At 44.8% G+C, this 121,896-nt stretch overlaps 1 protein-coding gene across 2 annotated transcripts; it reads left to right on the top strand.

The window, feature by feature from the left end:
- Nucleotides 1-3,488: 3,488 nt before the first annotated feature.
- UCK2 (uridine-cytidine kinase 2) lies at nucleotides 3,489-88,101 on the top strand. Of its 2 annotated transcripts, none has more exons than XM_003893493.3 (7): nucleotides 3,489-3,921; nucleotides 66,743-66,902; nucleotides 67,768-67,864; nucleotides 72,703-72,845; nucleotides 79,667-79,764; nucleotides 82,403-82,451; nucleotides 84,156-88,101. In XM_003893493.3, the coding sequence occupies exons 1-7, from the start codon at nucleotides 3,823-3,825 to the stop codon at nucleotides 84,293-84,295; spliced, it is 786 nt and encodes a 261-aa protein (XP_003893542.1). In that variant the 5' UTR covers nucleotides 3,489-3,822; the 3' UTR covers nucleotides 84,296-88,101. The 2 variants fall into 2 exon arrangements, with proteins under 2 accessions (XP_003893542.1, XP_017807552.1); XM_017952063.3 differs by lacking the exon at nucleotides 3,489-3,921 and adding an exon at nucleotides 18,288-19,374.
- Nucleotides 88,102-121,896: the final 33,795 nt, after the last annotated feature.

The following is a 121,896-nucleotide window of genomic DNA, read 5'->3' as shown; positions in this document are numbered from 1 at the left end:
CCATGGCTACTTAAGGGGAGAAGGCAGGCAGACAAAGGACTGTCAACAGCAATGTCTCTTATTGTTCTTTGGCTACAGCTGCACTTGCATACTCATGCTGACTTCATCCCCAAATGTTAACTAGGCCAGAACTTGATCAGACTGAAATCTGTAAAAGAAAAAAAAAATCATCACAGATACCAAGAAAATGTATTTCCTTGGATCTGTTCTAACTCTGAATTTTGTCAAAAATTTCGATTTTTTTTTAAGTAGGAGGGGAAGGAGGACAGTTCAAAATCACTTAATTCAGAATCTGCAGTGTAATTGTTATGGTAGGCTCAAATGCGATTTGAACATTCCTAGCTATGGGATTTGGTGACCAAGCTCCCAAGAGAGGATGACACAGCACAGGGAATAGCACAGGCAGCCTGCCTTGCTTTGTAGGGGGCAGAGACGTGAAAGTCCTTGTTGAGGTCACTGGAGCTGAGAGTACTCTTCATAATTTAAATGGACACGGGTAATTTCCTTATATGTAGGCAAGCCAGCCCTAGGGATAGGAAAGAGAAAGAAAAACAGGGAGTACAGAGTACAGATGGCTGCCCTCTGCTAATTAGGCCTTACCTTTATGTAGAACGCTTTTGATTTTTTCAGACACTTTCATGTATATTAACTCATGCACAGAGGTCAAATATTATAATTATTAAACAAAGTGCAGAGAAGTATGGAGAATTAACTCAGTTAATGAATTAGCTCAACTAGGTAATAGGTGTATCTAATACTAGGATTAGATGGGGACAGTCACTCTGGAATGCCAGGAAAATGAAACATTCAGAAATAAGTGTAGTAACCACATTAATGCTATCAAGGGAACAAGCCTTTCCTTCCAAAGTGACAGAAATGAAGTTTACTTGTTGGTGTCTTCTTACTTCATATTCATTCATTTGTTCATTCATTTACCATGTACTAAATGCTTCCCACTTGCTTGTCATTCTGCTCAGTGGGCCTGGGAGATGCAGAAATGAGACATTATCTTTTTCCATTTATTGAGGCCCTACAAGGTGCCAGAAACTGTTCTAGGTGTTAGGGCTATAGTTTTATATATATATATATACACACACACATATATATAAATGTATAAGCCAGTGTGGAGTTAAGTCAATTAAAATTAACAAAGCAAAAGGAAATAAATCCTATAATAAAAATGCCTTGATGGATAGAGGGATGGGTAGATGACCAGTTATGTTTTAAAACAAGTATATATATGGTATGATGTTTATAATGATAGAGTCTAGGTGGTGGGTATATTGGTGTTTGCTGTAAAATCTTCCAACTGTGCTTAAAAATTTTTATGATAAAATATTATGGAAGAAACACTATAGGAATGACAAGGAAGGTGCAGATTTGAGAAAAGTTTATGAAAGACATGACATTCTTTTATTTTTTTAAGAGACAATCGATAGAGGAGTGCAATGGCATGATCACAACTGCAACCTCGAACTCCTGGGCTCAAGTGATCCTCCTGCCTCAATATCTGGTGTAGCTGGGACTACAGGTGTGCACCTGTGTTTGAAGAAAAAAGGTCCATGCCCAGCTAATTTTTATACTTTTTGTGGAGATGGGGGTCTCATTATGTTGCCCAGGCTGGTCTCGAACTCCTAGTCTCAAATGATCCTCACTCTTCTGCCTCCCAAAATGTTGGGATTACAGGCATGAGCCACCCCACTGGGCTTTGGCATTCCTTTATCCTCCTCTTCTTCTCCTTAACTACCTAATATCCCCAAGCTAACCCTCAGTTGTAGGTTCAACTTCCAAATTCCAATGGGTTATAAAGAGTTCTACAAAAGTCCATGACGACTAATAAATCTATCTAGTAGAGAAAAGACCTTCTGGAGAAGAGGCTAACTCTAGGACCACCTAAAACTCACCCACTCCATAGCTATTTGGTAAGGCACACCTTTAGGAAACTTCACCTAAATGCCTGCTTCTGGGTACCAGGTAGTGGCCACTCTCCCCATCTGTTTCCTGTCTGAGCTGCTACAGAGTTTGATGTTAGATGGTGACATAAAATACAGTTATCCCTAGATATGCGGAGGGACTGGTCCCAGGACGGTCTACATGTAACCAAATCCACACATAAAGTCCCACAGTCAGCCCTGGGGAACCTGCACAAATACTGTATTTTCCATATGCCTTTGGTTAAAAAAAAAAAAGCTGCATAAAAGTGAACCTCCCAGTTTGAACCTGTGTTGTTCGTCAACTGTAATTTAAAAGTGAAAAAAGGTTTGTGTTTTCTGGTATCCTTTTTTGTTTGTTTGTTTGTTTGTTTGTTTGTTTTTTGACACAGGCTCTGGCTCTGCTGACCAGGCTGGAGGGCAGTGGGGCAATCATGGCTCACTGCAGCCTCGATTTCCCTGGCTTGAGAGAAAATTATTTTTTTCAAAATAATTTTCAATTTAAGGTAATTTACTAAGTTTCAAAAGATAATGCTATCGACGTAAATTCTGTTTTAGATTGTAGGCCCCATCAGCTCATTGATACCAGTCCCAAGTTCAGAGAAGAAGAGACTGGAAGTTACTGGGCTAGTCCTACCTCTCTCACGTATGTCCCAGCAAAACTTCTCTTTCCAGTTTCAGCCCTTTAGAGACCTTTTTTCTTCAAACACTAATATAGGGCTTAGACTGTACCAGCACTGTTCTGAGAACTTTACATATACGAATTCACTTAATTCTCACAAAAATCCTGGGAGGTATTTGCCATTATTATTCCCATTTAACAGATGAGAGCACTGAAGCACAGAGAGGTTAAGTAACTTGCTCAGGGACCTGGATGTGAATGCAGAAATCTGGCTCCAGAGGTGGAGTCTGAAACTGCCTTTCTAAGTGACTGATTGCCAATCTCTGGAAAATCAGTTCAATCGAAGGTATTAATGGATCAAAATGTCAGTATGTTTTCAGATACCCTAACTCCATAGGAAGCTCAGCGTATGGGATTTGAGATACTGTAGTTTAGAAGGGAATTGCTTTTCCAAGGGAGGGCACCCTTCAGATAAGCCCCTCAAACTGCCCTTCTGTAGAGTCGCACGAGGACAGGCCTGCTAAAAAGGATGGCGCTGGGGGGTTTCCAAGACAGGAAATATCTAAAGCCAGAGGCTGACATATTATCTTGGCGAACGGGAGAAGGGAAAAAGAACCCTCATTTTTTGGAAACACAAGTTTTTAGTCTGGATAATGGGTAAATGACATTAACTCTTTGTTCCACCCTAATCTTCCAAGCTTGCTCAAATTTTGCTTCTCAAACCTGGGCCATTCCTTCTTATTCAATTTGCCTATTAATTCCTTCAAGCTTTTTATCCCTTCTGAAATAGGTGGTAGCATACCAAATTGAAACACACAACAGCCTGTTTCTTTCCCCCAGGGTCCGCTAGGGCGCGTCGGAGAAAGGGTTAACCGGGCGGGTGGGAGGGAGGGTCGGGCTCACACCTTTCGCAGAGACCTCGGGCGGCGGCGGGGCCCGGGCGGGGCGGAGGCTGGGGCCAGACGCCTCGCCGCCTCCGCCTCGGCGAATAGCAGCGCGCTGCCCGCCCGGATTGGAGCAGCAGCATCACGCTGACCTCTGCCTGGGATGTAAACCGGCCCGGCCGCTGCGGGCAAAGGAAGGCTCTTGGCTCCTCCGGGAAACCCAGCCCCATCACCCGGCTCTGAACGGCTCGCAGGCGAGCGGCAGCAGCCTCGGCCCCGGCAGCGCCCAGCGGCGGCTGCGGGAAGCGGAGGGAGGCCGACGCGGGCGCGGGCGGGGAGCGTGCGTCCGTTCGCACAGGCAGCGGGAGGAGGGGCGGCGCGAACCATGGCCGGGGACAGCGAGCAGACCCTGCAGAACCACCAGCAGCCCAACGGCGGCGAGCCCTTCCTTATCGGCGTCAGCGGGGGAACGGCCAGCGGCAAGGTACGGCGGGGCCCCAAGCCGCGCTCCCCTCCCGGCTCTGGTCCCGGCGGCGCATGTGGCCGGCGGCCGCGGGCCATGTCAGTTGCTGCAGCCACCGCGTGGCCCGCGCGCCTCCGCTCCCGGCCGCGCTCCAGCGCGGAGTGCGCCCCGCGCGGCCTGGGGGCGCTGCGGCGGGGGCGGGCGAAGACTCGGGCCATGGAGGTTCTGGGGGTACGCGGCTACGATCGCAGGGCTGGAGTGCTCCCCTCGCTTTTCTCCCCCTGCGTTAATAACTCGTGGCCGGGGTCCTATGGGGGAAGGGCAGGGAAGCGGATGCTTATTGTTTTGCAAGTCCAGTGTTGGGGGAGAGGGCTTTCCGCAGGACCCCCTACGAACCCCCGATGGCCCCCCACCCCCCCACCCCAGCCCGGGTCTGGCACAGACGTGCTCGCCCAGCGGCGCAGCCCGGTGCTGAGGGCGGAGCGAGCCGGGAAGCGCGGCCGGGAGGGCGAGGGTGGCGGGAACGCGCGAGGCGGCATCCCGGGGAAGGGGAGCCCCGTTTGGGGCTGCACTCAAGGGCTGGGGATTACAGGGGTTTCCGGGTAAAAGCCTGAGAGCCAAATAGGTGCCGTGACATTAATGAAACGGTAATAGTAGGGGCTTCTGTATTTTAAGGTTATGAGAGGAAACGTGGTCGACTTCAATGAGAAAGTTGTACTGGCTCCATGCTCTTCGGTGTCCGGGACGTACGCGTCTTGGATCCACGGAAGGGGGTCATCGTATGGGCGTCTGACACTCTTAGGAGCCTGTTTCCTTTGTTTTATCAGCAAGGCAAGAAGAGACGAGGGAAATGACTTCCTAGCTTTACCCGGGGCTTTTTCTGCAGGTGGAGAAGGGTGGAGTCCTCCCAGATGCTTCTTTTCTTTGCTCCTCTAACAGCCTTTAAGATGTGGCTACTTGTTTTTCCCACCGTTTAACACCCTCCAACTTCATTTGGAGCACGGGTTCCTCAGGGGAGCCTGAGAGCTGGGTGCTGGTGTGCGGGTTTGGAGAGGCGGGATGATGCTTCCCCGGGCTGGGGAGAGCAGAGCAGGAAGGCTGGTTGGCGCCATGAGGAAAGAGCCACGAGGTTTTCGCTCCCGAACCGACGCGTCCGTAGCCCCTCCTCCATTTTGGTTTTACGTTTTTCCCTCCAGGTCTGGACGACTTTTGCGCAAGGAGCCCAGCTAGACACGGCGGCTGGCCCTGTGGAACTTCTGTATTGATGAAGTTAATCTCGTCCCTAGCTCCCAGGGTTAGGAATCGGCCTGCTTTAGGTCCTGAAGTTTCTGTTCTGTGTGCTCCCTGGTTGAAGGCTTTTTAAAAAAATTTGTAATTTTTGAATGTATTCTTTACTATGACTTATACTAGTAATTCAAAGCAAAACCAGAGTGCTAGCCCTTTCAGAAAGCTTTACCTGTTCTTTTAGAATTATTCTTGCCCTTCTGGCATACGCCTGTTGGATTGAGAGCTTTTATATGTGTGTGTGTGTGTGTTCGTGGCTGTTTTCCCAGCCCTCCTAGCACAGTGCCTGCCTGGCATGTAGTGGGGTCCAGATTTTAAGCTGAAGTCCAGTCCTCCTAAGGTGGGGAGGAGACGTAAACTTGCATATGAGCTTTTAGAAACAAAATGACCTTGGTAATCGTCTAAATAATTTAGTTACCATCAGGGTGAAAACTGCCACCCTAGAAGGTGAATAACTCTGTTCTTGTTCTTGTGTATTTCTCAGTCGTCACCTGTTCTGACTTGATAATCAGGACAAGCTTTTGGTGTTACTTGGGTAAAGTGTGGAATGGGAATAGTGGTGAGCCAATATGGGAGAAGCTAATTCTCTGCCTCCTAAAGTGCTGGAGTTACGGGTATGAGCCACTACCCGGGCTGGCTTTTTAATCTTTATTTTTTGTAGCGACTAGGTCACCATGTTGCCCAAGCTTGCTTGTACATTTTTGACATACAATTGATTGATAGTTTGTCATCCTTTAAGATTGTTGATATTTTTGTTATTAAAAAAATCCAAGACTGGGCCTGGTGGCTCATGCCTGTAATCCCAGCATTTTGGGAGGTGGAGGCAGGAGGATTGCTTGAGCCCAGGAGTTTGAGACCAGCCTGGGCAACACAGTGAGACCCCGTCTGTATAAAATGAAAATTGTGGTGGGTTGAGAAAGTTATTTTGACCTATGTTAAAAACCAGATTCTCAGCTTGGACAACATAGTGAGACTTGTTCTCTACAAAAATAAAAAAATTATCCAGGTGCGGTGTTGCATGTTTAGAGGCTGAGGTGGGAGGATTGGTTGAGCATGGGAGGTCGAGGCTGCAGTGAGCTGTGATTGTGCCACTGCACTCCAGCCTGGGTGACAGAGCAAGACCTGTCTCAAACAAAAACCAAAAAAGATTATGGCTGGGTACAGTGGCTCACACCTCTAGTCCCAGCACTTTGGGAGGCCAAGACAGGAGGATGACTTCAGAACCAGCCTGGGCAACAGAGAGAGACCTTGTCTCTAAAAAAAAAATAAAAATTAGCCATGTATGGTGGTTTGTTCCACCAGCTACTCAGGAGGCTGAGGCAGGAGGATGGCTTGAGCCTAGGACTTGGAGGCTGCAGTGAGCTTTAGTGCCACTGTACTCCAGACTGGGCAATGTAGCAAGACCCCATCTCAAAACCAAACGAAACCAGATTCTCATATTTCCCCCTAAAGGACAGGTGTAGTGACAACACTAAAAGGGGGAAAAAAACCCAGGCTAAACTTCTTTGCCTGCATACATACCTGTGACTTTTGGGTATCGTTCTGTTTCCTTTTTATTGCCTGTTCCTTGTTCCTGTGACCTCTTCATTGGACAACTGAAATAGCCTCTGAATCTGTTCCATTACACTGTCATCAGAATGGTCTTCCTTAGGAATAGCTCTGGTTGTGCCATTTTCCTTTTCGGAAACCTTGGGTAAGTCCCCATTGCTCAGTACAGGTCAAATACATCAGTACAGTACAAATCCCCTTGGCCCCTGAACGTGGTCCCAGGCTATTTATTGTTTTTATTTTTATTTTATTTTTTATTGAGATGGAGTCTCACTCTGTCACTCAGGCTGGAGTGCAGTGGTGCCATCTTGGCTTACTGCATCCTCCACCTCCCAGGTTCAAGCAATTCTCCTGCCTCAGCCTCCCGAGTAGCTGGGATTATAGGCATGTGCCACCAGGCCTGGCTAGTTTTTTTGTATTTTTAGTAGAGGTGGGGGGTTTCACCATGTTGGCCAGGCTGGTCTCGAACTCCTGACCTCAGGTGATCTGCCTGCCTCGGCCTCCCAAAGTGTTGGGATTACATGCATGAGCCACCATGCCCGACCTTATTTTTCTATACAGCCAAATGCACACAGACCATCTTACTGAACTGCCTTCACTTAACATTTTTCTCAGTCGTCTTCTTTTTGGAATGGCCTTTAGGCTTTTTAAGGCTCAACTCTGTTAATACTTCCTCGAGGGAACTTTGTTACCTATTTCCTTAATGAGAATTATTTTTTCTTTCTTCTGCTTCCATAGACTTACCATATCTTTCTTGGCTTATGCTTATTTGTTGACTGCTTCTTCCATTAGAGTATGTGTTCTACGAGAGAATACTTTTTCTTAACCTGTTTAAGTGCTTGGGATTGAGGGGAAATAAGGGTTTTAAGGAACCATGAGAGAAGGTCTCTGTCCTTAGCAGTTTACTGTTTCTAAATTTCTTCCACTGTTTTTATCACCAAGTCACTTTATCATTAAAGCATTTGATTATCTATTCCCTTTGAAGTCAGGTACCAGTCTTCCCTACTGGTAGATGACAATGGAAGATGAGGTTAGGGGAACTTTTGACTTAGTGATAGGACTGGGATTGGGATCTAGGGTTTTATTTTTTATTTTTTATTTATTTTTGGGACAGAGCCTTGCTCTGTCACCCAGGCTGGAGTGCAGGGGTGCGATCTTGGCTCACTGCAACCCCAGCGATTCTCCTGCCTCAGCCTCCCGAGTAGCTGGGATTACAGGTGCCCACCACAATGTCTGGTTAATTTTTGTACTTTTAGTAGAGACGGGGTTTCACTGTGTTGGCCAGGCTGGTCTCGGTCTCCTGACCTCATGATCCGCCTCGGCCTCCCAAAGTGCTGAGATTACAGGTGTGAGCCTCTGCACCCGGCCAGTTTTTTTTTTTCTTCTTAAAATCTGTATCTGTTTTGAACTTTCTCCACAAGCAGTGGCCTCTTCGTATGAGTATTTTTAGGGAGGTTGGCCTGCGTGTGACCAATATAGGGCACGAGAGGAGATGCCGTCCCCTCTGAGGTGTGGACTGCCACCTCAGTGCAGCTTGGCCATGAGTCAGCATCTGCTTTTGGAGTGCTTCAGAATGTGCTCTGGACCCGTGTCGGCTCCCACTGCCCTGTTCTGGAACCTCGGTCGCCATCCCCATCCAGCCAGATCACGTATTCCACACCCTCCTATCAGGTGTTCCCGGGACTGTGGGGCTGGTTTGTTCCTTCTGCTGTTTTTCTCAGAGCTGGCATTGTGTGTTTTCCATCACCTCAAACTGCTGCCATGGCGGGGAAGGCCTGGTGTGATCTGGCCCTTGGGACCTCCTTCCCTTTCCCCCTCTAGCTAGTACAGCCACACCCACTCTCGGCATGGCAGGCTTTCCCCCAGCCAAGGATGTCCGCACTTGCTGTCTGCTCTGCCTGAAACTCCTGCTTTTTCACCGAGCTATGCCTAGCAGGATATCTGGTAGAATGAAGAAACCCTGGGTCCTGCTGCCTCCAGTAGTTCCTCTCCTGCTGCCTTTCCTCAGGCTGTATTTCTTCTTTGTTCCTTGAGTGTCTTTGAAGTATGGTTTCTGATGCTCACTCTGTCTGTGGTCACCTACCAGTTCACTACATAGCATTTGCTTTCATGTCATTTCTTTGTCACATCTTGCTTTTATGAGGTTCTGTGGTGGAGACAGATTGTCTTTGGGAATTTCACTGCTGAAGACCTGACCTTTTTTGCTAGTGGGCTTGGTAGTGGTGCTGTTGGAACTACTTACGGTCTCTAAATCTTAGACTTGTATTTTAGTATTTTAAAATCAATAAAAAAGGGTTGAGGGTATGCTTTTATATGCGAGTGTGTATGCATATGTCTGTATGCTTTCATGTCCATGAAACCATTTCAGTCATTAAGCTGATTTGTCATGAAAGCATTTGATCTTTTCACCATATATATAAAATATATAAGCATAACCCATATATAATTATGACATACAAAGTAGGAATAAAAAAAGAAAAAGGAAACATTTAGAAACATAATTTCTTTAATAGTATAAAATCTTTCGATTGTTACTAAAATATTTGTGACTGAAGATTGAAAGATGTTTTGTTTTTAAAAATCTTGTTTAATACTTGGTGATTCTTGGATGGCCTTGGTGGTGGTAGTTTTGGTGATCATTCAAGACTGAAGGTTTTGTTCTAAGTTTAGTCTTCTGAATTTTTATTTAATGATTATCATATTTGAAAAAGTTACCCCTAAAAAGATCCAAGTAGAGGAAAGTTATCATTTTATAGTACTTACTAAATCATGATGTTCCCATCCTCCAATTATGCTATGACTTTTCTTTAAAACGAGCTAGAATATTTTCATCTTGTAGTCCTAGCTACTTGGGAGGCTCAAGTGGGAGGATTGCCTGAGCCCTAGGAGGTTGAGACTGGAGTGAGTCTTAATCCCACCATTGCAATCCAACCTGGGCGACAGAGCGAGACCCTATCTCAGAAAAAACAAAAAAAGTTCCATTAGTACACGATTTAATATAATAACCTGAAAAATATAAAGAACCATACAAAGCCCTCCAGCATTAGACTTTCAGGCCTCATAAGTGGTAATTTGATTACGTGAGGGGGCAATGGTTCTAAATGTATGCTTGAGAATTTTGAACAATGAGAGAAGGTAACAACTCTGAAAACAATTTGCTTTGCCAACTTGCTTTTAGCAATACTCTTTCCATAAGATGAGTTTTTTTCTTTCTTTTTTTGTTTTTTTTTTTTAAAGCAGTTGTTTTTACTTGGTTTCTCCCTGTGAAACTATAGGAAAGGTGTCAGTATTTCTGTGAAAGCCCACACTTGACCTTCAGTACCCTATGGGACAGGGGACCAGCAAGCAGTACTTTTTATTCCTGTGATATGTAGTCTTTGGCAAGAATTTTGCCTGACACATACATGGCAGAAACATAAAAATTTTGTGTGGGTTGTAGAGTTGTGCTGCTTTATTTCCTTATTCAGCCCATAAGTATGCTATTTGGTCTGACATTTTTACCTTTTTTTTTGGCTGACTAGCAGGGAGCAAGGGCTATTTTGTCATCTCAGCTAGCATGCTGTGCTTTCCCTTGCCTGTCTTGTAGAAGTCCAAAGTTCTGTGTCTCTGGGATTGCTTTTCCTTGGGAGTGGAGATGAGTACTGTCTTTGCCCTTCGCAGGCTTCTAGTCTCCTAGGCTGTCTAGATAAAGCTTGTGGTAGAATGGGCTGACAACAGTGCTGATTTTGGACTATGGTCTAAAAGACATTTTTGCATTCATAACCACTAAGAGAATTTTGGAGAATTCTTCATCCCATTTTGCACATATAATACATATATTTTTATATGTTATAAAATATAATATATTTTGTATGTTATAAAATGTTTTTATGTTATAAAATATATATATTTAAACTTAGTTATTATTATTATTGTTTTAGAGACTGTGTCTCACTATGTTGCCCAGGTTGGCATGAACTCCTGGCCTTAAGCAGTCCTCCTGTCTTGGCCTCCCAAAGTGCTGGGACTATAGGCATGAGCCACTGTACTGGGCCGCATCACGTATTTTTGACATCAGTTTTTTTCATTGTAAATAAAGAGTTGTTGAAAACAATTGTTGCTTAAAAACAACAATTGTTTCATTCTTTTAAGTTATCTGATGAGTTCTAACTACTGTAATAATTTGACCTATTGTCATACATTGTAAAACCTGTAGATGAACAAGCTCTTATTTGAGTCAGAAATGTTCACTTTTCTTTTTTCCTCAATCATTTCAGTTTTGCTTCCCCTGCAAAATATTAATTTAATTTCATTTTTTTATGCTTGAAAATATTTTGTCACTCTATCATATGTGACAAAAGTATACATTAAAATTTTATTTCCTGTTCTCATGAATCTAAGTATTTATTTCTTTTGGATTGCATTACTACTGTACTTATTAGTACAAAATTCATCAAAACAAATGGATACTGCCGGGCGTGGTGGCTCACGCCTGTAATCCCAGCACTTTTGAGAGGCCGAGGCAGGTGGATTACCTAAGGTCAGGAATTTAAGACCAGACTGGCCAACATGGGGAAACCCCATCTCTACTAAAAATACAAAAATTAGCTGGGCGTGGTGTCGGGTGCCTGTAATCCCAGCTACTTAGGAGGCTGAGGCAACAGACTAGCTTGAACCTAGGAGGCAGAGGTTGCAGTGTGCCGAGATTGTGCCACTGCACTCCAGCCCGGGTGACAAGAGCAAGACTCTGTCTTAAAAAAAAAAAAAAAAAAAAAAAAAACCAAATGGATATCTTATACATTTTTTTTTTTGAAGAAAGCATCTTGATGAGATAGAGCCTTCCACCCCGAATTATTTGATGATTCTGTGGATAATTACTATTTAATACTAGAATAAGATTTTTCATTTGTATAGCTCTAAGCTTTAAGGAACCCTGTTGACATAAATAAGTAGATGGAAATGGAAAGAATATTGTTATATCAAGGTCAATCAGACTCAGTTTTTACCTTTGAAATTATATGTCAAAATACAGTGGATTTTTATGAATCAACTAGCTTGCCATTCATCTCCTCTAATTTTGTAGAAAGCAGGAAAACTGGAAACCTCCAGACCTGTAAAAGGAATTGTTATTCCATCATTAAGTCATTCATCTTCCAGTATCAGCTTGAGTATTTTAGATCACCCTTTTGCATGGATTCAGAATGGAGGGGTGATGGGCCTTTATTTTGTAAAATGAGAGAAGCCGGATTGTGAAAGGGTGTCCCTGCTGTCACTTGGCTCGGGAAGTTTTCACGTACCCTAGTTTGAAGACAACTGATTTAGGTAGCTTGGTGTCTTAGTCTGTTTTGTGCTGCTGTAGCAGAATACCTGATAATGAACAGAAATGTATTTCTCACAGTTCTGGAGGCTAAGGAGTCCAAGATTGAGGGTCTGACACCTGGCCTTTTTGCTGTGTCATGGTCGTCCCATCCTGGAAGGCTGAAGGGCAAGGGGCGGGGGTGGGGAGGAGAGAAAGTGCGTGTCCTCATGCACAAGAGGTTCAAACAAGGTTCCTTTTGTAAGGAACCCGCCCCTGTCATAACGAATCTGCTCACATGATAAGGGCATTAATCCAGTTCATGAGGGTGGTGCCTCCAAGATCCAAACACCTTCCATCAGGCCCCACTTCCTAACACTGCCACATTGAGCATCAAGTTTTCAACACGTGAACTTTAGAGGACACTTTCAAACCACAGCACTTGTGTTCCAGCCCACTGTTGCCACTTACTTATTAAGTATCTGTATATTCATCTACAGAAGAGGGTCCTTACAGCCCTTACATTTTCACAGTTCTGTAACTAGCCTTGAGTATCCTATGATTGTTACCACTGGCCACATAAAGTACTTCTTGAATCTGAACCTGTGTAAGTGGTAGACATTTGTAAGCTTTCTTTGGTGGGATTCTGAAAGACTGACATCCTCTGCCATTTGCTAACGTTCCTCTCAACTGGATACCAGTTAGATTTCCTGAAGGTCCTGGTACCCTGTATGCTTACTGTCACTTGCAAACCTTTGCAGGTGTTGCTGTTTGCTGTTTTTGGGTCCTCCTCTTCTATGTTGCTAAAGCATCCTAAACAGACCTCAGTTACAGAAATTATTTTCCCTGCCCTGTGTGGTCCTTGCTTGTTTAGTGTATCTTTAGGCTGAGCTCTCAGGATCAGGGACTTTGTTTTACCTCACTATTGCCTGAAGGTAACACATGTCCAAAAACAGGAAGGATGAGGAGGTTCTCAAATGTTTGTTGAATAACCAAATATTAAGTATTTTTTTTTCCAAACTCCGTGTATCATAGGAATTTCAACATGTCCAGTATTGAACTCCTCATCTCACCCCTTAAACATGCTCAATCTTTAACCTTCACCATCTCAGTTGATGACAGCTTCATCTTTCTAGTTGCTCAGGCCTAAAACCTCAGGGTTATCCTTGACTACTCTTTCTTTCTTCTGTAGTCTCAGACTGTCTAGAGAGAACTTACAACGAATGGCTGGTAAGAGTGCTGACTTTGGACTGTAGTCTTCAAACATGTTTGCATTCATAATTGCTAAGTCACTTGGATCCAGTCCATTAAGAAATCCTGTTGGCCCTGCCTTCACAACGTATCTGCAGTCTGAGCACTTTTCTACTCCTTTGCTTCTACCCTGGTCCAGGTCATCATTCATCATCTGTCGGTTGCATCATTGCAGTTGTCTCCTGACCCATCTCCCTCTTCCTTCTTTGTATACATGTTGTATTCTCATAACAGCCAGAGTGATCCTGTTAAAATGAAAGTTGGATAATTCCCTGCTCTGATACAACCCTGCAGTGGCTTCCCATTTTACTCCTAGTAAATTAAGTCTACAACAAGATGGGGAGGACTCTACAAATGGGTCCTTTGCACTGGCTGTTCATTCTGCCAGGGCATCTCTTGATACCAGTGTCATTAACCACCTTCCCTACTTCAAGTGTTGCTCACGTGTCTCCTTCTCATGATCACTATTTAAAATTGTAAACATTACACACTCAAATATCTGTTGAATGGTTGAAGAATGAATTACTTTGCTCAGTTACCGCTTCTAATACTAGTTTTAACATTAAACCTGTTGCTGGGGGATGTGGATAGTTGTCTCTTTGCTGTTCACATTTGTATTTCCTTCTGGGGTACCATCACCTGGATAAGATTGCTGGCACGTTGTCAGTCACTGAGCTTGGTCTTGTAAGTGTGCATGCTAGATGGCTTAGATGTCTGTTTAATGGTGCATTAAAAAAAAATCAGGCTGGGTGCGGTGGCTCATGCATGTAATCGCAGCACTTTGGGAGGCCGGGATGGGTAGATCATCTGAGGTCAGGAGTTCCAGACCAGCCTGACCAATGTGGTAAAATCCCATCTCTACTAAAAATACAAAAATTAGCTGGGCATGGTGGCAGGTGCCTGTAATCTCAGCTACTTGGGAGGCTGAGGCAGGAGAATCACTTGAACCAGGGAGGCAGAAGTTGCAGTGAGATCGTGCCACTGCACTCCAGCCTGGGTGACAGAGCAAGACTTCGTCTCAAAAATAAATAAATAAATAAATAAATTAATTAATAAATAAATAAAAAGAAAAAAAATCAGAGAGTGACTTTAACTTAAACTTTTAACCTTAAATTCTTATTGTCATGCTCTTAAAAAACTGTCACCTATTTTGTTTAACTTAATACTTTTAATTGAGGTAAGATATGCTTTTTTATTAGTCGGTGGCTACATTTTTCTCTACCTCCTTTTGTAGAGAAAGGAAACGTTTGAGAGCAGAAGGAATAGAATATTGAGTGATACACAGTGTTTGAAAGAGAGGTAGTGAATACTCTTCAGGAAGGAAATGCAAGCTGAGGGAGCCCTCCTTGTCTGACTACAGAGGGAGGACACAAGCTGAAGTGGGCATGAGATTGGCCATTTGGTTTCTGGAGGAAGGGGTCAGGAGACATCCGTTGTTAAGGTAGAAAAACTTGTGTTTTGGATGTGTCTTCTGGGAAGAACTCAGTCCTAGCCTGCCATGAGGCTCTGCTTGCTAAGTCTTGGTGGAGTATAAGGTGTTTTTTTGGTGTGATAGAATTGAAGCTTTATAATGTCTCCACTTCAGATTAGGATTGAGAATCCCTGGTTTGTTCAGAAAATGCTTCCTTGAGGTAAGCCCAGGAAGCTTGATGGAGTGGAGAACATGCGTGGGTTTTGGAGTCAGCCAGGCTTGTGTTAACATTCCTGCTTGGCCACTTCTTTTTTTTTTTTTTCTTTTTGAGACGAAGTCTCGCTGTGTCGCCCAGGCTGGAGTGCAGTGGCGCGATCTCAGCTCACTGCAAGCTCCGCCTCCCGGGTTCACGCCATTCTCCTGCCTCAGCCTCCCGAGTAGCTGGGACTACAGGCGCCTGCCACCTCGCCCGGCTAGTTTTTTTGTATTTTTTAGTAGAGACGGGGTTTCACCGTGTAGGCCGGGATGGTCTCGATCTCCTGACCTCGTGATCCGCCCGTCTCGGCCTCCCAAAGTGCTGGGATTACAGGCTTGAGCCACCGCGCCCGGCCCCTGCTTGGCCACTTCTAATCTGTTTCTTCTGAACCTATTCCTACATCTGTGAAAAGGAGATGATGTCTGGTTTGGAGAGGTGTTGGGGTTAAACGATAAAATGTATGTAGAGGTATATGCTTCTGCAGCGGGCCGGTCACTTGCCAGTACCGTGATTCATGTTCTGTGCAGACGTGCTGTCAGAACAGGCTCATTGGCCAACCTTCCCTCCCTACCCCCGCCCCAGACGGAGTCCTGCTGTGTTGCCCAGCCTGGAGTGTGGCGCGATCTCGGCCCACTGCAGCCTCTGCCGGGTTCAAGCAGTTCTCCTGCCTCAACCTCCCAAGTAGCTGGGATTACAGGTGCCCGCCACCACACCCAGCTAATTTTTGTATTTTTGGTAGAGATGGGGTTTCACCATGTTGGCCAGGCTGGTCTCGAACTCCAGACCTCAGGTGATCTACCCACCTCAGCCTCCCAAAGTGCTGGGATTGCAGGCGTGAGCCGCCGCGCCTGGCCCTTATTGCTTCTTTAATCCAGGTCACAAATTGCAGTTTTTTTTTTTTTTTTTTTTTTGTTTGAGACGGAGTCTCGCGCTGTGTCACCCAGGCTGGAGTGCAGTGGCGCGATCTCGGCTCACTGCAAGCTCCGCCTCCCAGGTTCAGGCCATTCTCCTGCCTCAGCTTCCGAGTAGCTGGGACTACAGGCGCCCGCCACCACGCCCGGCTAGTTTTTTGTATTTTTAGTAGAGACGGGGTTTCACCATGTTAGCCAGGATGGTCTCGATCTCCTGACCTCGTGATCCGCCCGCCTCGGCCTCCCAAAGTGCTGGGATTACGGGCTTGAGCCACCGCGCCCGGCCAACAAATTGCAGTTTTTGAAGCATCCACCCCTTCCTGCTCCTGAAAGAAAAGGTCCATGTCTTTGTTCATTCAGTCACTCATTCAGTAAATATGTGTTGATTACTTACAGTGTGTCAGACACTTGTGAGGTGCTGGGAACACAGCAGTGCATTAGAGAAAGGCCCTGACCTCAGGGAGCTTGTATGTTTAGGTCTGACTCATCTGTGTTAATCCAGTGCCCAGTGTCATGGTAGGTGTTTAAGCGTCTGCCAAACTGCATTAAGTAATACTCCCTTTACTGGTTTCCTGTAGCAGTCATTCTCTTGTGTCATGGTTGGCTGTTTACACCTGACTTCCAGATTCCAGGATCCTGGAGTGTCAGTTATTCCTCTTGTGTCCCCAGTCTGGTGCACAGGAGGGCTTCAGTGTGATTGTTGAAAGTGTGCTAAATGCCAAGTAAATGCTCCAGCGATTAAGTGCTGTCACAGGTCGAGAGGAGTCAGAAAGTGTTAATGACTATGCTAAAGCTTTTCCTGCTAAAGTCACCAGTAATCACCTAGTCTGTAAATCCCGTTCAAGCTGTAGATTCTTTACCTTGACTTTCTGTAACACTTGACAGTGCCCTTGTCCTCTGGGAAACTTTTCTTGGTTTCACTGCTCTTGGCTGGTTGGCTTTCTTCACTCTCACCATTTTTCTCAGTCATCCCTGGGCCCTTTTCTGCCTATGGCTGTGTCATGCCTCAGAATCCCCTTCTTGGTTCACTGGTTTTTCCCCCTCCCTATTCTGTATTCTCCATTTGTCAGTGATTCGAAGATTGGCTGTTTCCTGCCTTGAGTCCTTTCCTGGGTTTCTTTCTCATTTATTCAGCTGTCACTGGGCATTTCCACATCATGTTCTTAACCAGCGTTTATCCAGAATGAGACTCCTGACAATACCCTGCCTCCTCCTGTTCCCAGCCACAGACCTGCTGCTCTACCTGTATTTTCTCTCCACACAGATATACAAGATATACAAGACAGAATGCACTTCCACATTCTCCCACATCCATCCCGTCTCCTGGTGCAGTCAATCTTCCTCTCTGAATTTCTCTTGAAATAATTTCTCCTCCCAATCCGCATCCATATTTCTTGCCTGAATGACTCTCCACTGACTGATTTCCCAGCTGCCAATCTGGACCACCTCCAAAACGTTCTCTACATTGCTGCTGGAGTGATCTTTTAAAAATGCATCTCCGATGCTGCCTGTCCTTCCTGTACATTCTTCAGTAGCTCTTCTTTGCCTTCAGTCTTGCCGTCATCCTTTTCTTCCAGCTAAGCCACAGGAGGCTTAGTCCCTCTAGCCTTGCTTCCTGTCACCCCCTTCTTGCCATATCGGTCCTCCCCCACCCTGAGTTGTCAGCACTTCCAGTTCCCAGCTCTTGAGAGCTCACCTCCAGACTACTGCACGTGTTGATGCTGCTGCTTCTGATGTGCCTCTTTTGTGTGGTCACTTTTACTCATCCTTCAAACACCTCTTCACCTGTCACTTCCCCTAGGAAGTGTTCTGTCAGTTCACTGCAGTCTGAATTGAGGTTTGCATCCTGTGTTTTTCTTTCTCTAACACCCCACGCTGCTCTCTTCTCAGTAGACTGAGTTTAGGGTCACTGTCTTTATCTCTGTCCATTGTGCCTAGAATATTGTAGCTGCTCAAACTTACTTGAGTGAATGTATTCAAGTCTTTTTTTTGAAACCACGATTGTGAGATTGGTTTACCTGGGAGTTCATCTGGGTCTTTTTTGTTTCTCATTCTCATATCAGAATTTAAGATTTGAAAACTTAATTTCGCACGTATAGTTTTGGGAAAAAAGTCATCTTTAAATGAATGCTACATTTATAGCAAAAATTAGGGACATGATTAAGTTTCAAGAAGTCGTTAGCCACAGATTTTTTGAGGATGGTACAGGCTTTTAACTTACTAGAAAGGACAACTTTTGGTTGGGCTTGGTGACTCAACGCCTGTAATCCCAGCACTTTGGGAGGTCAAGGTGGGAGGATCACTTGAGGCCAGGAGTTGGAGACTAGCCTGGCAGCAGAGTAGAACCCCCATCTCTACAAAAAATAACTGATTAGCCAGGTGTGGTGGCATGCACCTATAGTACAAGCTACTGAGGAGGCTGAGATAGGAGGATCTGTGGAGCCCAGGAGTTTGAGGGTGACACATGGAGAGACCCTATCTAAAAAAGAGGAGAACAACCTTTATCATGTTTTGCCACTTTTTATTCTTAATCAGAAGTAACATATGTTCTTGTAAAATGTTGATTTAATGCTAGTGGAGTGCCTACTGCAACTCTTGATTCCACTGCCTTATTTTTTTCTTATATCACTGATATCATTTGAAATAATTTTGCATGTGTTTATTGTTTATCTCTTTTCAGTGTATTTCTTTTGGTAACAGCTAATACTTCCTGAGCACTGACTATATACTAAGTGCTATTCTAAGTATTTTATTTGTATTAATGCCTTTATTTCCTCTCACAGCCCCTTTAGGTAAGATACTCTAATTATCCCCAATTTCAACACAGGAAGACTGCAGCCCCAAGGCATTAAGTACCCACTGTGCCACAGCAGAGTGCCAGGTGGGGCTGGCATTTAAACTCCTGGCTTCGGAGTCCAAAAAACCTACTCTGCTCCATTGAATCTCAATGCAAGCCTGAAAGGGCACATATGCCTTCTCCTGCGGTGCCTGCGCCTAGAATGGCTCCCTCCTCATAGTTGACATTCAATGTGGATGAACACGAGGTATTCCAAGTAAGAAGTAAAAGTAAAATCCTTCAGCACCTGTGGTACTGTGATATAATAAGAAATATGTATTTGGTCTCATTCCTGGCACAAAGCTCCTAAAACCCTTGTGGATAGGGGCATTAGGAGAACCCCTTGTTCTAATGTGTTCCTGACAGCCCCCAAAACCTTTGTAATTTCCTGGGTGATAACAGCTCCTAAATCCCTTAGAATTTCCCAGGTGATAGGAGCATCTTTTGTTTTAACAAGATAACTGTGGTGGGCTCCTGGATAGCCAGGATGGTGGCTGGTTGCCAGGGGAACCAGCTATGTGATTACGGTGTTAGAACTTTCAGCTCCATGCCCTTGACCTCTGGGGAGGTGAGAGGGAGAGGGGGGCTAAAGGTCGAGCTGATGACCAATGGCAGCATTGTGATCAATGATGCGTATATAATGAAGTTTTCAGAAAAACCCAAAAGGACAGTTTTTGAATGAGCATCCAGATAGCAGAACAGGTGGGGGTTCCTGGAGGGTGACTGCCTCGAGAGGGTGTGGAAGCTTTGCGCCCTTCCCACATGCCTCGCCCTTTGCGTCTTTTTAATCTGGCTGTTCCTCTGTTTCCTTTGTAATCTTTATAATAAATTATAAATTGTTCCCTTTATAATAAATGGGTAAACGTAAGTATTTCTTTGAGCTCAGTGAGCCACGCTAGCAAATTAATCGAGCCTAAGGAGGGGTCATGAGAACCCTGATTTAAAAGCCTCTATCAGAAGCACAAGTCACAACCTGGGACCTGCCATTGGCATCTGAAGTACGGGGCAGTCTTGGGGACTGAGCCCTCAGCCTGTGGGATCTGGCGCTCTCTCTAGGTAGATCGTGTCAGAATTGAATTACAGGACACCCAGCTGGTGTCTGCTGGTGAATTGGTTGGTTGCTGGTGGGGAGAAATCCCCACACATTTTGGTGACCAGAGGTGGAATATTCTGTGCACAGTAGAGGGTAGGAAAGGCACTTTGTTTTTTTTTCTGTATCTTCTTGGCCCACTCTTCCTCAGAGGTTAGTTGCTATAATTTGTTTTCCTCATAAAGCTTTTCCTTTTCAATTACAAATATATATTTATGCACAGATGAAGTACTTATAAAATGAATGTTACCTCTCTTGGGAAACAGACTTTTTTTCTTCACAACTCTTTGGAGAGCATGTCCCTTGAGATGTGACATTATTTTAGCTTTGTAACAATTAACTGGATCTGAGTTGTTTTACATCAGCTAAATATCAGTCTCCTTGCGATCTGGGAAATATTTAAGTCTCATCAGCAGTATTTTGGGGAAAGGGGTGCTCCTGCAGATGGCAGCTGCTGTTTTCTGTTTGTTTGTTCATTGATTGATTGGTTGGGACAGGGTCTCGCTCTGTTGCCCAGGATGGAGTACAGTGGCATGATCACTGCTCACTGCAGCTTCAAATTGCTGGACCCAAACAATCCTCCTGCCGCAGCCTCCTGAGTAGCTGGTACTATAGGAGTGTGCCACCATGCCCAGCTAATTTTAAAATTCTTTTTAGAGATGGAGTGTCACTTTTTTGCCCAGGCTGATCTTGAACTCTACACTCCAGTGATCCTCCCGCCTTGGCCTCCGAAAGTGTTGGGGTTACAAGTGTGAGCCACTGCGCCCAGCATTCTGTGTGTTCTCACTGGATGTCATGCCCTGCAAAGAAAGTTGACCAGGTGCAGTGGCTCATGCTTGTAATTCCAGTGCTTTGGGAGGCCGAGGTGGGATGATCACTTGAGCCCAGGAGTTCCAGACCAGCTTGAGCAACACAGTGAGACCTTGTCTCTACAGAAAATTAAAGTAAAAAAATCAGCTGAGTGTGGCACCTGTAGCCTAGCTAGCCACTCTAGAGACTGAGGTGGGAGGATCACTTGAGCCCAGTAGTTTGAGGTTAGAGTGAGCTATATTGTGCCACTGTGCTCCAACATTGGCATAGGGTGAGACTTTGTCTGTAAAGAAACACAACAATTTAAAATTTATTTAATGTCCCTAGATTCCTACAGGTATTGAATTCCTATGGGTATGGGATTTTGACTGTGGTCTTTTCCTAGTTTCTGTAACTGTGCTGATAAGGAAAAGAGACTGCCTTTTTTTTTTTTTAAACAAAACAAAACATCTGAAAATTGGTCAAGTCTTATCTTTCCTTCTGTTTCCCTCTGGTGGTAGCAGACAGTTTGCCTGTAGGGCAAGAGTTTTTAGATTAGCCTGGGATCCATGGATAGGCTTCAGAAGGGCTATCTATCTTATGAAACTACACATAGAATTTTGTTAAGTGTGCATTTCACATTTCACTGGGGAGAGCGTTTCATGCCAGATCCCAGGTTGAGGATAAGCACGAATCCCTTTTGATATAGGTGTATTCTTTGTCAAGTTGGCAACAAGGATCCTGGAAGCTGACTTGATTTAGGGATTAAAGCGTGTTTTTCCTTTTTATTCCTAGTCCCAGAAAATTATACCAGTGGGAACAAAATGAGAGAGGGCAGTTTGGACTGTTCCTCAGTGAAGAACAGGGGTTTGCACTCATCAGGTGGATGTATGGGCTCAGCCTGTATACGGGGGCACCTGCTCAGATTAAATCTCATGTTGTCGTGTGACAGCAATGTCATGACTGCCTTTCCCCCCTTGTGAACTTTGTGTCATGTAGAGTGGAGATAGCTCGCACTCTTATTTAACTGGCCATTTTTATTTTCAGATGCTGCTGCTGTGAAGTGTATATGTGCTTGTATATTGTTAAAAATTTAAGATACAAGTTATTACTTTGGTAAGAGTGAAAAAAAAAGTATACAGTATAAAAAGACAAATCACACCGTCTAAGTGCTGCCACTTCCTAGTGAAATGATCTTGGGCAAAGTTACTTGCTGTGTGTCAGTTTTCCTCATCAATAAAATGGGTACCAAAGTAGTGCCTGCCCATATTGTGAGGATTGTAAAGATTACATACAATAACAAATAATATGGAAAAGGCAATTGAAATGGTTTCTGGTATATGGAAAACAGGCAATAATTATCTCTTTTGATAGTGATGGTATTGATAACAATAATGACACCTAGAAAGGCCTGTAACCAAAAATCAGTAGTCCTTCCTTTTTTACCCCATCCCATTTTTAAGAAACAACCACTTTTAAATCCTCTAGCTATTTCTTTTATCTCCATATTTGAAAAAATTACATTTTCTTCATTTGCATCACCCCCTCAACCTCGACTAGGTTAAGCCTCTTTATTGACTTTCTCTTTTAGAAGATCAGATCAGGTTTTTAGTTTTTTCTAGAGATAGAATCTCACTGTGTTGCCCAGGCTGGAGTGCGGTGGCTATTCACAGACATCATCATAGTGCATCCTTGAACTCCTGGCCTCAAGCACTCCTCCTGCCTCATCCTTCAGAGTAGATAGGGCTACAGGCATATGCCACCATTCCCAGCTTGAAGATTAGGGTTTTTTTGTTTGTTTGTTTTTTGAGACTGAGTCTTGCTCTGTCACCCAGGCTGGAGTGCAGTGGCGTACTCTTGGCCCACTATCTCTGCCTCCTGGGTTCAGGGTTTCACCATGTTGGCCAGGCTGGTCTCGAACTCCTAACCTCAAGTGATCCGCCCACCTTGGCCTCCCAAAGTGCTAGGATTTACAGCCTTGAGCCACTGCACCCGGCCGAAGATAAGGTTTTAAGTGACACCTCCTGCTTCCCTACACTTTTCTTCACCTTCTGACGCAATTATATCAAGTTTTGGTTAAATAGACATTTAGTGTTAACATAATGATCATATGAACATTTAACTGCTAATCTGAGTTGAAAAAGTTGGGGGAAATATTGTTTGTTGATTTTAATTATGAGTGAAGTTAAAGGTTGTCATGTGGTTGTAGCTTATTTAGGTTTATTTTATGACTTGCTCATTTTTCTCCTCAGATACTCAATTTTACCTTATTGGTTTGTACAAGCAGTCTGGACTCAGAAAGTATTGGTGGAGGTTGAACTTCTTGAAGAAACATTGAGCTTTTGCTGGGCGTGGTGGCTCACGCCTGTAATCCTAGCACTTTGGGAGGCCAGTGCAGGAGGACTGCTTGAGGCCAGGAGTTTGAGACCAGCCTGGCCAACATGGTGAAAACCCATCTCTACTAAAAATACAAAAATGAGCCGGGTATGTTGACGTGTATCTGTAGTCCCAGCTACTTGGGAGGCTGAGGCAGGAGAATCGCTTGAATCCGCTGAGGCGGAGGTTGTAGTGAGCTGAGATCGTGCCACTGCACTCCGGCCTGGATGACAGAGCGAGACTCTTGTCTCCAAAAAAAAAAAAAAACACACACACACACACACCAAAAAAACACACCTGAGCTTTACATCCATAGATGAGGAGTTTGGAGTAGAAATAGATGACCTGTTATCTGTGTCAGCTTTTGATACTATCTGCCTTTCATGTCTTTATTCTTCTTAGGTTATCATCTTAGCTAAGGCTTTCTACCCATAGAAATAAGCCCACCGTATTTCAGAAAACGTGGTGGGTCATAGGAAAGCACTCAGATGGGACAACCTAGTTGGATTTGGTACAAAATGAGCCAGATGTGGGAAAAGGCAAATTAACATGATTATGAAAAGTAAGAATGATGGAGCTGGGTGCGGTGGCTCAGGCCTGTAATCCCAGTTTGGGAGGCTGAGGTAAGAGGGTTGCTTGAGGCCTGGAGTTTGAGATCAGCTTGGGCAACAAAGTGAAACCCCATTTTTAAAAAAAGATAGTAGGGAAGAGCAGAGGTTTCTTGAAAGTGCACTCAACAAAAGGATTAGGCTGATCTAATAGTTGGCATGTCAGTATTGATACAGTTTTCCTTGGTACAGTCTACCCAGAGTGGGGGAAGGGGCAGAGCATAAGGATAGAGGGGGAGTTGTGGTTTTGTGGATGTCAGGTGTTTACCACCAAACCAGATGGAGGTGGTCAGGTGGTGGAGAGCTTCTGCTCTGAGAACCTGACCGAGAAGCAAAACATTGTCTCTGTGTAGTGCTTGGCACAACCGTGGGCTCTGATCTGGGAAACAGTGGACTCGGGACCAAAGCAGATTTCTCTGTGGGGCTATAGTTAATGAAACTGTCCTGAAGCCAGCCTGGTCTAGGGTATTCTGGCCTCTAAGATTGAGAGGGATGGTGGGCAGGGCAGTGGGCCAGAGGTGAAGTGAGATGAGGAAGGCCAAGCCCTTTTCTCCTGAGGAAGCCAGTGCTAGGGCACCAATTATAGTTTTTACACAATGCCAGCTTCCAGCCTGCATAGAGAAACATGAAATTTCTGCTTAAAACGGAGTTCCTTTTTCCATTTTTGGCTCTAAACTTTTTGTGTTGGGAGTTAGGAACCAATTTTGGAGAGTGGTTGTAGTGAGGGGATCTGGAAAACCTGTGAAAATGGAAAAGCTCGTTTTAGACAGGAAGAGTCTGTCTCTTGGAGTGAGTAGCAGAGGGTTTTCTTGCTCAAGGTAGTTTTCCTTTCTGTTCTTGGTGAGGTGCCTGACTCCACATTTTTCACCCAGCTCTTAAACAGGTTTTGCTGAGTAGCTGCAGGCAAGTCATCTTCTCTGTAAATTAGATGTAGTTAATAACACCTGTTACTCAGAGAGTGACTGGATTAACAGGTAAGAGTTTGGACTGGAGTGACCCCGAAATGGTATGAAATAGTGAGAAGAACCTGAGATCACTAGATGTCCCAGAGAAGACATCTTCCTTAGATCTCGGTTGAGGAGACTGAACTAAACAGCCTTTGTTCATTAAAAAAATTTTTTTTTATTTTTATTTATTTTGAGACAGAATTTTGCTCTTGTTGCCCAGGGTGGAGTGCAATGGCACAATCTCGGCTCACTGCAACCTCTGCCTCCCGGGTTCACGCCATTCTCCTGCCTCAGCCTCCTGAGTAGCTGGGATTACAGGCATGCGCCACCACACCTGGCTAATTTTGTATTTTAAGTAGAGATGGGGTTTCTCCATGTTGGTCAGGCTGGTCTCGAACTCCCGATCTCAGGTGATCCATCTGCCTCAGCCTCCCAAAGTCCTGGGATTTTAGGCGTGAGCCACTGCACCTGGCCTTATTTTTTAATTTTTAAATTTTTCTTAGAGACAAGGTCTCACTCTGTTGCTCAGGGTGGAATGCAGTGGCGTGATCACAGCTCTCTGCAGCCTTGAACTCCTGGGCTGAAACCATCCTCCTGCCTCAACCTCCCAAGTAGCTGGGCCTGCAGTCGCACATGCCACCACATGTGACTAATTTAAAAAAAATTTTTTTTGTATTTTTAGTAGAGACGGGGTTTCACTGTGTTAGCCAGGATGGTCTCGATCTCCTGACCTCGTGATCCGCCCACCTCGGCCTCCCAAAGTGCTGGGATTACAGGCGTAAGCCACCGCGACCGGCCTTAAATTTTTTTTTTTTGTAGAGATTGGGTCTCGCTATGTTGCTTGGACTCCTGGGCTCAAGCAATCCTCCCGCTTTGCCCTCCCAGTGCTGGGATTACAGGCGTGAGCCATTGCACCCAGCCTAATCAGCCTGTGAAGTCCCTTCCAGGTCACACAGGGTGAATCTCGGGAAGGCAGACTGGAGATTCTGCTCCTCCTGTTATCTCTGTCTCATCTTTAGAGCTGGTCCAGTGCACCTGGGTGTCTCTGAGATCATGCACCCCCGGGGCAGCAGTAGTGAGAAAGACGGTTGTGAAAGGCGCATTGTCATGATAGTTTTTCTTTCTGTGGTTTATCCTTATTTCCTGGCTTCGCCCACGAACACAGATTCTCAGCCTCTTTCTTGCCTTTGTCTTATTTTCTTTTGAACATTTATTTGGAAGCCCTCATTTTGTGCCCATGTTTTTTTTTCCTGGATCTGGATGTGGTTCATAGGAGTGACCTCAGCCCAACATGAGTACCTTGTGTCGATAGTCTGGCTAATTTAACATTCTGAAAGACCTCCTTATAGCCTAATAAGAATCAAAAGTCAAGCTGGTAAAGCTACTGTTGCTACTCTGTGCATGCTGCTCCCCCGCCCCTGCAATATTTATTAAAATGTGACCCTCTCAGAGCCCAAGGCTTGAAGCTGCTTATGGATTTTTTTTCTTCTAAAAAAAAAAGAAAAAAAAACAGGATACATGTGCAGAATGTGCAGGTTTGTTATATAGGTATACGTGTGCCATGGTGGTTTGCTGCACCTATTGACTCGTCCTCTAAGTTCCCTCCCCTCCCACCCCCAACAGGCTCTGGTGTGTGTTCCCCTCCCTGGGTCCATGGGTTCTCATTGTTTAACTTGCACTTATGAGTGAGAACACGCGGTATTTGGATTTCTGTTCCTGTGTTAGTTTACTGAGGATGATGGCTTCCAGCTTCACCTATGTCCCTGCAAAGGACATTATCTCATTCCTTTTTATGGCTGCATAGTATTTCATGGTGTATATGTAACACGTTTTCTTTATCCAGTCTATCATTGATGGGCATCTGGGTTGGTTCCAAGTCTTTGCTATTGTAAATAGTGCTGCACTACGCATATGTGTACATGTGTCTATAGTAGAATGATTTATATTCCTTTGGGTATATGCACTGTAATGGGATTGCTGGGTCAAATGGTATTTCTGGTTCAAGATCCTTGAAGAATCACCATACTGTCTTTCACAATGATTGAACTAATTGCAACAAAAGCCAAAATTGATAAGTGGGATCTAATTAAACTAAAGAGCTTCTGCACAGCAAAAGAAACTATCATCAGAATGAACAGGCAGCCTACAGAATGGGAGAAAATTTTTGCAATCCACCCATCTGACAAAGGTCTAACATAGAATTTATAAGGAACTTAAACAAATTTACAAGAAGAAAGCAACCCCATCAAAAAGTGGAGAAAGGATATGAACAGACACTTCTTGAAAGAAGACATTTATGTGGCCAACAAACATGAGAAAAAGCTCAACATCACTGATCATCAGAGAAATGCAAATCAAAACCACAGTGAGATACCACCTCACACCAGTCAGAATGGCGATTATTAAAAAGTCAGCAGACAGTGGATGCTGGCGAGACTGCGGAGAAGTGGGAATGCTTTTACACTGTTGGTAGGAATGTAAATTAGTGCTTATGGTTTTTAAAAGGCTTCCAGAGCAGGGGACCCATATATTTAGTCCCATAGAACACATCTCTTAACCTACCTCTTAGCATTTCATCTATCCTTCCTTATATAAGTTATTTCTCCTGGAGTTGGGACAGGAGGTGGCTTGTTATTTGGGTAGAAAGGAGAAAGAATGGGTGGGTATGTGGACAAACGGCGTGGGGAAATAGATGGCATGGGAAGTGTTGCCACAGCTCTCTGGAAACTACTTGGGTATTATGATTAATGGATAGTCAAACATCTCTCAAATATTAAAGAGTGGTCTTCCCTTAAAGGTTATTGTTCCCAAGGTTATCCCTTTCTTGGTGCCCTGGCTCTGGTTTCTTTTCTTCTAAGTTGCCCCTTTGATTACTTGTCATGTGAATATCAAGGCCTGATCCTTCTTCTGTGTGAGTTCCAAGGGGCCGCCTTCCCGTGGAGTTTTGCAGAATCGTATGTGTCATAGAGAACAGGTTTTAATATTGGGCTGCTGTTAGGCTTTAGGGCTAGTGCCGAGAAGCCCCAGAAAGAGCTGAACCTACTGATGAGGCCCTTCCCAAATCTAATCAGAGATGGGGGAAAATTTGGGTGCTGGGAAGAGCAGATCATCTCAGTGATTTTAATGCCCACCTTTATTTGCAAAGTGAAAGGATAAATATATTTCCCTATTGCATTTCCTGCCCTTTACTTGTCAGGCATATTTGATATATTTTTTTGTTTTCATTTAAAAAAATGCCATAAAAACCATGTCAAATATGCCAAATATTTATTTTTTAAAAAGTAGGCCAAGTATTATATCTTTCTGCTAAATCTAGTGGATTCTTTCTCACCTACCCCCTCTCCAAACAGGTGTTTGCAGAAAGGCTTTTTTTTTTTTTTTTCCAGAAAGGATCTTTACCCAGAAAGGAATTTTAAACCTCAGAGTTGTTCTGCTTCGCATCAGTGCTTCCCTCACTGAATGTCATCCTTAGCCAGAATGTATTTCATAGAGTGTTTCTCCTCTTTACACCTTCCATCCTTTGATGCCTTCTGACCCATGAAAATGGTGAAAAGTATTTGTTTCGGGCCCCTAGTATTACCAGGTTTGGGCACTATTGCTATCCTGCATCTTTTTCATTCTTATCTCTGCTGTAATTCTATCTCCCTTCTTGAGTATTTCACAACTGGAGACAAGTGAGTTTCTTCCCTAGAACTCTTAACTTACCCTAAGTATAAAGATCTGGGTAGACACTCAAGGGCTTTTGGAATGTCCACTCATGGGAGCAGCTGTATTTTGTTACTAGAATATAAAGACCTCATCTTTCAAAATTTCTTTCTTAACAGTTTTAGATTCTTGGATGCTGAACGTTCACCAGTTCTTTCAACTAGATCTGGGTAGTCAGAATTCCATGCTCTTTGGGAAGTCTGAGAACGTTTAGGTGCCATTCCTACCTCCTCTCATTTTGGGGTTCAGATTGTGAGTCCGAATGCCTGTTGAGACTTTCTGAGAGCATAGGAAGCACTGGAGCAGTGGGCTCTGGAGTGGCTTCACCAGGCACCTCAGAGCACAGTAGCAGGCTGAGAATGTCTGTGTGACCCCACACAAAAAGACTGTCTGGGAGTTGGAAACCGCTCCTCCCCGTGTGTTGCTTCCTGCTGCTGGACGTGTGTCGCCACAGTAGGAGGGGGGATGGAGAACAAATTATGTCTGCTCCTTGGATATTGGTTAACCTCATTCAGATGATTCTCAGGTGTCCCATGGGGAAGTAAACTGATTTCCTGGGTTTTGCTGTAGGACCTGATTAGTCACATACTGCAGAGAACCAACATGTAGCATAAGGCGCCATTGCCAGCCTGACCAGTGTAGTAGGAAACTGGGTCCCACTTCCGCAGCCCCCAGCCCTGTCTTCTAGAGTTAGACTGTGCATTGCTCACTAGGCTTCCTTTTTTAAAAATAAATAAATAAATATGTCTTTTGGATCTCTTTAGATTAGAAAAAATCTGTATTTGACTTTCCTATGTTTGTCCTGATTTCATTCAGTCCTTCACTCCGAAGCAGCTCCCCCACCCTCCCCACTTAGCTCCTATCTTACTTCACCGTATCTTTTCTAGTCCTTAAATACTACCTTCCATGCCTTGTTCTGGTCCTTGAAATCTTTCCTTTATTCTCCTGTTTTTCCTACCAATCCCCAACTCGAACAGAACCCTACTGTAGGAGAACATAACTGAGAAGAATTTAACTGGGTTTGACTAATTAAATAAATTCCCGTATGAAGGTATAATAAATAATTTTCTAGATACTTTGTACACATGACACTGAAAAGAGAGGGACGGATTCTATAAAGTAGCTCACTGGGGGAAAATTACCATTGCTACATTTTCAGCCTTAAATTGTAAGGAGTGCAGATGGTTAGCCAGCCTGTGTTTCTCCCACCCACCTTCGTTTTAAACTGTCCTACCCTAGAGAGATGGATGCTTATAAAGTAAATGAAAAAGACTTTACCTTTAGAATGACGTAGATTGTGATTGACAGGTCCAGGTAGCTCTTAGTATGTGAAGGGGAATAACAATGTGTTAGGCTTTCTTAATTCATTCCATAAACACCTATTCCTAGTTCTTGTCTGAATCTCCATTTATTTTGCAGCAAAGATGTCCCCAAATAAGGTGGTTATATATAGCAACAGATTCTACTTCCTCACATCTTGTTTCAGGACAGCTCACTCAGTTTTTTTAACACATTTCAGTGGGCCCAGAATCCATCGTGGCAGGAAGTCAAACTGTTTTTACATGTATATTCGGTCACTTCCCAGTTTTTTCATTTTTTTTTTTCTTGCAAGCTCTTTCTGTCCGGGCTGAGACCCACATACATCTCAGCCAGCTGAGTTGGACATTCCCGGGTTTCTGTTGGTGTCTGAACATGTGCAGAGCAGAAGAGTATGTGCTACTTGAATCTTGCTGTGCGTGAGCTGCTGGAAGTTGCTGTGTCTGACTGGTGTGTAGAAGCTGGGGCTACTGTGATGGGGAACATGAATGTTTGAGGAGTACAGGTGGATGTGGGGCGGGGACGAGAGCTTGTACATCGTTACAGAGCCAGCCTGGCCCTTTGGAGACTTGGAACCGCGTTTCCGTGTCCTGGCCAGTGTGAACCCTTGGGAAAAGTTGCAGAGTAGAGAAATCCAAATACACTGAATCTGTTCTCTGCTTGGCCTTTTTACACCCTGGTGCAAATTGACTAACCTGTGGTTTTTGATAATCTCTGTCCAGTGGTTGGGAATCTGTCCTGTCTATAGCATCTGAGTGTTGTGAGAAAAAAATGTGAAAGTAAGTATGAAAATATTTATAAACCATAAAGAACTCCCCCATGATAAAGTGATGTGTGTCTTCCAGTGTAGAAGGTTTTATCTTTTCTTTATCTGTATATATAAAAAACATTTATTACATATTATAAGATACATATGTCTGCACTTAGATGATAAAACTAAGGCCCAGAAATGAAAGTATCTTCCCAAGCTCACACAGCTAATCAATGGCATAGTCAGTGCTTGAATATTGTCTTTGAATTCTGATATCTAGTAAGCTCATTGGGGCCCATTGAAGCAGTAGCCAAATTATGGTACTAAGTACTATCTGATACATTAATTTATTCAGCAAACATTAAGTGCCTGTTGTATGTATCCCCAGTTCCTGGTATTTTGGGTGTTAGGTGAATTTTGTTTGTCATTAAAATTTCCTCCCCCCACCCCCACCTCACAAGTAACTTGTAATGAGCTTCAGAGGCATTTAGCTTTAAAAAAAAAAATCTTCATCCCTCTTTTTAACCACACTGCCCTTGGTTCTTACACTACCCTTGGTTCTTAGTCTAAAAATTTAGTTGACATTCCTGTGTGTTTTTATCTTGCAGTTGGTTGGAGGGTTATTTATTAGGAACAGAGATTTCGTATGATTTCAGTAAGTGAACCAGGAGTTGTGATACATGATTATATTAAATTGCTTATGGTTAGTTTTTCAGAAGGTGATTTAATTGTTAACCTTCCTAAGTCTTCAGTCTTAGGCTTATCCAGTGGGAGCTGAAAAGCTTTAATAGGTAAGTTTATTGGAACACACTTCCAGAGTCAAATGTCACTCTTGGCAGCTGCAGATGTCAACTGGGACAAGTATTCAGAGCCTGAGAATTAAGGATATATGTTAAATATGGCCCTCATAGGCGGCCACAGGTTTTTTTTTTTTTGCAAACATGTTGACATAGATGAGGCTCAGAAGACAGGCATACATGTGTCTTGCCTTCATTCTCTGCAGAGAGAATGTTTGTAGGGGCTTGGGAAAGTATTTCAACTCCAAGAGAGGACTCATAGTTACTAGAATCTTCACATCTGCTTTCTCAAGTGATCTTGAGTCAACCACAGTCTTGTGGGGTAGATGGTATTATTCACCCCTCCTTTGTTACCTATTAGCATGACAAAACTAAGACTCAGAGAGGAAGTGCCTTTCCCTAGCACATGCAGCTAGTCAGTGGCACATCCAGTACTTCAACCCTTTTCTCTCTGAATCATGCTTTGTACTAAGCTGATCAGGGTCCACTGTAGCAGTAGGTGACTTACGGTACTAAGTACCATCTGATACATTAATTTATTCAGCCAACATTGAGTGTCTGTTGTATCTCTAGTACTTGGCATTGCAAAGATGAGTAAGGCAGTAGACAGATAACTGACATAACCCATGACAGTGCAGTTGCGTAAGTGGCATGATATGGAGTGCAGAGTACTGTGGGGATACCCATGAGGGAGCCACAGTTGCCTAGGGTGGAGAGTTGGAGGAGGCAGATGACAGGAGGTAATGACTGAGCTGGAGTTGGAGGGATGAGCAGGAGTTAGGCAGATTGCAAAGGGGTGTGCAGGCACACGCAGGGTGGCATTTGCAGACAGAATCGGAGGGCTTGGAACAGCAGTGTGCGCTCACACCCGGTACGTAGCAGGAGCGAGAGGCAGGAACAGCAGTTTGAGGCCAGCTTGACAGCCCTGGGTGTGAAGCGAAGCATTTGAATGATGTCCCATTACCACTGTATACCACATGTCCTTCCCCTGCAGCTCTGGCTGACATCTGTCATTCCACCCTACTCCTGCTGGCCTTACTTTCTCCCTTTTACCTCTCTCAACGTTTGCTTTAGGCTGTCAGTGTTTACTGCACCCCATAAAAGGTTAGATCCTCCCAGCAGGACAGATCTGACTACTAGGAGAGACTGTGTCTGCTGGGGGGATTGAGAGAATTGGTACAGAAGGAGTTTTGTGGATCATGACATCTAGAATTAGCACTCTGGGAAAGAGGGAGTAAGCATGGTAGTAGGATTGGAGAAAGGTGTTTTTCCTTTTAGACCATTACAAAAACTCATGAGTTCAGGATATATCAGATGTGTGAATAAGGCGGATGTTTGAAGACCCCATTAGCATGTAGTGAGTTTATAGCCACTGTGCAAGATGCTCCTTAGAGATTGGTAGTTCATGCACTTTTATCCCGAGGTGCGAGGTCCTAGACCTCTGTCATAGTGGAGAGAGTAGAGGCTCAGAGAGGTTAAATAACCTGCCTGAAGTTGCTCAGCCAGTAAGATATGGAACCAAGGATTCGCATGTGGGGCGGCCAGCCTCTTCCTCCATACCCTGTGCCTCCTATGTGTGTAGGTGGGTCTGTCAGTACCACCCTGGGTGTTCCACAGAATGGCTGTGGTTCCCAGTCCGCCCCACTGGGAGCCTCGCCTACAATAGCTCGATTTGCTGACAGGTGAACAAACAAGCAGCCAGCTGCTCTGATAGGCCTGGGAACTTGTCCCTGGAGAGAATGCCCAAGTCCAGAAAGGTTATGCCGGGTCATGAAGCAGAAATGTCTGGACATGTCACAGAGTCTGCTGAGCCAGCAGTGCCTACTTCATAGCCCTTTCTGTAGGACCCCTGTGTTGACTCCCTGCCTGGTACTTATCCCTTAGCCCAGGAGAGGCCCCGTGGGAGGAGGGAGAGTTGCAGCGACTTCTGGACTCCTGGACTCTGGGAACTTCCCCTTCCCAGTCTCTGAGAAGATGTTCACAGTGACCTGGCCAGGGTCATTGCAAGAAAGAAGATGGAATGCTGATGGGGCAAGGGTGACGGGGAAGCCAGGTATTCCAACTGTGTTCAAAGCAGTGACAATTACTGTGGGAGCGGGTCCTGTTTTATATATTCATCATTCTGAGGCCTTCAGGGACTGTTTTGTTAGCTACATGACTGCTGAAAGGACTGAGTAAACCAGGAATCAAATTCTGTAGATTGGCATCTGCTGGATAAATAATCTGCTGGGATTGCTACAACATGTTTAATAACCGTGTTTTGAAGAATGAAAAAGATAAGACAGTTCACTGAGTTGCAACGTTTATGACACAGGGAATGGAGGACTGTAATTAAATCTACATAAAAAGGCCATGTTTTCCAAGTGTACTTTGAACTTCTTGGGGCAGGTGTTCTGAGTGGGTGCATCATCTCATTTTTCCCGGCAGAGGAGGCTGCTGGCAACCTGGGAATGGAGGTTAACAACGTTTGTTACCCCTGAAGTTTCTGGATGTCTAGAGCAGGACCCCTTGCCCCCGCCCCAGTCCAGAGCTGTTGTCTCCTTCCTGTGTTGGAGACTTGCTGCTGGTCCTCTGCTGATGTCTGAGTTGGTTAACCTTAACTGAACCCCTTAACTTTCCTTGTTATATGTATTCCAGCTGTCAGTGAAGTGACATTCTGCCCTCTGGACCCAGATCCCTGAACCCTCTCCTGCATTTCAGACCTAAATAGCACCCTGTCAGAAAGATCAGTGGGGCCGGGCACCGTGGCTCACGTCTGTAATCCTAGCACTTTGGGAGGCCAAGGCGGGTGGATCAGTTGAGCCCAGGAATTTGAGAACATCCTAGGCAACATGGTAAAACTCTTATCTGTACAAAAAAAACCCACAAAAAATTAGCAGGGTGTGGTGGTGCATGCCTGTGGTCCTAGCTACTGGGCAGGGAGGAGTGGGGAGAAGCTGAGGTAGAAGAGAATCACTTGAGCCCAGGAGTTGAAGGCTGACGTAAGTCATGAGTGAGACCTGTCTCAAAAAAGATCAATGGGTTGGAAGTGCAAGTCTCTTCCCAAACTCAACTCTGGGGAAGAAGCTCTTGCCTTCTCTGGCCCTCCCCTGCCCACCTTGTCCACCCTGCCTTGCCCATCACAGCAGGCCTCCCGTTCCACTGCAGTACCCCTCCCCACTAGTCTCCGTGTGCAGGACCAGTCTTTACTCTTCTTTGGGTTGCTGTTTGCGTCAGGGCTCACAGCTTTGAAGGAGGCTCAAGCAAGCATCCTATTTTGCTATAGTCCAGACTGCTGGATGTTGATAAGTCCCCGCCTTAACTCCGTGCACACAGTTGCACTGCGGGGCTGATTCAGGATGCCCAGCCTGTGTCCCACTGCTTGTTTTCAGGCTGTGTTGGTCACACCTGCCTGCTGCCTTTCAGGATCACCTTCTTAGTTCTTTGTATCCACCTTTGTCCCTGCTCTCCACAGTCTTGTCTTGAAGGCCACATGCCACACTTTTGAAGCTGCCCTCTTCCTGTTGAAGCCTTCCTTGCTTTTCCAGTTGCTTTTCTACTGTTGACAAAAGTAGAGGGGATTATGACCTAGGGTTATAATTCATCTCCCTGCAGTTGTGCATGATGTTTGTGTGGAGTGAATTCTTTTTTTTTTTTGAGACAGGGTCCCACTTTTTCAGACAGGAGTGCAGTGGTGCAGTCGCAGCTCACTGCAGCTTTGACCTCCCAGGCTCAGGTGATTCTCCCACCTCAGCCTCCCAAGTAGCTGGGACTACAGGTGCACACCACCGCACCTGGCTAATTTTTTGTATTTTTAGTAGAAACAGGGTTTCAACATGTTGGTCAGGCTGGTCTGGAACTCCTGAGCTCAAGTGATTCATACATCTCAGCCTCCCGAAGTTCTGGGATTACAGGTGTGAGCCACAGCACCCCGCCCCAGAGTGAATTCTTAACCTTATCTCACATCTGTTTGCTATTCTTGACTCCCTTGTTTCTGTTATAATCTTTAGAGCTGTGGTGGTCAACTCCAAGAGAGTAGGGACCAAGTCTACATGATTTGTGATACTTTATTGGGAGGAAGTATAATACTTAAAACTGCTTTGTTGAGAAAAAGAAAAGAAAGCATCTGTCCAGTTTGCTATAATAAAATAGCTTGGACTGGGTAATTTATAAACAACAGGAATTTATAGCTCACAATTCTGGAGTCTATGAAGCCCAAGTTCAAGGCACCAGTAGATTCAGTGTCTGGTGGGGGCCCATTCTCTGCTTCATAGTTAGTGCCTTTTATGGTCCTCACATGGTGGAAAGGGCAAAAGGGCTCCCCCAAGTCTCTTTTAAAAGGGCGCTAATTCCATTCATGAGGGCCCAGCCTTCATGACCTAATCACCCCCCAGAGGTCCCACCTCTTAACGCTATTGTTTTGTGGATTAAGTTTCAACACGGGCATTTTAGGGGGACACAGGCATGCCAACCTTAGCAGCAACTTGCCATATAGTTTGTATCCTAAAAACAGTAAAACTCAATAGCTCTGGTTTCTTGAGTGTTTATTACATGCCTACTAAGATAGACATTCCCTACCTGGCCATTTTACAGATGAAGGAACTCAGGTTAAAGGAGGGTAACAACCTTGCCCAAGGTCAGACAGCACATCTGGATTCAGACACCAGCTTGTGTGACTCAGGCTTATTTTTCTCTTCACCATGCCAACCCTGCCTCTAGGAAAATACATGCCGATTTCATGATACCACTTTTAATTTCAGCAAATTATGTTATCATTTACAGTTCACTGATAATTAGCTGGAAGGTCCTTGGAAGGTAGAAGGGGTTCTGATCATCATTTTTTATTCTTTCATGACTTCCACTTGAAGGTCCTTGCTTACTGAAATGAAAGCCATAAGTCCTCTCATCACCCTTGGTAGAAGGGTGCTAAATCATCCTTGCTAAATACTTGATTGAAGCTGTTAGTCATCTGGTTTGGCTCTCATCAATCTCTTTGTTCATATGCACAGTCTCTTAATCTCCGTTTTCCCTTTCTTTAGAGTACGGTAGTCTCAGATGAGAAACTTCTCTAAAGCTAATTTCTTCACCCCAGTCCTGGAGTGTCTGTTCATGCTGCATTCTAAACAAGTGAAGAGCAAAGTTGCTCTTGCTAAGGCAGCCAGGGTCAGAACAGTGCTGCTTCCAGATCAGAAAACATCCATAGGGTGCAGTCTGGCCCACTCTTGATGCAGGCACAAGGCAGAGACGAATGGAGATGACGGGAGGTCCTTTGGTGTAAAAACCTCATCTGCCTGGAGCCTCAGGGTTAGCAGTGTTTCACAGCCCGTCTGAAGTGCCAGCACTTGGGAAAACTTAAGAGAGAGATGTTTGGGAAGTATTTCAAGCACTGCTTTGTGTCCTTAAGGAACAGTGAGTGAATGGCCCACTGCAGGCTGAGTCTGATGTCAGTTTTTGACTTCCGTATAGTAGCACATCAAGTGGCAGCTGGCTGCAGCCCAGCCTCCACTGACTTTAGGGCCAGCCAAGTGGGTTCTAGTTTCAGCCCACAGATCTTATGTCGTTGCCGAGGGACCTTTACAAGACACTTAAACTCTTAGTTTCCTCTTGTAAATGAAAATTTTAAAAAGTGCCTGACACAGAGAGAGAGGCCATCAACAAATGTTGGATACCTTCCCTTTCACTTCCCTTTTTATGGTTTTTGAAGTTTGGAAAAGAAGCTTGTTAGATTTGTGTATAGAAATAAAGAATAAATAATAGGACTTCCCTAGGTAGAAAAGAAAAACTATTTTTTTAGGGATTTTGTTAGGCATTTGCCTACTTAGAGATCATTCTGATGGTCTGGTTCTCAGCTGTCCCCAGCCAGATGGGGAACATCAGAAACATATTATGTGCGAGCCAGTGGGTCCAGAGAAAAGAGATAGACAGCTATTGTGATGTCCATCAGAGGACACTGTCTTCTCCAGTGTCAGGTACCAGGTGTACTAAAGATCTACTTTGCAGATTGACCCTGATAAGGATTTATGCACTTGAGGGCTCATCTCTGGAGACACACGGAAAATTAGCAAGGCAGAGGTTTGGAGTAAAGAAGTCTGCACAGAGCGAGCAGGTTGTATGTTGGAGAACAAGCCATGTTGGCCATTTGTTGTGAATGGTGTGAGGAAAAATGCTTCAGAAATATAGGCTTTGCTGGATCTGCAAGCACCAGCATTTTTGGTGTTCTTTTTTACTTCAGTTTTAGATTAGAAGCAGTATTGTTTCCTGATTTTGTTAAGCAGATCTTCAATATTTCATCAGCAGTATGGGTTAAGTTGGCATTAGAAACTATGCTGGGAACCACCCGTTTGTCTGGGAAAATGTGTTCCCAGTATTGCACAGTGAGTGAACTTTTCGATGGCAGTGTGTTTGTAAGTTGGGGACTGCCTGTAGGGCATTTTGTAAAGAAGAGAACATTCTTTTCAAACCAAGGGCTTCTGAGAGAGAAAGGGAGTTGTCATTGGAACCAGATGCTAAAAAAGCTTGCTTGAAATTAGTTTTGATTTTACCTTAGTACAATTGAGCCAAAATAACCTCCAGCAGGGTGTTCTTGCAATACAAAATATTAGCAGTAGACTCATGGAGGTCATCTAGTGGTTCCTGATTGCGAGTTTACGGACTGATTTGGTTTGTGATGAAAATTACATTTTCTGAAATTTATATAGAAAGCATGTATTATATATCACTTATATAATGTATTTGTTAAATATGGCAGTCACCTTATGTGTTTTACAAAAAGTCATGTAGTTTTTTGATAGTTCCTGCCTTATTTTTTTTTTCCTTTTTTTTTTTTTTTTTCCAAGATGGAGTTTTGCGCTGCAATCTCGGCTCACTGTAACGTCCACCTCCTGGGTTCAAGCTATTCTCCTGCCTCAGCTTTCCAAGTAGCTGGGATTACAGGCGCCTGCCACCACACCTGGCTAATTTTTGTATTTTTAGTAGAGACAGGCTTTTGCCATGTTGGTCAGGCTGGTCTCGAACTTTTGACCTCAGGTGATTCCACCTGCCTTGGCCTCCCAAAGTGCTAGGATTACAGGCATGAGCCAACATGCCCGGCCAGGTCCTGCCTTATTTTTCAATATCCAGGTACATGATTCCACATATCAGGGTCCTAGATCTGCCACCTCTTGTGCATTCTTTGGCTTTTGTGATGGTCACACCCAGGGTGCCAAGTGAGAATAGATTTTTAAAAAATGACATTTCAGAAACAAACGTTTCATTATTTTTTATAGGTGTCAGTATATTGTGTATGGGGTTTAGGATTTCACCTCATTATGCTTCAGCCTGATTATTGGGTATATAAAAAGTAATTACAATAGAATAGTATAAAGAAGAAAAAACTTTCATGACCCAAACCTAACCATTAACTAACAGTTAACACTGTTACAATTCTTTCTAAACTTTTAAAAATATATGTATGGAACCTATATGTATAAGTAAGGTTTTAGGCAAAAAGGTTTTGGATAAAATTGAGATTTTAGTTTTATTTAATTTTTATTTTTTAGAGACACAGTCTTACTCTTTCACTCAGGCTAGAGTTCATTGGCATGATCATAGCTCACTGCAGCCCCGAACTCCTGGACTTAAGTGATCCTCCCACCTCAGCCTCCTGAGTGTCCAGGACTACAGAGGTGAGCCACCATGCCTGGCTAATTTTTATTTTTTCTACTTTTTGTAGAGATGAGGGTCTCACTGTGTTGCCCAGGTTGGTCTTGAACTCCTGACCTCAATTGATCCTCCCATCCTAGCTCCCAGAGTATTGGAATTACAGATGTTAGCCATTGTGCCTGGCCAAAATTGAGATTTTATACACACACACACACACACACACACACACACACACACACTTTTGATAATGTATCCTGAACATCTCCTGTATTACCAAATATTATTCTCAAACATGTCCTTTGGTAGCTGTACACATCACATCATATGTGTAGTGTACTAAAACTTACAGCCCCATTATTGGTGACCATGTAGTTTGTTAATCCACTTTTGTGCAATGACGGGCATCTTCCTAAGTTAATTTTTTGTTCTTTAATTATCTCCTTAGGATAAATTCCTAGAAGTGGAATTCATTGGTTAAAAGACTAGACATTTTTTATACTCCTGCCAAACTGGTGTGCAGAATTCTTGGTGCTTGCTGTTGGCAGCACTGTGAGTAGTTTCCCAGATGCAGTGTGTTGCAGGGGTGACAGTACTGAAAGGCCCCCCACCCCCTGCAAAGCATGGCAAGTGCAATAGCAAGATCTGCGATGGCAAACACCAGGAAGACAGTCATTCCCATCATCTTTTGACATTGCTTTTTTCCCCATTTTTTTGGGAAGACAATTGGTGTTCTTTGTCAATTCAGCCATATTTATTTCTTTTTTTTTTTTAATGTACCAAGATAGACTTCCTATATTATATTGCCTTTTTAAACGCCTTTCTCGCACAAAAAAGAGAGCTACCGACAGACTGTCCATTCCGTTTCAGTGGGACGCTCTTCAAACAAAGCCAGTACCATGAGGATACAGTAAAGGAGGTCTGAAATGAGCATGCCCCTGATCACCAGCCAAGCACTCTGATGACAGAGCTTGGAAGCCAGGGTCTGGGGTAAGCTAACTGGGATAACCACAGTCGTTAACGACAGATTACGGAAGAACACTCGCACAGTGAGACTTTGCTTTCATCAACAGTGACAGAACTCAGGCCAGTTCTTTTGATTCTAAAAAAGTGTGAGATCAAGCCCAGTGCTTACCACCTGCTAAGCAGAAAGATCTGATCCCCTTTCCCAAACCAGTTATTTGATGTGAGGCTGGAAATGGAAGAAGGGCGTCTAAAACTGAGTGGTGGGCTAGGTAGTATGGGGAATAGGGAGAGGAAGAAAGGGAAGAGCAGGGAGCAAAGGTACTTTCAGGGAGCAGTATTTTAAGTCTTCCTGCAAGAGGAAGTTAACTGGGAGATTGGAGTATAGGCTGTGCTCTTAGCATATACCAGGAAGTAAACACCTCTTAGGAGGCTGGCTTGAAGTTGTGAATTAGTAATGCAAGCTATTGATTTTTTTTAAAGTATTTGTTAAGAGTGAATTGATTTCTATAACTGTGAAAATGGCTGTAGGACAAGGTCTCCCCTGCCCAATTGTGGTTTCAGGTACTACTTTTCACCACTTTGAACCTGGAGGACATCTTGGTTTTAGAGACTACCTGAAAAATGTGTCTTAGGTTCATTGTACTTTTATTGAGGGCTTGGCGCTGGAGTAAGTGTACACAGATTGCTAACATAAGATCCCCGCCCTTGATATATTCAGTTTAGTGGCAGTGAGAGGAATAATATAAATAGATAATTTTATTGTTCTGGCAAAATATACATAAAATTTATTTTTAAGTTTAGAGTTCTGTGGTAAGCTCATGTTATGCAACCGTCACCACCATTTATTTCCAAAGCTGTTTCGTCTTCTCTAACTTACACTGTGTATCTGTTAAACAATAATTCCTCCTCATCCCCAGGCCCTGACAACCACCACTCTACTTTCTGACTCAGAATTGGACTATTCTAGATACTTTAGTTAAGTGGAATTGAGAGGTGACAACATGCTAGCAGCACTTGCTGGCGGAGGCCAGAGCCAGCTCCCTCTACTTGCTGGGACGTGTGGAGGGAGAGGCGTGGGTGGGAATCAGGGCTGTGCGTGGCGCTTGTGGGCCGGCCAGCGTGAGTTTCGGGTGGGCGTGGGCTCGGTGGGCCCCGCACTCGGAGCAGCCGCATTGAGGGGCTTAGCACCTGGGCCAGCAGCTGCGGAGGGTGCAGCGGTTCCCCCAGCAGTGCTGGCCCGCCAGCGCTGCACTCGAATTCTCACCGGGCCGCAGCTGCCTCCCCGTGGGGCAGGGCTTGGGACCTCAGCCCACCTTGCCTGAGCCTCCCCAGAGTGCTGCCCCCTGCTCCGTGGCGCTTGGTCCCATCAACCGCCCAAGGGCTGAGGAGTGCAGGCACAGGGCAGGGGACTGACTGGCAGCTGCGCCTGCAGCGGACTGGGATCCACTAGGTGAATGAAGCCAGCTGGGCTCCTGAGTCTAGTAGGGACTTGGAGAACCTTTATGTCTAGCTAAGGGATTGTAAATACACCAATCAGCACCTTGTATCTAGCTCAAGGTTTGTAACTATACCAATCAGTACTCTGTATCTAGCTAACCTAGTGGGGACTTGGAGAACTTTTCTGTCTAGCACTCCGCGTCTTGCTGAAGGATTGTAAACACACCAATCAGCACTGTGTGTCTAGCTCAGGGATTGTAAACGCACTAATCAGCACTCTGTCAAAATGGGCCAATCAGCTCTCTGTGAAATAGACCAATCAGCTCTCTGTAAAATGGACCAATCAGCAGGATGTGGGTGGGGCCAGATAAGGGAATAAACGCAGCCTGCCAGAGCCAGCTAGCAACAACTCTGTAGGACCCTCTTTTTTTCTTTGGGTCTTTGCAATGAATCTGCTGCTGCTTGCTCTTTGGGTTTGCCCTGCCTTTGTGAGCTGTAACACTCACAGCAAAGGTCTGCAGCTTCACTCCTGAGGCCAGCAAGACTACCAACCCAGGGGGAGAAATGAACAACTCTGGAAGGGAGGAACTGTTCCCCAACAACTCTGGACGTGCTGCCTTCGGAGCTGTAATACTCACCGTGAAGGTCTGCAGCTTCACTCCTGAAGCCAGCCAGACCACGAACCCACCAGAAGGAAGAAACTCCAAACACGTCCGAACATCAGAAGGGACAAACTCTGGACACACCATCTTTAAGAACTGTAACACTCACGGTGAGGGTCCGCGGCTTCATTCTTGAAGTCAGTGAGACCAAGAACCCAACAGTTCGGAACACAGAATCACACACCATTTGCCTTTTGGTGATTGGTTAATTTTACTTAACATAATTCCTCAAGACTCATCATACTGTATTGTATGTCAGAATTGTCTTTTTGAGGCTACATATCATTGTATGTATATATCAATTTATTCAGTGGACACTGGATTATTTTCACCTTTTGACTATTGTGAGTAATGCTCTTATGAACATGAGTGTATACAAATACATACCTCGGAGGTATTGTGGGTTCGGTTGCAGACCACGGCAATAAAGTGAATATCGTAAAGTGTCACACAATTTTGTTTTCTTTTCCAGTGCACATAGAAGTTATGTTTACACTATACTATAGTCAGTTGAGTATGCAGTAGCATTATGTCTAAAAAAATTGCAGAGACCTTAATTTTAAAATGCTTTATTGCTAATGGTCATCTGAGCCTTCAGCAAGTTGTAATCTTTTTGCTGGTGGAGTGTCTTGCCTTGATATTGGTGCCTGCTGACTGATTATGGTGGTTGCTGAAGGCTAGGGTGGCTGTTGCAATTTCTTAAAGTCAACAATGAAGTTTGCCATGTTGATTGACTCTTCCCTTCATGAAATATTTCTCTGTTTTATGTGATGCTGTTTGATGGCATTTTGCCCATGGTCAAACTTCTTTCAAAGTGGGAGTCAATTTTACCATTCAACCAAGCAATCAAAAAATAAAAAATAAAAAATAAAAAAAATAAACATCAGTTCTCTTAAACCCTGCAACTGCTTTATCAACTAAGCTTATGGAATATTCTAAATCTTTTGTTAGCATTTCAACAATGCCCACAGCATCTTCAGCGTTAGCTTCCATCTCAAGAAACTACTTTCATAAGAAGAAACTTGTTTATCATAAGAAGAAACTCCTTATTTGTTCACATTCTATTATGAGATTGCAACAATTCAGTCACATCTTCAGGTTCCACTTGTAATTCTAGTTCTTTTGCTATTTCCACTACATCTGCAGTGACTTACTACACTGAAGTCTTGAACCCCTCAACATCATCCATGAAGCTTGGAATCTACTTCTTCCAAACTCCTGTTAATGTTGATATTTTCACTTCCTCCCATGAATCACAAATGTTGTTAATGGCATCTAGAATGGTGTATCCTTTCTAGAAGGTTTTCAGTTTACTTTGCCCAGATCCGCCAGAATCATCACTTTGGTAGCTATAGCCTTACAAAATGTATTTCTTTATAACTTGAAAGTCAAAATCACTCTTTGATCCATGGGCTGCAGAAGGGATGTTGTGTAGGCAGGCATGAGAATAACATTAATCTCCTTGTACATTTCCATCAGAGCTCTTGGGTGACTAGGTGCATTGCTGATGAGCAGTAATATTTTGAAAGGAGTCTTTTTTTCTGAGCGATAGGTTTCAACAGTGGGATTCAAATATTCAGTAAATCATGCTGTAATGAGATGTGTTGCCATACTGGCTTTGTTGTTCCATTTACAGAGAGCACAGGCAGAGTAGATAGAGCATACAAGGGCCTTAGGATGTTTGAAATGGTAAACGAGCATTGCCTTCAATTTAAAGTCACCAGCTGTATTAGCCTCTAACAAGAGAGCCATCCTGTTCTTTGAAGCTTTGAAGTCAGGCATTGACTTCTCTAGTTGTGAAAGTCCTAGATGGCATCATATTTTAATAGAAGGCTGTTTCTATTGAAAAAATCTTTAGCGTAGCTGCCTTCATCAGTTATTTTAGCTAGATCTTCTGGATAACTCGCTATAGCTTCTACATCAGCACTTGCTGCTTCATCTAGCACAATATGTTAGGGATACCGTTTCTTACGCCTCATGATCCAGCCTCTGTTAGCTTCAAACTTTTCTTGTGTGACTTCCTTCTCTGTCTCAGCATTCACAGAATTGAAGAGAGTTAGGGCCTTGCTCTGGATTAGGCTTTGGTTCAAGGGAATGTTGTGGCTGGTTTGATCTTCTATCCAGACCAAACTTTCTCCGTATCAGTAATAAGGCTGTTTTGCTTTCTTATCATTCATGTGTTCACCGGAGTGGTACTTTTAATTGCCTTCATGAACTTTTTCTTTGCATTCATATCTTGGCTGACTCCTTGGCATAAGAGGCCTAGCTTTTGACCTATCTTGGCTTTCATCATGCCTTCCTCACTTCTCACTAAGCTTAATTATTTCTAGCCATTGATTTACAGTTAAGAGACATGTGAGTCTTACTTGAACACTTAGAGGCCATCGTAGGGTATTAATTGGCCTAACTTCAATATTGTTGTGTTGCAGGAAATCATAGGGAGGCCCGAGAAGAGGGAGATAGACAGTGGAATGCTTCAGTCAGTGGAACAGTCAGAACATATACATTAATGGATCCAATTTGCCATTTTACATGGGCGTGATTGGTGGGACCCCAAAACAATTTCTGTGGGGAAAACAAAGATCAGACTGTTACTGTGTCTATATAGAAAGAAGTAGACATAAGAGACTCCATTTTGTTCTGTATTTGAGATGCTGTTAATCTGTAACCCAACCCCCAACTTTGTCCTTTCAAGACACATGTGCCTGGTGACTCAAGGTTTAACAGATTTGGGCTGTGCAGGGTATGCTTTGTTAAACAAGTGCCTGAAGGCAGCCTGCTGGTTAAAAGTCATCACCATTCTCTTATCTCAAGTACTGAGGGACACATACACTGCGGAAGGTCGCAGGGACCTCTGCCTAGGAAAGCTAGGTATTGTCCAAGGTTTCTCCCTATGTGATAGTCTGAAATATGGCCTCGTGGGAAGGGAAAGACCTAATCGTCCCCCAGCCTGACACCTGTAAAGGGTCTGTGCTGAGGAGGACTAGTATAAGAGGAAAGAAGGCCTCTTGGTAGTTGAGATAGAGAAAAGCATCTGTCTCCTGCCCGTCCCTGGGCAATGGAACATCGCGGTGTAAAACCCAATTGTATGTTCTATTTACTGAGAAAGGAGAAAACCACGTTAGGGTTAGGGCTGAAGGTGGGACATGCCAGCGGCAATGCTGCTGTTTATGCACTGAAAAGGTTTATGGAGATGTTTGTATATGCATATCAAGGGACAGCACTTTTCCTTAAATTTATTCATGTCACAGAGATCTTTATTCATATGTCTTACTGCTGACCTTCTCCCTACTCTGATCCTATTATCCTGCCACTTCCTCTTTTCCAAGATGGTAAAGATAACGATCAATAAATACTGAGGGAACTCAGAGACCAGCGTCCAGGACGCTGAGCGCCGGTCCCCTGGGCCCACTTTTTCTTTCTCTTTGTCTCTGTGTCTCATTTCTTTTCTCAAGTCTCTCGTTCCACCTAGCGAGAAACGCCCACAGGTGTGGAGGGGCAAGCCACCCCTTCAGTTACAATAGTAATAGCAAAGATCACTGATCACAGATCACCATAACATATATTATAATAATGAAAATGTGTGAGATACTGTGAAAATTACCCACATGTAACACGGAGATACAAAGTGAGCACATGCTGTTTGAAAAATAGTATTAACAAGACATGCTCCACACAAGGTTGCCACAAACCTTCAATTTGTTTAAAAAAAAAAAAGTATCTGTGAAGCACAGTGAAATGAAGTATGCCTGTATCTACTTGAGTTTGTACTTTCAGTTCTTTTGGGTACATCCCCACAACTGGTATTGCTGGGTCATATGGTAATTCTATAGTTTTTTAAGGAGTTCCTATACTGTTTTCTACAGTGGCTGTACCAGTTTACATTCTTGCCAGCAGTACACAAGAATTCCTTTTCTTTGCATGCTTGCTAACACTTGTTGTTTCAGTTTCTTGCTTTAAAAAAAAAAAAATTAATTGCTATCCTAATGGGTATGAAAGAGAATCTCATCATGGGCCTTTTTTTTTTTAAGAGATAGGGTCTTGCTCTGTCACTCAGGCTGGAGTGCGGTGTCGTGATCATAGTTCACTGCAGGCCCACGCTTCAGCCTTCCAAAGTGCTGGGATTATAGGCGTAAGCCACCACCAGCTAATTTTTAAAAACTTTTTTGTGGAGGTCTTGCAGTGTTGCCCAGGCTATTCTTGAACTCTTAGCCTTAAGCAATCCTCCTGCCTTGGCCTCCTAAAGCACAGGAATTATATTAATAGGTTGAGCCACTGTGCCTGGCAAAAGATGAAGTCCATCTTACCTATTTTTTTCTTTTGTTGCCTGTGCTTTCAGTATTACATGTAAGAAATCATTGCCCGGATCACGAGGTCAGGAGATTGAGACCATCCTGGCTAACACGGTGAAACCCCGTCTCTACTAAAAAGTACAAAAAACTAGCCCAGCGAGGTGGCGAGCGCCTGTAGTCCCAGCTACTCGGGAGGCTGAGCCAGGAGAATGACGTAAACCCGGGAGGCGGAGCTTGCAGTGAGCAGAGATCCGGCCACTGCACTCCAGCCTGGGTGACAGAGCGAGACTCCGTCTCAAAAAAAAAAAAAAAAAAAAAAAAAATCATTGCCAAATCCAATGTCATGATGCTTTATTTCTATATTTTCTCTTAAGACTTATAGTTTTAGCCCTTAAAACAGGTATTTGATCTGTTTTGAGGTGGTGTTTTTGTTTTTTGTTTTATGTATGGTGTAAAGTAAGGAAAGTTCTAACTTCATTTTTTTTTTTTTTTGGCATGTGAATGTCCAGTTTTCCCAGTACCATTTGCTGGACGATAATTTTAATATGTGAATGAAGATACTTCTGCTCACAGGAGATTTTGAGCCTAAGTGTCTGGCTGCAGGGTTCTGCTTTATTATGTAGGAAGAAGAGATTCAAGCCTCTCGCTCTATCACCGGCAGACAGCACACTACAGGGAGCTTCCCTGAGGGAACTTTCTGTGTACTGTTTCCTAGAAATCTGTAGGAACCATTTCAAGTGACATGGAAGGAGGTTATTAAGGTAGGACTAGAAACATGTATTTATCGTGCTGCTTAATATCCAGTCTTCAGTTATATATGTGTTATTATTTTACAGAAGGCTTCATTGGACAAAAATTCCTTGTTAGTCTTTTTTTTTTTTTTAGAAGGAGTTTCACTGTCTTGCCCCAGCTGGGGTGCAGTGGCGCGATCTCGGCTCACTGCAACCTCCGCCTTCCAGGTTCAAGCCATTCTCCTGCCTCAGCCTCCCAAGTAGCTGAGATTACAGGCATGCACCACCATGCTTGGCTAATTTTTATATTTTTAGTAGAGTCGGAGTTTCACCATGTTGACCAGGCTGGGCGTGACCTCCTGACCTCAAGTGATCTGCCAGCCTTGGCCCTCCCAAAGTGCTGGGATTACAGGCGTGAGCCACCTCGCCTGGCCCGTTAGTCTTTAGTATGGTATTCTTTTTGTGTAGGGGGAGTGAATTTTGTGTGTGTGCGTGCGCGTTTGCTTATTGTAGCTATTTCTCATGGTATGGAAAAAAAACAGGATTTCATACTCTTAACAGGATACCCTGCACGAGGTGGGAAAATATACCTTGTGTTTTAAAGAAAAATAGTTTAACAAATGGCTTTCATCTGTGATGTACTCCAGACTTGCTGCCGCTTCATGCTCTTCCAATTGTGCCACAGGCCTGATCCCTTAGCATGTGTGCAGCTGTGGGCTAGAGGGTTGAAAGCGGTCCTGTTTCTCTTTCCTGGTGAACTCCACAGGGACATAGCTGCAGGTCTTTTTGTAACGCTCTGTATATGCACAGGAAGTCCCTTACAACCCACTCTGTTAGATCTCATTTCCTTTTCGGTTATTTGCCCTCTGTGCTCTCCGGGTGTCAGCCTGGCCTGCCTTTTCAGGGTTCAAGGAGTTGCTGGATTGGTGCCCTCTTGTGGTCTGCCTTTGATGTGTTTGGAATTTTGGGAGCTGAAGGCAAAGAAACCCTAAGTGAGCCACCGAGGAGTAAAGAAGACATGACATTGAGATAACATAGGGAAGTTAAAAAAAAAAAAAAGTCTTTGGGTGAGGAAATTGTTTCTGAATATAACATGATAAAATCATTTTAGGTTAATCAGTTTAACTGTATCAATAAGAAATTTCTTTGCAAAACACTACATAAAAAGACAGCTAACTAGAAAGAATTTGTGATACAAATGAGAAATGGCCAGTTTTCTTAATATATAAAGGGCTTTTATAAATCAATAGGAAATAAAAGACCAATAACTCAACAGACAAGTGCAGATAGGATATCAACAAACCAGTTCCAGAAGAACAGAAGCCTTTTAGGCATATACATAATCTTTTTTTTCTCTCTCTCTTTTTGCCAGCTGCTCTAGCCAGTTTACTTATTTTTTATTTTTATTTCTTTGAGACAGAGTCTTGCTCTTGTCACAAAGGCTGGAGTATAGTGGTGCAATCTCAGCTCACTGCAAACTCCACCTCCTAGGTTCAAGCGATTCTCCTGCTTCAGCCTCCAAAATAGCTGGGATCATAGGTGTGTGCCACTATGCCCAGCTAATTTTTGTAGTTTTAGTAGAGACGGGGTTTTGCCATGTTGGCCAGACTGGTCTTGAATTCCTGACCTCAAGTGATCTGCCCGCCTTGGCCTCTCAAAGTGCTGGGATTACAGGTGTGAGCCACCGTGCCTGGCCATCTTTTAGGCATATAAAAGATGTTTACCCTCACTTAAAATAGGAAGGCAAATTAAACAGACCAAAGGTTAGATATCGTTAAGAGTAAGGGGGAAGTAGTACAGTATATATAAATCGATGGTGGGGGCTAGCTGGGCATATGTATGAAAATTTTAAAAAATGCAGATTCTTGCCCTAGCAAATCCACTACTGGAAATCTATTCTACAAATATGTATGTATGTCCATACATTAAGTTCATTTTAGAAAAAGTTGAGACATAATTTATGTCTGTCAATGGAGGACTAGCTACAGTTCCTTCATATAATGGAATACGTTGAAGCCCTTGAAAAGGAAGCAGTCTTAAAAGTATTGACAGGAAAATCTTTGAGATACATAAGTGAATGAAGGTGCAGACAGCATGTATTAGTGTCTGTGTTTGAAAAAATTCATTCACACGTGGTTTTATATGTAGGGACTGTCTCTGAAGGGATGTACGTGAAACTGAAAACAGTAGCTGCCAGAGAAGTGATCAGCAATCCAGCTGGGAGATAGAGTAGGAAGGAGACAGGCTTTGTGCCTTATACTATTTTGTACCTTGTGAATTTTGCATCATGTTGGAGATGCAGAAACCAACCTCCTTGAAAAGGGCAGTCGAGAGAAGTAGAGTAAGATATTTATTCAGCGCAATGTTAATTATAAAAAGTAAAGTAAGTAGAAAGACCAGGGTAGGAACTACCAAAAAACACACCAACAAACACAGAAAAGAAAACAAAAAAAAAACCCCAGAATTTCATGTCTGGTTTTAGGTTGCCAAGATTTAATAATGAAGAAGGGACAGATTATAGAATTCTGAGATAGAGAATAGAGAGATAAAAATAAAATGTAATTATCTTAAAAGAAGTCAGTATACAATTGACTGAATATACTTCACCCCTTACTAGAGGAGTATCTTTCCCACACAGGGCGGGAAGAAACTGATGGCCACCATCTTGGAGACAAGCTACCATGCATGCATATAAACATGGAAAATTGCTTGCCAGAATGGTAGCTACATTTATTTCTAGCAGTAGGACTTAGCCAATCATTTCTTTCTTTCTTTTACTTGTACTTTTTAGAAAGCAATTATTACGTTCATTTTTTAATAATGAGAAAAAGTGAAGCTTCCCATTTCTGTGTAATTCTTTATATTTTCCTGACCTTCTCTTTTTTCACTTCCTGCAGTGTGAAAACCCTTTCTCCCATTGGGCTGTCTTGGTTCATCATCAGTAAAACTTCCGTATTCTCAACCCTTTCTTTTGAGTGTCCTTTACCTTTTCTGTCAAAAGCTTACTCTTTCCTGATTTCCCTGTTTTCCCTGCCAGGCCTCAGAGAAGCTTTTCCCACATGCTGCTTATATTTGGGCCTTAGTGCCTAGAGGTGGGAGGTGGTGCTTCCTTCTTACTTCCTATTTCTTTCAGACCATTCTCCCTCCCTTCCTCCCGCCTAAAACCCCAGCTTTGGATGTCACATTACCAGAGCCACTCACTACTCCTGAGCTATTTCTCTGTGATTTTATCTCCTACCTTACTGTCTCTTTCTTTCCAATATCATTCCTTCCTTTAGTTCTTGGCAATTTCAGTGTAAACATAGGTAATCGACTTTAGCCATTATCTCTCTGTACCTTAGACCTTATCATTACCAGTAATTGCAGTCCTCCATAACCTTAATTTAAGGCATCCCATCCTCTGAGGACAACCTTCTCTTTTATGAATTTACTTCTCTACTACTTTTATTTTAAAAACAAGAGAGACAACGGTAGATGGAAACTTGATTCTGCCTTCATAAGCACTGATTCTCTGTGCTCCACAATAACCTGGGCCATTTCCTGGACCACCCAGCCTGCTTCTTGAGGGAATGCTTTGTGATTTGATTGTTTATAGATATTATGCTGGACCCCTGTTGACTCCAGTAGGGATGACACCATGTTTGAGAGACTGAAGAAAAGACCCGGAAATACCGAAAGAGACATAGGGTTTATTTGGGGGACTCACATACAGAGCTGTCCAGTGACGATGGGCTTGGCAGGAAGCATGCTGCTACCTTTTGTAAAAAACATGTAGAGTATATAGCATTTTCGTTTAGCATCCTCCACCTGGCAGCCTCCCAAAACAAAGGGTCTCCATCCCCTGCATTAAAAGGGATAGGCCAGGGGTTTGGATGTCTTTAATAGATAAAGAATGAATCTCCAGGTTGGCCACTCTCGGATTTCTCAGCCTGGAGCTCCAAACCGACACTCTTCTCATTCTTAGGATATGCTTCAGTTATGGCTATCAGGTGCCTCTGCCATACAACAGAAAGATTTTTTTTTTTTTTTTAATGTAAGAATTCCTTTTCTTCCATCTATACGTTGTTAAAATGGAAGTTTTTTTTTTTTTTTTTTTTTTTTTTTTTTTTAACCAAGGACATGAAAGGTCTTGCAGTTGCTTGGGCATGCTAGGAGAGGGTGCCGTCCTTTGCCCTGGTGTTTTCTTAGGTGGCCGTGGCAGGAACACCAACTCTAAGGAAATGGGTGCTTTTTCTTTCTTTCCTGGAACATAATGTATAACCACTAGTGTGTTGTTTTAATTGTGTAGTGTGGTTTAATAGTATGATAATGTAGTTTTGTGCCGTTTTATAGATGTGAAGAAAATAAAACTAATGGGAATGAATCAGTGATGAAGTTTTCAACTGAGTTACCAAGAAAAAAAGCTTCTTAATGGAATTTCCTGGAAAGATTTGTCTAAATGAAAATTTGGTGGATCTTAAAGAAGATAATAATTTTTATTGAACATATAGTTTGTGCTAGCCGCTATCTTAGGCATGTAGCTTATTAACACTTACGGCCCATTTGTGGAGTGGATATGGTTACCTGCAGTTTAAAACAAGGATGCCAGTATTCTAAGAGGTTGAGTTGCCCGAGATATCACTAGTGTGGTAGAGTCAAGAATCAAGCCAGGTCCTGTGTGCCCTGCTCAGCCTGACTGTAAAGGGCTATGTAGGGAAACTCTCTGAAACCACGTTTTTCCTCTACTCTCACACCACAACAGTTAACACAGAAGGCTTCTGTGGCCAATTGTGGTGAGAGAGGGGGGATTTCCTCCCACAGCTAGGCACAGACACCAGTTGAATGTCCTCCAATTTACTTGCTACACTATTTACCTGGAGAGTGTCAAATCCCACAGGTTGGACACTCAAGTCTCTTAAGACTGCCCGTGCCCCCTGTAGACATGCAAACCTGAGCTTCTGGAACTTCTGACTTCAGGTTGGGATTCCCATAACCTACCCCCTCTTTGGGTTTGATTAATTTGCTGGAGTGGCTCACAGAACTCAGGGAAACACGTATGTTTACTGGTTTATTATAAAGGATATTTTGCAAAGGACACAGAGGAAGAGACGCATAGGGCAAGGCCTGGGGAAAGAGGTGTGGAGTTTCCAGCCCCTCCCTGGGGTGCCACCCTCCAGGAACCCCCAGGTGTCCAGCTCCCCGGAAACTCCCTGCACCCAGCCCTCTTGGATTTTTTGAAAGCGTTCCTTCCTACAATGCTCAGCCCTCTCAGGGGAGGGTTTGAGACCCACAATCTGAAAGGTGCGGAAAGATTAGATTCCTGCCTCATGCCAGGTGAAAGGAAGGCAGGAAAGAGATTCTGTTTCCTGAGGCCTAACACACCCAACAGTATCACAAAAGACTGTAACAAGGGCTGTGGGAGTTACGAACCAGGAACCGTGGTTGAAAACCATTATAAATCATAACACCACAAGGACCTATATTTTGCTTTTTAGAACATTGTAGTAGGTGGGTAGTTTTCATCCGTCTTGCTTCTTGAAATCCATCTTGCCCAGAAGTTTATTGGGCATCTCTATGGAAACACAACACCTCTCTTAAATGGCAATTTCACACATCTGCAGCCTAATAATTGCTACTCATTTTGAAGACCCTGAAGCACACCACTGGATCTGGAAGTGACTTCTTAGTCACCAAGGAAACAGTAGATTAAGTCCTGTGCTCAGTATAGTTTTACTTCTCAGTTGAGTATTTAGTAAGTATGATGAATTATTAACCAGGATATTTGATGAGGTAGACACGCCTATATTCCAGACAGCAGCGGTTTACCATTAGAGCAAACAGAACACACCAGGAAAAATTCTGCAGGACAAGTTTGTAAAATGGAATGATGCATCTTTATGACATACATCCTCTGCAAGGAGATAAAAACAGTGTATGTACAGAGTGTACATAAATAAAATTTGAAGAAAGTACTCACATCCTCTGTGATTTAAAAAAAAGAAATTGAATATACCCATTAAAAAAGTGACAAGTGTATTAGTTTTCTATGGCTATAGTAACAAGTTACTACAATCTCGATGGCTTAAAATGACAGAAATTCATTCTCTTACAGTGCTGGAGGCTGTAAGACTGAAATGTAGGTGTGGACAGCATTGATCTCTTCTGGAAGATGTGAAGGAGACACATGCCTCCATCCTGTCTCCCAGCTTCTGCTGCTATTCCTTGCATCACGCCAGCCTCTACTTTCACCTTTACATGGCTTTCCCTCGTGTCTCTCTGTCTTCACCTTTTCTGTTTCTTAGAAGGACATGTGTCATTGGGTTTAGGGCCCACTCTGATTCAGGATGATCTCATCGCACAATCTTTAACTTAATTACATATGCAAAGACCTTTTTTCCAAATAAGGTCACATTTTGAGGTTGGGGGAGTTAGAACATGATTGTATATTTTGGGGGGCAACAATGTAACCCACTTATAGCTTGTCCACTGGCCCCCCAAAATTTGTACTGTGTGCAGAATACGTTCACCTCATCCCAATTAATTATTAACACTGCTTTGTGAGGAAAAATTAAGAATTTTGAAAAGTGAGAGGCTTAATTTCTGGGGTAAATAAAAAGACAAATGGCAGGAGATGGATGGTTGCTAATCTTTTTTTTAGATAAACATTTTGTTTTGAGATAGTTGTAGGTTCACAAACACTTGTAAGAAATAATACAGAGAGATCCCATGTTACAAAAGACACCAGGATGTTGACATTGACACAGTGAAGATACAGAACATTTCCATCACTGCTGCTGTTTTGCTGTTTATTACCTGCCCTGGATTTCCTGCCCCTCCGCTGCTCCCTGTCCCTAACCCTGGTCCACCACGAATCTGTTCCACAATTTTATATAAATATAGCCATACTGTGTGTAACCTTTTGGAATTGCCTTTTTTTACTCAGCACAGTTCTCTGGAGATTCCTGCAGGTTGTTGTGTATCAGCAGTTGTTCCTTTTTATTGCTGAGTAATAGTCCATCGTATGGATATACCATAGTTTAACCATTGGCCTAATGAAGGCCATCTGGGTGGTTTCTAATTTTCGGCTCTAACAAAGCTTATGTGAACATTTGTGTATATATTTTTGTGTGACTGTGTTTTCATTTCTGTGGGATGAGTACAATTGCTGGATCATGTGGTAGTTTAGTTGCATGTTTGTTATTTTTTTAGTATGCTTTTTTAAAGAGCAGTTTTAGGTTCCTAGCAAAATTGAGTAAAAGATAGAGATTTCTCTGATTCCCCTTGGCCCGACACATGCACAACCTCCCCCATTATCAACACACCCCCCATCAGAGAAGTATGTTGGTCCTGGTCATGAACCTACATTATCACATCCTTATCAACAAGTTCATAGTTGACATTAGGGTTGACTCTTGGTGTTGTACATTCAGTAGGTTTGACAAATGTATAACAACATGTTATCCACCATTATAGCATCATACAGAATAGTTTCACTGCCCTAAAAAAATCCTCTGTGCTCTGCCTATACATCCCTGCCTTTCCCCTAACCCCTGGCAACCACCGATCTCATTGTTGTCCTTATAGTTTTACCTTTTTTAGAATGTCGTATACTGTAGTTGAAATCATAAAGTATGTGACCTTTTCAGATTAGCTTTTTTCACTTAGCAATATGCATTTAAGGTTTCTCAATGTCTTTTCATGGCTTGCCAGCTCATTTCTTTTTTTTCTTTTTTTCTTTTTTTGAGACAGAGTCTCGCTCTGCCACCTGGGCTGGAGTGTAATGGTGCGATCTCGGCTCACTGCAGCCTCCACCTCCCGGGTTCAACTGATTCTCCTGCCTCAGCCTCCCGAGTAGCTGGGACTGCAGGCATGTGCCATTACACCCAGCTAATTTTTGTATTTTTAGTTGAGACAGGGTTTCACCATGTTGGCCAGGGTGGTCTCGATCTCCTAACCTCATGATCCGCATGCCTCGGCCTCCCAAAATACTAGGATTACAGGCGTCAGCCACCACATCCGCTGCCAGCTCATTTCTTTTTGGCACTGAATCACATTACATTGTCTAGCTGTACCACAGTTTACTCATTTACCTACTTTAGTACATCTTGGTTGCTTGCTTCCAAGTTTTGGCAATTATGAATAAAGCTTCTTAAATACCATGTGCAGGTTTTTGTGTGAACATACATTTTAAACTCCTTTGGGTAATACCAAGGAACATGGGTGCTGGATTGTATGGTAAGACTGTTTAGTTTTATGGGAAACTGCCAAATTGTCTTCCAAAGTGGCTATACCATTTTGCAGTCCTACCAGCAATGAGTGAGAGTTCCTGTTGCTCCACATCCTTGTCAGCACTTGGTGTTGTCAGTGTTCTACATTTTGGCCATTTTAATAGGTATGTAGTGATACCTTGTTTTAATTTGCATTTCCCTGATGACAATAGATGTGGAACATCTCTTCATATGCTTATATGTCATCTATATGTCTTCTTTGGTGAAGTGTCTGTTAAGGTCTTTAGACCATTTTTTGTCAGGTTTGTTTCTTACTGTTGAATTTTAACAGTTTTGTGTTTTTATTTTTTGGTATATTTTGGATAACATCCTCTTTCAGGCATGCCTTTTGCAAATTATTCTCCCAGACTGTAGCTTGTTGTCATTCTCTTGGCAGGGTCTTTTGCAGAGCAGACCACCATGCCTCGGTTGAGGTTCATTTTTTTGGTCAATGGATATCCATTCAGTTGCTTCAGCACCATTTCTTGAAAAGGCTGTCCTTCCTCCACTGAATTGCATTGGCATCTTTGTCATATCAGTTACTTATATTTGTGTGGGTCTGAAATAAGAGTTTGGTCCATATCTACTGATTATTGTGTCAGTTTCACAAATTAATAAAAGAAAATCATTATATTCAAAGGACATTTGCTTTTTATTATTTATTATTATTATTTTGTCAGTAGTAGATTAGCCCTGAAAATTTATGATGACTTTCAGTGTGATGAACTTACTCCTCCTTGTACAGTAACATGGTCTGTGTGGCTTTGGGAGTTCTTTTTTTTTCTCTTTTTTGATTCTTGGAGTTTTGGGGCCCTGGAGATGGTGGTGATGAATGACGAATTCAGCAAAACTTAGGAACAGTCAAGGGAATTGAGACAGCCAATAGAGGACTTGAACCCTTTTCTTCAAATGCTATGAGGAATAAAGAATAAGATTGGTTTTCAAAGATGTGAAAGAGACTCTTAAAAAGGAAGGGAAGTGGGTGCTTGGCATTGCTTTCTCTTTGCTTCCCCTGTTGCTCTGTATTTGGGCATTAGATGTGGGTGCTGGAGGAGAAATTAAGAAGAAATTTTAAAAAATCTTGATAACTAGACAGTTTGATTTCTGATTTTCCAGTTTGGATAAGCATTACTGCATGGAGGAGTTAACTAAAATATACTTTGTACAACAAAGCACTGTTGTGCTTAAATGTTTACTCATGTGTGGCCTGCAATTTGGAAAGATTCAGCGGAGGATCCAACTGGCACATTGTGCTCTCTTGATCTATTCAGTTTTTTAAAGACGGAGGAAAGTCAGCTTTCGTTTTGTCTCATACCCAAGGACTTCAGTTCTTTCTTTCAGTCCATAATTTCTGTAATAAGCGTATTATCTTTGCTCAGTAGACCAGTCCCTAGCAAGTGGGTGGGTTTTGGTGTGTCACCCAGGATAAGGGGCCCAGTTTGTTGTTTTTCACTATCCCAATTTGCCTCTTAACGCTCAAGTAAAAGGGGAAAGAAATAGACCACAAGTCAGTAATAATTAATCTTCCAGCAGGTCTCCTCTTTGTTTCTACCTCTTGGAGAGGGCATCATAAGCGGCAGTTCACCAAAGTTAGCAACAAGCCTGGATCTATTCAGGTTTTTTTGGTGCGTGCGCACGCGCGCGCGTGTGTGTGTGAGTGAGTGAGTGAGATGCCTTTTGTGTTTGTCCTGTGGGGACAAGTACAAAGTAGGATCCATAGATTCCATATTCAGCCTTAGCATAAAGACTGAAATTAATTACTATTCTTTATGGAATAATTTTAATTCAATTGCGAGTGATACATTGCCCCTTGAATCTCAAGCATAGCCCTATTTTGTCTTTGCTTGGTGGTAGCTGTTAACCAGGCTCTGGGTGAGCGTAGAACTTGGTCTCACATGAGCCGTGTAGACACCTCTTTGCCTTTTTGTTTAAGATGATGTAGCAGGCTAGGCGTGCTCCCAGCACTATGGGAGGCCGAGGCGTGTGGATCACTTTGGGTCAGGAGTTCGAGACCAGCCTGGCTAACATGTTGAAACCCCATCTCTACTAAAAATGCAAAAAATTTGCTGGGTGTAGTGGCGCACACCTATAGTCCCAGCTACTCGTTAAGGCAGACGAATTGTTTGAACCTGGGAGGCGGAGGTTGCAGTGAGCTGAGATCACTCCACTATACTCCAGCCTGGGTGACAGAGTGAGACTCTGTCTCAATAAAATTAAAAAAAAAAAAAAAAAAAAAGATGATGTAGAAGAACCGTAGTTCTCATTTTTGGCCAATTTGCCTTCCAGATTTTCTCCATCATGTTTACCTATACCTTTTACGTGGTTATAGTCAGAGTATTTGTACTATATTCTCCATTATCCCCTGTCCTCATATTTATTTATTTACTCAGGGTGTTTTTTTTTTCCCCCTATCTTGATCAATTTCACTGTAAGTTTGTTACTTGGCAAGAGGGTAGACATGTTGATTCTTACTCTACTGCTTTTTAAAATGGGTTTACCAGTTCACAGCACAACAGCTGGCATGAGTGTACCAGTTTTGATGTGGTAAAGTTTTAAACAGTTGGTCTCCTCATTTCTGCTCCCGAAAGCACCCACGTGGGCTCATGTGTTTCCCAGAGGATTAATCCCAACCCCCTTAAGCATGGACTTAGACACCATTTTCAACCAAAGGATGAGCTGTAGGGGATCAGAAGTGACCTACCTTTCTCTTTTCTTGATGAAATATTTATCAGAAAAATCAACTTCTAAGGAAGTCCAACAAACATGTGCTTTGCAAAGCCCCTCAGGGAGTAAATTACAGAGCCTTGCTGAGAATGTTTTGCTCCTGGTGGTTCCAGTGTATTCAGTATACACATGTTGGCACTATACCCCTGCTTGTAAGGTTATTGTGGCTCTTTTCTCATCAGAAGATTTCCATCCCCTTCTGATGAGGTGGCAAGACAAGCCAAAGCAATTGTGTGGTGGCGAAGAGCGCGCGTCCTGAAGCCAGCCCACCTGACTTTGAAGCTCAGGCTCAACTTTTCAGACGTTTGACTTTGGTCCGAGTCACTTAATCTGCTTCTCTGACTCAGTTTCTTCTTATGTAAAATAGGGATAATAAGAATACCCACTTCATAGAGTTGATTTGAGGATTAAATATAACCAAGTATATATGAAGCCCTTAGAATAGTTCCTGGCATATAGCATGTTTTGTGTGTTAGCTATTATTGTCATCACTCAGTTAATTTTGAACCACTTAATTTCCAAGTGCTGGTGAGTCTAAAGAGCAGAGCCAAACATGTAATTACATAAACCCAGAAGTGAATTTTTCAAATGTCTTTTCTAGTAATAGAGCTTAATGAGATTGGCACTTTAGGGAAAAGTCCTAGGAACCCGTTTATGTTGGTGACTGTTGATCAACCAGAAGATTTCTCAGACGCAGTCTAACATCTGCGTCTTTCTAGGCTGGACTACCTTTGCTGCACCAGCAGATGGATCAGGAGTTAAAACTGGGAGCTTCTGTTGTGGGGAATCTTCGTCTTCTACTGTTAATAGCCTTTTGGGTTTCCCTCTCCTGGGTACTACTTTTCTCTATGGAGAGCTTGGTCTGTGGCACAAACAGGTGCTGAAAGGGGGAAGATACACCTCTGGGTAAATATCTGGAGGTAGGCAGGTGACAGAGTGCCCAGTGGTCTGGGGACACTGGTTCAGGCGAATGTTCATCACCCTACCCTTTAAAACTCACATGGAAATGGCTTGGCTGATAAGTTACTTGTTCCTGGGATAATTAAGGCAGCCTGATAGACCAGGACAAAGGATTTCCTCAGCTTTCCAGAGAATGTTTCTACCAAGAGCCATGTACTAAGGAGTGCTGGTTATGTGGGTGTTGACATCAGTATTAGTATCACTTCTGTTGAAAGTGACAGAAAACTTCTAAAACAGGGTGTAAAGATAGTCTACCTCATTCTTTCAGAATGTTTGTGCTGCTGTAACAAAATACCTGATACTGTGTAATTCATGAAGAACAGAAATTTATTTCTCACAATTCCGGAGGCTGGGAAGTCCAACATCAAGGTAGTGGCAGGGTTGGTGTCTGGTGAGGGCTGCTTTCTGCTTCCAAGGATGCACCTGGTTGCTGAATCCTCTGGAGGGGACTAATGCAGTGTCCTCACATGGCAGAAGAGCAGAAGAGAATGAATCCACTCCCTCAAGCCCTTTCATAAGGGGCCTCATCACCTCCTAAAGGCCCACCTTCTAGTACAATCACATCAGCAGTTAAGTTTCAGCATTTCAGCATGTGAATTTTGGGGGGGACACATTTAGACCTTAGCACTCACTCTTTTTTTTTTTTTTTTTTTTTGAGACGGAGTCTCGCTCTGTCACCAGGCTGGAGTGCAGTGGCGCGATCTCAGCTCACTGTAACCTCTGCCTCCCAGGTTCAAGCGCTCCTCCTGCCTCGGCCTCCCAAGTAGTTGGGACTACAGGCACATGCCACCACGCCCAGCTAATTTTTTGTATTTTTAGTAGAGATGGGGTTTCACTATGTTGGCCAGGATGGTCTCGATCTCTTGACCTCGTGATCCGCCTGTCTCGGCCTCTCAAAGTGCTGGGATTAGAGGTGTGAAGCACTCACTCTTAATGGCTCTCAGCTCTAATTGTTTGAATCTTGGGCTTTTATTTAGCTGCTCTCCAATCCTTAGCATGATAGCAATGCTGCAAGGTGGCTGCTTGAGCTTCAGCTATCAAGTCTTCATTTGAGTCAACAGGAAAGAATGTCAAAAAAGGCAACAGTTACATAGTCATGAGGAACTGCAAAGGAGGCTGAAAATGCATTTTGTGTGCCCAGCTAAAATTCAAGGACCGATGGCTCGAGCCCAGGAGTTTGAGATTGCAGTGAGCTAAGATCACACAACTTCAAAAAAGACTTCTGATAAATTTGGACATTTCTGTTTAACAGACATTTGGGAGACACACCCCCACCCCCCACCCCAGGTGCCTGAGAAGAAAAATTTAATCACACTCTTGGTCCTTATGCTCCAAAAGCTCTTCGGTTATTTGATTGACCCATGGCTGCTTTTTGGTACTGGAGAGAGAGCCTTATTAGTAATTTAGTGAGTTTCTAATTTAGATCCTGCATGTGATGGGGTGGGTGGGTGGTGGTGATTATATTGTAGCTAGGAGCTCCTAGTCAGCAATGCATGGGTTCTAGGGCCATCCATGACTTCAAGAATCGATGGCCTAGGGCAGCCCACTTGGGTCCCCTTACACGCTGTGGAAGCTTTGTTCTTTTGCTTTTCACAATAAATCTTTCTGCCGGGGTGGGGGGCGGGGGCGGGAAGGGGGGAAGAATAGATGGCCTTGCAGATATTCCGGGGAAGCATTTGAGTGACACCTCTCTATTGTGCCACTTAACCAGTTGAATTGGAAGTTGAGCCAGCAGGTTTGAACCTTGTTCTTAGTTTTAAACCAGGGCAAATTACTGGTGCTTTGGTTTTCTAATGCTTGTAAATTAGAGCTTCTGAGCCTTGTGGGGAGCAACCCCTACCCACAAAGGAGTGATGTAATGTCTGGGGGCCGCGATGGTTTCTTCCTTTGAGATGGATACCATATAAGCTAGTGGTGATTCTTACTTAATGATAGTGACAGGGAAAGCTACTGCCAAGAGTAATTGATGTGACCCACACATAGTCCCAGAGCCAAGGAGCTAGATGGGGTCTTCCTGCCTGAGGAAGCCAAGCTTCTGGCGTTCGGGCATTCTTCTCTGCTGTGATGTTTCCCGTCCTGGAAAGCAGGGAGGAAATGATTAATCAGTGTGCCTCACCTGGAGCTGATTGGCTGTGGTTGCTAAGTTTTCCTCCCTCTGAGCAGCCCTCCCTGTGATTCTGAAGCAGCTCATCCAGAGTGTTACAACAGACATCTTGATGGGATTCAAAAATGTTGGGCAGCATGGTTATCTGGTCTTCTTCTGTAAGGATGACTGTGAGATGTGCCAGCCCATTCCTGTAGGGACACACCCAGCCCGACGCCCTCCCGAGGGCTGCGCTGCTCTGAGCTGTCCAGGCTTGGGCTATGTCAGGTTCTGAGCACTGAAGTGTAGTGGAGGATATATGACAAAGAGGCGTCAGAGCTGATTGCCCTGCTTGTTTTCTTTTACTCACTCAGTGGTCTTGGAACTGGACAAGAGGATTTTATGGATTAGATCCTGGAAGACACACACTAGAACTAGCATAGCAAGATTGTGTCTAGGCTGTCATAGCCACCTCCGGAGTGAGAACAAGTTTAGAGAACTATCCTTTCTGTAGCAATACAGGAACCTGTGCTGGCTCAACAGCTGCCCTTTTGGAAACTGCCAGCTGAAGGGGCCTGTTGATAAGCTGTTGACTGCTACTGTGGCTTCCCAAATGGGAGGTCTCTGCTAAAGGAGTTCATTGTTCAGCATGTCTAGTGGACCCTGGCTCCTAACAGCTGGATTCTTTTGAACATAATAAACATTTCTAGAACAGGTTTTCTTGGTGGGCTTTTAGCTTCCTTTTAATAGGCACATCACTTGCCTGCCTTTAGTTCTAGAAGTTCAACATAAATGTTGACTTTAGTGATGCAGTGGGACAAAACAGTATTATATTTCTCATCAGTTCCCTCCCTGTCTCCCTTCCCCTGTCATTGTTTTCCAGAGTTAGAATACGTTTATGGAGAACATTGGGGTGGATGCCAAAGCGGCTTATGTTCTGAAATCGTGAAAAGAATTGTGCAGTTGGAGTTAGACCTGTGGTTTGAGACTCAGCTTTGGGACTGAGCAAATTATTTCATGGGATCAGTTTTCTAAGCTTCAATTTCCTCATTAGGAAAAAAGAAGACAAAGTAATATTTCGTTGTAATAGAATTAAATGAGATAATGTCTTCAGAATGCCATGTAAGTAAAGAAATTGTGAATCACCTGCACTGATTTCTTCCATAGGTTTTTTTTTCCTTTCTGAAAATACCTTGTATTGACCTTCGCCTAACTTTGTATTTGGACGACAGCCCACAGTCCTAGCAGACCTTTAACCCTCCTGACTCCAATTTCAGTAATGTGTTAGAAGTGGCAGGGACAGAATATATTCTGGATTCATTACACTAAATGTAGAGAGATTATACAAAACGAGGCTGAACTCACACTCCAATGGGCAGTGTCAGTTTGCTTGGGAGACAGCGCCATGCAGCTGCAGCCACTAAGTGTCTAGGCACTGGAGACGGACTGCTGGAGTGGGAATCCTGGCTCCATTCGACCTCTCTTTGCCTCCATGTTTGCCATCGGTGGTGTGAGTGTGATAATAATTCCCATCACATAAGCTTGTGGTATGCAAATGAGATCATTTTGAAGTACTGAGCCTAGTACCCAGCATATAGAAAGAAATGGGGCTTTTATTATAGTAATACTAATTTTTAATTGTGGTAAAATACACATAACATAAAATTTACCATCGTAACCATCTTTACGTGTACATCTCGGTGGTATTGAGTATATTCACATTATTGGATGGCCAAATTCCAGAACCCTTTTATCGTATAAAACAGAATAAAGCAAACTCTATCCATTCAACAACTCTTCATTTTCCCTTCCCCTCGGCCCCTGGCAACCACCATTTAACTTTCTGTTTCTATGAATTTGACTACTTTACATAGTGGAATCGTATGGTATTTGTCTTTTTGTGACTGTTAGTATAATGATTAAGTCTTAGCCCACTGTAACAGTTGTACCCTTTCATGTTTTAGATTTCTGTAGGCTCAGGATTGCCTGCCTTCTCAAACCCTGGTTATTGGTGGATTATTTCTCTTTCTTTTCTTTTTTCTCTCTTATTTTTTAGAGATAGTCTTGCTTTGTTGCCCAGGCTGAAGTGCAGTGGCATGATCATAGCTCACTGCAGCCTTGATCTCCTGGGCTCAAGCAGTCCTTCTGCTTTAGCCTGCCACACGTAGCTGGGACCACAGGCACAAACATCATGCCTAGATAATTTTTGAATTTTTGTAGAGGTGGGGTCTCACAGTGTTGCCCACCCTGGGCTTGAACTCCTGGGCTCAAGTGATCCTCCTGCCCTAGCCTCTCAAATCACTGGGATTATAGGTGCACGCCACTGTGCCCAGCTAAATTACTCTTAAGGAACAAGATGACACTTCAGAGCTCAATTTCATCCTTTTGAAGAGAGGGGCAGGATTAGGCAAGAGGAGAACACAGAAATGATAGTGAAAGAGATACAGAGGTGAGCATTAAGTAAGCAAAAGAGCATTTATTCAGGGCAGAGTAGAGTCTCTTTGTGGGATTCCTTCTTCCCTCTCTGCCTTCTTCCCTACCAGGTAAAAATTCAAACCTACACATAATAGAGAGGATGATATAACCAAACCCTAGGGACCTGTCAGCCAGATTCAACAGTTATCCAGATTTTTTAGGGCCCATTTGTAACATGGCCCAGGTGGAAGAAAATGCCTGAAAAATCTAGATTAACCTAGGGCAGGTGTTTCTTTGCTTATTTGTGCAATTTTATTTATGTCCTTCCTGATAAAGGGCTTCTTTTGCCTTGAGACTTCTTACCATCTAAGGTTGAGGTAAAGAGCCAGGACTCTATGAAACCAAGTTACTTTAACTTGGTTTCCTCATCCATGCAGGAGAGCACATGTGGCTTCTAAGGGTGGTCATAATGGAGTGTTTGGCGCAGGGCCTGCTGCCTAGTAAGTAATCATTTATACTGTCAGCAATGGTGGTGTGTTTGTAGAAGGGAAGGGTCACCAGCCAGGTCCTCGAAAACACGGGACTGAGACATGCAGCTGGGGGTCAACACAGTTATACTGTATCATTGATGAAGGATTGGGATGAACGCTGATTTTCTAGAATTGCACCTACTGTATGTTCATTATCCCATTTTACTGGCCATTGTACAGGTTCTGTCCTCAATTGTGCTGGGTTAAGGGAAACAGTTGTTTATCTGCAAAATTAGGTAGTGTAACTTTTTAATATGCTTTTTTGATGGTGATGGGATTGCCATTTACATTAAAAACATTTTATGGGTTTTAAGTATAAATAAAAATACCACAATTTGAATAACTAGATAATATATATTTGGCTTCATGGATCACTTTGTTGTTTTTGTTCTTTGGAATTCTAGGAGGAATTCTGTCTACTAATAAAGGCTGTAGACTTTACCCTCCTACAACCTTAGGACGTAAGAAACGTCCTAAGATAGATGCCTGGGAGGAAAAGGAAATTGAGGGCCTACAGATGTTTAAAAACTTATAGTTTATAATTGCATAGAGCCTTTGATTTCTCCACCCCCCCCCCACCCCCCCGTCCCCATCCATCTGTAGTACCCAGAGAGCCTTTGGTTTTGTTGTAACATTTTCACTTTTGAATCTAGTTTATCATATGAATCTGTTTTCTGTGACATTTTGGGGCATGGGAGGATCTGCGTTCCCAAAGTCCAGAGTAGTTTTAAATGTTTTTCTGCGTCAATATGCAAAAGTATCATGAAGGCAAAATAAATTGAAAAGAATTGAGTCAAAATATTATTGTTCCTCCAAAGATCCTTACTTAGTCGTGTGTCACAACTTGTATAACAGGACGTATTTTGCAAACCTGTTTAGTTTGCACTGACTTGTGCAACAGGAATGGCCAGTTTTCCTTATGCCCAGGGCAGTCAAACACAACTTTATAAGAATTGTAACTTTAAAAGATTTCATGTTTTTTTTTGTGTGTGTGTGTTGTTGTTAAAATCAGTTGGTGAAATAAATTCAATAGTAAAACTTCTAAGATTGAGTCATTAAGCCTCTAAATATGCTGGGTTTTTTTTCTGTTCTATTCTGTTCTTTTCTTTCTTTCTTTTTCTTTTTTTTTTTTGGATGCAGTCTCACTCTGTTGCCCAGGCTGGAGTACATGGCACGATCTCAGCTGACTGCAACTTCCGTGTGTTGGGTTCAGGCGATTTTCCTGGCTCAGCCTCCCGAGTAGCTGGGACTACAGGCATGTGCCACCATGCCCGGCTAATTTTTGTATTTTTAGTAGAGGCAGGGTTTGACCATGTTGGCCAGGCTAGTCTCAAACTCCTGACTTCAGGTGATCCACCCACCTTGGCCTCTTAAACTGTGGGATTATAGGCATGAGCCCCACCGTGCCTAGCCTAAATATGCTGTTTTTCATCTCTATTATCCGGTCAACCAGTTTCTTTCCTCCTTTTTTGGAGACAGGGTCTCACTGTGTTGCCCAGGCTGGTCTCAAATTCCTGACCTCAAGCAATCCACCCCCCTCAGCCTCCCAAAGTTTTGGGATTACAGGCATGAGCCACCGTGCCTGGCAGGTCAACTAGTTTAATTAGAAGACTTGGGTTATGTCTTCTTCAGCTTATGTAATATAGACATTTTTATTTTTAAATTAACCTTTATATGAAATGAAAAAAGAAATCAGTTATTTGATAAATACAATCCTTCACTGCCTCATTCTGTTGAATGCACTTGTTTCATAATTTTCCTTTTATGAAGAGCATATGTTATCGAAGGGAAAAAAGGGGCAGATACATATATTACTATGTTTTTTCTTTTTTTTTCTTTTAATTTTAGGATACATGTATTACTAACAACACACACAAAGCATGTAGGTTTGAGTTCATTTGGAATTGTCTTCTCCACTCTTGGTTGGGATACCCCTAAGTTGTTTTAGATGTTGGTGGTGTTTGTGTTCTTTGTCACCCTGTCTATGGTGGCACACATTTGTGAAAAGACCACCTGGTTTACTGTAGGTGTGGAGAAGTCCATGGCTGTGCACTGGAGCAAAAGTAACCAACAGAAGTAGGATTAACGCTGTGAGCATAGCCTCCCGCTAACTAGCTGAGCTTTCTGGTCGTGGTTTTTGGTTCCATTGATACAAAGAGATGTGCAGGGGCTGAGTGGCGTTCCATGCGTGTGCGGTCACCTTGTGATTCCAAGACCCTGTGGCCCCTCAGCACATCCTCACCATGCCCTCATTCTGCTTTCTGCTGCTGCTGCCTTTTTTGTCTGTCTATACCAGGGCGCAAGCAGGCAGGATCAGTTAGCCCTACCTTTATCAGTGGCTTTCGGAAAGGATCATCTGGAGGAGGAGGTGGTGTGTGCTACCCTCCTTCCCCCACCATCACTGCAAGTACCTGAGAGTAGTAAGTTGTGTTAAGGAAAGGGAGGAAGGGACTTTTGGGGATCCTAAGACTTCTCTGTCACAGGCGCGTCAGGTGGACTCTTCTCTATTAGCCTTTTCTTTTTTTTTTTTTAATTTAACTTTTAAGTTCAGGGGTTTGTTATATAGGTAAACTTGTGTCATGGGGGTTTGTTGTACAGATTATTTCATCACCCAGGTATTAAGCCTAGTACCCATTAGTTATTTTTTCTTATCCTCTGCCACCTCCCACCCTCCACCTCCAGCAGGCCCCAGTGTGTATTGTTCCCCTCCCTGTGTCCATGTATTCTCATCATTTAGCTCCCACTTATAAGTGAGAACATGTGGTATTTGGTTTTCTCTTCCTGCGTTAGTTTGCTAAGGATAGTGTTCTCTAGCTCCATCCATGTTCCCGCATAATACACGATCTCGTTCTTTTTATGGCTGCATCCCTTAGCCCTTTAACTCATCATGCGTGACAGCTGCCTTTGAATTCTTCCTTCCAGAGCCCCTTCTTGTAAGGTGTGCGTCAACTTGGTTACTCCGGGGACTTCCTCTGTACCACACATGCCCTTTCTCTTATTCCTGGGTGCTCTCTTCTCTCCTCACAGTCTTCCGTGTGTGCTAAGATCGTGCAGCTCCTGGGGCAGAATGAGGTGGACTATCGCCAGAAGCAGGTGGTCATCCTGAGCCAGGATAGCTTCTACCGTGTTCTCACCTCGGAACAGAAGGCCAAAGCCCTGAAGGGCCAGTTCAACTTTGACCACCCGGGTGAGTCGGGGTGTTAAAGGGGGTATGCATGTGTATTGGTGTAGGGGGGAATATTTTTATTATGCTCATCAGGAAGTTGGTTAACCTCTCAGAATCTTGTTTCTATCTAGAACATAGGGACTTGATAAACTACCTTGCAGTGTTATTGTGGGGCTTATGTGAAAGAAGGAATTTTCAGATGCTTCATGTAGTGCTTGGCTCATTAAATACTGATTGAATCTGTATCTGAACAAAGGAGATTTTGTATGAGCCTGGGACTCAAGATGGGCCAGACGTGGGGCCGAACGTACAGAGCTGGTCCTTCTACTGCCTCTGTTCTGAGGCAGCCCTCGTCAGACCCTCCTCCCCACGTGGACATGTGTGTTCAACCCGCTCTGTGGCAGAGAGGGAGGTGGAGGGACAGGGTGGCTGCCAGAATGGTTTTTGCCCTGCAGCCCTAGATCAGCACACTGCTCCTTTAGCTGGCTTGGGTTTCTTAAAATTGTTAGAAGCAAACCGTGGCATGGTGCCTATTGTGCGCACTCCCCCAGTCATGGGTGTGCTTTCCAGGTTAGTTTAGCATGTGCCAATCCTAGGATGATAACAGCTAAACTTGGAGAGGGGAAAGACCTGTCTGAAGTCAGGGATGGAATGTCAAAGGAGAAAAAAAAGAAATCTGTTTGTCAGAACTCATTTATACACCCTATTTTGAGATACAGGGAGCTTCCATTCTGCTTTGGGTAAAAATCCAGCTTTTTAGGGAGCAGTATGATTACCTTTAAAGTATGATGTGCCCATATACATGTTTATGAGGATGTCCTGTGTATGATTATAGGAGATACTATTTTAAAATTAAGAAACATTTTAACAATTTGATATTTTTCAGATGCCTTTGACAATGAACTCATTCTCAAAACACTCAAAGAAATCACTGAAGGGAAAACAGTCCAGATCCCCGTGTATGACTTCGTCTCCCATTCCCGGTAAGTGAGCTGTTCTGGGCCAGGGATGACACCCGCTGCTCCCCAGAGCATCCCTGGTCTGCACTGAGACCTCCTTCCTTACCTCCTGCACTTCAGACCTCTGTCCTACCCCTGCCTAATGCCATTCCAGCCGGTCAGTGGAGTGAGTGGTGGCAGCAGTGTATGCTGTGGGATTGCAGAGGTTGGGGAGTTCATCTGGGCGCTTCCTGGAACAGTCCTGTTGTCACGATTCCTTAACTCCGAAGGATGGGATCGTGATTTGAGCTTGAGGGACTGCATGTGCGTTCTGATCCACATTCCAGTGCTGTTGTTCCTGGAACAAGATGTAAGGGGAGGGGTAGAGGAAGGGCAAGAAGAAGAACAAAGAAAACTGTTCTTTCTGCTGTCCTGGTTTACTTGGGATTGGACAATGTGGAGAGGCACGAGTTCACCAGACTGTGATCTCAGAATTAACCAAGCCCTCCAGAAAGCTGCTCAGTGGAATCAAAGCAGTCCTTTCCAGTGAAACCTCAATTTTAGTGCTCCTGATTAGGAATAGAGGAGCGGCCACACTTCCACCTCATCCTCCTTCCCTCTGAGTGGTGGGAATGGGCTTCTAGAGGATTGCACTCCTGCTGGCCAGACCCCAAGCTCCTTCAGAGCTGCACAGAGCGTCTCAGACCTCAATGTAGAATACACACATCTTCCCGTGAGTCTGAACTAGAGAGCGTAGTGAAGATTTGGTTGCAGGAGGAAGATGAGAAAGAGAGAGAGAATGAGCATGCATGTGTGTGCATTGAGGTGTAGAGGGGGCTGTTTTGGTGCTTACCTCCATGCCTCACCAGAATCTTCTGAAACACTTCCTTCTATGGGCCAGGTTCTTCTGTGTAGGAGAGAGAAGAGTAAAAGATCAGGATACCATCCTCACGCTTCCCATGTCAGTCTGTTTTCCTAACCCAACCACTGCAGATAATGGAGGAATGAATGAAGGCATTTAGTATAGGATTTGGAGCTTACATGCACATTGGGGCTGGAAGACTGAAGACCTGGAAGTTTGTAGCCAGAGAATCAGACAAAATAGTCCCCACTGACTCTAGCCTGAGGCACTGGAGCAGAAGCTGGGGTTCATGGAAAAGTCCAAGAAACCCCCATGTCTGGGTTTGCAGCCTCAATCTAGGAGCTTGTGGACTGTTTGCAAAGTTTCCCTGTCTCATTATTACCATCTCCTGAATATCGTGGATTTTGCTTCACTCTCACCTTCTAAGTCTCTTGTTGGCGCAGTAACCCGGAAGCCTGTGGGGAAAGGGATTCTGAGAATTGTAGTTCTCCCTTAGGGGGAAGTGCTGGTGGTGTCAAGAGACATTCCAGCCCACCACTTCCCAGGTGAAGAGTTAAAATGCAGCATGATGGCTAAGGCAAGGGCCTGCAGAAGAGTGTAAAGGAGGGAGGAAGAGCAGGGGATTCAGAGCAGGTTGTATGGAGGAAGTGATATTTAAGCTTTAGATAGGAAAGGATAAGAAGTTGTTTGGGAAAAGGATTTCCAAGGTGCTGGGCATTTCAGAGCTGGGCACAGATCAGTTTGGTCAGGGCCCGGCAGAGGAGAGGTTTGGAGGAATGGGAGTGGGTGTGTGGGAAGGCAGGCAGGCCTCAGGTCATGAAAGGCCATAGGCGGCAGGGCCAGGAGCACAAACATTTTGTCAGTAGGGAGCTACAGACGGCTCTACTGTGGTAGTGGAAAGGTCATTGTGGTGGCAGGAGGAGAGAGTATCTGCAATGCCGTTTGTGAAGACGCCTTTGGAACAGCCCCAGTGAGAGACTAATAAGGGCCTGAAAGAAGGCAGTGGAACTGAGCGTGGTTGACAGAAGCCAGGGCCTGACCAGTGCAGTCTAGGAGTGGAGGAGAGAAGTTGAAGACCTCGTGCAGCATGAGTTCCATCAAATTCATAGGCCAACAAGAGAAAATCCTGGTAGAATTCCCAGTGCAGACATATTTCACGTTTCCTCCTGATTTATCTCATACCTTATATTTTAAAACCTTGTTCTTTAGTGGCTTAAAGCTCATGTCTTAGAAACTTTCACTGATCACACTAGACCCATAGCCACCCCCTTCCCACCTCCCTGCAAATCTTAAGGGCCACTTAATTGGACATCGAGCCATTCAGGGTTAACTGATTCCATCCCACCCATGGACATTTGGTACAAATAAAAATTTGCTGGGCTAAAATGAAGAAGATGCTTACTTGTTGCCATTACACTTCTCTGAGCATCCTTTTCCCCATAAGCCAAATGAGATGGTTAGACTGGGTTATCTCACATGATCTAATCGGCTAGTTTCTTTTTGGGACTTCCCATCCAGACCCTAAATTCCTAAGTGGTATATTAAGCCAGGTATGACTCCTTGCACATTCTGGTCTAGTAGTTGCTCAATAAATTTGTTGTTGTTTTTTAAAAACTCTGAGCTGTTGTGACAGTTTTTAGACCTGCATGTGGACTTGGGAAATGATTAATTCTAACTTTCTTAAGGCACCAGCAACAAATTAGGCAGTTCATTTTCTCCTTCTGAAGGAAACCCACTTTTCCTTTTTAGTATTTATCAATTAGGCATCCTAAAATGCTGTCAATATCTAGTGTCAGTACAGATTGAACATCCCTAATCTAAAAATCCAAAATGTGAAATGCTCCAAAATCTGAAACTTTCTGAGTGCCCATGTGATGTTCAAAGGAAATGCTCGTTGGAGCATTTCAGAGTTTGGATTTTCATATTAGGGATGCTCATTGTAGATCCTTTCTCCCCCTGCCATATTAGGGATGCCGTAAATATAATGCAAATATTCCAAAATCTGAAAAAAATTCAAAAATCCTAAACACCTAAGCATTTCATATAAGGGATACTCAACCTGTATATGTAAACTTAGTGCAGCCATTGTGTTCTCTGTTAGTGTGTTCAAGTGGAATCTCGCATGTACGTTCACTTCATTTTTAGACAGAGTGCTCCCATCCTCTCCTTGGTGTAGGGCAGTTGCCTAGAGAGCGGCTCACTATTTACCCATTGGTCCTGTTTTCTGAACTCTTCTAGGTTGTCTTCTTATCCGCAATGGGCACACCATTTTCTGGCGGCTGACATTCCTCTAGACTGGTGCTTCTTCACCATGGCCGCATGTTAGAAATATCTTGGGAGCTTCTAAATAGCATTGAAGTTCTAGCTCCACTTCAGACTTGTGAAATCAGAGCTCCTGGGGGGTAGGATCCAGGTAGGGATATTTTTATAAGCTTCCCAGATGGTTCTGATATGCATCTCAGATACACCACAATTCTAGGGCATTTCCTAATCCTAGTCCTTTTCTCCCGTCTTCCCTGCGCTGTTCTGCCACTTGCTAGCCACCCCAACAGTGCCTGCCTTAAAACTCATACACAAGCCCGGTAGTCCAAGCTAAGAAGGCATCAGGGAGTGTTTGTGGGAAGGAGTTCCAACGGCACCCTCTTGAGCTGGCTGTTGATAACTGACCTCCTTATGCTCGCCCAGATGGAACTACTGTTTTAAGAGACTTTGTTTTATTTGGTTTGCCAGTGTGCTAGTCAGGGTGACGGAAAAGCTTGCAATGATGATTATTACTCTATTTTCTGTGAATTTTGAGCAAGAGGCAGTTGGTGACTTGCAAGGTGGGCATAGGACAGAATCAAAAGACAAAATACAGTGAAAGCTGCAGCAAGGCAGAGCTGAGCACAAGCAGGGCCATCTGTGAAAGCCCATCACCTAACCGTTTAGCAGTGTTTCACCCTTCTTGCTTTTTGAAAAGTCGTGTTGGCTGGGCTTGGTAGCTCATGCCTGTAATCCTAGCACTTTGGGAGGCTGAGGTGGGTGAGCTGCATGAGTCCAGGAGTTAGAGACCAGCCTGGGCAACATGGTGAAACCCCGTTTCTACTAAAAATACAAAAATTAGCCTGACGTGGTGGTGTGCATCTGTACTCCTAGACACTTAGGGGGCTGAGGCGGGAGGATCGCCTGAGCCTGGGAAGTTGAGGCTGCAGTGAGTCCAAGATTGTGCCACTCTCACTCCAGCCTCCTGGATGACAAAGTGAGACCCTGTCTCCAAAAACAAAAAACAGAAAGAAAAGTCATGTTTACAATTAGTGCCTGCCCTAGGCTTCCCAACCATGTGGGTTAGGTGGATGAAGTCATGCGTATTTCTGCTTTATTGATAAGGAAGAGCAGCTCTAGGGAGCTCAGGATTGACCTGTGGCCACTGCATTGGCTTGGTGTAGAGCCAGACCAGACAGACCTCGGGATTCTGTATTTCCTCACAAATGCTTTCTCGTCTGTATCCTCTTTCCCAAAACTTTTCTTTATTTTCCCTCCTTCCCTTCCCCTCCCCTTCTGTCCTTTCCTCCCTCCTTTTCAGCTGCCTCAGGACTGGCGGGGAGGAGGTGGGGTTGTTGAGAGAAAACTGTAAGTTTCTGTTTTTAAAGTTCAGAGTGTTAGGTTCCATAAATGCCAGGCATGAGAGCATTCTGGAGACGCCTTCAGAGAAAAAAAGAAATCACATCTGTTTTTGTCTGCCTTTATTCTTCATTCAACAGCAGGTTTTTTTGATTCCAAGGAGAAGGATGTCTGCCCTGTATTTCTGTTCCATGGTGAAAGCTCAGAAGAAGTAGTCAAAGGAGACCTTTGTCCCAGCCGTGATCACCCTTGGCTCTTTGGTGGTGGTGTAAGGCTGTATTAGCTGAGTCTTTAGCTCCTGCTTGAAGTCTGTGGGGGCAAGGAACTCAGAACCCAGCCCAGCCAGATGTTCTGGCCCTTGTTCTCTGTCCCTTGCTAGCCCCTGCCTGGCTTGGTCCATTATCTGCTCTGTGCTTTACAGGAAGGAGGAGACAGTTACTGTCTATCCCGCAGACGTGGTGCTCTTTGAAGGGATCCTGGCCTTCTACTCCCAGGAGGTACGAGACCTGTTCCAGATGAAGCTTTTTGTGGATACAGATGCGGACACCCGGCTCTCCCGCAGAGGTGCGTTCTAAAAGCCCCAGGTGGCCCTGTTGGTGGCCACCTCGAGGGCAGAGGACCTGGGAGCCTATGACAGGACCCCACGCGCCCCCCTCCCCCGAGTCTGAGGCCCATGCCTTCCCTGAGGCAGCTGTGTGTCGCATGGTCCAGCGGCTGCGTCAATCCAGCCCCAGGATATCCTGCTGCCCAGACACTTGGTGCCATTTGAGAAGGGATTAGTCACTTACTGTTTGGGATAACGAAAGACTTGTGAGGTCAGAGACTAAATAAGACATTGATGTCTGCTTTTGCTGGGAAAAGTTTGATTAAATGCTTAGTTCCTTGCAATTTGTTCACAAGACATCAAAATGAGGATGCTCTGATTTGGGGAACTAACTGTAGGACCCCTGAGGACAGGATCCCCTGTGCCTAAAGCGCTGGGCAGCTCATCCTGTTAGCCTGCTTCTCTAGCCCTTTATTTTCCAGCAGGCTTTATGGAGGCATTACCACTCTTTCCAGTCAGCTCAGGAGGGAAGTCAGCTGTGCCCTCCGCAGGCCGTGCTGAGGGTGGGCCTGCCCGTGCTAAGTCCGCCATGCCTGTGTGCTGAAGGTACAGCGATGCCCCTTGGTAGGGGAGCCCAGCCTGTGAACTGAGCTCTCTAGGGTATTAAGCAGAGAGTCTGCTTCTACCAGGAGAGATTGGGAGACTTCATGGAGGAAGAGGGGTTGGGACTTGGATGTGGTGTAGCAGGGTGGCGATATAGGCAACCCATGAAGGTGCACAGCACAGATGTACAGACAGTGGCTTGTTCTGAGAATGGCAGGAACCTGGAATGTTCAGAGCGTTGTACGAAGAGACACGAGAAAGCAGGTTGGGGTCTGGTTTTAGAGACTGAGATCTCTAGTCTGGTTCTCAGTGGGCAAGGGAAAGCTACTATGAAGTTCTGAGGAAGGCAAGTGAAGTGGCCACTGTTCTGTGTTGGACACTGGTGCTGACAGAGGAAGTGTAAGTGAAGCCTGTAGCTGGAGCAGCTCTTTGGAGACCCGCTCTGCTGATCTAGACACGAGGCAGGGGTGTGGTCCTTAGGTGGGTGGGAGAGGGGAGCAGAGTTGAGATGAGAAGAGTATTAGCAGAGTTAGAGTTGACCAGGACCCAGCAAGGGCAGTGGGTGGGGGTGACTGAATAGAGGAATGAAAGGTGAGAAGGTTTGAGTCTCCGTTGTGTGAAAGAGGCAGGGAGACACAGGAAATGACGAGGTTAGCTCCTAGTCACAGGACACATTATTGACAGTTTCAGATTTTATAAGCTCTATCCCAGAGACCTCTGACTTCAAAGTCTGGGTACTTTTCTCTTTTCGGTTCATGAAACAGATCTGTAGTTTATCCCATTTAGCACTGTAATTGTAAGGACTATTAATGAGACCAGTATAACCTATAGAAACAAGTCCTGAGCTTGGCCCTTCTAAGTAGTAATAGATACGCGTGCTGTTAAGTCAGTCGGAGCTACATCCTGCTCCAACATGGGGTGGGGACAGTTAGTTTTGTGTGATGGAAAAAAGAATGGAATGGGAGGGGCCTTTTAGTTCTAGCAGAGCTCCTCCCAGCTAGCTTTGTGACTAGGCTCTTGCGCCACCCCGGCTTGGGTTTCTTTACGGATAATGCAGGGCAGACAGGCCTGCTTTTAGTGTCACGACTCTGGCTGGGTAAGAGTTGCATAGATAATTGAACCCTGAGCCTGACAGCCCCTCATGCTTCTACCCCAGGGCCTGGCTTGTCACCTTAATCCACAAACTCAGGCCCTACTTTGGTTGATCTGCTCAGTGTCCATGTCAGCTTGTCAAATTAGAGAGGTAGCATGATACACAGGGACAGATAAATTTTGGAGTCAGGTGAGCTGGGCTGAGATCCTGGTTTGACCACTTACTAGATGTGTGACCTTGGGCAGATTGTGTTTAAACTTCTTTGTATCTCATTTTCTTATTAGAATGTGGTCTTAGGGTTGGTACTTCTGCTGTAGTTGTGAAGATGAGAGGTAATGTAAAATGCCTGGTGGTGCATAAGTCGATAAATATCTATGTGGCAGATCAGAAATCTGCTTCTGCCGAAGGGGTTGGTGCTGTTCATTTTCTGAATTTTCTGACAAGACTGGTTAGGTCCTTCAAGGGGATCTGCTCGGGTAATGTCCTCAGGAGCTGGTGATGTCCAGGCTGATGCCATCACCAGTCCAGCAGTGGTACTCAGTGTCAAGGATGCAGTGCTGCCAAGGGAGGCCTTACAGCAGGGAGTGCAAGAACCAGCACAGGAGATTGGAACCAAGTTTTGAGCAGCAGCAATGACGCTGGAAATAAAGTGCATCCTAGTGTCTAATTCAAACAGATCATCACGGTGTGGGTTCAACAGAACATTTTCCCTTCCTTTCTTGCACGGGATTCTTGTGTGAAATGGGAGCAGTTCCTACGGTGGTGCTGGCCCTCTCCTGGGGTTTCTTAGGGCCAGCTCTGCCCCTCCGCCTTCTCTGAACAGGCTGCCTGGGCAGGGCTCTGCTTTCTCATTTCAGATCTGCTGACTTCACATGTCACCTACTGCCGAGTCACTTTCCTGATGGACTCATGGGACTTTTCTGCATGCTATTTCTACAAATTCATTCTCTCTCCACGTAGGACAAAAAATATGCTTGGCATGTGCTTTGTGGAGTGCGGGGGTGCTGGGGTAGGGAGGCTGGTTAGTCAGAAGCAGCTGTTGAGTGAGCTTGAACATTCCTGGAGACTTGAGTTAGCTCCATGATCTTACCCGTCTGTCACATCCTCCTGGGCATGTGACCTCCACATTCTGAGTTGACCCTCATGTGGGAGAAATCTGTATTTGAGGAGAGCAGCTCTAGAGACTACCTCCTTCCTGATGGAAACCCTTGACATTCTAGGGATTGGTTTCTAGCCTCGTTTGCCTTCATCTTCTCTCTCAGCCCTTAATACAGGGACAGGGAAGAAGCGGGGCAGGGAGATTTAGGATGGCTGACCCCTCATCTTCCTCATGCATCATTCTCTGGTTCACATAGAATTAGGGCTGCACTGGGCCTAGGGAGATTCAGCCTGTTCATTTACTATAGAGTAGCACATTTCCTCATCAGATTTTTAAAGTGATTGACTTCACCATTGAGGAATTGTCTTTATTTTGGGTCCTTCTAAGTTTTGTTCTTGGTTTTTGGCTAACCAGAAAGAGCACATCTGGGTTTGGAAGGGCTGACATGGAAGCCCAGCAGGGAATGTGGGCAGACTTGTAGCTTCCTGCCCTGTACCCTGTCCTCCGAAAGGGCCTGTCCTGGCCCAGCAAATGTGCTGGGGTCAGAGCAGTGATGGAGGAGCTGGTTTTTGAGCCCCTGGGGTTTCCAGTTTGTGCCAAGACCTTGTTTTGACTCAGTCCTTGGCGCAGCCCTGTTTCCTGACTCTGCCTGGGGAGCAGGGCCTTTCAGTGCAGGGAGGTGGCTGGCCCTCTGTTGTTCTTGGCTCAGGGAGGCCCAGTCTGCCTGAGGTGATCGTTCTATCGGAGGTTCTTGGGGAGCAGAGGTGGGCAAGGCCTTTTGATGTTGCGTGTTCCCAGTGTCTGGGCAACATTCTGACCCATTCCCCATTTGCTTTTCTAGCATAGAAGCTGTAGTGAGACTCTTCCTTGTCTTCCTTCTTCTCCCTCCTCACGTTTGTTGTCCCATGTGCTTGTGGCCTGCTCTCCCTTACTGTGTGGCACCCCGCCCTTCCAGCTGCCCTGCAGGACTCCTTTTTCCCTTTGCTCACCCTGCTCAGCTGGGTCTGACCTGCTTTCCTGAATTCGAGGTTCCCGCCCTCCCAGGGCGTTGAGCAGCTCTGTCAGGGAGGCACCACCCTCCCAGCGTGCCCTCAGTTTCTGTTGTGGTCGTAATAATCATAGAACACATGCTTATTGAACATGTGCTAAGGCGCCAGCTATGGGTGCTGAAGAATTTTATGCACATCTCTGTATTCCTGAATAGTAATATTTATATTTGTTTATTAAATTAATATTTATGAGGAAGGTACCATTATTGTTCCTGTTTTATAGTTAGGGAACTTAAGATTCACAGAGGTTAAAGTCACTTGTCCAAGGTCACAGAAGTAGGAGTTATTGGGGTCAGGATTCAGGTCCAGGGCAGTTTTCCCCTCCCAGAGCCCACAGAGATAGAACAAAAAGCAGCTTTTGGGCTGTAGAAGCTTCACTGTGATTTACCTCCTCTTCCTACTTTCTGCACGACCAGCTTCCTCTCGCCAATGACAAAACAACTGAAGCCACCAGGTCTATAGAAGGAAGGGGGCTGAAGGCCCAGGCTGAGGGCAGTAGGAGGACTACGTGACAGGGTGTGGACGTGCACTGTGTGTGCGTGCGTGTGTGCACGTGTGTTTGTATGTGTGCACGTGTGTGTGCGTGCGTGTGCTGGGAGAAGGACAAAGCTTCCTCCAGTGCTAAAGCCTTCGGCAATTGTCTGAAAAGCATGTGTTGCGAAACAATCCCAGCATCAGGCGTTTGCAGAGCTTTAAGTAAAAGCTGCCCAAGCACGGGTGTGTTTGTTTTTTCCTAGCTGTGATACCTTTTTGATCTGATTTCCTTTTTTCTTTGGGCTTTATCTGGAGATGTGTGAAGAATTGGAGGCCGCGCTGGCTGTGTGTTTTGGCAGTGCTACTCTGGTTAGCCACGTGTGCCGGAGCTCTGGGGACTTCTGGGGGGTGAGCCACGTGGCAGCTCCTCAGGGCTCCTTCTTGGCGAGTCTCCCAGCAGATCTGCCAGAGCAGCAGGTCGGCAGCAGGAGCCCAGGGCCAGCGTTGCAGGGGTGGGGAAAACCATTTCCTGGCTGGAGAAGGCTGCTGCCGGGCTGGGTGGGCAAGTCCTGACACATTAGCGACCAACCAACTGTTTTATTACCAGGTCTCCCATGGAGAAAACACTTCGTAAATCGGGGAGCTGTTACAAAAGTCAAATGGCAGCATCATTAGTGCCCGGCTTTCTGGAAATGTGGATTTCCTGGCAATTTTCTAGCCTTCTCATCTTATAGACTTCCTGTCAGCCTGGATCATAGCCATGACAGCCTCCCCGTTCCCTGCCCTCTCTGTGCGTGCATCTGTGCATGTGTGTATAAAGACAGAACTATTTAGACACATGGCTTTCAGAAGTTCCGTCACAGATATACCCCATGTTCGTTTACAGTGAGTTTCACCCCACCCTTGAGTCTGTTCACTGAGAAGTGGTTGGGAAAGAGCTGAAGAGCCACTACAAATGATTGTAGATGGATGCGGTAACTTTTTGGGGTGAAAGATTTAGCAGCTCAGATGATAAGATTAAATTAAGATAACATTTACAAATGACATCTGCAAAGGGAGGCAGTTTTAATTAAGAGAATCTCCTTCCAAACTCCCCACTCATGGGGAAACTAAGGCTCATGTGCAGCAGCAGAACCAGGGTGATCAGTCTTCTATTTATTGACAGAAGACTCTATTTAATAAAGAGTGTATGGGCTGCCTGTAATTCCAGCACTTTGGGAGGCCGAGGCAGAAGGATCACTTGAGCCCAAGAATTCAAGACTAGCCTGGGCAACAAAGCAAGATGCTGTGTCTACAGAAAAAAAAAAAAAACGGCTCACACCTGTAATTCCCAGCACACTGGGAGGTTGAGGCAGGCGGATCATGAGGTCAGGAGACCGAGATCATCCTGGCTAACACAGTGAAACCCTGTCTCTACTAAAAATGTAAAATAAATCAGCCAGGTGTGCTGGCAGGTGCCTGTAGTCCCAGCTACTCAGGAGGCTGAGGCAGAAGAATTGCTTGAACCTGGGAGGCAGAGGTTGCAGTGAGCCAAGATTGCGGCACTGCACTCCAGCCTGGGCGACAGAGTGATGAGACTCTGTCTCAAAAACAAACAACCACAACAAAAAACCATTAGTCCATTGAGGTGGTGTGTGCCTGTAGTCCCAGCTACTTGGGAGGTTGAGGTGGGAGGATCGCTTGCTAGAGCCCAGGAGGTTGAGGCTGTAGTGAGCTATGACTGTGCTACTGCACTCCAGCCTGTGTGACAGAGCGAGACACCTTGTCTTAAAAGAAAAAACACTTTTAAAGAAAAAAAAAGGAATGGTAAAAGCCCCTGGATAAAACTGAGCAGGGGGAAGAAGGTAGAAGACAGAAGATGGTGAGTTTGTTGTCAGTTTGGGCTTCATCAGCGCCAGCCCACCATTCTCTAGACCATGGTTTTCTTATCTTTCACTGAGTGATTTTTTTTTTTTTTTTTGTGGCAAACCTCTGTGTTTGAGGTAGGTGGAAATGGTTAACCATGGCTGGGTCCTCTGCCTGGCCTGGGCTCCATGCTGCAGAGGGAGCATGGGTGGGAGCTGGGAGCAGTGAGCTGAGCAGCGGGTCGCTGGACTTCTGAACACAGGTAAGTGCATGCAAGGAGGCAGCGTGCAACCCAGCCCTCCGTGGGCCCAGATTGCTTCCTGTTAACAGTGAGCTCTCCAGGGCTGCCCTGCTTTTTTTTTTTTTTTAATTCACACTGAAATTTTGTTTGGATCAAATGTTGCTTAAAACAAGAAGGCTGTTGGCCTCCATGGACAACCTTTTGTTTCAGAGAGCATTGTTATCATTGCCACGTTTGACCATTGTAAGATGTCAGAATGTAACTTGTCTTTTTCAAAGCCGCTGCTGATCTGCTCTTGGTCAAGCCTCTCAGGATTCCAGCTTGAGAATCATCTAGAGTAATTGTGGAGCCTGTGGGAGCTAGGTCCACCCCATGAAGGGCGGGTGTGCGCTGGCTCCTACACCGTTTTTTGATTCTTATTTTCCCTTCTCTTACAGTATTAAGGGACATCAGCGAGAGAGGCAGGGATCTTGAACAGATTTTATCTCAGTACATTACATTCGTCAAGCCTGCCTTTGAGGAATTCTGCTTGCCAGTGAGTTGTGTTCTTGGTTTGTTTTTGTTGCATGTAGAATTTAAAATGTGATGAGACAAATGAAGGTATGCAAGTTGGTGGAGCTCCCCTGCCTGAATCTCACTCCTCTCTCTGAGTGATCCTCTGTCCCGAAGTCCTAAGAGAGGGCAGCCCTTGGCCCTTGTGTCCTCTGTGTTCTCCAGGAGCCCTGTCCTGCTGTTCTTTCTTTGGGTAGCCCTGTAGGGTCCTGCCAGTCCTCAGGCAGGTCATTTAATTCCCAGCTAGTTCTAGACTTCTTGCTTGGTGGGATCATGGTATGAGACTCTTTACTGAGGGTGTATCATATCCAAGGAGAGTCCTCAGCCATTTGGATCTCTGAAGGGCCTGCAGTGGGTGAAGTATGGATGCACTGGGTCCTATGCCCCGAGGTGTTCCCCTCTGAGGCTCTCCCGCCATCACTGGTGAGCCCTGCTTTGAGCTTGTCTTTAGCTCCCATTTGGGGACTGTCATGCCTTACTGGAATAAGCTTCCTTCCCTTCACCCTTGCAGACGCACCAGTCCTTCCTGTGGCAGCTAGGAATTCTCTAGTGAGGTGGCTTTCAGAGAAGGAAGAATGGAGGGAGTTGGCCCTCAGCCCAGGAAAGACAGGAAGGGGCATGTTGAGGGAAGGCTACCAGAGACAAGAGGTGTGGTGTGGTGGGGCTGCAGAAGGAGAAGTATTTAACTCAGGAGAATCCTACTGAGTCACTGAGTCTTCTCCAGCTTGGCCAAACCATGGTCTGGCTCCTTAATTATTTATAGTTAAGCTCTGAGACAAGGAGGAAGGGTAGGAAGAGGTTGGGACTTAACCTGGTCTTGGTTGAGATACACTGGGAAGGCTGGAATCTCTGAAGACAATGAGAATAGATTTAGAGTAAGACTGGGTATTGGAATTTCCCTGTTTATTCTAATAATAAACTTCATTCTTTTTCTTCTGGGAAAATATGATCCTCAAACTCTTTGTTTCTTGAAGGATGTTAGTACCTTTTACAATAACCCATACTTGACTTTGGTTTTAGATGCGGGACAGGTGGACTTTTTGAGCCAACTGAGTAAGGTTGATACCCTATCCATTATCCTGGAGAGTACTGGGTTACAAGAGTAGGTTACTGGGAGAGACCAGAGGAGGCTAAGGAGCGATGAGCTTCTTTCCACCCATTTATCTATCTGAGGACCCCTCCTGTTATTTTTGACTTAATAAGAACACAAGATGAATTTATTATTGGAAATCAATTATAGTTAACTGTCAGTTTTCTGCTGTTTAACTTAGTTGTAACAAAGCTAAAATTTCTGCATAGACATTTTCTGAGTTATTTCTGCTTGCTCCCACTGTCCAGCCACTGTTTGCTCAGGGAAGATCAGCTCATTCCCGTGTAAGCCAGGAACTTGGACCTGATCAATGTCTGCTCAGTTTGACTTGGGTTTGGGGCTGACACCGTTGCCTTTCAGCAATCCTAGGGTGGAAGCTGCGCAGAGTAAGAAGCCCATACGCTTGAGGTGTGGTTTATGTGGTCTTATGCTAGACTTAGTTTATATACCAGGATGCAGTTATTTGTAGAATGGTCTACAAGATCTCAGTAAATTTGGAGCAACAAAAAAGAAATATGCCTCTTTGTGGCCTTTCTTTTTTTAAAAATTTGGGTAATAACAGAACCTATGAACTGGTCGTCAGTGAAGAATACTTTTTCTGGTTTTACCCTGTGCTAGGAGTGAACATTGTCATGTTTTAGACTATGCGTAAAAGTCTGAGGTGAACCAGTCCCCTGGAAAATTTGGATTTTTCTAGTTCATATTTGTCCTAGTGGAATAGAGGCAATTAAGTGTTTGGCTTCAAAGACCATGTTCTCTGCGTAGGTCGTAAGCTGAAACAGTGTTAAGCGTTAGAAATGAGAACTTGGTTGGGAGCAGTGGCTCACGCCTGTAATCCTGAGACTTTAGGAGGCCCAGGTGGGTGGATCGCTGGAGCCCAGGAGTTTGAGACCAGCCTGGGCAACATGGTAATACCCCCTCTCTATAAACAATAACAAAAAGTAGCTGGGTGTGGTGACGGGTGCCTGTAGTCCCAGCTACTCAGAGGCTGAGGTGGGACGATCTACCCAACTCAGGAGGTCAAGGCTGCAGTGAGCTGTGATGATGATGCCACTGCACTCCAGCCTGGGTGACAGAGTGAGACACTGTCTTAAAAAAATAAAAAAAGAGTGAGAGAGAACTTGAATAAAAGCTAAATTCTTGTAATGTAGATAAAGTGGATAAAAATCCATTGTAGATAATTATAAATTGAATTATGAATTGGTTTTGGATTAACCACTCAATCTAGACCATTTTTCCCTCACTGATACATAAAAGTCTTCAGTCCTTTGTTCTCATTTTCCTCATTCCCTGCTTATCTTCTTTCATTCACAATTCAGCTAAACAAGGCACTTCCTTAGGTTTCCCCAAATTTCTATTAATAGATGCATTCATTGTGAAGTTGTAAACAATATTATATTTGAAGCCTTAAAAGCTGCCCCTCTCGGCTCGCTAGTATGAAGGCTGCCCTTTCTTCATGTTCCCTTGGAGAGGGGCTTGCGCCAGTTGTCTCTGAACTGTGTTAATGCATTTTAACTGTCTTTCTCCACAGACAAAGAAGTATGCTGATGTGATCATCCCTAGAGGTGCAGACAATCTAGGTGAGTCCCGGCGGAGTGTCATCCTGGAGTATAACGTCTGCCCTTTGTCAGTCATAATTTGAGGCAGGACGTGGTGACCATACAGGGCTCTGCAGACCTGGCTGCCCTGCTTGTCTGTGATTGTGAGCCAGCAGAACCTTTCCACCTACATGTCTGGCCTCGGGAACAGATCGCTGGGTGTAGGCACCCTCGTGTTATGGGGACAGACAGGCACTTGTGCTTCTCTGGCAGAAATAGAGGGCTGTAGATTACCTTTTGCTATCACTTCCCAATGATGACACTTGGATACTTTGCTTCTGAGGCCACCTTTTAGCAAAAGTAGATTCCCTCGATCTAATTTAGAGTGACCTGCCATCACGGTAGCTCTTTCTAAAGGGAGCTCATTGCTACCGTTATTGTACTTATTTTTCATTTTATTGTATTTTACTTTAGAGACAAGGTCTTGCTCTGTCACCCAGACTGAAGTGCAATAGCACAGTCACAGCTCATTTGCAGCCTCCAGCTCCTGAGCTCAAGTGATTCTCCTGCCACAGCCTCCCGGTAGCTGGGACTACAGGCGTGCACCACCATGCTCTGCTAATTTTAAAAAAATGTTTTTGTAGAGACGGTTTTATTATGTTGCCTAAGCTGGTCTAAAACTCCTACCTCAAGCGACTGTCCCACCTCAGCCTCCCAAAGTGTTAGGATTACAGGCATGAGCCATAGCACCTGGCCCCATTGTTTTATTTTTTTGGCTTGTCTAGGAAGTATGAATGTCTCTGGAGTAGGCATAGTGTGGCAGAGTTGATCTGTAAGATGGGACCTGGTTTCTTCATTCTCTTTAGAATTTATTTAATTTTCCCTTCTTTTAAAAAGATTATTTATTGAGCTGTTTGGAGTAAGTTATAGCAGTAAATATTTAACCCTGTATTTTTTAAGAACAAAGGCATTCTTTTTCATCACCACAATGCAGTCATTAAATCCAAGACACTTACCATTGATACGACCTCTTTTAACCTGGAGATGTTCCCTATCTTTTGTTTTTTTTTAAGACATTTTTGAAGCATACAGGCCCATTGTTTGGTAGAATGGTCCTCAATTTGAGTGTGTCTTTTGCTTTCTTATGATTGGATTCATGAGCTTATGTAATCTGAAGGAATTATCCCCGGAGAGATATGGCGTGCTCCTCTTTGTTTATCACATCAGAGAGCATTGTGTAGTCCATTTTTGGTGATGTTAGATTGACCTCTTGGTTGAGGTATATAATTTATTTCTAATGCTAAGAAAAGATAGCTGTCTCCGTTATGTGGTTTGGAGGGACAGAGGGTCTTCCATGGGGATACTCTGTCTTAGGATGGAAAACTGGAAGGTTTCCTGGTGGAAAGGTCTCATAGCTAATTGATGTGGCAGAACCATGGCTGGTTAGCACGTCTGCAGAATTTGGCCCAAGTGCTTCATCCAGTGGTGACTGATCATCTCCTGATAAGATACCCATTCATTAAGGGCTTACTCTGTGCTAAGCATTGTCTGTCTTAGCCCTCCTGCAAAGGAGAGGGATCATATTAGCCCAGGCAGAGCCACTGGGAAGTTGGATGACTTGCCTGCAAGTGGCATAGCCACTTCCCTGGAAGTCTTTCAGCTGTGGTTCCTGCGTGCCCTTTCCCCAGACAGACTCCCTGCACCCGTGCCTGCACCCATAACACTCTGCTGGTCTCTGCCCCACAGTGGCCATCAACCTCATCGTGCAGCACATCCAGGACATCCTGAATGGAGGGCCCTCCAAACGGCAGACCAATGGCTGTCTCAACGGCTACACCCCTTCACGCAAGAGGCAGGCATCGGAGTCCAGCAGCAGGCCGCATTGACCCGTCTCCATCGGACCCCAGCCCCTATCTCCAAGAGACAGAGGAGGGGTCAGGAGGCATTGCTCATCTGTACATACTGTTTCCTATGACATTACTGTATTTAAGAAAACACCATGGAGATGAAATGCCTTTGATTTTTTTTTTTTTCTTTTTGTACTTTGGAACGACAAAATGAAACGGAACTTGACCCTGAGCTTAAATAACAAAACTGTGCCAACTACTACTGGTGATGCCTAATTATGAATCCAACGTGTAACCAGTTATAAATACATATATATATAAAAGGATCTATTTTTGTGTAAATGTACAAATACTGTAAAGCTGTTTGCCATAAGTATTTTGCAGGAGGGTCTGTACTTGAGTCTTTTAGGACTGGAGCTGGAATTTCACCAAGGGGAAATTGCCTGTTGTGTCCCAGGGCGGGGAGGCTCGGGCATCTGTGAGAGACGGGGAGGGTGGCTAAGGTCCCATTGCTCTTGAGTGCCCCGTGGAACTCGATGGGAGTGGGGCTGGAAAACCTTGATTGCCTCCTCTGTCACATACCACTCTTGGAGCTGGAACTTAGTGATATGTCAGTGAGAGATACTCTTGTCTTTTTTCTTTTTTTTTTTTTTTTTTTTTTTTGAGTTGAAATTAGGTAAAACCTCAACTCAAAAATCAAACTCAGGGAAGAGGCCCACTGAGGAGAACAAGTCTTCTGCACGTCCTTCCTGCCCTGCTCCCACCCTCTCGCCTCTGGCTGCTTGGATAGCTTGGTGACTCCTTCCTCACCCTCCTGCTTCTCCGTCTCTCCAAGAAGCCAGAGCTGCCTCTTTCCTTCCCTGGAAGATATTTTATGGGTTCGCTTCCTGATAGAAGATGGAAAGGAGAGGGCAGAACTGTGCCTGCTGTCATATCTGAAGAATCACTGGTTCTTTCTGCTTCCCAGGGACGTAACTGATCTGACTCCTTGGGCTTTTTCCTGTATTGTGGAATATAGAGTGCCCCATTGCAGGCTGGGCGTGGGTGAGGGCTTCGGTAACTGACGCCGGCAGCAGCGCCTCACAAGCTGGCAGGGGAGCTCTGTAGTTCCTGTTTCCTGGAGGTTTGCAGTGAGGTGAGGAGAGTAACTTTGGTCAGGGATTCTCGCTAGCAGCATCATGGCCAGGATGATTTACTTACTTGCAATACCACCTAGTGGATATGGCAGCTGCAGAGCATAAAAGGGGTTCGGAAAAGCAGTTGTTAAAAAGTATTTAAAAGGAGAGTATTTAAATCATAGGTACCTAGGTTGGAGTCTGAGGTTGAAATATTTGGGGTGGAGATTTCTAGCTTTCCTGAGAGCCGCTGCTTGGTGGCAGTGTTTGCTCTGGACGTACAGATTCCTGACATTGTGGGTGGAGGGGAGCCCAAGTGAGCCTGAAGGAGGTCTGATTATAGAGTCCCGAGCCTCAGTTTCTGACCACAGAAGAGCCAGAGATTTTCATTTCATTGTTGACCACCCTAGTGCTTGGTGGACTGTGCCCTTAGCTGTCCCACTGTGGCTGCCATTGCCAGAAACATTTTGGAGAACCTTCTCTTTACATTGCTCTCAGAGCCTGTGCGAGCCATTCAGGTAAATTGGTCTCCATTACTACCTGGTCACACCAAATTTTCCCCTCAGACTCAGCACCATCCAGTCTGATTCCCCTTCTCTGGGTTCAGTTTGACTCTAAATCAGTTTTGCTATTTTAGAAGAGTCAAACCTAGTCCCCAACAGAGCTTGCCACCCGGAGACTTTCAGGAGACCATGCAGGCTCTGAAAGGAGCTCCCAGTCACAGCAGCTGCCTACTTGGAGCAAAGGAAGGCTCCCAAGATGCCTCCTTTGAAAGCCAGAGCTCAACAGGATGGCTGAGTTCTGGAATGTGTGTTCAGGATCAATCATTATTATCCTTGTAGTCATGGCTTGATCTGTTCTGAGATGAAGCAGGGAATGCAGGCCTGGGTTAGCATCCTGAGGACACAGGGCCCCTGGCCTTGACGGCACTGGGCCGTGCTCAGGTGAAGCCCACCCCTGTCTGGGAGAGCCTTGGCCTTTCAGTGGGCAGCACGCTCAACTTTACTTGAAGCTCCCAGGTGCCAAACCATTTAGTGCCTTGGCTGTTTATCCCACTGCCTTGGAAGATGGACTCGTCTCATCTCTGAGCCTTTACCTAGCTGCTTCCTCATTTACCTGTGGTGTTGGGACCAAGCCTCCAGTATCTCTGAGTAGGCCACTCCTAGCTTGGAAACAGCTATAAGGGCTGCCCTGCCCCTTGTCAAATGATTACCAATTCTTGGTGGCTTGGCTGGGGACACAGAACAGTGTCTGCTGGGGTCTGCGACACCATGTCTGGAACAAGGAAGGGATAGAAGGCTCTACCCCTCTGTGGCAGCCCAGCATTTAGCCAACTCTGTATCTGAACTTGAGCTTTCTAGGAACAAACAATGGTCTTAGTGTTTTAAGAGCCTCTGGGTCTCTGATTCCATGGAGAGTTAGGAGTAGAATTATTAGACCAGAAACCATGACATTTGCCATCGAGGTACTCTTTGCTGTTCAGGGTGGAGGCACAGATGAGCAGAGTGGAGTGATGTGGGTTGTATGTGCATGCAAGTCCCCTGGCTCCAGAGCCATCCAGTGGTGCTCGGTTCTCTCTTCCTGCCCAGGTATTGTGTGTGGACCAAGTGTTTAGGAAATAAGCCCAGAAGCATTATGTCACAGGAAGGCCTGGCCTCACACTCCTTCACACTAATGAGCCGGCTACTGACCCACGTTTCTTATTCTCGGGCAACCTGGGACCACTGAGCAGAGAGATGGGAGTCTATGTAAGAAGGATGCAAGTGTCCTTTGATTTGGAGCGAACAGAGCAGATCCTTGCAAAGGCAGTGGGTTAAACAACGGGATGTCTGTGCGACAGGCCAGGGGAGGAGGGCAGAGACAGGGTCTCCAGTTCACCTTGCCGCAGAACTAGCCTAATCATCCCTGCTTCTGGTCTTGGCCACTTGGCAATCATGGGGAAGTTGACTCCCCGCCTTACTTGGGCTTGGAGCTGGATACTTGTGGGCACACCCTGGGTGGGTTGCCAGCATTTCATTAGGCCGCTGGCTCGGGCCGGAGGCTTGTGTACACTTCAGAGCAGTCGGGCAGCAGGAGGGCCGGAAGCCTGGTTGGTTTGTATATGATCTCTCTTGCTGCTCTCGTGCACTTCCCTTGATTTAGCAACCTTGACCTGCACTGGCCCCCATGGCTGTTGGAGGGAAGTAGCCTCTTGCAGGGAAATACTTTCCTCTGCCCTGGAATCTCCTATGTGCCTGTTAAAGATTCCAGGGCCAAGAACTGGGCAGGCTGAGGAGCAGCTAGGTAGGTGGGTTATGGGGTTCAGGACTGCTTCTGGAAGGGACCGCCTGTACTTCTGTACCACCGTTGCCCTTTACACTTTGCTCAGGGTGGGGTGGGGGAAGCATTCAAACAAAACAAGGAAGGGAACTGTCTGGCAAAGGCATAAGTGGATGCATCCAGAGCTCAGTCCCCTTTCATCTTTTGTCTCTGGACGTTCTGCTGCCCTCCTCATACTGGGGACTGGCATTCCAGGTCAGCTTGGCTGTGGTCTTAGAGGCAGGGAGTGCCTACCCAGTCCTGCCTCAGGAGCAGGGTGAGTAGCTAAATACAGACTTAGGCTTTTTTCCCCCCCCCTTTAAGATGCTTGCTCCTCTCCCTTTTCTTTTTACCACCCTACCTTTATTGTTAGTGGTTACAAAGTGACCACATATTATGTACTTTGCTGTAAATAAAGACAAACAAAAAGGATCCGGCTCTCGCCTTCCGTGTGATGCTTGGCCCAGAGCAGCGACCGAATCCTGGCTGTGAAGCCCGAGTGGCTCCAGAAGGGCCATGCTGTGCATATGCGGTATAGATGTCACTGGGCCTGCTGTCATGAAGCCCTCATGATCCTGGGGTGTATGTGGGGCAGACCCCAGGCCTCACCTGGGCTCAGATACCAGTTCAGGTAGTGGACTTGCAGTTCTTGTCAAGTGGGAAGCCCGGGCCAGGGTTTCTGGGAGCCTTTGGTTCTTAGGACATTCTGGCGCTGTGTTCCCCCAATGCTATCCAGTTTACCTGGCCTCTGCCCCATTGCCTTCCTTAGGCTGGTGACCCAGCCCCTTCCTTGCTCAAACAAACCCATTTAAAGTAAACTTTTTTGAGGGAGGTGGGTGGAAGATGAGGAAAGTTTACATTATAACAACACAAAACAGTTGCATGTTGCCCACACGCTGTGAATGGATGTATATGTATGTTCATCCCTGTTTTTCAAAGACCTAGGCCGCCCACCAAAAATAGAAAAATGATTGGCTTTTGTCAGGGTGTGGTGGCTCATGCCTGTAATCCCAGCACTTTGAGAGGCTGGGGAAGGAGGACTGCTTGAGGCCAGGAGTTCGAGACCAGCCTGGGCAAGAGGGTGAAACCCCATCTCTACTAAACAAAAATTAGCTAGGTGTGGTGGTGCATGCCTGTAATCCTAGCTACTCGGGAGGCTGAAGCACGAGGATCACTTGAACTCAGGAGGCAGAAATTGCAGTAAGCTGAGATCGCACCACTGCACACCAATGCAACAGAGCAAGACTGTCTCAAAAAAAAAAAAAAAAAAAAAAAAGGAAAAAAAAATGGCTTTTATGTTCTTTGTGGCGCCCTATCCCCTATCAACTTGCCACCTTTCGTAGCTTCTCATTTATCTCTTCCACCACTGCCTGCCAGGCACCCAATGACTGTCATTGATGGGCAGAGCCATTTTCTTTCTAGCCTCTAGTTCCACTCTGACAGGTACAACCCCATCTGTGAATTTAGCAGGTTTTTAACAGGATCTGTCCTCAGAAGGTGGCTATTTTAAGCAACACTCAGGTGCCCCTGCAAGAGCTAATGTAAGCATTGTCAACTTCTGGCAGGTAAGACGTTGTGAGTCACAGTAAGTGGCTTGCCTGATGTCACACAGGCAGTGGTCATGCAAGGCGGTGCTTAGCTGTGGTTCAGTTTCCCTCTGCACTGCTCGCAATCTCACCTGTCCCAAGCCGACCACCTCTGGACTTTGATGCTTTGCTTGGGATGCCACTTGGTTCTCACTGTGTGTTTCTGCACCTTTGTTGTAGTTGGAGGGGACCGTGGTGCAGGCCAGCAATGCTCCGGAGTCGATTTTTTATTTTTGTCTCCCTACCCTTGTGTCACAACATCCTCTGAGCCATCCTTCAGCACCATAGCTAGGAGGAGACGCCTGTTTGACTAGTGCTGCTTTAATCAGACCCTTAATTGGGGCAGATTAAAAGAAACCTGTTAGGACCTGCTGAAAGATTTTAAATAAGGGGTGGAGAAGGAGACTTGAGATGTGGGAAAGTGCTTTGAGAGGATGGAACCAGAGATGGAGTTCTGTTATTTGGTGCTGGGGGGGATGTTTAGATTTCTATTTTAAAGCAGACCATAATCAGATCACTTTCTAAACCCAGAATGAAGTAAAGCTACTTGCTAGATTTTGGATTTTGTGTGGGTGTGTGTGTTTGCATGTATATATATACACACACACATACATATGCTTATAATTTGTTCATGAACATAAATAACAAAATACCAAGTAAAAAATTTGAATTAGGACTAAACCCAAGATATATATTCTCAATTAAATGAATGGAGGTGAGGGGCAGGAGAATATGAAGTTGTGCCTTATACATACTCCCTTTTCATACAGTCATATCCATGCTTAGCATTGCCTTTTCTTACTGAGGATGTGTTTGGACTAGATCCAATGGTGCCTATGACATGGTGCCTAGAATGAAAATGGTGCAGGGTTTAATGCAGTGTTCACTGAATTCTGACTGTTCTGGTCCAGGGAAAACCACCAGGGCCTCTGCCTAAATTGCTCACATGTGATGGTGGAATTCTGTGCTGAAAAGCTCAGGAGTTTTTCACCCAAGATAATTGTAGTTGTGGATGTTCTCAAGATTTCTCTTTATAATGGCATATCCTTTCTCTTCTGTTTCTGAAATTTCCAGCTTGCATTGTAATGTTCACATTCAACGTATCCAGCTCTCGTTACACTTTCATTTTATCCTTAAAACAGTCCTGCGAAATATATAAGGAATGTGGTCATGCTCCAGTTTTACTGAGAAGGCAATGATTTAAACCCAAAGCAACTGCTGGGAAGTGGGACACGCTGTATAGTCAGGTTGTCTGGTGTGTGCCTGCCATCTAATGGTGGGATTCAGATTGCCACAGGAAGGTTGTTTTGGGTTGCTGAACTTGGCATATGCTTGGCTACCACGGTTTGTAAGAGAGTTGTTGGAGTGTCCCTAGAAGTCTTTGTTGTTGTTGTTTTTTTTTCTGGAAAAAAAATTTTTTTAAGAGATGGGGCAGGTCTATGCTGTTCCCTAGGTGGGTCTTGAACTTCTGGGCTCAAGGGATAGGATCCTCCTGCCTCAGCCTCCCAAGTAGCTGGGACTATAGGCATGCACCACGGCACCTGGCTTTTGGAAAATCTTAAAGTCTTCACTAGGGGAGATGGAAGCTGACCCTCTTAATTCTCTATTGCTACCATCTGTTGCAGTGGTGCCGCAAGATGGCCATCGTAATCAGTGGGTGAGCTTGTTTAAAAACTTGAGTGGGATCCATTCCTGAGAATTCTAGGGAGGGAATCTTTTTTTTAGACAGGGTCTCACTCTTGCCCAGGCTGGAGTGCAGTGGCATGGTCATGGCTCATTGCAACCTCAGATTCCTGGTCTCAAGTGATCCTCCCACCTCAACCTCCTGAGTAGCTGTGACTACAGGTGTGCGCCACCATGCCCAACTATTTTTTTTATTTTTGTAGAGATGGGGTTTCGCCATGTTGGGGAGGGAATCTTTTATAACAAACTGGACAGATGAATCGGATGGACAGGCAGGGTTGGAAACGAGGGGCCTTGTGTATTTAACCATATAGACCATTAAAATCTGTGGTGTTCGTTGCGTTGGGGATCCCATTTCTCCCAGAAATGTCCTATGTGTTGCTTAAGGACCTCCCCTGCCTGCATGGAGACTGGAAAGAGGGTTTCGAGGCTGCCCCTAAGCCCATTCAAAGCCAGCACCGTTCTCTAAGGTTGTCAGACCCCAGGAGGCTCTGGGCTGGAATTTTCCTGGGAATGTTCCTTAGAATGTCTGCTAGAGCTGGGGTGCTTTTAGAAGTTAGCGAGCCCAGTGGTCTTCAAACATGTTTTGGCTGTGGATCCCTTCAGGAAGTCTTACCTGAAGTTTCAATGTGGAAATCAGAGGAAAGCAAAGCTGTGTGGTTGAAACTGGCAAGGGGGGGTCTGGAGCCTCCCCTTAGCCTCTCCCTTGAGCTTGGAAACCATTTAAACCCAGGCTTCTCATTTCGCAGATGATGAAATAGATCCAGAAGCAAAGTGACTGGGTCAAGATCCCATCGTTGGGCTGTAGGTCTGCAGTGGATTGGATTAGGACAGAGTTGGCTTGGGAAGGAATACCTAAACTAGACTTCTCAGCGGCCACTGCTAGAGCCCTGCCCCTAGGCTGAACTCAGCTGTTGCAGAGAAGGTTTTAGTAAAACCAAAGCAGGATATTTTGATCAGACATCAAATGGGTTTTAGAGCTTAGCCTACCCCTGGAGCTCTGTGCCTCACAGGCTGAGATGCACCCATTTCTGGGCCTTTTGCCATCCCGATGCCCACTTTGGGGTGAGGCCGTGATATGGAAGTTGGGTTCGAGGATGGCGTAAGGAAGGATATCTATTGCACATATTATTTAGTAATTTTAAAGGGATCCTACAATTTAATGGTGTGTGTTTCACCATTTCTTCAAAATAGTGAAAGTCAAAAAGTCCTGGCATCAAAACGAAAGGGTCTGATACTGTGTTCTCTGATTCTTCAGCTAAAGGGGCTGCCTAGGGGGCCAGACAAGCTGAGGGACACTTGGCATCTTTAGCAGGACAGTCTGCATCGTACCTGGAACCCCTTTAGGCCCAGTGTCCGCCTCTACTCAGGATGTTCCAGTACTCTGGCTGATGAAAATACCCCATCTTTGTCAGTTGGGGTTTATATACATACATTTTGTGGGGGAGCGCCATGAACCCCTCTAGCAGGCTACAGAAGGACCCCTTCTCCAAATGTTTTTACATACATGAAATAACACCCCACAAATATCAAAGGAAATAAATTGCAATGCGGTTACCAAAACATAAAGACAAATCTGGGATGTAGTAAGATATGTGTTGCTTTATTAACACATCAAATAACAAGATCCAGCAGCAGGTCTAATATCTACCAAAATTGTGTGGTAGTGATGTACCTGAGTGATATTTTGCAATTCTGTAACAATAATATGTTATGAAAGTAAGTGATTTCTGTGGTTGACAAACAAATACAGTCAATATTTCTATGATGCCTACAAATTGCCTTCATAATGGAAGGGCATGCTAAATTTCAGTTAGAGACTAGAGAAAAGATAGATGTCGTTTTTCAAGTTCATGGATTACCTGAATTCTGCTCAGTGCTTTATCCTCAGATTATGAACCCCTGTCCAGATCCAAATCATCCTGGTCACCTGGAGACTAAGGCAGACCGAAGGTTTTCCTCTTTACCCCGCGTGTGGAATGAGCTAAGCCTCAGTCAGTGGTGCTAGGCTTCTTGTGAGATAATTGTACTGGCTCTGGCCTGTAGAAATGAAATGAGCATTCCACATTTAAAACGTTCTTGGAATCACATTTAAAAGAGTAAAAAACAGGACTGGGTGCAGTGGCTCATGCCTGTAATCAGTGCTTTGGGAGGCCAAGGTGGGAGGATGGTTTGAGGCCAGGACTTTGACACCAGCTTGGGCAACATAGTAAGACTCCTGGCATCGTGGTGCGCACCTATAGTCCTACTTGGGTGGCTCATGTGGGACGATCACTTGAGCCCAAGAGTTTGAGACTGAGGGAGCTATGATCACACCACTGCACTCCTGTCTGGGTGACAGAGTGAGACCCTGTCACACACACACAAAAACAAAACAAAAAACCCAAAACAGGTGAAATTTATTTTTGCATTATATTTTATTTATATAAACTATCCAAAATATTATTTTAATATGTAATTAATGTAAAATTATTCATGAGATTTTTACATGCTTTTTTTGGTACGGAGTCTTTGGTGTGTCTATTTTGCATTCACAGCACATCTCAATCTGGACTAACCACATATCAAGGGGCTCAATGGCCACATGGCTAGTGGCCATGCCATTGGGCAGCACTGGTCAATATAGTTAGAATGATACCATGTCAGGGCTGGGCAAGGCTGCAGTTGAATCCTATTTTTTTTTACCTAAGGAGAAATTGGGGTTCAGAGAAAGAAGGTGATTTGTCCAAGGTCTTGGTTAGCTAGAGAGCAAGGCTTTGGTTAGGCCCTGGTCTAGTGGATGTTCTACCATCACGCTGCCTTTTGGTAAAGGTTATGTTTTTCTAGCCCTGAGTCTGATGGAAGGCCTGAGTCTTTCAGGAGAAGCCCAGGCTTTGGGGGTCCGCCTCTGAAAGCCCAGTGATGAAAGATGCCACAAAGACAGCTAACCAGAGCTGAGGAGAGGAAAGCCTGGAACATGAAAGGCTTCAGGGGATATAGTAATGGGAGATGGGGTCACCTCATAGCAGGAAGAGTAAATGCTGGTTAAGGAATGGGTGAAGAGAAAGTGAATCTTTCTCAGAGAAATCCAGGGTGGAGAGAAGTAAACAGTAAGTTGTCAAAAAGAAATATGATAAACTGGCAAAATATTTGCAATGATATTGAATAGATGGGAACACATTAAAGTCCCTTTATTCCACAGAGGTCAAGAGGAGATGATTGGAATGAGTGGAAGGTGGAAATGACTGGTAATCAAAGGAAAAGAGGAGGAAATGGCAGAATGCTCTAGTTCTTACCTAAAAACAGATAAGGGAAGACGCCAGGGAATTGTCCTTTTCCTTGCATCTCCATCATCTACCCCGAGACTCCACCCTGACAGCTCGCTTGTCCATGGCACTGTGGGTGTGTATGGCGAGTGGCCTCTTCTGCACTGGCGGCTCCTTGAGAGCCCGGAGCATGTCTGGCTCCTCTTAGTGTCCCCAACACGTGGGATGGCAGGTTCCTGCTGCAGAGGAGGTGCTTGGCAAGCATTTGAAAGACAAATGGGAATAAAGGAGTGAGTGACTGAGGGAGAGCTGTTCTGCAGCCGGGACAGGTGCAGAGTCGGGGCCCTCGCTCTACTCTCAATGCCCCACTGTTTCTTGGGAACATTTGTAGATTGCTCGCTTCTGTCAGTCCTCTTCGTCTGAGAAATGAGAGCGTCACCTCTGCCCTCCTCAATTTAGTGGTTTAGAAAACCATGTGAAATAATCGGTATAACATGCATTGGAGGCAAAAAAAACGATAATACAAACATATACTGTGTTACTCATTTTCAGTACAAAGTGCAACTGGGCCAAAGTGGTATTAAGAATTGATCGAGTTCAGCCTCGACCAATGTATTTGTAAGGAAAATAAGATGTCCACACACAAAGCCAGAAAGCAGATTAGAGCAGATGAGAACAGCAAAGTGGATTCAGGAAATCAAAGCCTGTGTCAGCCAGGCTTGGGGCAATGTCTGCGAGCTAGCAGGAAGCATGAAGACAATGTTCACTCAAGGCGTCAGCTTGTCATAAGACCTAAGCGCCCCAGTGTCAGAGAAGTAGCCCCACCATACTGAGCATCACTGAGGGAGGCTCTTTCAGTGAGGATTAGGTTCAATGGCACATAATAGAAAAACAAAAGAACCAAAACAACTGGCTTAGGCAAGGTAGAAGTTGACTTTACTCACAGAAGTCTAGGGTTTGGAAGTCCGGAGCTAATACGGCGGTTTCATCATATTGTAAGGGACTCAGGCTCCCGTTCCTATCATCAGCGCTTGGTTGATGTTTTCAAAGTCACTTTTTGGTCTGAAAAGGCTGCTGGAGTCACAGTCAGCAGCTCTTCATTCTATACAGAAGGAGGAAGAGATGAGGGGCCTGCCTTATTCCTGTTAAGGAAGACTTTCCAGAAACACCACATGACACTTCTGCTTACATCTCTTTGGCCGGAACTTAGTCTAGGTCTACACCTCCTAGGGAGGTTGGGAAATGTGATTCTTTTAGTTGACTGCATTCCTACCCCGAATAAAAGAAGAAATGTGCAAAGATAATATAAGCAAAAAGAAACAGTCAAGCATGACAAGCACTCAGTCAATGACATCTGTTAATATAATTTTATTTTATTTTTACATTTATTATTTTAAAAAACAGCTTTATTGAGGTATAAAGGGCATAAAATAAACTACACATATTTAAAGTGTTTAATTTGATAAATTTGACGTATGTATCCACCTGTGAAACCATCACCATAATCAAGATAATGAACATATCCATCGCCTCCTAAAGTTTCCTCATGCTCCTTCGTCATCCTCCCTCCGACACCAGGGAACCACTGACCTGCCTTCTTCTCACTAGAGATTACTTTGTGTTCTATAGAATTTTATGTAAGTGGAATCATATAGTGTGTACTCATTTTCTTTTTGTTTGGCTGTTTTTTTACTCAGCACAATTTTGTGATTCATCCATGTTGTGTGTATCAACGTTTCTCTCATTGTTTTGGAGGAGGGTTGTTTGTTTTCTTATTGAGTTTTTTTGTTTTTTTTTTTTTTTTTTCCATTAAGAGAGATGTGGTCTTGCCATATTGCCCAGGCTGGTTTTGAACTCCTGGCCTCAAGTGATCCTCCTGCCTCAGCCTCCCAAAGTGCTGGGATTACAGATATGAGCCACCATACCTGGCCTTCCTTACTGAGTTCTGAGAGTTCTTTATGTATTCTGGATACAAGTCATTTTCAAATTTATACTTTGCAAATATTTTCTCTTATTCTGTGGCTTGTCTTTCTTTTCTTAAATGACACTGTCTTTTAGAAAGCTCTTGTTTTAAATTTTGATGAAGTCTGACTTACCAATTTTGGTTTGGTGCCATAGCTAATAAATCTTTGCTTAATTTAATGTCACTTTTTTTTTTTTTCTGAGATGGAGTCTCGCTCTGTTGCCCAGGCTGGAGTGCAGTGGCGCGATCTTGGCTCACTGCAGCCTCCACTTCCCAGGTTCAAGCGATTCTTCTGCCTCAGCCTCCTGAGTAGCTGGGACTACAGGTGCGCGCCACCACACCCGGCTAATAATTTTGTATTTTTAGTAGAGACGGGGTTTCACCATGTTGGTCAGGTGGGTCTCGAACTCCTGACCTCGTGATCTGCTCACCTGGGCCTTCCAAAGTGCTGGGATTACAAGCGTGAACCACCACGCCCAGCCAGTGGTTTTTGCTTGTTTGTTTGTTTATTTGTTTGTTTTGATGGAATCTCGCTCTGTTGCCCCGGCTAGAGTGCGGTAGCATGATCTCAGGTTACTGCAACCTCCACCTCCTAGGTTCAAGCCATTCTGCTGCCTCAGCCTTCTGAGTAGCTGGGATTACAGGCGCCCACCACCACTACTAATTTTTGTAGTTTTAGTAGAAACAGGTTTCACTATGTTGGCTAGGCTGGTCTTGAACTCCTGACGTCAAGTGATCTGCTTGCCTTTGCCTCCCAAAGTGCTGGGATTACAGGTGTGAGCCACCACTCCCAGCCACAATTTTTCTCTTGTGTTGTCTTCTGAAAGTTTTATAGTTTTAGGTGTTTTTTTTTTTTTTTTTTTTTAGTTAATTTTTTTTTTTTTTCGTTCTGTCACCCAGGCTGGAGTACAGTGATGCAATTATGGCTCACTACAGCCTTGATCTCCTGGGTTCAAGTGATTCTCCTGCCTCAGCCTCCTGAGTAGCTGGGATTGCAGCTGTGCAACACAATGCCTAGCTAAGTTTTTGATTTTTTGATACAAGGTCTTACTATGTTGTCTAGGCTGGTCTCAAACTCCTGAGCTAAAGCAATCCTTCTGCCTCAGCTTCCTGAAGTGCTGAGATTACTGGCCTGAAACACTGCGCCTGGTAAGTTAATTTTTTAAGATGGTGTGAGGTAATAGATGGAAGTTCATTTTTTACATGTGATATCCATGTGTTTTAGCACCATAATTGAAGACTGTCCTTTCTCTTTTGAATTGCCTTTGCACCTTTGTGAAAAAGTTATTTGTCCATATATGTGGGTCTGTTTCTAGACTCTGTTCCATTGTTTTGTCTGTCTTGACATCTATACCACACTGTCTTAATTACTGTAGCTTTATAATAAATCTTGAAATCTAGTAGTGTCAGCTCTCCAACTTTATTCTTTGTCAAAATCGTTTTGGCTGTTCTGCGTTCTTTGCAATTCTATATAAATTTTAAAGAATCAGCTTGTCGATTTCTACAAAAAATGCTGGGACTTTAATTGGGATGGTGTCGAATTCATAGATCAATTTGGGGACAGCTGACATTTTAACAGTGTTATGTCTTTTGATTTATGAACAAGATATATCTGTCCATTTATTTTGGTCTTTAAAAGTGTCAGCAATGTTTTATTGTTTTCAATGTATAAGTCTTATATGTCTTTTATCAGATGTATCCCTACATAGTTTATATTTTATGATGCTGTTGTAAATAGTGTTTTTTTAAAAGTCCAACTTACGATTGTTTGTTGCAAGTATATAAAAATACAATTGATTTTTATATATTGGTCTTTTATTCTGCGATCTTGCTAAATTCACTGTTTTTAGAGTGGTGTTAGAAGAGAGCAGAGAGAAAACAGTGGTTCAACCTACCATGTTTAACCAAAAGTTGAGACTTTTATGTTCACTTTTATCCTCTTTTTAGGTGTGAAAATTACACAATATATTTTTCTTACTTTAGTGGCCATCTTTTAAAATTGACATGTATAGTTGACAAAATCTGAATTTAATCAGTATTTCTCTCCTCTTCCTAAACAACATGAAAGCTCTGAAAGCTTAAACTCTGACCTCTCTGTCTATCTTACATGTTATTGGTGTTAAGTATTATAGTTCCACCTTGCTTTTATATTCCTGACATTAGTTACGATTACGGTTTTATCCTGTCAGTGCTCATTTAGATTTTCCCAGATTATTACTAATGACTTTGTTCACTACGTTATTTTGCATTGTCAATCTTGGTGATGGATTCAGTTTTCTTCGTAACACACATTTTCCCATAATTCTTTGGCAGAAGTATTAGTGGGACACTCTTTGTTGGAAAATACCTTTATGTTACCCTCATTCTTGAGTTATAACTTAGCTGTTTCTCTCAACATTTTGAATAGATTGGTCTTCTGTTTTCTGTCTTTTAAAAAGACTTCTCTTTGATGTATTGCAATTTCTTATGATGTGTTGAGATGTGGATTTATTTTTATTTATCCTACTTAGGACTTGTTCTTCCTGAAGGCAAGATCTATGTGTTTCATCTATTCTAGAAATTTTATAGCTATTATCTTTTCTAGTGTTGCCTTCTCACCTTTCTCTCTATTTTCTATCTTTTGATCTGTGGTTCCATGTACATAGGACCTTTTGTTCTTTCCTCTAAGTCTCTTATTCTCTTATTTTATTTTTAATCTGTTTTTTGTTTGTTTGTTTGAGACAGGGTCTCACTCTATTGCCCAGGCTGAAATGCAGCAGAGTGATCACGGCTTGCTGCAGCCTCAACCTCCTGGGCTCAAGTGATCCTCCCACCTCAGCCTCCTAAGTAGCTGGGACCACAGGTGTGAGCCACCATGCCCAGTTAATTTTTGTATTTTTTTGTAGAGGTAGGGTTTCACTATGTTGCCCAGGCTGGTCTCACACTCCTGGACTCAAGTGATTTACCTGTCTTGTCCTCCCAAAGTGATGGGATTATTGGTATGTACCACTGTGCCCTGCCTTATTTTTAATCTTTTTATGTCTCAAGCTACATTGTAGCTAAGCTCCTTAGATCATTTCCAATTTAGTTACTCTCTTCAGCCATGTTTAGTTTGCTGTTTAAAACTTACCAAGTTTTAAATTTCAATGACCATATTTTTAGCTTTTAGAAAAACCAGTTCATTATAGTCCAAATCAGCTTGTTGATTTTTGTTTTAAATTGCTATTCTTGGCCCTTGTCTAATGTCATTTTCTTGTATGCTCAGCTATGCATTAAGCAGGACTTCATTATTATTATATTTTGTATTTTATCTAGAACTTCTAGGTATTTTGTAGCAGGAAGGTTTTCTGGTTATCTGAACCATGATGATGAAAAAAAAAAGTGTCTCATTGGTTTTTTCAAACTTTCTCCTCCAGAGAAATTCTGCTTTGTTCACAGCGTCAAATGTTCCTTGGAATTCTAAAACTTCCATTGTTCTATGTATGTGAAGCATGCTGGGATGCCTGGGTGGTGGAGTGTGGTTACTTCACATTAAACTGTGGGCTTTTTTAAGGTCAGGAACTGTGAAATGTGTTTTTCCTGTATCTCACGTGTCCTGGCAGGGTACTTGCCACGTAGTCAGTGCCTGATAAACAGTTGGCTGATTTCCTTATTTAACATTTGCTTTAGAGCCAGACACCTCGCTAGCGGAGATGCACATGTTTTTTGTTTTGTTTTGTTTTTTGAGATGGAGTCTCGCTCTGTCGCCAGGCTGGAGTGCAGTGGTGCAGTCTCCGCTCACGGCAACCTCCGCCTCCCGGGTGCAAGCGATTCTCGTGCCTCAGCCTCCTGAGCAGCTGGGATTACAGGCATCTGCAACCACGCCCAGCTAATTTTTGTATTTTTAGTAGAAACGGGGTTTCGCCATGTAGGCCAGGATGGTCTGGATTTCTTGACCTCGTGATCCACTCGCCTCGGCCTCCCAAAGTCCTGGGATTACAGGCGTGAGCCACGGCGGCCGGCCTGAGTTGCACATGTATTTTTAAAGAGTTCCATTGATAACTGAGTTTTTCCGGACCAGAACGTGGACTGTGGCCTAGGCATGGCAGTGCCTCCTGATTGGCTTTGGAAACTCAGGTTCATCTGTAGGCTGTTATTCTTAAAACTGGCCACTAGAGGGTGAGAATGAGCCACAGCACAGCAAAGTCCTGTTTCAACCTTCAGAACAGCTGGAGGACAGTCAATTCAAACACACTAGGGAGCACCTATCATGTGCCAGGTACTGTGCCAAACCCCCCCTGCCTTCCAGGACCTCATAAATGGCCAGTGGCCCCTCACATATAGACACAACTCTTGTACAAGGCAGAATGGAACGTGCACGAAGAGGTACAATCCCAACTCCTAGATCTAGGGGGGTCTCAAGAAGGGGGACTTGTGGGTGTCTCTCCTGTAGAACTCAGATTGGTCAATCTGTGCGAAGGAAGCTTACAGGACCTGCACCATCCACCCTCTCAGTCTCAGTCTCACCCACCTCTTCACACACCTGTTTCATGTGCATATGGCTTTACCGCTGCCTGCTAGAGACCACCCAGGCTTTGCAGTAGACTATTTGCATGACCCTGGACTAACCACTCTCTAATCTTGGATCTCTTTATTTAGGGATGATAATACCAAGTCCTTTCTACTTCACAGGATTGTGTCAGATTTAAGTGAAGTAATGAAGATCAAAGTAATTTTGAAAATTCATCAGTGCCATATATTTATGAAGCTTTAAAATAATTGTTAATATACATTTCCCTAAACTGCCCTCAGAGCTTAGGAAGTTTGGGTCCACCATGGGCATTTACCGAATTAATCAGAATGTAAACTCTTGCAGAAGAGGAGACGCACAGTAAGCCGAGATATACCAGGCAGGTTCGGACAAATGTCAGAGCCAGGAAACAGCAGTGTCATTAAAGTGTGAAGCTGAACACTGTGCTCTGACGCTCTCTGGGGAGGTGTCAGCCTGGCATCCAAGAAGGGTGGCCCTGTGGGAGGGTTATGCTCCAGCCTGTGGAGAGGCGCACTTTCCTTTCCCAGGCAGGGACCCTGAGGAAGAGGAGATTAAGAATGGGTGGGGCATGATGCTGCCCTAACCCCTGACATAAGTTCCCAAGAAGAAAAGCCACGGTCACTTTTCAGGACCAATAAAGGAACTGAATGGTAGAGAGAACTTGGCCATCCTCTCTCATGCTTGAGGAAAGGAGACTGACCCCTTCTCAAGCTGGTGGGAGATTTAAAGCGCCTGTTCATGATCCGTGGGATGAGCGGGGAGGAGGAAAGACTGGAAATGTCAGTCACCGTGCTCATCGCCTGCTGCACCGAAGAGCACCCCAGTGAGATCCTCACGGCCGTTTTCTTTCAGAGTCTATTTTTAAAAAGTCTTTATTGATTTGATCAAACTGGTGTTTTTAAAACTTCAGTTAAGGTGAGCTTTCCATGCACACACATTGGTGTGTGTGTGTATGTGTGTGTGTCAGGGGGCTGCTGGGGTGGGAATGGGGACCAAAGAGAGACTATTTTAGAAGAGCATCCTTCTGACAGGGTTTTAACCTGTTCTCTGCTGTTTTATGTTAGAGATTTATTTGATCATGCAGTCAACAACAGCACCAACAGTACCATCTGGTTTGCTGATAGACCTTTTTTTTTTCTTTCTCAGCTTTTATTTTGGAATTGGGGGTACATGTGCAGCTTTGTTACAAAGGTATATTGTGTGATGCTGAGGTTTGGGGTATGACTGAATCCATCACCCAGGTAGAGAGCATAGTACCCAATGTGTAGTTTTTTAGCCCCTGTGCCCCTCCCTCCATCCCTCCTCTAATATTCCCCAGTGTCTGTTGTTGCCATTTTTATGTCCATGTATGTGCAATGTTTAGCTCCCACTTATAAGTGAGAACATGTGGTATTTGGTTTTCTGTATCACTTAGGATAATGGCCTCTAGCTGCATCTATGTTGATGCAAAGGACATGATTTTTTTTTTTTTTTTTTTTTTAGACAGAGTCTCGCTCTGCGCCCTAGGCTGGAGTGCAGTGGCGCCATCTCGGCTCACTGCAAGCTCCTCCTCCCAGGTTCACACCATTTTCCTGCCTCAGCCTCCTGAATAACTGGGACTATGGGCACCCACCACCATGCCTGGTTAATTTTTTGTATTTTTAGTAGAGACAGGGTTTCACCATGTTAGCCAGGATGGTCTCAATCTCCTGACCTCATGATCCGTCCGCCTTGGCCTCCCAAAGTGCTGGGATTAAGGCGTGATCCACTGCACCTGGCCAATTTTGTTCTTTTTTATGGCTGTGTAGTATTCCATGGTGCATATGTACCACATTTTCTGTATCTAGTCCACTGTTGATGGGCACCTGGGTTGATTCCATGTTTTTGCTCTTGTAAATAGCACCGCAGTGAGCACATGGGTGCATGTGTCCTTTTGGTAGAATGGTCTATTTTCCTTTGGGCATATATCCAGTAATGGGATTGATTGCTGGGTCAAATAGTAGCTCAGCCTAACTTCTTTGAGAAATCTACAAACTGCTCTCTACAGTGGCTGGACTAATTTGCCAGCAGCATGTAAGTGTTCCCTTTTCTCCGCAGCCTTACTAGCATCTGTTATTTTTTGACTTTTTAACAAAAGTCACTCTGACAGATGAGAGATAGTATCTCACTGTGGTTTTGATTTGCATTTCTCTGATGATTGGTGGTGTTGAGCATTTTGTCATATGTTTGTTGGCTGCTTGTATGTCTTCTTTTTTTTTTTTTTTTTTTTTTTTTTTTTTTTTTGAGACGGAGTCTCGCTCTGTCGCCCAGGCTGGAGTGCAGTGGCCGGATCTCAGCTCACTGCAAGCTCCGCCTCCCGGGTTTACGCCATTCTCCTGCCTCAGCCTCCCGTGTAGCTGGGACTACAGGCGCCGGCCACCGCGCCCGGCTAGGTTTTTTTGTATTTTTTAGTAGAGACGGGGTTTCACCGCGTTAGCCAGCATGGTCTCGATCTCCTGACCTCGTGATCCGCCCGTCTCGGCCTCCCAAAGTGCTGGGATTACAGGCTTGAGCCACCGCGCCCGGCCCGTATGTCTTCTTTTTAGAAGTGTTTGTCCATGTCCTCTGTCCACTTTTAATGAGGTTATTTGTTTTTTGCTTGTTGATTTAAGTTTTATATAAATTTTGGGTTTTAGACCTTTGTTGGATGCATAGTTTGTGAATATTTTGTTCCATTCTGTAGGTTGTCTGTTTATTTCCTTGATGGTTTCTCTTGCCGTGCAGAAGCTCTTTAGTTTAATTAGGTCCCTCTTGTCAATTTTTGTTTTTGTTGCAGTTGCTTTTGAGGACTTAGTAATAAATTCTTTGCCAAGGCCATTATTGAGAAGGGTATTTCCTAGGCTTTCTTCTAGGATTCTTATAGCTGGAGGTCTTAGATTTAAGTCATTGATCCATCTTGAGTTATTTTTTGTATGTGGTGATAGGTAGGGGTCCATTCTTTTACATATGAATAGCCAGTCATCCTAGCACCATTTATTGAATAGGCAGTGTTTTCTCCATCGTTTATTTTTGTTGAGTTTGCTAATAGACATTTGATAATACAGAACTTGGATACGACTTTTGGACACACTTAGATGTGGAGATTTTTCTCTTGGTTGCATTTGTGTGTGTGTGAGAATAAGGAGAAAGGACTAATACGTGGTCACCTCTGCTGCTGTAGCAGCAAGGAGAATCTGGCAGAGGTAGACTCTCTCTCTGTGTGTGTGTGTGTGTGTGTGTAAGTGTTGGCCATGACATATTGACACATCCTGTAATGACACTAACCTCCCATGTGCTTGTCATTCTCCAATGTGCTAGGCTTCAAAACTTCACCAGGGGGCGCAATTGTAATTTCGCCCATTCATTTCATTCATCAGCCATTTATCTAGTTAGCCTCTACTGTATGCCTGTCACTGAAATGCATGGTTTTGTTTTAAACCTCATTTGAATCCTGTGAGGTAGATTGAATTACCCCTCTTTCCATAAAGGGAATTGAGCTTTAGGAGAGGTTAAGTAAATGACGTCGTCAGCAATACATGGAGAAGCCGGAATTTGAACCCGTGTTTTTCTGCCTGCAGAATGTAAACCCAATACCCTTACACCCTGCTGCCTCTCCCATGTCATGCTATCTCAAAGATTGAGTTCTGTTCTCCAACCCTCTCCCTCTTGGATATCTTTACAGTACTTGGCTCTCCACTGAGCTAGCCCATGGAAGTCCCTGTTCACCTGACAAGCAGGTGAGCACCTCGGCCCTTAGCCTGGGTTTCTGTTTCCTTATAATATCCCCATTTGAGACCTTGTCATTCACATCTGCATTTTATTTATTATTATTATTTTTGAGATAGAGTTTCACTGTGTTGCCCACGCTAGAGTGCAGTGGTGTGATCTTGGCTCACTGCAACCTCTACCTCCCAAGTTCAAGCAATTCTCCTGCCTCAGCCTCCTGAGTAGCTGGGATTACAGGCACTCTCCACCATGCCCAGCTAATTTTTGTATTTTTAGTAGAAACGGGGTTTCACCATGTTGGCCAGGTTGGTCTCAAACTCTTGGCCTCAGGTGATTCGCCTGCCTCAGCTTCCCAAAGTGCTGGGATTACAGGTGTGAGCCATCATGCCCAGCTGATATCTGCATTTTAAAGGCACTTTTCCAACTTAGATGTTATGGAAGCATCCACTTTTCATTTTACCTGTCTCTGTGGCTTGTCCTAAGTCTCCCTTAAGGTGGCTGTTCCCCTAAACTCAGAGTGACTTTTGAGAGGAGGGATGCTGCCTCTGAGAGGGACAACCCTTTAAGCTATTTCCAATTAGCATTACAGCACCCCAGTCAGGACTGTCTGGCGAGGAGAGCAGAGTCTTGCTGGAGGCCACTTGAGAAAGTTAGAAGTCCATCTTGACCTGAATGATGGGACAGAGGAAAGAGAAGGCTTCCTGAGAGGAGAGTGGTCAGCAAAGGCTGGGACCATGGAATTCTGTATGAAGATTTGGCTAAAATATGGGGTGAAGGCAAGCGGCAGATGGGCTGAGGCTTATCTGACTTAGGGCTTCAAAGGAGCCCAAGCTAATCATTTTCTCAGCACAATTTTTGCTTATGTTTTGCTTTTGTTTCAGACCACGAGCCAGGAGTGGGACAGAGGGGTGGGAGTGAGTCTTGAGTCTTATTATCCAGTTGACAAACTGAAGTCTTTCTATTTTTTTTTTTTTTTGGTAATGACTATAGAGTTTTCTTCACATTTCACAGATTGAAACCCTTTACTTTGAGAATATGGCTAAATCTGCTCAAAGATACTGCCCAGAGCTATTGATTTGCTCTCTCCAAAAGGACATTCTTGTCATTAAATCATATTTTCCTAAAGATGGGATGTAGCAAACCTCGTTGACTGCAGCCTAGTGCATAGCCAGCTTCTTGAGCTCAGGAAGGGCCTCTCCCACACTGGACACAGGTGGCTCCCTCACTTGTTTCCAGAGGTCCTCTTTAGAGCTAGCACCTGTCTCCAATAAGCCCCCCAAGGAGATTCAAGGAGAACAGCACAGAATGGGATGCAGCTGGGGAAAACAAGCTTGGCAATCCTGCACAGACCGTATCAGACTGCAGCCATCCACCTGTTACTGTCTGTACTCCAGATCCTGGCCACAGGCCTGGATGAAAAGCTAAACTCCAAAAACTAGTCTATGGAGTTAAAAGTCAGGATAGTGCTTACTGCGGGGAGAAGGGAAGGGAAGGGGTTTAGTCTATGGAGTTAAAAGTCAGGATAGTGCTTACTGCAGGGAGAAGGGAAGATAAGGGGTTGGGGAGGGGCATGAGAGGAGCTTCAGAATGGTAAGATTCTGTTTCTTGATCTGGGTGGTAGTGACTGGGTGTGTTCTCTTTGTGATACTCTCTCGAGCTGTACACTTAGGATTTGCGATCTTTTCTGTAAAATATTTCAATAAAAGACATTTATTTTTTAAAAATCCAAGTTTCACTGCTTACTAATTGTATAATCTTGGACCAGTCACTTAGGCTCTCTGAGCCTCGGTTTCTTCATCCCACATGATGGGGCTGTGATAATGCCTGCCTCACAGTGTGGTGAGGAACACGTGAGCGAATGCCTACAGGCTCTCAGTGCAGGGCTTGGCACATTGCTCAGTAAACACTAGTTGTGTCTGCTGTAGCTTCTGTTGCTCAGGATGCACTAGACTGCTCCCTGCATGGGTCTACTCTGCTTCCATGCCTTTTCCCATCTCCAGGTCTCTGCTCACACACTGCCCTACCTGATCTTCTCCCCCTGGACCCCCATCACCAAATCGCATTCAGGGCACACACTGAAGACTCTTTTCCTCACCCTGGGTTTATCCTTTGCTTTAGCCTTTGTTTATCCTGTGTCCCCGCAGCCCCTGGTGAACAATCTACGGGACCCTTAATTTATCCCCATCTCTCTCTACCACCAGGCTAGGAGCACAGCCCTCTGTAGTATATAGCTTGGTATTGCAGCAAGCACCTGGCAAGCTCTTGCTCAGGGATATTGATTGAAATGCAGCATCACCGGCTTCTCTGTGGGATATGTGGTGTGGTTCCCTGAATGGGAGGATTTGAGATGCCTCCCCCCAGAGTTGTTCCTTTGTTCCACCATCTTGCATTAAAGTGCCATGTTGTGTTTTCACTACTGGGAAAATATCATTTGAAAAATACACAGCAAGTGTTAGATGGTGCATCTGGCCTGCCATCTTGACAGGAGAAGGGTGAAGAATCAGGGATGGATCCGTGGCTGGGGCTAGGTCCTGGCTTGGACGTTTGGTGGTGTTTGGTGCATCCAACGTAGAGATCCCAGGCCAGGGTCAGGGAGCTGCTTCCCGAGTGGGTTCAGGTCTTGTTAACTGGATACACTACACCTGGTGCATTCATCCTCCCTTCCTACTTCTGGGCTCTGGGCTTCCTTTTTTTTTTTTTTCTGGGGACAATAACTATCCTGCTGCCTTCACAATACATCCAGAATCCAACCACCTCTCAACATTTCCACTGCTTACCCTTTGGTACAAGCCACCATTATGTGCCAGATGAAATTCTGTAATAGCTTCATAACTGGACTAGGCTCCCTGTTTCCATTATTGCCCTTTGTAGCCTGTTCTCCCCATAACAGCCATAGCCATATTTAAAAAATGTAAATTCGATCAAGTTACTCACTGGTTTGATAATCCCCTAGTTTCTGACACACTGAAGAATAAAACCCAGTGTTTTTTGTGATCAACTAGACTATGTATCACCACTATCCATGCCCTATAACTCCCTACTAACTCTAAGACCTCACCTCCTACCCTTCTCCTTCTTGCTGTTTTTTAGTCGCAATGCCTTACTTGACAGGACTTGGCTGGTACTTGATGACTGCATTGCTTCCTTCTTGAGAACTTTGCATTGGCCATTCCCTCTGCCTGGAATGTTCTTCCCCTGATAGTCACACTTGCTTACTGTACTGGGTCTCTGCTGGATGTGACACTCACAGCAGCCATCCTTGAATGGTTTATCCCTTAACCCTGATTTAGTTTTTCATTGAATTTATCTGTTTTAGTCTCTATCTGTGTACTTGCCTTTCCTCTATGGATAGTTCTTCTGGGTCTGTCTCCTTGCCAGAATGTAAGCAGGGACTTATGTCGTTTCCTACTGCATCCTGAGGATCTAGAAGATGGTCTAGCACAGCGCAGTGCTCGATAGAAGTTTACTGAGTGGATAAGTGAATGCAGTGAGATGGTGAAGTGAAGAGTATAAGCATGACCCCTTGGTTGAGACAGTTGCTGTCCCATACCTCTGCCTCCAACCGCAGCAAAGTCACTTGTCTTTTAGCCAGGCCCTGGTATTCCCCAGACTAGTGATGAGAGCCTGGAATCAACTAATTGGCTTCAGATCCCAGCTCTGCAGCTTATTGGGTGTGTGGGCTTAGGTAAGTTGCTTCATCTCTTTGAGCCTTAGTGCCCTCTTCTGTAACAAGTAATAGCCACAGCTCTTATACATGTATATTGGAGATAAAAATGGTATACTCCATGATACCAGGCAGGGCTTGGAGGAGTGATGCCCAGAGGCCCAGCTGTCCTGTATCAGGGTTTGACCTTCTGACTTGCAGGTAGACTTGCTACCTGGATCTGGACTGTGATTTTTGTCAGGGCACCCCTGAATTATTTTTATTCCTGCATGGACACAGACGGTGCCTTACTGCTGGACCTCTTTCTCCAATTGCTGCAGCTACACTCTACAGGCTAGGGCTTTGCAGGGCCAGAAGGCCTGTGATGCCTTCTGCTTTCACATGTGCATTCAGGAGAGACATACCAGGAAGCCCCCTTGGCCCCAAATCTAATCCATGTTCTTCAATTTGGCTCTATTAATAAGACTGATTTTCTTTCCTTCCTTCCTTCCCTCCTTCCCTCCTTCCCTCCTTCCCTCCCTCCCTCCCTCCCTCCCTCCCTCCTTCCTTCCTTCCTTCCTTCCTTCCTTCCTTCCTTCCTTCCTTCCTTCCCTCCTTCCTTCTTTCTTTTCTTTCTTCACGAACTCTCGCTCTGTCGCCCAGGCTGGAGTGCAGTGGCGTGATCTCTGTTCACTGCAAACTCCACCTTCCGGGTTCACGCCATTCTCCTGCCTCAGCCTCCCGAGTAGCTGGACTAATTTTTTTTTTTTGGTATTTTTGGTAGATTTCACCGTGTTAGCCAGGATGGTCTCTCGGTCTCCTGACCTCGTGATCTGTCCACCTCAGCCTCCCAAAATGCTGGGATTACAGGCGTGAGCCACCACACCCGGCCAAGACTGATTGATTTTAAAAAACGTACTCTGTCTCAATTTAGTCTTTTTATTTTTATTTTTTAAAATCATGTTTCTCCTCTCAGAACTCAGGAGGAGAAGACAGGAGTATTATTTACTGGGCTCCTGAATGCATAATCTTATTCGACCTTCATAACAACTCTGTGAAGTAGGTGGGTATTGGTTGCCTTCCCATTTTTCAGGTGAGTCAACTGAGGCTTAGAGATGACATGTCCTGAATAAGGTCACCCGTACAAGTGGCAGAGCTGGGAGTCACACCTGAATCACCAAGCACCAAACCCAGGGCCTCTCCAATTTTACTACGGGTATGTAAGGGTGTGGAGGGCTTGATTCGGTCATCACTTAGTTCAGGGGAGGGGGCAGTGGAGGCCTTGATCAGCAGTCAGTCCTGGAGCTGGCAGGGGTGTAGTAGTCAAAGGCACTGGATCTGAGACACGGGAATCCAAGGCCGGTTTGGGGAGGTGTGTGGTGGGGTTGGGGTGGAGGAGAGTGGCACAGTGTCAGGGATGCAGAGAAAGGGCGGGAGGGAGCCCTCCCTGCTGCCCTGAGGGAGAGCTGAGGGAACGCATTAGCCCGAGCCCTTGCTTAATTGGGAGCCCCAGCTGAGGCTAAGCTGCCTCGCCAGAGAGAAGACAGGCAGGGGGCCCTGAAAGCTGTGAGCCCTTCCTGCTGCAGTAGAAAGGAAGCAAGGAGCAGCCCAGGGGGAAAAAGGCTTGAGTAGGAAATAGAAAAATAGCTCTTGGGAAATCAAAAACGTTTCCAGGTCTAGGAAAGGCCACCCTTTTCTCTGAAGCACATCATCCCCATCCCGCTCACCCCCGCCCTGCAACTGTTGCTTCCCAGTGGGGCAACATGAAGGTGGCTGTTAAAATGCAAATGTGACCCGGGAGGGCGGACACATGAAGGCGCTATACCAGCTGTTAGCCGGAAACTGGCTTCAGTTGGCCAGCTTAGCTTCAGCGAGCCCCGCTTCCCCAGGCAGGGCTTGGAGAAGTGATGCCGAGGGCCCGCTGTCCTGCATCAGGGTCTGGCCTTCGGACTCGCAGATAGAGTTGACCTGGGTCTGGACTGTGATTCCTGTCAGGGGACACCTGAACAGTTTTCATTCCTGTGTGGGCACAGGCTGCGCCTTGCTGCTGGACCTCTTTCTCCAATTGCTGTAGCTATACTCACAGGCTGGGGCTTTGGGGAGCGAGGAGGGAAAGTGAGGGAGTAGGTTCAGCACAGGTATTAGAGGAGGCCTCACTTGTCTGGGCTTCCTAACCCCAAAGTTTATCAGGAGGCCATGCACATGGGGGCAAAGAGCTGGCTTCTCATGGATGATGGGGCATGTGATTTTAGGAAAATCCTGGGTCTTTTGCTAGCTGTGTGATACTTAGGAAAGTCCCTTAAAGCTCTCTTGTCCACAGATTCCTCATTTGCAAAAATCTGCCTAAATAATACCTACCTCTTATGGTTATTGTGACCTTAGCAGCCTATTGTGGCAGGAAACAAATGTTTTCCTCCCCGTATCTGACCTTTTGTCCCCTCAGTTGCTCCCTGGTGCTGCAACTTTCTGCATCCATCATTCCCTGGGGTTAAAAAATAGCCTCCAGAAGACCTATACGAAAAATGTGAATATATGTTTACCGAATCAATGTTTCAGAGGAATGACACCAGCAAATCAGTATCGTCTGATCCCAGCCCTGGGGAAGAGTGTGTCACATTTAATCAGACATGGGAGTGGGTCCAGGGAGAAAGTGACAAAGGCAGGGTAATCACTGAAAAGACCACGAATGCTGGGGGTTCCCTTGGGAGAAGGGGCAACAGGGAGAGGAAGGCCAGGGAACTGGGGTGCTGGAAGAAAGGAGGCAGACTAGGGCAGGCTGGCTCATGGCTGCTGGCCCCCTGACAGAATCCATGATGTGGGGCCTGTAGAGGCTCAGACTGACCTGCCGTGTTGACCAGCCAGAGCTCACAGCCATTGTGTAAATGGAGCCTTCACCAGAAAGTCCTCTTTGGCCCTTGGGAGTCTTGAGCCTGGGTCTGGCAGTCTGCTGCAGAGCCAATCACTCGACACCTGTGCCCAGAGAGCTGCTGTGTCCCCTCTGCCCTGCACAGTCCCTGGCACAAATGGGGCCTGCTCCATATATCCACTGATGAATGAGATACCTCCTGCCCTCCCCTCTACCAGCTGGGAGTTCTCAGCTGACTGTGGTTCACCAGCTCCCAGTTCCCTGCCCACCCAACAGGATTGGGCATCTGACACCAGCCAGCCTCACCTCCTGCTTTAGTCACACTGAGTAACTTTGTCTTCTGCAATGTACTGCTCAGAGTAATGAAATAGTCATAACAAAACCCTTAATATTTAAAGCTCAGGGAGCTGCGGCCCATACCATATTAAGCGAAAAATAATTCATCCTGAAGAAGGCCTCACTGACTCCATTTCCTCTGCTTTGGGCTGCCTGGCTTGTTGGAGCTTTTCTTTGTGAGTGGATTGGAGGCTGCAGTTGACTGATCTCTTAGGGAGGGGGAGCACTCATTAATTTGTCTAAGGCAAATTCAACAAGAAATGTTGAGGTCAGGCCAGGCCTGGTGGCTCACACCTGTAATCCCAGCACTTTGGGAGGCTGAGGCGGGTAGATCATCAGAGGTCAAGAGTTCAAGACCAGCCTGACCAACATGGTGAAACCCTGTCTCTACTAAATATACAAAATTAGCCAGGTGTGGTGGCGCATGCCTGTAATCTCAGCAACTTGGGAGGCTGAAGCAGGAGAATCACTTGAACTCAGGAGGTGGAGGTTGCAATGAGCCAAGATTGTGCCATTGCCCTCCAGCCTGGACAACAAGAGCAAAACTCCATCTTGAAAAAAAAAATGTTGAGGTCCTACCATGAACCAGCAGGGCAGGGATTATGGTCTGTTCTCTTCACTGCGATAGCCCCGGTGCTTAACATGGTGCTGGTCCATAGTTGGGGTCAATAACATAGGCTGCCTCATGCATCAAGCCTCACAGCAACCTGTGAAGTACTTGTATCATTCTCATTTACAGATTGTAAACCAAGGCTTCCAGAGGTGAAGTGACTTCCCCAGCGTCACTCAGAGAAGTGGGCAAGCTGGGAGGTGAGGGTGCGTGTATTCACTCCCTAGGTCGCCTGGATTAATAGGGACAGTTTTTCTGTGCTGTTTCGTGTGAGAAGAATGGAGGGGTTGGGTGAGGAGTCTCACTGTGTGCCATCTCATAGGCCCGCCAACATGTCATCCTAGAAAGACAGCTGTTTTTCTTTGCCTGGTAGCTGTTTCCTTGTACATGGTTCTGACATTTAATGGGTCATTTGTGGGGAACAAAAATGGAGGGCAGGGGCCAACAAAACTGGGTGTAAACTGTCCTTCCATTGCTTTGCTTTTAGCCTCAGGAGAAGAAGGGCTGTTAGTTTCATTTAAAAGTGGATCCACCTACACACAGGGCCAGGTGTACTGGGAATGTTCTTTAAGATGGAGTTGATTTCCCCATCGATTTTTGCCTCATCTCGAGATCTAAAGCTGTCACAGGGGAAATATGCCAGTTCCTACCTTGGAACCAACAAGTTCTGGCTGTGTTGGGTGTTTTAGAATGAGGAGCCATGGCCTCCGGTGTGTGGGCAGTGGGAGAGGCAAGGCGTGCTGGAACTGCAAGGATCTGAGTCATGAAGACCAGCGGTTTTCCAAGTGCATCCTGGGAACATGCTAGCAATGCAAAGGCACAGGCCCCATCCAGACTCACTGATGCAGAAACTCTGGGGAGGGGCCTTGCAATCAGTGCTTTAGCAGACCCTCCAGGTGATTCTGATGCACGCTCAAGTTTGAGAACTGATCTAGACTAAGGTTTCTCAGTAGCAGTGCTATTGATATTTTGGACCAGGTAAATTCTTTGTTGTGGTGACTGGCCTGTGCATTGTAGGATGTTAGCAGCTTCCCTGGCCTCTACCCATTAGATGCCAGTAGATCTGCCTTCTAGTTGTAACAACCAAAACTGTCTACAGACATTGCCTAATGTCTGCCTGTGGGTCAAAATCGTCCCTGTTTTGAGAACCAAGGATCCAGACCCGTGCTTCTCGAAATACAGTCCGTGGTCCAGTAAGCATCTGCCTCATCTAGAACTTTGTTAGAAGTGAAGACTCTTGAGGCCCACTCCAAATCTACTGACTCAGAAACTGCATTTTAACAAGGTCCTCAGGTGATTCGTATGCAGTTAGAATTGACAAGTGCTGACCTAAACCAACTTCTTCAGTTTACAAGTGAGGAGATGGCTTTCCAGAGGGCAGATCACCTACTCAAGGTCATGTCTCCTGAATCCTGCACATGTAAGTCTTTGTGTTCATTTACGGTGGTTATTTGTGAAATTAGGAGAGCTACCCACATGGATCCTGAGGCTAAGATTTGCAGAGGGCTTTGTGGTAGGGGCCAGCGTGGGCAGGAGCCAGAGCTTTTACACACTATGGAAATAGCAATCGCTGTAGTTGCCAATCCTTACAGTAGTTTTGAGGAGAACTGGTCAGTTATTTTGTAGGATGCCCTCAATTGGGATTTATCTGATTTTTTTCCTCATGATTAGACTAGCGTATGGGTTTTTGGGAGGAAGACCAGAGGACAAAGTGTTATTTTCATCATATCATAGGTCAATTTTTGTATTTTCCCCAAGTAATTGATTACATTTTCTTGAAAACAAAATGGTCAGGTACCTCAGCACCTAACCACCAGCACAGTAACTTTACTTTGCCTTGTTGAATGCAAAGTAAATCTTATATAATACAGCGCTTTTGAACTGTCCCAGAATTTCCTGCTTAGAGCCTCTCATGGCCGATAAAAACCAGCCAGGCAATATTAGAGCTGAGATTTCATGCAAAGTCCCACCTTTCTTTTATTAATGGGGAGTGATAGGCATAGCCCTTCTCTAATGGGCAGCCGACCGCTCAGCAATTTTCCTTTTATGGCTCCCATTCCTGATCATTGCACCCACCTAATTAGTCAGGTTGACAACAGGCTCCTGGAGAACAAAAATGCAGCCACTGATTCCAGGATAAAGGCAGTGAGAGGGATGTAAAACCGTAGTAGGAGGGAGGTCTCTGAGTGGTGCATTCTGACCAGGTTACTTTTTTTGTTTGAGATGGAGTTTTGCTCTTGTCACCCACGCTGGAGTGCAATGGCGTGATCTCGGCTCACTGCAACCTCTGCCTCCCAGGTTCAAGCAATTCTCCTGCCTCAGTCTCCTGAGTAGCTGGGATTACAGGCACCTGCCACACGCCCAGCTAATTTTTGTATTTTTAGCAGAGACGGGGTTTTGCCATGTTGGCCAGGCTGGTCTTAAACTCCTGACCTCAGGTGATCCACCTGCCTCGGCCTAGAATTAATTACAGGTGTGAGCCACCACACCCAGCCCTGACCAGGTTTCTTTAGGTACTTTGGTCAGAATCTTATTCCAGGTGTGGCATTGACTGCTTGGGGAATTCTCTCCATTAGAACAGATTGTTTGACATTATTATGAATTTCCAAACACTCCAACAGCTACTTCTTACAACACCCTCTCACGCATACTCTGCAAGACAGACAGACACACACACACACACACACAGATGTCTCCCCTACTGGCCTGCCAGATTTTGCAAAATTTCCTTTGTTTGAAGAAATGGCATTGAGTTAAGGTAGTAAAAGTCTCTGCTAAAGTGCAAGTGTTGTGTAAACCCAGGGTATTCTTTTTCTACTGCTGTTGTAACAAATTACCACAAACTTAGGAACTTAAAATTACACAAATTTATTATCCTACACTCTAGAGGTCAAAAGTCTGAAATGGGTCTTACAGGCTATAATCAAGCTATTTGGCACAGATGTGTTCCTTCTGGAAGCTCTGGGAAGAATTGAATTCCTTGCCTTTCCTAGCTTCTGGAGGCTGCCTGCCTTCCTTGGCTTCCACCTTCCTCCATCTTCAGGTGCATGACTCTTAATTGTGTGATTTCTGCTTCCATCATCACATCTTCCCTTTGACTTTGACGCTTCTACTTCTCTCTTACAAGGACCCTTGTGATTACATTGACCCACACAGTGAATCTGGGATCATCTCCCATCTCAAGATCCTTAACTTATTCACATCTGCAAAATGCCATTGTAATTTTTTTTTTTTTTTTTTTGAGACGGAGTCTCACTCTGTTGCCCAGACTGGAGTGCAGGGGCGCAATCTCCGCTCACTGCAAGCTCTGCCTCCCATGTTCAGGCCATTCTTCTGCCTCAGCCTCTCAAGTAGCTGGGACTACAGGTGCCTGCCACCACATCCAGCTAATTTTTTTGTATTTTTTTCAGTAGAGACAGGGTTTCACCATGTTAGCCAGGATGGTCTCCATCTCCTGACCTCGTGATCCGCCCGCCTTGGCCTCCGAAATTGCTGGAATTACAGGCGTGAGCCACCGTGCCAGCCAACATATTTCAACATGTAAGATAACATATTCATAAGTTCTAAGCATTAGGATGTGGATATTTTTGGGGGGAGGCAGGAGCATTATTTGGCCTACCATACCTAATTCGCTCTTCTGTTAAATGCAGATAATAATAACTATTATTAAGTGCTAAACTGTGAGTACTAAAATAGACGTTAACATGTCATTTGTTTGGCACAGGCTCTGGCACACAGTAAGCCCTGAGCACTGGTTGACTAATTAGTGGGGAGAGGGACTGAGCAGGTTGAGAATATGGGAGTTGTCTAGGGCAGGAGAGATACAAGTGGGGTGTTGCTCTGAACAGGTGCTGGGTGATATTGGTGGGAAAGTAAGTGTGCAGAGTTGTGTAAGTCGCACCAAGAGGAGGGAAGAGGGAGAGACCACTGAAAAGCATTGTTTTCTTAGCTGTTTTGACTGCAACATTTTTTCTCCAGACTCCCTCATCTCTTGATTGAGGATAGCTGGTCTCTAATGTCCCTGAAAATCGCCCCTCCGCCCAATTGCCTTTACTCCGCACCCCTCTGTGGCCCCATTTAAGTCCTGCTCTTCTTCAAGGTCTGGCTCAAACACTACCTCCTCCAAGAAGTTTTTCCTAGTCATTTAGTAATCATGGTCATTTCTGCCCCTCCATTGCCAATCGTGCTTAATTCTAAGACTGGTGTGCAGTGCCCTAGTCTAGTTTTTCCAATTAGATCATGAAACACTTTGTTGTACTATGTTACTTGCAGTGCCATTTCAAAAACTGAACTCCTCTCCACTCCCCTTTGCAATTCCACCATCAACCTACAAATTCTTTTTCTGCTTAAAGGCTCCTCCTTTTACCATCTCCTAAGCATGAAACTTTGTTGTTGGCAAAAAAACATTATTTTCTTTTAAAATAAAATGTACAACCAAAAAAGCTCAGGGCCTGGAGCAGTAGGGAAGATAGGGGTATACAAGGGAGCCCATTTCAGGGGAGGGACCTGGGGATATGATCCCTCCACCCCATACCTTTTAAAGGAGGGGAAGTCTATAAGCCAGAAGCTTTAGAAGGGAAGGGAAATCCATGCTGTGCTGGTGCTTTTTCTGGAATGGGTCATCCTTTAGGTACAGAACACCACCTCCATCGGTGACATCAGAGCCACAGACTGGCAGAGCGCTTGGAAATCACATAACACACCCATTCCCCATCACACACATGGACACACTGAGGCTCAGATAGGGAAGGGTATGCACCCTAGGACACACCCCAAATCAAAGAGGCGAGGTCAGGACTAGACCACCTGAGCAGCTTTGGCAGGGGACTGTGGCCCCAGGCCTGGATATGCACAGTAGATCATGAGATACATCAGCCATGTGAATGACCTTGTGAAGAGAACTGGCTGTGATTGTCAGGGAGCAGCCACTGCCCGGGGTGCCTGACCTCTGCAAAAGGTGGCTATGTAAAGGCCAAAAACTGGATGGCGGTCATGAGCCTCTCGACTCTTTTCAGTACCAAATGGTGGAGGTCTCTGCTAGCTCAGCTTCTTGGGGCCTCTCAGGTAGGGTTGCTGTTGCTTGAGGGCCGGGGATAGGCCAGCAGCACTGGAGTCAGCCTTGGCTTCTGCCCTTCTGTCTCACCCCACCTGTGTCTTCAGTACGGACAAGAGAGGACGCCTGGTGGGGAAGAAGTAGAGTAGTATCTTGGTTCTGACTTCCCGGCAGTGGGCTGCCTCCTCCCAAGCAGGATTGAAGGGTTCAGAATAGCTTTCCCTCAGGTCAAGAGGGTCTGCTCTTCGCCCCGGAAGTCCCACAAGGCCGCCATGTGGGATCCTATGTTGGTTAGGACATAGCATACTCCAGGCTGGCAAAGACGGTGCACACCCCAGCCTAGCAATACACGTGCCCAAAGTAGATGGCCAGTGCCCAGAAGGGGACGTGTTGACCATGCAGAGCCACTGTTCCAGCCTGGGACTTGCCTCCGTGTGCTTCTCAGCCGGAGAACGCGGGTGAGACGCAAGAGACCAAGGAGCACAATGAAAGCATTTTCGGGACCGTGAGGTCCTCGGAGGAGATTTGAGCGAGCAAGGGCCAGCACGAGCTCTCCACGCCGCCGAGGCCGAAGTCGAGGGGGTAGAGCGGGAGGTAGCAGGCACACTGGGAGGGGCAGCCGGGTCAGTGGCTGCAGGAGGCTCAGGCCACCGAGCAGACCGGTGGAAACGCCACGCGCAGCGCTGGGGCGCATCCGCGCCCATGGCCCAGCTCCGCGAGGGCAGCAGACGGGCACCCAAGCAGTGGCAGCCAGGACGCAGGGGGAACCCGGGCCAGGCTGAGGGGCGGGAACGTCTAAGCATGAAACTTGCCACTTATTTAGCCTGTATTCCTTGTCTCTGATAATCCCGCAGAACAAAGTCGTCATGATTCTTTCTTCTTAGCAAAAACACCAGGTGATTTGCATGCTGAGGCGGATTTGGGAAAACACTGGCGTAATTAATGGTAGAGCAGCCTTGGGAATCAGGCCTCCATCTAGTGCTACCTTTAAGGAAACACATAACCTTGGGGAAGTGGCCGCCTTCTTCCGTCTGCATTTTTCTTGTGTGTATTACCGCAATTGCTTTTGCAGCAACCTAATAAAATGAGAGTATTGGGCTGGATAGTCAGGAAGGGTCCTTTGAGCTCTTGAGCCTTCCTGTCTGTATGTTAAACTCACTTAGTGTTAAGGCCTCATTCTCAGGCCTGCTTATCGCCCTCTTATCCCTGTTGGAGGTGGGAGAGGACAGAACTGTTTTTCAGACATCTTAAGTTAAGCCCAGGCTCTGTGCAGAGGATGAAATTACTGATTACAGAGCAATTTGTTCAGGAGACCCTGAAGATAATTAGCAAGAGAAGAGTCAGTGCCTCTTGAATGGAGTTCTTCTAATCCCTTAGGCATTGATCAGTCAATTCCGTGAGCACTACACTAGCTGGTTAGGACTTCGACTTGGGGAACTAAATGCAAGAGCTTCACAGGCACTAAATAAGCACTTGCAAGAAGACAAATTTAGTTTCACTTGGGGGATGCTTGATGCCCAAGAGAAATGACTGCCATGCCATTTAATTCTCTTCTCATTTAACATTCACTCGGGTGAACATTTTTGAACCCCAGGACATAGGAGATACTGTCAGCAGCAAAAGTGGCTATGCCACCTTCCCTCCCCTCAGGAAAGTTTCAACACAGTGGAAAGAGACAGACCGATCAAAACTGCAATACAAAGCGAAATGTAAAACGGAGTAAGCGAGGCACCCCCAAAGTGCTAAGGGATTGAGAAGAAGGTGAGCTCTGAGTTGGTTGGGGTCGTGCTGACTCCAGAAGGATGGCTGGGTGTGCGGTCACCACAACGGGATGAGAGGACACTTGAATTGGATGGGATGGCATGAGCAAAATCACAAAAGAGGGACAGTCTGGGGCAAAAGAGAAAGCGGATGACGGTCGATTTGCCTAGATCACAGCACTCTACACACTACAAAATAGAATTAGAAAAATATATCAGGTTCAGCTTGTTTGAAACTTGAAAAGATGTTGGGCTTAATTTACTGGCAGTGAGGAGACACTCGGGGTTTCTTTTTGGCATAGGAATAGCATGATGTGCATTATGTATGTAGAGTTGCACATTAACAAAATATTAACAAATGAAAGGAATGCATTCCCATCTGGTTCTTCTGAGATGAAACCAAGAAGCTATACAAAAGAAAAAGAAGGGTTGCAGAGTTTCACGCTCCCCGTAGTTCTGTGAAAAGTAAGAATTGGCAACGCCTAGCTCCATGCCACTGTTCTGGATTCTCCAATGATTCCCTGGGCTGGTGGAATCAGAGAGGTGTGACAAGAAGCTGTTTTCCCCAAACGACTCAGCTGCCAGGTGTTACATGCATCTGGCTTAGGAAAAACAACCACATGGAGATCTGTTTGTTACTCAGAGTTCCCTCTAGGTGGCCAGAAACATTCCCTAAAGTAGTTAAATGAAAGAAAGAGAGAAGGTCAGAAAAAGCATTCACAAATACTGAGCTGCTTAGCTGTGCATGTGGAAGCGTGTTCAGGGGGAGAAAAGCCTAATCCTTCAGGTCCCTATCTGTTGAGGGTCTGGTGAAGATTCTGGGAAGTGGGAGTGAGTAACATTCACATTGATTAAGATAAAAATAAGACAATCACAAAACCAAACATGTTTACTAATAAGTAGTCCTTTGTATTGTGGATGTGCTTGCTGCAATTCCCTCTGTGTATTGCTTGTCGTAAGAGAAAAATGATGGAAGGACACAGAAAGACTGAAGACAGGTATGCTTAAAATTGGGCAGGAGAGGCCGGGCGCGGTCACACCTGTAATCCCAGCACTTTGGGAGGCCGAGGCGGGCAGATCACGAGGTCAGGAGATCGAGACCATCCTGGCTAACACGGTGAAATCCCGTCTCTACTAAAAAAAAACCAAAAAATTATCCGGGTGTGGTGGTAGGCACCTGTAGTCCCAACTACACGGGAGGCTGAGGCAGGAGAATGGCTTGAACCTGGGAGGCGGAGCTTGCAGTGAGCCAAGATTGCGCCACTGCACTCCAGCCTGGGCGACAGAGCAGGACTCTGTCTCAGAAAAAAAAAAAAAAAAAAATTGGGCAGGAGAAATACCAGCACCCATCCACTGAGTCTTGGTGGGCTCTGTGAAATGCCTCATCATTTCTGGATGCTCCAGAACTGGCTGACACAGGCTGCCCTGATGGACACAGGGATATGAGGTGCCTGGAGGCTTCAGAGACACTTATGAAATGTCATTCTAGAGCTGGTTAACTCTAAAGACGACAGGGAGTGTAAGTTAAAACTGCTCAAATCAATAGCCAGGCACAGCGAAACATGCCTGTAGTCCTAGCTACTCAGGAGGAGACTTAAGTCCAGAAATTCAAGACCAGTCTGGGCAACATAGCAAGACTAGTCTCTTAAAAAAGGTTACTTAAATCACAAGGAGAGCCAGAGTTCATTTAAACTAGTGATTTTAAAAACTTTGATAAGGGCAAATGATTGTTACCAGAATTACGTGGGGCATTTATAAAACTTTTCACTACAGAAGAATTGAAACGCATACAGAATAAACAAGAGTCATGTCACTGAAAATGACTAAGTAGGGAACTTAGAAAATCTGTTTCCATTAAAGCAGTGATTTAACTGGCAAAAACTGTCAGAATCAAATTTTTCAGAACTCTGGAATCTAATTTTAAAAAGTTACAACAAGCAGGCGAATGCTGGTTGAATGAATGAAGAAAGAAGCTGCTGAATTTTGGGAAGAGAGCACTGAGTTGTTTTAACTTACTCACCAGCCCTACTCCGTTCTGTAGCAGCTGTGAAGACAGTGATCTATATTCCTGGAAAAGGTTGCTGGTACTAGCAGGAGCAGTGCTCTTCTTATTTTCAAAGAATTGTGGTTGTGTGTTTTAAGCTGCCTGGCAGCTCCCTGAAAGATAGGCTCAGGGCTTCCCTTTGTTTCTCTTGACTTGGATCTTTCTCAGGGCTGAAGTGGCTCGTTGAAAGCATTTAAAAGCTGCAGCCACCTGTGGCAGGGGATAAAAGTCAGGGTGAGCAGTAGATGGGAAATCCTGGGAAGGAAGAGGCAGCTAGGGAAGGAGATCCTTGGGGGAGTAAGGGCTTTGAAAAGCTCCTGTGCATACTGAGGAATCTAGAAGGCCACCATGTGCTCAGGGCTGGACACATGCCCAAGGAAGACCTGAGGAGACCCCACGCTTTCACTTCTGGCTGACCTGTAGGTTCCCTGAAAGCAGGAAGTGAAGGCTAAGGCAGAATCAATCGTAAATGGCCTGTGTTTGAAGAAGTGCCCCATCACAGAACCAATATACAAAGGCTGGGAGGATAGTTTTTCATTTTTCCTTTTTCTTTGGCTCCAGGTGTTTAAGGACACCTCTGTCATCTCACTAGCTGACCACTAAACTAACAGAATAGAGACTTCAGTGGCCATGCATGACAAAGCATACAGTCTTTACACACACACTGAACAATAGACACAATGGTATATGAATCCATCATCCTGCTCCCACAATTATCAACATTTGGCCAATTCTTGTTTCATGTATCCTGTGACTCCACTTGGTTTTATTGTTATCTTTTTACAGTTTCTTTAAAGGTAATATTTGTATACATTGAAGATAAACAATACCTTTTAATAAATGAATACAAAATGTATTTATATATATTTTAACTAGTCAGTTTTGACAAATGAATATGTATGCTTCTATAATCCCCATTTCTACCAGGATATAGAACTTTTCCATCTTCTTGGAAAGTTTCCTCATGACCTTTCCAGTAACTCCCCTAGGATTTATTATTTTTCATACTGCCTATGTTCCAATCCCTTGCTTGCCTTATTGGCCCTCCCTCCTGAGACTGTCAATCACTGCCTTAGGGAGCCACTGTTATTCGTGGGAACATGGGAGGCCTCTTATGCATCTGCCTGGCCAATCCACTGTTCCATGTAACAAGTAGAGCAAATACTCATGAAAGCTTTGGGGGAAAAGGCCAGAGGTGAGTAGTA

The sequence above is a fragment of the Papio anubis genome, chromosome 1 (genome assembly GCF_008728515.1).
Source record: "Papio anubis isolate 15944 chromosome 1, Panubis1.0, whole genome shotgun sequence".
NCBI lineage: Eukaryota > Metazoa > Chordata > Mammalia > Primates > Cercopithecidae > Papio > Papio anubis.
The sequence above is the reverse complement of the archived record's forward strand: the minus strand, read 5'-3'. Positions and strand labels throughout refer to the sequence as shown.

Coding starts and splice junctions, on each gene's coding strand:
- UCK2 (XM_003893493.3), top strand. CDS start 3,823: ATGGCCGGGGACAGCGAGCAGACCCTGCAGAACCACCAGCAGCCCAAC. Junction 79,765..82,402: donor TTGAGGAATTCTGCTTGCCA/GTGAGTTGTGTT, acceptor CTTTCTCCACAG/ACAAAGAAGTATGCTGATGT. Junction 82,452..84,155: donor TAGAGGTGCAGACAATCTAG/GTGAGTCCCGGC, acceptor TCTGCCCCACAG/TGGCCATCAACCTCATCGTG.